A 141,524-nucleotide genomic window follows, 5' to 3' on the forward strand; every position below is an offset into this window, starting at 1 on the left:
CGTTCAAAACCGGAAAGAAGCTTTCAGAGAAACTGCTCTGTGTTCTGTTAATTCATCTCACAGAGTTACAACTTTCCCTTCAAGAAGCCTTTCGCTAAGGCTGTTCTTGTGGAATTGGCAAAGGGATATTTGGAAGCCCATAGAGGGCTACGGTGAAAAAGGAAATATCTTCCGTTCAAAACTGGAAAAAATCTTTCTGAGAAACTGCTCTGTCTTCTGTTAATTCATCTCACAGTGTTACATCTTTCCCTTCAAGAAGCCTTTCGCTAAGGCTGTTCTTGTGGAATTGGCAAAGGGATATTTGAAGCCCATAGAGGGCTACGGTGAAAAAGGAAATATCTTCCGTTCTAAACTGGAAAGAAGCTTTCTGAGAAACTGCTCTGTGTTCTGTTAATTCATCTCACAGAGTTACATCTTTCCCTTAAAGAAACCTTTTGCTAAGGCTGTTCTTGTGGAATTGGCAAAGGGATATTTGGAAGCCCATAGAGGGCTATGGTGAAAAAGGAAATATCTTCCTTTCAAAACTGGAAAGAAGCTATCTGTGAAACTGTTCTGTGTTCTCTTAATTCATCTCACAGAGTTACATCTTTCCCTTCAAGAAGACTTTCGCTAAGGCTGTTCTTGTGGAATTGGCAAAGGGATATTTGGAAGGCCATAGAGGGCTATGTTGAGAAAGGAAATATCGTCCGTTCAAAACTGGAAAGAAGCTTTCTGAGAAACTGCTCTGTGTTCTGTTAATTCATCTCACAGAGTTACATCTTTCCCTTCAAGAAGGCTTTCGCTAAGGCTGTTCTTGTGGAATTGGCAAAGGGATATTTGTAAACCCATAGAGGGCTATGGTGAAAAAGGAAATATCTTCCGTTCAAAACTGGAAAGAAGCTTTCTGAGAAACTGCTCTGTGTTCTGCTAATTCATCTCACAGAGTTACATCTTTCCCTTAAAGAATCCTTTCACTAAGGCTGTTCTTGTGGAATTGGCAAAGGGATATTTGGAAGCACATAGAGGGCTATGTGAAAAAGGAAATATCTTCCGTTCAAACCTGGAAAGAAGCTTTCTGAGAAACTGCTCTGTGTTCTGTTAATTCATCTCACAGAGTTACATCTTTCCCTTCAAGAAGCGTTTCGCTAAGGCTGTTCTTGTGAAATTGGCAAAGGGATATTTGAAGCCCATAGAGGGCTAGGGTGAAACAGGAAGTATCTTCCGTTCAAAACTGGAAAGAAGCTTTCTGAGAAACTGCTCTGTGTTCTGTTAATTCATCTCACAGAGTTACATCTTTCCCTTCAAGAAGCCTTTCGCTAAGGCTGTTCTTGTGGAATTGGCAAAGGGATATTTGGAAGCCCATAGAGGGCTATGGTGAGAAAGGAAATATCTTCCGTTCAAAACTGGAAAGAAGCTTTCTGAGAAACTGCTCTGTGTTCTGTTAATTCATCGCACAGAGTTACATCTTTCCCTTCAAGAAGACTTTCGCTAAGGCTGTTCTTGTGGAATTGGCAAAGGTATATTTGGAGGCCCATAGAGGGCTACGGTGAAAAAGGAAATATCTTCCGTTCAAAACTGGAAAGAAGCTTTCTGAGAAACTGCTCTGTGTTCTGTTAATTCATCTCACAGAGTTACATCTTTCCCTTCAAGAAGCCTTTCGCTAAGGCTGTTCTTGTGGATTTGGCAAAGGAATATTTGGAAGCCCATAGAGGGCTATGGTGAAAAAGGAAATATCTTCCGTTCAAAACTGGAAAGAAGCTTTCTGAGAAACTGCTCTGTGTTCTGTTAATTCATCTCACAGAGTTACATCATTCCCTTCAAGAAGCCTTTCGCTAAGGCTGTTCTTGTGGAATTGGCAAAGGGATATTTGGAAGCCCATAGAGGGCTATGGTGAAAAAGGAAATATCTTCCGTTCAAAACTGGAAAGAAGCTTTCTGAGAAACTGCTCTGTGTTCTGTTAATTCATCTCACAGAGTTACATCTTTCCCTTCAAGGAGCCTTTCGCTAAGGCTGTTCTTGTGGAATTGGCAAAGGGATATTTGGAAGCCCATAGAGGGCTATGGTGAGAAAGGAAATATCTTCCGTTCAAAACCGGAAAGAAGCTATCTGAGAAACTGCTCTGTGTTCTGTTAATTCATCTCACAGAGTTACATCTTTCCCTTCAAGAAGCTTTTCGCTAAGGCTGTTCTTGTGGAATTGGCAAAGGGATATTTGGAAGCCCATAGAGGGCTATGGTGAAAAAGGAAATATCTTCCGTTCAAAACTGGAAAGAAGCTTTCTGAGAAACTGCTCTGTGTTCTGTTAGTTCGTCTCACAGAGTTACATCTTTCCCTTCAAGAAGCCTTTCGCTAAGGCTGTTCTTGTGGAATTGGCAAAGGGATATTTGGAAGCCCATAGAGGGCTATGGTGAAAAAGGAAATATCTTCCGTTCAAAACTGGAAAAAAGCTTTCTGAGAAACTGCTCTGTGTTCTGTTATTTCATCTCACAGAGTTATATCTTTACCTTCAAGAAGACTTTCGCTAAGGCTGTTCTTGTGGAATTGGCAATGGGATATTTGGAAGCCCATAGACGGCTATGGTGAAAAAGGAAATATCTTCCGTTCAAAACTGGAAAGAAGCTTTCTGAGAAACTGCTCTGTGTTCTGTTAATTCATCTCACAGAGTTACATCTTTCCCTTCAAGAAGACTTTCGCTAAGTCTGTTCTTGTGGAATTGGCAAAGGGATATTTGGAAGCGCATAGAGGGCTATGGTGAAAAAGGAAATATCTTCCGTTCAAAACTGGAAAGAAACTTTCTGAGAAACTGTTGTGTGTTCTGTTAATTCATCTCACAGACTTACATCTTTCCCTTTAAGAAGCCTTTCGCTAAGGCTGTTCTTGTGGAATTGGCAAAGGGATATTCGGAAGCCCATAGAGGGCTTTGTTGAAAAAGGAAATATCTTCCGTTCCAAACTGGAAAGAAGCTTTCTGAGAAACTGCTCTGTGTTCTGTTATTTTATCTCACAGAGTTACATCTTTCCCTTCAAGTAGCCTTTCACTACAGCTGTTCTTGTGGAATTGGCAAAGGGATATTTGGAAGCCCATAGAGGGCTATGGTGAAAAAGGAAATATCTTCCGTTCAAAACTGAAAAGAAGCTTTCTGAGAAACTGCTCTGTGTTCTGTTAATTCATCTCACAGAGTTACATCTTTCCCTTCAAGAAGCTTTTCGCTAAGGCTGTTCTTGTGGAATTGGCAAAGGGATATTTGGAAGCCCTTAGAGGGCTATGGTGAAAAAGGAAATATCTTCCGTTCAAAACCGTAAAGATGCTGTCTGAGAAACTGCTCTGTGTTCTGTTAATTCCTCTCACGTAGTTACATCGTTCCCTTGAAGAAGCTTTTCGCTAAGGCTGTTCTTGTGGAATTAGCAAAGGGATATTTGGAAGCCCATAGAGGGCTATGGTGAAAAAGGAAATATCTTCCGTTCAAAACTGGAAAGAAGCTTTCTGAGAAACTGCTCTGTGTTCTGTTAATTCATCTCACAGAGTTACATCTTTCCCTTCAAGAAGCCTTTCGCTAAGGCTGTTCTTGTGGAATTGGCAAAGGGATATTTGGAAGCCCATAGAGGGCTTTGTTGAAAAAGGAAATATCTTCCGTTCAAAACTGGAAAGAAGCTTTCTGAGAAACTGCTCTGTGTTCTGTTAATTCATCTCACAGTGTTACATCTTTCCCTTCAAGAAGCCTTTCGCCAAGGCTGTTCTTGTGGAATTGGCAAAGGGATATTTGAATCCCATAGAGGGCTACGGTGAAAAAGGAAATATCTTCCGTTCTAAACTGGAAAGAAGCTTTCTGAGAAACTGCTCTGTGTTCTGTTAATTCATCTCACAGAGTTACATCTTTCCCTTAAAGAAACCTTTTGCTAAGGCTGTTCTTGTGGAATTGGCAAAGGGATATTTGGAAGCCCATAGAGGGCTATGGTGAGAAAGGAAATATCTTCCGTTCAAAACTGGAAAGAAGCTTTCTGAGAAACTGCTCTGTGTTCTGTTAATTCATCTCACAGAGTTACATCTTTCCCTTCAAGAAGCCTTTCGCTAAGGCTGTTCTTGTGGAATTGGCAAAGGGATATTTGGAAGGCCATAGAGGGCTATGGTGAGAAAGGAAATATCGTCCGTTCAAAACTGGAAAGAAGCTTTCTGAGAAACTGCTCTGTGTTCTGTTAATTCATCTCACAGAGTTACACCTTTCCCTTCAAGAAGCCTTTCTCTAAGGCTGTTCTTGTGGAATTGGCAAAGGGATATTTGGAAGCACATAGAGGGCTATGTGAAAAAGGAAATATCTTCCGTTCAAACCTGGAAAGAAAATTTGTGAGAATCTGCTCTGTGTTCTGTTAATTCATCTCACAGAGTTACATCTTTCCCTTCAAGAAGCGTTACGCTAAGGCTGTTCTTGTGGAATTGGCAAAGGGATATTTGAAGCCCATAGCGGGCTAGGGTGAAACAGGAAGTATCTTCCGTTCAAAACTGGAAAGAAGCTTTCTGAGAAACTGCTCTGTGTTCTGTTAGTTCATCTCACAGAGTTACATCTTTCCCTTCAAGAAGCCTTTCGCTAAGGCTGTTCTTGTGGAATTGGCATGGGATATTTGGAAGCCCATAGAGGGCTATGGTGAAAAAGGAAATATCTTCCGTTCAAAACTGGAAAGAAGCTTTCTGAGAAACTGCTCTGTGTTCTGTTAATTCATCTCACAGAGTACATCTTTCCCTTCAAGTAGCCTTTCACTAGGGCTGTTCTTGAGGAATTGGCAAGGAGATATTTGGAAGCCCATAGAGGGCTATGGTGAAAAAGGTAATATCTTCCGTTCAAAACTGGAAAGAAGCTTTCTGAGAAACTGCTCTGTGTTCTGTTAATTCATCTCACAGAGTTACATCTTTCCCTTCAAGAAGCCTTTCGCTAAGGCTGTTCTTGTGGAAGTGGCAAAGGGATATTTGGAAGCCCATAGAGGGCTATGGTGAGAAAGGAAATATCTTCCGTTCAAAACTGGAAAGAAGCTTTCTGAGAAACTGCTCTGTGTTCTGTTAATTCATCGCACAGAGTTACATCTTTCCCTTCAAGAAGACTTTCTCTAAGGCTGTTCTTGTGGAATTGGCAAAGGTATATTTGGAAGCCCATAGAGGGCTACGGTGAAAAAGGAAATATCTTCCGTTCAAAACTGGAAAGAAGCTTTCTGAGAAACTGCTCTGTGTTCTGTTAATTCATCTCACAGAGTTACATCTTTCCCTTCAAGAAGCCTTTCGCTAAGGCTGTTCTTGTGGAATTGGCAAAGGAATATTTGGAAGCCCATAGAGGGCTATGGTGAGAAAGGAAATATCTTCCGTTCAAAACCGGAAAGAAGCTATCTGAGAAACTGCTCTGTGTTCTGTTAATTCGTCTCACAGAGTTACATGTTTCCCTTCAGGAAGTTTTTCGCTAAGGCTGTTCTTGTGGAATTGGCAAAGGGATATTTGGAAGCCCATAGAGGGCTATGGTGAGAAAGGAAATATCTTCCGTTCAAAACTGGAAAGAAGCTTTCTGAGAAACTGCTCTGTGTTCTGTTAATTCATCTCACAGAGTTACATCTTTCCCTTCAAGAAGCCTTTCGCTAAGGCTGTTCTTGTGGAATTGGCAAAGGGATATTTGGAAGCCCATAGAGGGCTATGGTGAAAAAGGAAATATCTTCCGTTCAAAACTGGAAAGAAGCTTTCTGAGAAACTGCTCTGTGTTCTGTTAATTCATCTCACAGAGTTACATCTTTCCCTTCAAGAAGCCTTTCGCTAAGGCTGTTCTTGTGGAATTGGCAAAGGGATATTTGGAACCCCTAGAGGGCTATGGTGAAAAAGGAAATATCTTCCGTTCAAAAACGGAAAGAAGCTTTCAGAGAAACTGCTCTGTGTTCTGTTAATTCATCTCACAGAGTTACAACTTTCCCTTCAAGAAGCCTTTCGCTAAGGCTGTTCTTGTGGAATTGGCAAAGGGATATTTGGAAGCCCATAGAGGGCTACGGTGAAAAAGGAAATATCTTCCATTCAAAACTGGAAAGAAGCTTTCTGAGAAACTGCTCTGTGTTCTGTTAATTCATCTCACAGTGTTACATCTTTCCCTTCAAGAAGCCTTTCGCTAATTCTGTTCTTGTGGAATTGGCAAAGGGATATTTGAAGCCCATAGAGGGCTACGGTGAAAAAGGAAATATCTTCCGTTCTAAACTGGAAAGAAGCTTTCTGAGAAACTGCTCTGTGTTCCGTTAATTCATCTCACAGAGCTACATCTTTCCCTTAAAGAAACCTTTTGCTAAGGCTGTTCTTGTGGAATTGGCAAAGGGATATTTGGAAGCCCATAGAGGGCTATGGTGAAAAAGGAAATATCTTCCTTTCAAAACTGGAAAGAAGCTTTCTGTGAAACTGTTCTGTGTTCTGTTAATTCATCTCACAGAGTTACATCTTTCCCTTCAAGAAGCCTTTCGCTAAGGCTGTTCTTGTGGAATTGGCAAAGGGATATTTGGAAGCCCATAGAGGGCTATGGTGAAAAAGGAAATATCTTCCGTTCAAAACTGGAAAAAAGCTTTCTGAGAAACTGCTCTGTGTTCTGTTATTTCATCTCACAGAGTTACATCTTTACCTTCAAGAAGACTTTCGCTAAGGCTGTTCTTGTGGAATTGGCAAAGGGATATTTGGAAGCCCATAGACGGCTATGGTGAAAAAGGAAATATCTTCCGTTCAAAACTGGAAAGAAGCTTTCTGAGAAACTGCTCTGTGTTCTGTTAATTCATCTCACAGAGTTACATCTTTCCCTTCAAGAAGCCTTTCGCTAAGTCTGTTCTTGTGGAATTGGCAAAGGGATATTTGGAAGCCCATAGAGGGCTATGGTGAAAAAGGAAATATCTTCCGTTCAAAACTGGAAAGAAGCTTTCTGAGAAACTGCTCTGTGTTCTGTTAATTCATCTCACAGTGTTACATCTTTCCCTTCAAGAAGCCTTTCGCTAAGGCTGTTCCTGTGGAATTGGCAAAGGGATATTTGGAACCCCTAGAATGCTATGGTGAAAAAGGAAATATCTTCCGTTCAAAACCGGAAAGAAGCTTTCAGAGAAACTGCTCTGTGTTCTGTTAATTCATCTCACAGAGTTACAACTTTCCCTTCAAGAAGCCTTTCGCTAAGGCTGTTCTTGTGGAATTGGCAAAGGGATATTTGGAAGCCCATAGAGGGCTACGGTGAAAAAGGAAATATCTTCCGTTCAAAACTGGAAAAAATCTTTCTGAGAAACTGCTCTGTCTTCTGTTAATTCATCTCACAGTGTTACATCTTTCCCTTCAAGAAGCCTTTCGCTAAGGCTGTTCTTGTGGAATTGGCAAAGGGATATTTGAAGCCCATAGAGGGCTACGGTGAAAAAGGAAATATCTTCCGTTCTAAACTGGAAAGAAGCTTTCTGAGAAACTGCTCTGTGTTCTGTTAATTCATCTCACAGAGTTACATCTTTCCCTTAAAGAAACCTTTTGCTAAGGCTGTTCTTGTGGAATTGGCAAAGGGATATTTGGAAGCCCATAGAGGGCTATGGTGAAAAAGGAAATATCTTCCTTTCAAAACTGGAAAGAAGCTATCTGTGAAACTGTTCTGTGTTCTCTTAATTCATCTCACAGAGTTACATCTTTCCCTTCAAGAAGACTTTCGCTAAGGCTGTTCTTGTGGAATTGGCAAAGGGATATTTGGAAGGCCATAGAGGGCTATGGTGAGAAAGGAAATATCGTCCGTTCAAAACTGGAAAGAAGCTTTCTGAGAAACTGCTCTGTGTTCTGTTAATTCATCTCACAGAGTTACATCTTTCCCTTCAAGAAGGCTTTCGCTAAGGCTGTTCTTGTGGAATTGGCAAAGGGATATTTGTAAACCCATAGAGGGCTATGGTGAAAAAGGAAATATCTTCCGTTCAAAACTGGAAAGAAGCTTTCTGAGAAACTGCTCTGTGTTCTGCTAATTCATCTCACAGAGTTACATCTTTCCCTTAAAGAATCCTTTCACTAAGGCTGTTCTTGTGGAATTGGCAAAGGGATATTTGGAAGCACATAGAGGGCTATGTGAAAAAGGAAATATCTTCCGTTCAAACCTGGAAAGAAGCTTTCTGAGAAACTGCTCTGTGTTCTGTTAATTCATCTCACAGAGTTACATCTTTCCCTTCAAGAAGCGTTTCGCTAAGGCTGTTCTTGTGAAATTGGCAAAGGGATATTTGAAGCCCATAGAGGGCTAGGGTGAAACAGGAAGTATCTTCCGTTCAAAACTGGAAAGAAGCTTTCTGAGAAACTGCTCTGTGTTCTGTTAATTCATCTCACAGAGTTACATCTTTCCCTTCAAGAAGCCTTTCGCTAAGGCTGTTCTTGTGGAATTGGCAAAGGGATATTTGGAAGCCCATAGAGGGCTATGGTGAGAAAGGAAATATCTTCCGTTCAAAACTGGAAAGAAGCTTTCTGAGAAACTGCTCTGTGTTCTGTTAATTCATCGCACAGAGTTACATCTTTCCCTTCAAGAAGACTTTCGCTAAGGCTGTTCTTGTGGAATTGGCAAAGGTATATTTGGAGGCCCATAGAGGGCTACGGTGAAAAAGGAAATATCTTCCGTTCAAAACTGGAAAGAAGCTTTCTGAGAAACTGCTCTGTGTTCTGTTAATTCATCTCACAGAGTTACATCTTTCCCTTCAAGAAGCCCTTCGCTAAGGCTGTTCTTGTGGATTTGGCAAAGGAATATTTGGAAGCCCATAGAGGGCTATGGTGAAAAAGGAAATATCTTCCGTTCAAAACTGGAAAGAAGCTTTCTGAGAAACTGCTCTGTGTTCTGTTAATTCATCTCACAGAGTTACATCATTCCCTTCAAGAAGCCTTTCGCTAAGGCTGTTCTTGTGGAATTGGCAAAGGGATATTTGGAAGCCCATAGAGGGCTATGGTGAAAAAGGAAATATCTTCCGTTCAAAACTGGAAAGAAGCTTTCTGAGAAACTGCTCTGTGTTCTGTTAATTCATCTCACAGAGTTACATCTTTCCCTTCAAGGAGCCTTTCGCTAAGGCTGTTCTTGTGGAATTGGCAAAGGGATATTTGGAAGCCCATAGAGGGCTATGGTGAGAAAGGAAATATCTTCCGTTCAAAACCGGAAAGAAGCTATCTGAGAAACTGCTCTGTGTTCTGTTAATTCATCTCACAGAGTTACATCTTTCCCTTCAAGAAGCTTTTCGCTAAGGCTGTTCTTGTGGAATTGGCAAAGGGATATTTGGAAGCCCATAGAGGGCTATGGTGAAAAAGGAAATATCTTCCGTTCAAAACTGGAAAGAAGCTTTCTGAGAAACTGCTCTGTGTTCTGTTAGTTCGTCTCACAGAGTTACATCTTTCCCTTCAAGAAGCCTTTCGCTAAGGCTGTTCTTGTGGAATTGGCAAAGGGATATTTGGAAGCCCATAGAGGGCTATGGTGAAAAAGGAAATATCTTCCGTTCAAAACTGGAAAAAAGCTTTCTGAGAAACTGCTCTGTGTTCTGTTATTTCATCTCACAGAGTTATATCTTTACCTTCAAGAAGACTTTCGCTAAGGCTGTTCTTGTGGAATTGGCAATGGGATATTTGGAAGCCCATAGACGGCTATGGTGAAAAAGGAAATATCTTCCGTTCAAAACTGGAAAGAAGCTTTCTGAGAAACTGCTCTGTGTTCTGTTAATTCATCTCACAGAGTTACATCTTTCCCTTCAAGAAGACTTTCGCTAAGTCTGTTCTTGTGGAATTGGCAAAGGGATATTTGGAAGCGCATAGAGGGCTATGGTGAAAAAGGAAATATCTTCCGTTCAAAACTGGAAAGAAACTTTCTGAGAAACTGTTGTGTGTTCTGTTAATTCATCTCACAGACTTACATCTTTCCCTTTAAGAAGCCTTTCGCTAAGGCTGTTCTTGTGGAATTGGCAAAGGGATATTCGGAAGCCCATAGAGGGCTTTGTTGAAAAAGGAAATATCTTCCGTTCCAAACTGGAAAGAAGCTTTCTGAGAAACTGCTCTGTGTTCTGTTATTTTATCTCACAGAGTTACATCTTTCCCTTCAAGTAGCCTTTCACTACAGCTGTTCTTGTGGAATTGGCAAAGGGATATTTGGAAGCCCATAGAGGGCTATGGTGAAAAAGGAAATATCTTCCGTTCAAAACTGAAAAGAAGCTTTCTGAGAAACTGCTCTGTGTTCTGTTAATTCATCTCACAGAGTTACATCTTTCCCTTCAAGAAGCTTTTCGCTAAGGCTGTTCTTGTGGAATTGGCAAAGGGATATTTGGAAGCCCTTAGAGGGCTATGGTGAAAAAGGAAATATCTTCCGTTCAAAACCGTAAAGATGCTGTCTGAGAAACTGCTCTGTGTTCTGTTAATTCATCTCACGTAGTTACATCGTTCCCTTGAAGAAGCTTTTCGCTAAGGCTGTTCTTGTGGAATTAGCAAAGGGATATTTGGAAGCCCATAGAGGGCTATGGTGAAAAAGGAAATATCTTCCGTTCAAAACTGGAAAGAAGCTTTCTGAGAAACTGCTCTGTGTTCTGTTAATTCATCTCACAGAGTTACATCTTTCCCTTCAAGAAGCCTTTCGCTAAGGCTGTTCTTGTGGAATTGGCAAAGGGATATTTGGAAGCCCATAGAGGGCTTTGTTGAAAAAGGAAATATCTTCCGTTCAAAACTGGAAAGAAGCTTTCTGAGAAACTGCTCTGTGTTCTGTTAATTCATCTCACAGTGTTACATCTTTCCCTTCAAGAAGCCTTTCGCCAAGGCTGTTCTTGTGGAATTGGCAAAGGGATATTTGAATCCCATAGAGGGCTACGGTGAAAAAGGAAATATCTTCCGTTCTAAACTGGAAAGAAGCTTTCTGAGAAACTGCTCTGTGTTCTGTTAATTCATCTCACAGAGTTACATCTTTCCCTTAAAGAAACCTTTTGCTAAGGCTGTTCTTGTGGAATTGGCAAAGGGATATTTGGAAGCCCATAGAGGGCTATGGTGAGAAAGGAAATATCTTCCGTTCAAAACTGGAAAGAAGCTTTCTGAGAAACTGCTCTGTGTTCTGTTAATTCATCTCACAGAGTTACATCTTTCCCTTCAAGAAGCCTTTCGCTAAGGCTGTTCTTGTGGAATTGGCAAAGGGATATTTGGAAGGCCATAGAGGGCTATGGTGAGAAAGGAAATATCGTCCGTTCAAAACTGGAAAGAAGCTTTCTGAGAAACTGCTCTGTGTTCTGTTAATTCATCTCACAGAGTTACACCTTTCCCTTCAAGAAGCCTTTCTCTAAGGCTGTTCTTGTGGAATTGGCAAAGGGATATTTGGAAGCACATAGAGGGCTATGTGAAAAAGGAAATATCTTCCGTTCAAACCTGGAAAGAAAATTTGTGAGAATCTGCTCTGTGTTCTGTTAATTCATCTCACAGAGTTACATCTTTCCCTTCAAGAAGCGTTACGCTAAGGCTGTTCTTGTGGAATTGGCAAAGGGATATTTGAAGCCCATAGCGGGCTAGGGTGAAACAGGAAGTATCTTCCGTTCAAAACTGGAAAGAAGCTTTCTGAGAAACTGCTCTGTGTTCTGTTAGTTCATCTCACAGAGTTACATCTTTCCCTTCAAGAAGCCTTTCGCTAAGGCTGTTCTTGTGGAATTGGCATGGGATATTTGGAAGCCCATAGAGGGCTATGGTGAAAAAGGAAATATCTTCCGTTCAAAACTGGAAAGAAGCTTTCTGAGAAACTGCTCTGTGTTCTGTTAATTCATCTCACAGAGTACATCTTTCCCTTCAAGTAGCCTTTCACTAGGGCTGTTCTTGAGGAATTGGCAAGGAGATATTTGGAAGCCCATAGAGGGCTATGGTGAAAAAGGTAATATCTTCCGTTCAAAACTGGAAAGAAGCTTTCTGAGAAACTGCTCTGTGTTCTGTTAATTCATCTCACAGAGTTACATCATTCCCTTCAAGAAGCCTTTCGCTAAGGCTGTTCTTGTGGAATTGGCAAAGGGATATTTGGAAGCCCATAGAGGGCTATGGTGAAAAAGGAAATATCTTCCGTTCAAAACTGGAAAGAAGCTTTCTGAGAAACTGCTCTGTGTTCTGTTAATTCATCTCACAGAGTTACATCTTTCCCTTCAAGGAGCCTTTCGCTAAGGCTGTTCTTGTGGAATTGGCAAAGGGATATTTGGAAGCCCATAGAGGGCTATGGTGAGAAAGGAAATATCTTCCGTTCAAAACCGGAAAGAAGCTATCTGAGAAACTGCTCTGTGTTCTGTTAATTCATCTCACAGAGTTACATCTTTCCCTTCAAGAAGCTTTTCGCTAAGGCTGTTCTTGTGGAATTGGCAAAGGGATATTTGGAAGCCCATAGAGGGCTATGGTGAAAAAGGAAATATCTTCCGTTCAAAACTGGAAAGAAGCTTTCTGAGAAACTGCTCTGTGTTCTGTTAGTTCGTCTCACAGAGTTACATCTTTCCCTTCAAGAAGCCTTTCGCTAAGGCTGTTCTTGTGGAATTGGCAAAGGGATATTTGGAAGCCCATAGAGGGCTATGGTGAAAAAGGAAATATCTTCCGTTCAAAACTGGAAAAAAGCTTTCTGAGAAACTGCTCTGTGTTCTGTTATTTCATCTCACAGAGTTATATCTTTACCTTCAAGAAGACTTTCGCTAAGGCTGTTCTTGTGGAATTGGCAATGGGATATTTGGAAGCCCATAGACGGCTATGGTGAAAAAGGAAATATCTTCCGTTCAAAACTGGAAAGAAGCTTTCTGAGAAACTGCTCTGTGTTCTGTTAATTCATCTCACAGAGTTACATCTTTCCCTTCAAGAAGACTTTCGCTAAGTCTGTTCTTGTGGAATTGGCAAAGGGATATTTGGAAGCGCATAGAGGGCTATGGTGAAAAAGGAAATATCTTCCGTTCAAAACTGGAAAGAAACTTTCTGAGAAACTGTTGTGTGTTCTGTTAATTCATCTCACAGACTTACATCTTTCCCTTTAAGAAGCCTTTCGCTAAGGCTGTTCTTGTGGAATTGGCAAAGGGATATTCGGAAGCCCATAGAGGGCTTTGTTGAAAAAGGAAATATCTTCCGTTCCAAACTGGAAAGAAGCTTTCTGAGAAACTGCTCTGTGTTCTGTTATTTTATCTCACAGAGTTACATCTTTCCCTTCAAGTAGCCTTTCACTACAGCTGTTCTTGTGGAATTGGCAAAGGGATATTTGGAAGCCCATAGAGGGCTATGGTGAAAAAGGAAATATCTTCCGTTCAAAACTGAAAAGAAGCTTTCTGAGAAACTGCTCTGTGTTCTGTTAATTCATCTCACAGAGTTACATCTTTCCCTTCAAGAAGCTTTTCGCTAAGGCTGTTCTTGTGGAATTGGCAAAGGGATATTTGGAAGCCCTTAGAGGGCTATGGTGAAAAAGGAAATATCTTCCGTTCAAAACCGTAAAGATGCTGTCTGAGAAACTGCTCTGTGTTCTGTTAATTCATCTCACGTAGTTACATCGTTCCCTTGAAGAAGCTTTTCGCTAAGGCTGTTCTTGTGGAATTAGCAAAGGGATATTTGGAAGCCCATAGAGGGCTATGGTGAAAAAGGAAATATCTTCCGTTCAAAACTGGAAAGAAGCTTTCTGAGAAACTGCTCTGTGTTCTGTTAATTCATCTCACAGAGTTACATCTTTCCCTTCAAGAAGCCTTTCGCTAAGGCTGTTCTTGTGGAATTGGCAAAGGGATATTTGGAAGCCCATAGAGGGCTTTGTTGAAAAAGGAAATATCTTCCGTTCAAAACTGGAAAGAAGCTTTCTGAGAAACTGCTCTGTGTTCTGTTAATTCATCTCACAGTGTTACATCTTTCCCTTCAAGAAGCCTTTCGCCAAGGCTGTTCTTGTGGAATTGGCAAAGGGATATTTGAATCCCATAGAGGGCTACGGTGAAAAAGGAAATATCTTCCGTTCTAAACTGGAAAGAAGCTTTCTGAGAAACTGCTCTGTGTTCTGTTAATTCATCTCACAGAGTTACATCTTTCCCTTAAAGAAACCTTTTGCTAAGGCTGTTCTTGTGGAATTGGCAAAGGGATATTTGGAAGCCCATAGAGGGCTATGGTGAGAAAGGAAATATCTTCCGTTCAAAACTGGAAAGAAGCTTTCTGAGAAACTGCTCTGTGTTCTGTTAATTCATCTCACAGAGTTACATCTTTCCCTTCAAGAAGCCTTTCGCTAAGGCTGTTCTTGTGGAATTGGCAAAGGGATATTTGGAAGGCCATAGAGGGCTATGGTGAGAAAGGAAATATCGTCCGTTCAAAACTGGAAAGAAGCTTTCTGAGAAACTGCTCTGTGTTCTGTTAATTCATCTCACAGAGTTACACCTTTCCCTTCAAGAAGCCTTTCTCTAAGGCTGTTCTTGTGGAATTGGCAAAGGGATATTTGGAAGCACATAGAGGGCTATGTGAAAAAGGAAATATCTTCCGTTCAAACCTGGAAAGAAAATTTGTGAGAATCTGCTCTGTGTTCTGTTAATTCATCTCACAGAGTTACATCTTTCCCTTCAAGAAGCGTTACGCTAAGGCTGTTCTTGTGGAATTGGCAAAGGGATATTTGAAGCCCATAGCGGGCTAGGGTGAAACAGGAAGTATCTTCCGTTCAAAACTGGAAAGAAGCTTTCTGAGAAACTGCTCTGTGTTCTGTTAGTTCATCTCACAGAGTTACATCTTTCCCTTCAAGAAGCCTTTCGCTAAGGCTGTTCTTGTGGAATTGGCATGGGATATTTGGAAGCCCATAGAGGGCTATGGTGAAAAAGGAAATATCTTCCGTTCAAAACTGGAAAGAAGCTTTCTGAGAAACTGCTCTGTGTTCTGTTAATTCATCTCACAGAGTACATCTTTCCCTTCAAGTAGCCTTTCACTAGGGCTGTTCTTGAGGAATTGGCAAGGAGATATTTGGAAGCCCATAGAGGGCTATGGTGAAAAAGGTAATATCTTCCGTTCAAAACTGGAAAGAAGCTTTCTGAGAAACTGCTCTGTGTTCTGTTAATTCATCTCACAGAGTTACATCTTTCCCTTCAAGAAGCCTTTCGCTAAGGCTGTTCTTGTGGAAGTGGCAAAGGGATATTTGGAAGCCCATAGAGGGCTATGGTGAGAAAGGAAATATCTTCCGTTCAAAACTGGAAAGAAGCTTTCTGAGAAACTGCTCTGTGTTCTGTTAATTCATCGCACAGAGTTACATCTTTCCCTTCAAGAAGACTTTCTCTAAGGCTGTTCTTGTGGAATTGGCAAAGGTATATTTGGAAGCCCATAGAGGGCTACGGTGAAAAAGGAAATATCTTCCGTTCAAAACTGGAAAGAAGCTTTCTGAGAAACTGCTCTGTGTTCTGTTAATTCATCTCACAGAGTTACATCTTTCCCTTCAAGAAGCCTTTCGCTAAGGCTGTTCTTGTGGAATTGGCAAAGGAATATTTGGAAGCCCATAGAGGGCTATGGTGAGAAAGGAAATATCTTCCGTTCAAAACCGGAAAGAAGCTATCTGAGAAACTGCTCTGTGTTCTGTTAATTCGTCTCACAGAGTTACATGTTTCCCTTCAGGAAGTTTTTCGCTAAGGCTGTTCTTGTGGAATTGGCAAAGGGATATTTGGAAGCCCATAGAGGGCTATGGTGAAAAAGGAAATATCTTCCTTTCAAAACTGGAAAGAAGCTTTCTGTGAAACTGTTCTGTGTTCTGTTAATTCATCTCACAGAGTTACATCTTTCCCTTCAAGAAGCCTTTCGCTAAGGCTGTTCTTGTGGAATTGCAAAGGGATATTTGGAAGCCCATAGAGGGGTATGGTGAAAAAGGAAATATCTTCCGTTCAAAACTGGAAAGAAGCTTTCTGAGAAACTGCTCTGTGTTCTGTTAATTCATCTCACAGACTTACATCTTTCCCTTCAAGTAGCCTTTCGCTAAGGCTGTTCTTGTGGAATTGGCAAAGGGATATTTGGAAGCCCATAGAGGGCTACGGTGAAAAAGGAAATATCATCCGTTCAAAACTGGAAAGAAGCTTTCTGAGAAACTGCTCTGTGTTCTGTTAATTCATCTCACAGAGTTACATCTTTCCCTTCAAGTAGCCTTTCACTAAGGCTGTTCTTGTAGAATTGGCAAAGGGATGTTTGGAAGCCCATAGAGGGCTATGGTGAAAAAGGAAATATCTTTCGTTCAAAACTGGAAAGAAGCTTTCTGAGAAACTACTCTGTGTTCTGTTATTTCATCTCACAGAGTTACATCTTTCCCTTCAAGAAGCCTTTCGCTAAGGCTGTTCTTGTGGAATTGGCAAAGGGATATTTGAAGCCCATAGAGGGCTACGGTGAAAAAGGAAATATCTTCCGTTCTAAACTGGAAAGAAGCTTTCTGAGAAACTGCTCTGTGTTCTGTTAATTCATCTCACAGAGTTACATCTTTCCCTTCAAGAAGCCTTTCGCTAAGGCTGTTCTTGTGGAATTGGCAAAGGGATATTTGGAAGCCCATAGAGGGCTATGGTGAAAAAGGAAATATCTTCCGTTCAAAACTGGAAAAAAGCTTTCTGAGAAACTGCTCTGTGTTCTGTTATTTCATCTCACAGAGTTACATCTTTACCTTCAAGAAGACTTTCGCTAAGGCTGTTCTTGTGGAATTGGCAAAGGGATATTTGGAAGCCCATAGACGGCTATGGTGAAAAAGGAAATATCTTCCGTTCAAAACTGGAAAGAAGCTTTCTGAGAAACTGCTCTGTGTTCTGTTAATTCATCTCACAGAGTTACATCTTTCCCTTCAAGAAGCCTTTTGCTAAGGCTGTTCTTGTGGAATTGGCAAAGGGATATTTGGAAGCCCATAGAGGGCTATGGTGAGAAAGGAAATATCTTCCGTTCAAAACTGGAAAGAAGCTTTCTGAGAAACTGCTCAGTGTTCTGTTAATTCATCGCACAGAGTTACATCTTTCCCTTCAAGAAGACTTTCGCTAAGGCTGTTCTGGTGGAATTGGCAAAGGTATATTTGGAGGCCCATAGAGGGCTACGGTGAAAAAGGAAATATCTTCCGTTCAAAACTGGAAAGAAGCTTTCTGAGAAACTGCTCTGTGTTCTGTTAATTCATCTCACAGAGTTACATCTTTCCCTTCAAGAAGCCTTTCGCTAAGGCTGTTCTTGTGGATTTGGCAAAGGGATATTCGGAAGCCCATAGAGGGCTTTGTTGAAAAAGGAAATATCTTCCGTTCAAAACTGGAAAGAAGCTTTCTGAGAAACTGCTCTGTGTTCTGTTATTTTATCTCACAGAGTTACATCTTTCCCTTCAAGTAGCCTTTCACTACAGCTGTTCTTGTGGAATTGGCAAAGGGATATTTGGAAGCCCATAGAGGGCTATGGTGAAAAAGGAAATATCTTCCGTTCAAAACTGAAAAGAAGCTTTCTGAGAAACTGCTCTGTGTTCTGTTAATTCATCTCACAGAGTGACATCTTTCCCTTCAAGAAGCTTTTCGCTAAGGCTGTTCTTGTGGAATTGGCAAAGGGATATTTGGAAGCCCTTAGAGGGCTATGGTGAAAAAGGAAATATCTTCCGTTCAAAACCGTAAAGATGCTGTCTGAGAAACTGCTCTGTGTTCTGTTAATTCATCTCACATAGTTACATCGTTCCCTTGAAGAAGCTTTTCGCTAAGGCTGTTCTTGTGGAATTAGCAAAGGGATATTTGGAAGCCCATAGAGGGCTATGGTGAAAAAGGAAATATCTTCCGTTCAAAACTGGAAAGAAGCTTTCTGAGAAACTGCTCTGTGTTCTGTTAATTCATCTCACAGAGTTACATCTTTCCCTTCAAGAAGCCTTTCGCTAAGGCTGTTCTTGTGGAATTGGCAAAGGGATATTTGGAAGCCCATAGAGGGCTATGGTGAAAAAGGAAATATCTTCCGTTCAAAACTGGAAAGAAGCTTTCTGAGAAACTGCTCTGTGTTCTGTTAGTTCGTTTCACAGAGTTACATCTTTCCCTTCAAGAAGCCTTTCGCTAAGGCTGTTCTTGTGGAATTGGCAAAGGGATATTTGGAAGCCCATAGAAGGCTATGGTGAAAAAGGAAATATCTTCCGTTCAAAACTGGAAAAAAGCTTTCTGAGAAACTGCTCTGTGTTCTGTTATTTCATCTCACAGAGTTACATCTTTACCTTAAAGAAGACTTTCGCTAAGGCTGTTCTTGTGCAATTGGCAAAGGGATATTTGGAAGCCCATAGACGGCTATGGTGAAAAACGAAATATCTTCCGTTCAAAACTGGAAAGAAGCTTTCTGAGAAACTGCTCTGTGTTCTGTTAATTCATCTCACAGAGTTACATCTTTCCCTTCAAGAAGACTTTCGCTAAGGCTGTTCTTGTGGAATTGGCAAAGGGATATTTGGAAGCGCATAGAGGGCTATGGTGAAAAAGGAAATATCTTCCGTTCAAAACTGGAAAGAAACTTTCTGAGAAACTGTTGTGTGTTCTGTTAATTCATCTCACAGACTTACATCTTTCCCTTTAAGAAGCCTTTCGCTAAGGCTGTTCTTGTGGAATTGGCAAAGGGATATTCGGAAGCCCATAGAGGGCTTTGTTGAAAAAGGAAACATTTTCCGTTCAAAACTGGAAAGAAGCTTTCTGAGAAACTGCTCTGTGTTCTGTTATTTTATCTCACAGAGTTACATCTTTCCCTTCAAGTAGCCTTTCACTACAGCTGTTCTTGTGGAATTGGCAAAGGGATATTTGGAAGCCCATAGAGGGCTATGGTGAAAAAGGAAATATCTTCCGTTCAAAACTGAAAAGAAGCTTTCTGAGAAACTGCTCTGTGTTCTGTTAATTCATCTCACAGAGTTACATCTTTCCCTTCAAGAAGCTTTTCGTTAAGGCTGTTCTTGTGGAATTGGCAAAGGGATATTTGGAAGCCCTTAGAGGGCTATGGTGAAAAAGGAAATATCTTCCGTTCAAAACCGTAAAGATGCTGTCTGAGAAACTGCTCTGTGTTCTGTTAATTCATCTCACATAGTTACATCGTTCCCTTGAAGAAGCTTTTCGCTAATGCTGTCCTTGTGGAATTGGCAAAGGGATATTTGGAAGCCCACAGAAGGCAATGGTGAGAAAGGAAATATCTTTCGTTCAAAACTGGAAAGAAGCTTTCTGAGAAAATGCTCTGTGTTCTGTTAATTCATCTCACAGAGTTACATCTTTCCCTTCAAGAAGCCTTTCGCTAAGGCTGTTCTTGTGGAATTGGCAAAGGGATATTTGGAAGCCCATAGAGGGCTAGGGTGAAAAAGGTAATATCTTCCGTTCAAAACTGGAAAGAAGCTTTCTGAGAAACTGCTCTGTGTTCTGTTAATTCATCTCACAGAGTTACATCTTTCCCTTCAAGAAGCCTTTCGCTACGTCTGTTCTTGTGGAATTGGCAAAGGGATATTTGGAAGCCCATAGAGGGCTATGGTGAGAAAGGAAATATCTTCCGTTCAAAACTGGAAAGAAGCTTTCTGAGAAACTGCTCTGTGTTCTGTTAATTCATCGCACAGAGTTACATCTTTCCCTTCAAGAAGACTTTCGTTAAGGCTGTTCTTGTGGAATTGGCAAAGGTATATTTGGAAGCCCATAGAGGGCTACGGTGAAAAAGGAAATATCTTCCGTTCAAAACTGGAAAGAAGCTTTCTGAGAAACTGCTCTGTGTTCTGTTAATTCATCTCACAGAGTTACATCTTTCCCTTCAAGAAGCCTTTCGCTAAGGCTGTTCTTGTGGAATTGGCAAAGCAATATTTGGAAGCCCATAGAGGGCTATGGTGAAAAAGGAAATATCTTCCGTTCAAAACTGGAAAGAAGCTTTCTGAGAAACTTCTCTGTGTTCTGTTAATTCATCTCACAGAGTTACATCTTTGCCTTCAAGGAGCCATTCGCTAAGGCTGTTCTTGTGGAATTGGCAAAGGGATATTTGGAAGCCCATAGAGGGCTATGGTGAGAAAGGAAATATCTTCCGTTCAAAACCGGAAAGAAGCTATCTGAGAAACTGCTCTGTGTTCTGTTAATTCATCTCACAGAGTTACATCTTTCCCTTCAAGAAGCTTTTCGCTAAGTCTGTTCTTGTGGAATTGGCAAATGGATATTTGGAAGCCCATAGAGGGCTATGGTGAGAAAGGAAATATCTTCCGTTCAAAACTGGAAAGAAGCTTTCTGAGAAACTGCTCTGTGTTCTGTTAATTCATCTCACAGAGTTACATCTTTCCCTTCAAGAAGACTTTCGCTAAGGCTGTTCTTGTGGAATTGGCAAAGGGATATTTGGAAGCCCATAGAGGGCTATGGTGAAAAAGGAAATATCTTCCGTTCAAAACTGGAAAGAAACTTTCTGAGAAACTGTTGTGTGTTCTGTTAATTCATCTCACAGACTTACATCTTTCCCTTTAAGAAGCCTTTCGCTAAGGCTGTTCTTGTGGAATTGGCAAAGGGATATTTGGAAGCCCATAGAGGGCTTTGGTGAAAAAGGAAATATCTTCCGTTCAAAACTGGAAAGAAGCTTTCTGAGAAACTGCTCTGTGTTCTGTTATTTTATCTCACAGAGTTACATCTTTCCCTTCAAGTAGCCTTTCACTACAGCTGTTCTTGTGGAATTGGCAAAGGGATATTTGGAAGCCCATAGAGGGCTATGGTGAAAAAGGAAATATCTTCCGTTCAAAACTGGAAAGAAGCTTTCTGAGAAACTGCTCTGTGTTCTGTTAGTTCATCTCAGACCGTTACATCTTTAACTTCAAGAAGCCTTTCTCTAAGGCTGTTCTTGTGGAATTGGCGAAGTAATATTTGGAAGCCCATAGAGGGCTATGGTGAAAAAGGAAATATCTTCCGTTCAAAACTGGGAAGAAACTTTCTGAGAAACTGCTCTTTGTTCTGTTAATTCATCTCACAGAGTTACATGTTTCCCATCAAGAAGCCTTTCGCTAAGGCTGTTCTTGTGGAATTGTCAAAGGGATATTTGGAAGCCCATAAGGCTATGGTGAAAAAGGAAATATCTTCCGTTCAAAACTGGAAAGAAGCTTTGTGAGAAACTGCTCTGTGTTCTGTTATTTTATCTCACGGAGTTACATCTTTCCCTTCAAGTAGCCTTACACTACAGCTGTTCTTGTGGAATTGGCAAAGGGATATTTGGAAGCCCATAGAGGGCTATGGTGAAAAAGGAAATATCTTCCGTTCAAAACTGAAAAGAAGCTTTCTGAGAAACTGCTCTGTGTTCTGTTAATTCATCTCACAGAGTTACATCTTTCCCTTCAAGAAGCTTTTCGCTAAGGCTGTTCTTGTGGAATTGGCAAAGGGATATTTGGAAGCCCTTAGAGGGCTATGGTGAAAAAGGAAATATCTTCCGTTCAAAACCGTAAAGATGCTGTCTGAGAAACTGCTCTGTGTTCTGTTAATTCATCTCACATAGTTACATCGTTCCCTTGAAGAAGCTTTTCGCTAAGGCTGTTCTTGTGGAATCAGCAAAGGGATATTTCGAAGCCCATAGAGGTCTATGGTGAAAAAGGAAATATCTTCCGTTCAAAACTGGAAAGAAGCTTTCTGAGAAACTGCTCTGTGTTCTGTTAATTCATCTCACAGAGTTACATCTTTCCCTTCAAGAAGCCTTTCGCTAAGGCTGTTCTTGTGGAATTGGCAAAGGGATATTTGGAAACCCATAGAGGGATATGGTGAAAAAGGAAATATCTTCCGTTCAAAACTGGAAAGAAACTTTCTGAGAAACTGTTGTGTGTTCTGTTAATTCATCTCACAGACTTACATCTTTCCCTTTAAGAAGCCTTTCGCTAAGGCTGTTCTTGTGGAATTGGCAAAGGGATATTTGGAAGCCTATAGAGGGCTTTGGTGAAAAAGGAAATATCTTCCGTTCAAAACTGGAAAGAAGCTTTCTGAGAAACTGCTCTGTGTTCTGTTATTTTATCTCACAGAGTTACATCTTTCCCTTCAAGTAGCCTTTCACTACAGCTGTTCTTGTGTAATTGGCAGAGGGATATTTGGAAGCCCATAGAGGGCTATGGTGAAAAAGGAAATATCTTCCGTTCAAAACTGAAAAGAAGCTTTCTGAGAAACTGCTCTGTGTTCTGTTAATTCATCTCACAGAGTTACATCTTTCCCTTCAAGAAGCTTTTCGCTAAGGCTGTTCTTGCGGAATTGGCAAAAGGATATTTGGAAGCCCTTAGAGGGCTATGGTGAAAAAGGAAATATCTTCCGTTCAAAACCGTAAAGATGCTGTCTGAGAAACTGCTCTGTGTTCTGTTAATTCATCTCACATAGTTACATCGTTCCCTTGAAGAAGCTTTTCGCTAAGGCTGTTCTTGTGGAATCAGCAAAGGGATATTTGGAAGCCCATAGAGGGCTATGGTGAAAAAGGAAATATTTTCCGTTCAAAACTGGAAAGAAGCTTTCTGAGAAACTGCTCTGTGTTCTGTTAATTCATCTCACAGAGTTACATCTTTCCCTTCAAGAAGCCTTTCCCTAAGGCTGTTCTTGTGGAATTGGCAAAGGGATATTTGGAAGCCCATAGAGGGCTATGGTGAAAAAGGAAATATCTTCCGTTCAAAACTGGAAAGAAGCTTTCTGAGAAACTGCTCTGTGTTCTGTTAATTCATCTCACAGAGTTACATCTTTCCCTTCAAGAAGCCTTTCGCTAAGGCTGTTCTTGTGGAATTGGCAAAGGGATATTTGGAACCCCTAGAGGGCTATGGTGAAAAAGGAAATATCTTCGGTTCAAAACCGGAAAGAGGCTTTCAGAGAAACTACTCTGTGTTCTGTTAATTCATCTCACAGAGTTACAACTTTCCCTTCAAGAAGCCTTTCGCTAAGGCTGTTCTTGTGGAATTGGCAAAGGGATATTTGTAAGCCCATAGAGGGCTACGGTGAAAAAGGAAATATCTTCCGTTCTAAACTGGAAAGAAGCTTTCTGAGAAACTGCTCTGTGTTCTGTTAATTCATCTCACAGAGTTACATCTTTCCCTTAAAGAAACCTTTTGCTAAGGCTGATCTTGTGGAATTGGCAAAGGGATATTTGGAAGCCCATAGAGGGCTATGGTGAAAAAGGAAATATCTTCCTTTCAAAACTGGAAAGCAGCTTTCTGTGAAACTGTTCTGTGTTCTGTTAATTCATCTCACAGAGTTACATCTTTCCCTTCAAGAAGACTTTCGCTAAGGCTGTTCTTGTGGAATTGGCAAAGGGATATTTGGAAGGCCATAGAGGGCTATGGTGAGAAAGGAAATATCGTCCGTTCAAAACTGGAAAGAAGCTTTCTGAGAAACTGCTCTGTGTTCTGTTAATGCAACTCACAGAGTTACATCTTTCCCTTCAAGAAGGCTTTCGCTAAGGCTGTTCTTGTGGAATTGGCAAAGGGATATTTGGAAACCCATAGAGGGCTATGGTGAAAAACGAAATATCTTCCGTTCAAAACTGGAAATAAGCTTTCTGAGAAACTGCTCTGTGTTCTGTTAATTCATCTCACAGAGTTACATCTTTCCCTTCAAGAATCCTTTCACTAAGGCTGTTCTTGTGGAATTGGCAAAGGGATATTTGGAAGCCCATAGAGGGCTATGGTGAAAAAGGAAATATCTTCCGTTCAAAACTGGAAAGAACCTTTCTGAGAAACTGCTCTGTGTTCTGTTAATTCATCTCACAGAGTTACATCTTTCCCTTCAAGTAGCCTTTCTCTAGGGCTGTTCTTGAGGAATTGGCAAGGAGATATTTGGAAGTCCATAGAGGTTAATGGTGAAAAAGGTAATATCTTCCGTTCAAAACTGGAAAGAAGCTTTCTGAGAAACTGCTCTGTGTTCTGTTAATTCATCTCACAGAGTTACATCTTTCCCGTCAAGAAGCCTTTCGTTAAGGCTGTTCTTGTGGAATTGGCAAAGAGATATTTGGAAGCCCATAGAGGACTATGGTGAAAAAGGAAATATCTTCCGTTCAAAACCGGAAAGAAGCTTTCAGAGAAACTGCTCTGTGTTCTGTTAATTCATCTCACAGAGTTACATCTTTCCCTTCAAGAAGCCTTTGGCTAAGGCTGTTCTTGTGGAATTGGCAAAGGGATATTTGGAAGCCCATAGAGGGCTATGGTGAAAAAGGAAATATCTTCCGTTCAAAACTGGAAAGAAGCTTTCTGAGAACCTGCTCTGTGTTCTGTTAATTCATCTCACAGAGTTACATCTTTCCCTTCAAGAAGTCTTTCGCTAAGGCTGTTCTTGTGGAATTGGCAAAGGGATAATTGAAGCCCATAGAGGCCTACGGTGAAAAAGGAAATATCTTCCGTTCTAAACTGGAAAGAAGCTTTCTGAGAAACTGCTCTGTGTTCTGTTAATTCATCTCACAGAGTTACATCTTTCCCTTCAAGAAGCCTTTCGCTAAGGCTGTTCTTGTGGAATTGGCAAAGGGATATTTGGGAGCCCATAGAGGGCTATGGTGAGAAAGGAAATATCTTGTGTTCAAAACTGGAAAGAAGCTTTCTGAGAAACTGCTCTGTGTTCTGTTAATTCATCGCACAGATTTACATCTTTCCCTTCAAGAAGACTTTCGCTAAGGCTGTTCTTGTGGAATTGGCAAAGGTATATTTGGAAGCCCATAGAGGGCTACGGTGAAAAAGGAAATATCTTCCGTTCAAAACTGGAAAGAAGCTTTCTGAGAAACTGCTCTGTGTTCTGTTAATTCATCTCACAGAGTTACATCTTTCCCTTCAAGAAGCCTTTCGCTAAGGCTGTTCTTGTGGAATTGGCAAAGGAATATTTGGAAGCCCATAGAGGGCTATGGTGAAAAAGGAAATATCTTCCGTTCAAAACTGGAAAGAAGCTTTCTGAGAAACTGCTCTGTGTTCTGTTAATTCATCTCACAGAGTTACATCTTTCCCTTCAAGAAGCCTTTCGCTAAGGCTGTTCTTGTGGTATTGGCAAAGGGATATTTGGAAGCCCATAGAGGGCTATGGTGAAAAAGGAAATATCTTCCGTTCAAAACTGGAAAGAAGCTTTCTGAGAAACTGCTCTGTGTTCTGTTAATTCATCTCACAGAGTTACATCTTTGCCTTCAAGAAGCCTTTCGCTAAGGCTGTTCTTGTGGAATTGGCAAAGGGATATTTGGAAGCCCATAGAGGGCTATGGTGAGAAAGGAAATATCTTCCGTTCAAAACCGGAAAGAAGCTATCTGAGAAACTGCTCTGTGTTCTGTTAATTCATCTCACAGAGTTACATCTTTCTCTTTAAGAAGCTTTTCGCTAAGGTTGTTCTTGAGGAATTGGCAAATGGATATTTGGAAGCCCGTAGAGGGCTATGGTGAGAAAGGAAATATCTTCCGTTCAAAACTGGAAAGAAGCTTTCTGAGAAACTGCTCTGTGTTCTGTTAATTCATCTCACAGAGTTACATCTTTCCCTTCAAGAAGACTTTCGCTAAGGCTGTTCTTGTGGAATTGGCAAAGGGATATTTGGAAGCCCATAGAGGGCTATGGTGAAAAAGGAAGTATCTTCCTTTCAAAACTGGAAAGAAACTTTCTGAGAAACTGCTGTGTGTTCTGTTAATTCATCTCACAGACTTACATCTTTCCCTTCAAGAAGCCTTTCGCTAAGGCTGTTCTTGTGGAATTGGCAAAGGGATATTTGGAAGCCCATAGAGGGCTTTGGTGAAAAAGGAAATATCTTCCGTTCAAAACTGAAAAGAAGCTTTCTGAGAAACTGCTCTGTGTTCTGTTATTTTATCTCACAGAGTTACATCTTTCCCTTCAAGTAGCCTTTCACTACAGCTGTTCTTGTGGAATTGGCAAAGGGATATTTGGAAGCCCATAGAGGGCTATGGTGAAAAAGGAAATATCTTCCGTTCAAAACTGAAAAGAAGCATTCTGAGAAACTGCTCTGTGTTCTGTTAATTCATCTCACATAGTTACATCGTTCCCTTGAAGAAGCTTTTCACTAAGGCTGTTCTTGTGGAATTAGCAAAGGGATATTTGGAAGCCCATAGAGGGCTATGGTGAAAAAGGAAATATCTTCCGTTCGAAACTGGAAAGAAGCTTTCTGAGAAACTGCTCTGTGTTCTGTTAATTCATCTCACAGAGTTACATCTTGCCCTTCAAGAAGCCTTTCGCTAAGGCTGTTCTTGTGGAATTGGCAAAGGGATATTTGGAAGCCCTTAGAGGGCTATGGTGAAAAAGGAAATATCTTCCGTTCAAAACTGGAAAGAAGCTTTCTGAGAAACTCCTCTGTGTTCTGTTAATTCATCTCACAGAGTTACATCTTTCCCTTCAAGAAGCCTTTCGCTAAGGCTGTTCTTGGGGAATTGGCAAAGGGATATTTGGAACCCCTAGAGGGCTATGGTGAAAAAGGAAATATCGTCGGTTCAAAACTGGAAAGAAGCTTTCTGAGAAACTGCTCTGTGTTCTGTTAATTCATCTCACAGAGTTACATCTTTCCCTTCAGGACGGCTTTCGCTAAGGCTGTTCTTGTGGAATTGGCAAAGGGATATTTGTAAACCCATAGAGGGCTATGGTGAAAAACGAAATATCTTCCGTTCAAAACTGGAAAGAAGCTTTCTGAGAAACTGCTCTGTGTTCTGTTAATTCATCTCACAGAGTTACATCTTTCGCTTCAAGAATCCTTTCACTAAGGCTGTTCTTGTGGAATTGGCAAAGGGATATTTGGAAGCACATAGAGGGCTATGTGAAAAAGGAAATATCTTCCGTTCAAACCTGGAAAGAAGCTTTCTGAGAAACTGCTCTGTGTTCTGTTAATTCATCTCACAGAGTTACATCTTTCCCTTCAAGAAGCGTTTCGCTAAGGCTGTTCTTGTGGAATTTGCAAAGGGATATTTGAAGCCCACAGAGGGCTAGGGTGAAACAGGAAGTATCTTCCGTTCAAAACTGGAAAGAAGGTTTCTGAGAAACTGCTCTGTGTTCTGTTAATTCATCTCACAGAGTTACATGTTTCCCTTCAAGAAGCCTTTCGCTAAGGCTGTTTTTGTGGAATTGGCAAAGGGATATTTGGAAGCCCATAGAGGGCTATGGTGAAAAAGGAAATATCTTCCGTTCAAAACTGGAAAGAAGCTTTCTGAGAAACTGCTCTGTGTTCTGATAATTCATCTCACAGAGTTACATCTTTCCCTTCAAGTAGCCTTTCACTAGGGCTGTTCTTGAGGAATTGGCAAGGAGATATTTGGAAGCCCATAGAGGGCTATGGTGAAAAAGGTAATATCTTCCGTTCAAAACTGGAAAGAAACTTTCTGAGAAACTGCTCTGTGTTCTGTTAATTCATCTCACAGAGTTACATCTTTCCCTTCAAGAAGCCTTTCGCTAAGGCTGTTCTTGTGGAATTGGCAAAGGGATATTTGGAAGCCCATAGAGGGCTATGGTGAGAAAGGAAATATCTTCCGTTCAAAACTGGAAAGAAGCTTTCTGAGAAACTGCTCTGTGTTCTGTTAATTCATCGCACAGAGTTACATCTTTCCCTTCTAGAAGACTTTCGCTAAGGCTGTTCTTGTGGAATTGGCAAAGGTATATTTGGAAGCCCATAGAGGGCTACGGTGAAAAAGGAAATATCTTCCGTTCAAAACTGGAAAGAAGCTTTCTGAGAAACTGCTCTGTGTTCTGTTAATTCATCTCACAGAGTTACATCTTTCCCTTCAAGAAGCCTTTCGCTAAGGCTGTTCTTGTGGAATTGGCAAAGGAATATTTGGAAGCCCATAGAGGGCTATGGTGAAAAAGGAAATATCTTCCGTTCAAAACTGGAAAGAAGCTTTCTGAGAAACTGCTCTGTGTTCTGTTAATTCATCTCACAGAGTTACATCATTCCCTTCAAGAAGCCTTTCGCTAAGGCTGTTCTTGTGGAATTGGCAAAGGGATATTTGGAAGCCCTTAGAGCCTACGGTGAAAAAGGAAATATCTTCCGTTCAAAACTGGAAAGAAGCTTTCTGAGAAACTGCTCTGTGTTCTGTTAATTCATCTCACAGAGTTACATCTTTGCCTTCAAGGAGCCTTTCGCTAAGTCTGTTCTTGTGGAATTGGCAAAGGGATATTTGGAAGTCCATAGAGGGCTATGGTGAGAAAGGAAATATCTTCCGTTCAAAACCGGAAAGAAGCTATCTGAGAAACTGCTCTGTGTTCTGTTAATTCATCTCACAGAGTTACATCTTTCCCTTCAAGAAGCTTTTCGCTAAGGCTGTTCTTGTAGAATTGGCAAATGGATATTTGGAAGCCCATAGAGGGCTATGGTGAGAAAGGAAATATCTTCCGTTCAAAACTGGAAAGAAGCTTTCTGAGAAACTGCTCTGTGTTCTGCTAATTCATCTCACAGAGTTACATGTTTCCCTTCAAGAAGCCTTTCGCTAAGTCTGTTCTTGTGGAATTGGCAAAGGGATATTTGGAAGCCCATAGAGGGCTAGGGTGAAAAAGGAAATATCTTCCGTTCAAAACTGGAAAGAAACTTTCTGAGAAACTGTTGTGTGTTCTGTTAATTCATCTCACACACTTACATCTTTCCCTTTAAGAAGCCTTTCGCTAAGGCTGTTCTTGTGGAATTGGCAAAGGGATATTTGGAAGCCCATAGAGGGCTTTGGTGAAAAAGGAAATATCTTCCGTTCAAAACTGGAAAGAATCTTTCTGAGAAACTGCTCTGTGTTCTGTTATTTTATCTCACAGAGTTACATCTTTCCCTTCAAGTAGCCTCTCACTACAGCTGTTCTTGTGGAATTGGCAAAGGGATATATGGAAGCCCTTAGAGGGCTATGGTGAAAAAACAAATATCTTCCGTTCAAAACTGAAAAGAAGCTTTCTGAGAAACTGCTCTGTGTTCTGTTAATTCATCTCACAGAGTTACATCTTTCCCTTCAAGAAGCTTTTCGCTAAGGCTGTTCTTCTGGAATTGGCAAAGGGATATTTGGAAGCCCTTAGAGGGCTATGGTGAAAAAGGAAATATCTTCCGTTCAAAACCGTAAAGATGCTGTCTGAGAAACTGCTCTGTGTTCTGTTAATTCATCTCACATAGTTACATCGTTCCCTTGAAGAAGCTTTTCGCTAAGGCTGTTCTTGTGGAATCAGCAAAGGGATATTTGGAAGCACATAGAGGGCTATGTGAAAAAGGAAATATCTTCCGTTCAAACCTGGAAAGAAGCTTTCTGAGAAACTGCTCTGTGTTCTGTTAATTCATCTCACAGAGTTACATCTTTCCCTTCAAGAAGCGTTTCGCTAAGGCTGTTCTTGTGGAATTGGCAAAGGGATATTTGAAGCCCATAGAGGGCCAGGGTGAAACAGGAAGTATCTTCCGTTCAAAACTGGAAAGAAGCTTTCTGAGAAACTGCTCTGTGTTCTGTTAATTCATCTCACAGAGTTACATCTTTCCCTTCAAGAAGCCTTTCGCTAAGGCTGTTCTTGTGGAATTGGCAAAGGGATATTTGGAAGCCCATAGAGGGCTATGGTGAAAAAGGAAATATCTTCCGTTCAAAACTGGAAAGAAGCTTTCTGAGAAACTGCTCTGTGTTCTGTTGATTCATCTCACAGAGTTACATCTTTCCCTTCAAGTAGCCTTTCACTAGGGCTGTTCTTGAGGAATTGGCAAGGAGATATTTGGAAGCCCATAGAGGGCTATGGTGAAAAAGGTAATATCTTCCGTTCAAAACTGGAAAGAAGCTTTCTGAGAAACTGCTCTGTGTTCTGTTAATTCATCTCACAGAGTTACATCTTTCCCTTCAAGAAGCCTTTCGCTAAGTCTGTTCTTGTGGAATTGGCAAAGGGATATTTGGAAGCCCATAGAGGGCTATGGTGAGAAAGGAAATATCTTCCGTTCAAAACTGGAAAGAAGCTTTCTGAGAAACTGCTCTGTGTTCTGTTAATTCATCGCACAGAGTTACATCTTTCCCTTCAAGAAGACTTTCGTTAAGGCTGTTCTTGTGGAATTGGCAAAGGTATATTTGGAAGCCCATAGAGGGCTACGGTGAAAAAGGAAATATCTTCCGTTCAAAACTGGAAAGAAGCTTTCTGAGAAACTGCTCTGTGTTCTGTTAATTCATCTCACAGAGTTACATCTTTCCCTTCAAGAAGCCTTTCGCTAAGGCTGTTCTTGTGGAATTGGCAAAGCAATATTTGGAAGCCCATAGAGGGCTATGGTGAAAAAGGAAATATCTTCCGTTCAAAACTGGAAAGAAGCTTTCTGAGAAACTGCTCTGTGTTCTGTTAATTCATCTCACAGAGTTACATCATTCCCTTCAAGAAGCCTTTCGCTAAGGCTGTTCTTGTGGAATTGGCAAAGGGATATTTGGAAGCCCATAGAATGCTATGGTGAAAAAGGAAATATCTTCCGTTCAAAACTGGAAAGAAGCTTTCTGAGAAACTTCTCTGTGTTCTGTTAATTCATCTCACAGAGTTACATCTTTGCCTTCAAGGAGCCATTCGCTAAGGCTGTTCTTGTGGAATTGGCAAAGGGATATTTGGAAGCCCATAGAGGGCTATGGTGAGAAAGGAAATATCTTCCGTTCAAAACCGGAAAGAAGCTATCTGAGAAACTGCTCTGTGTTCTGTTAATTCATCTCACAGAGTTACATCTTTCCCTTCAAGAAGCTTTTCGCTAAGGCTGTTCTTGTGGAATTGGCAAATGGATATTTGGAAGCCCATAGAGGGCTATGGTGAGAAAGGAAATATCTTCCGTTCAAAACTGGAAAGAAGCTTTCTGAGAAACTGCTCTGTGTTCTGTTAATTCATCTCACAGAGTTACATCTTTCCCTTCAAGAAGACTTTCGCTAAGGCTGTTCTTGTGGAATTGGCAAAGGGATATTTGGAAGCCCATAGAGGGCTATGGTGAAAAAGGAAATATCTTCCGTTCAAAACTGGAAAGAAACTTTCTGAGAAACTGTTGTGTGTTCTGTTAATTCATCTCACAGACTTACATCTTTCCCTTTAAGAAGCCTTTCACTAAGGCTGTTCTTGTGGAATTGGCAAAGGGATATTTGGAAGCCCATAGAGGGCTTTGGTGAAAAAGGAAATATCTTCCGTTCAAAACTGGAAAGAAGCTTTCTGAGAAACTGCTCTGTGTTCTGTTATTTTATCTCACAGAGTTACATCTTTCCCTTCAAGTAGCCTTTCACTACAGCTGTTCTTGTGGAATTGGCAAAGGGATATTTGGAAGCCCATAGAGGGCTATGGTGAAAAAGGAAATATCTTCCGTTCAAAACTGGAAAGAAGCTTTCTGAGAAACTGCTCTGTGTTCTGTTAGTTCATCTCAGATCGTTACATCTTTAACTTCAAGAAGCCTTTCTCTACGGCTGTTCTTGTGGAATTGGCGAAGTAATATTTGGAAGCCCATAGAGGGCTATGGTGAAAAAGGAAATATCTTCCGTTCAAAACTGGGAAGAAACTTTCTGAGAAACTGCTCTTTGTTCTGTTAATTCATCTCACAGAGTTACATGTTTCCCATCAAGAAGCCTTTCGCTAAGGCTGTTCTTGTGGAATTGTCAAAGGGATATTTGGAAGCCCATAAGGCTATGGTGAAAAAGGAAATATCTTCCGTTCAAAACTGGAAAGAAGCTTTCTGAGAAACTGCTCTGTGTTCTGTTATTTTATCTCACAGAGTTACATCTTTCCCTTCAAGTAGCCTTTCACTACAGCTGTTCTTGTGGAATTGGCAAAGGGATATTTGGAAGCCCATAGAGGGCTATGGTGAAAAAGGAAATATCTTCCGTTCAAAACTGAAAAGAAGCTTTCTGAGAAACTGCTCTGTGTTCTGTTAATTCATCTCACAGAGTTACATCTTTCCCTTCAAGAAGCTTTTCGCTAAGGCTGTTCTTGTGGAATTGGCAAAGGGATATTTGGAAGCCCTTAGAGGGCTATGGTGAAAAAGGAAATATCTTCCGTTCAAAACCGTAAAGATGCTGTCTGAGAAACTGCTCTGTGTTCTGTTAATTCATCACACATAGTTACATCGTTCCCTTGAAGAAGCTTTTCGCTAAGGCTGTTCTTGTGGAATCAGCAAAGGGATATTTCGAAGCCCATAGAGGGCTAAGGTGAAAAAGGAAATATCTTCCGTTCAAAACTGGAAAGAAGCTTTCTGAGAAACTGCTCTGTGTTCTGTTAATTCATCTCACAGAGTTACATCTTTCCCTTCAAGAAGCGTTTCGCTAAGGCTGTTCTTGTGGAATTGGCAAAGGGATATTTGGAAACCCATAGAGGGATATGGTGAAAAAGGAAATATCTTCCGTTCAAAACTGGAAAGAAACTTTCTGAGAAACTGTTGTGTGTTCTGTTAATTCATCTCACAGACTTACATCTTTCCCTTTAAGAAGCCTTTCGCTAAGGCTGTTCTTGTGGAATTGGCAAAGGGATATTTGGAAGCCTATAGAGGGCTTTGGTGAAAAAGGAAATATCTTCCGTTCAAAACTGGAAAGAAGCTTTCTGAGAAACTGCTCTGTGTTCTGTTATTTTATCTCACAGAGTTACATCTTTCCCTTCAAGTAGCCTTTCACTACAGCTGTTCTTGTTTAATTGGCAAAGGGATATTTGGAAGCCCATAGAGGGCTATGGTGAAAAAGGAAATATCTTCCGTTCAAAACTGAAAAGAAGCTTTCTGAGAAACTGCTCTGTGTTCTGTTAATTCATCTCACAGAGTTACATCTTTCCCTTCAAGAAGCTTTTCGCTAAGGCTGTTCTTGCGGAATTGGCAAAAGGATATTTGGAAGCCCTTAGAGGGCTATGGTGAAAAAGGAAATATCTTCCGTTCAAAACCGTAAGGATGCTGTCTGAGAAACTGCTCTGTGTTCTGTTAATTCATCTCACATAGTTACATCGTTCCCTTGAAGAAGCTTTTCGCTAAGGCTGTTCTTGTGGAATCAGCAAAGGGATATTTGGAATCCCATAGAGGGCTATGGTGAAAAAGGAAATATCTTCCGTTCAAAACTGGAAAGAAGCTTTCTGAGAAACTGCTCTGTGTTCTGTTAATTCATCTCACAGAGTTACATCTTTCCCTTCAAGAAGCCTTTCCCTAAGGCTGTTCTTGTGGAATTGGCAAAGGGATATTTGGAAGCCCATAGAGGGCTATGGTGAAAAAGGAAATATCTTCCGTTCAAAACTGGAAAGAAGCTTTCTGAGAAACTGCTCTGTGTTCTGTTAATTCATCTCACAGAGTTACATCTTTCCCTTCAAGAAGCCTTTCGCTAAGGCTGTTCTTGTGGAATTGGCAAAGGGATATTTGGAACCCCTAGAGGGCTATGGTGAAAAAGGAAATATCTTCGGTTCAAAACCGGAAAGAGGCTTTCAGAGAAACTACTCTGTGTTCTGTTAATTCATCTCACAGAGTTACAACTTTCCCTTCAAGAAGCCTTTCGCTAAGGCTGTTCTTGTGGAATTGGCAAAGGGATATTTGTAAGCCCATAGAGGGCTACGGTGAAAAAGGAAATATCTTCCGTTCTAAACTGGAAAGAAGCTTTCTGAGAAACTGCTCTGTGTTCTGTTAATTCATCTCACAGAGTTACATCTTTCCCTTAAAGAAACCTTTTGCTAAGGCTGATCTTGTGGAATTGGCAAAGGGATATTTGGAAGCCCATAGAGGGCTATGGTGAAAAAGGAAATATCTTCCTTTCAAAACTGGAAAGCAGCTTTCTGTGAAACTGTTCTGTGTTCTGTTAATTCATCTCACAGAGTTACATCTTTCCCTTCAAGAAGACTTTCGCTAAGGCTGTTCTTGTGGAATTGGCAAAGGGATATTTGGAAGGCCATAGAGGGCTATGGTGAGAAAGGAAATATCGTCCGTTCAAAACTGGAAAGAAGCTTTCTGAGAAACTGCTCTGTGTTCTGTTAATGCATCTCACAGAGTTACATCTTTCCCTTCAAGAAGGCTTTCGCTAAGGCTGTTCTTGTGGAATTGGCAAAGGGATATTTGGAAACCCATAGAGGGCTATGGTGAAAAACGAAATATCTTCCGTTCAAAACTGGAAATAAGCTTTCTGAGAAACTGCTCTGTGTTCTGTTAATTCATCTCACAGAGTTACATCTTTCCCTTCAAGAATCCTTTCACTAAGGCTGTTCTTGTGGAATTGGCAAAGGGATATTTGGAAGCCCATAGAGGGCTATGGTGAAAAAGGAAATATCTTCCGTTCAAAACTGGAAAGAACCTTTCTGAGAAACTGCTCTGTGTTCTGTTAATTCATCTCACAGAGTTACATCTTTCCCTTCAAGTAGCCTTTCTCTAGGGCTGTTCTTGAGGAATTGGCAAGGAGATATTTGGAAGTCCATAGAGGTTAATGGTGAAAAAGGTAATATCTTCCGTTCAAAACTGGAAAGAAACTTTCTGAGAAACTGCTCTGTGTTCTGTTAATTCATCTCACAGAGTTACATCTTTCCCGTCAAGAAGCCTTTCGTTAAGGCTGTTCTTGTGGAATTGGCAAAGAGATATTTGGAAGCCCATAGAGGACTATGGTGAAAAAGGAAATATCTTCCGTTCAAAACCGGAAAGAAGCTTTCAGAGAAACTGCTCTGTGTTCTGTTAATTCATCTCACAGAGTTACATCTTTCCCTTCAAGAAGCCTTTGGCTAAGGCTGTTCTTGTGGAATTGGCAAAGGGATATTTGGAAGCCCATAGAGGGCTATGGTGAAAAAGGAAATATCTTCCGTTCAAAACTGGAAAGAAGCTTTCTGAGAACCTGCTCTGTGTTCTGTTAATTCATCGCACAGACTTACATCTTTCCCTTCAAGAAGACTTTCGCTAAGGCTGTTCTTGTGGAATTGGCAAAGGTATATTTGGAAGCCCATAGAGGGCTACGGTGAAAAAGGAAATATCTTCCGTTCAAAACTGGAAAGAAGCTTTCTGAGAAACTGCTCTGTGTTCTGTTAATTCATCTCACAGAGTTACATCTTTCCCTTCAAGAAGCCTTTCGCTAAGGCTGTTCTTGTGGAATTGGCAAAGGAATATTTGGAAGCCCATAGAGGGCTATGGTGAAAAAGGAAATATCTTCCGTTCAAAACTGGAAAGAAGCTTTCTGAGAAACTGCTCTGTGTTCTGTTAATTCATCTCACAGAGTTACATCTTTCCCTTTAAGAAGCCTTTCGCTAAGGCTGTTCTTGTGGAATTGGCAAAGGGATATTTGGAAGCCTATAGAGGGCTTTGGTGAAAAAGGAAATATCTTCCGTTCAAAACTGGAAAGAATCTTTCTGAGAAACTGCTCTGTGTTCTGTTATTTTATCTCTCAGAGTTACATCTTTCCCTTCAAGTAGCCTTTCACTACAGCTGTTATTGTGGAATTGGCAAAGGGATATTTGGAAGCCCATAGAGGGCTATGGTGAAAAAGGAAATATCTTCCGTTCAAAACTGAAAAGAAGCTTTCTGAGAAACTGCTCTGTGTTCTGTTAATTCATCTCACAGAGTTACATCTTTCCCTTCAAGAAGCTTTTCGCTAAGGCTGTTCTTGCGGAATTGGCAAAAGGATATTTGGAAGCCCTTAGAGGGCTATGGTGAAAAAGGAAATATCTTCCGTTCAAAACCGTAAAGATGCTGTCTGAGAAACTGCTCTGTGTTCTGTTAATTCATCTCACATAGTTACATCGTTCCCTTGAAGAAGCTTTTCGCTAAGGCTGTTCTTGTGGAATCAGCAAAGGGATATTTGGAATCCCATAGAGGGCTATGGTGAAAAAGGAAATATCTTCCGTTCAAAACTGGAAAGAAGCTTTCTGAGAAACTGCTCTGTGTTCTGTTAATTCATCTCACAGAGTTACATCTTTCCCTTCAAGAAGGCTTTCCCTAAGGCTGTTCTTGTGGAATTGGCAAAGGGATATTTGGAAGCCCATAGACGGCTATGGTGAAAAAGGAAATATCTTCCGTTCAAAACTGGAAAGAAGCTTTCTGAGAAACTGCTCTGTGTTCTGTTAATTCATCTCACAGAGTTACATCTTTCCCTTCAAGAAGCCTTTCGCTAAGGCTGTTCTTGTGGAATTGGCAAAGGGATATTTGGAACCCCTAGAGGGCTATGGTGAAAAAGGAAATATCTTCGGTTCAAAACCGGAAAGAGGCTTTCAGAGAAACTACTCTGTGTTCTGTTAATTCATCTCACAGAGTTACAACTTTCCCTTCAAGAAGCCTTTCGCTAAGGCTGTTCTTGTGGAATTGGCAAAGGGATATTTGTAAGCCCATAGAGGGCTACGGTGAAAAAGGAAATATCTTCCGTTCTAAACTGGAAAGAAGCTTTCTGAGAAACTGCTCTGTGTTCTGTTAATTCATCTCACAGAGTTACATCTTTCCCTTAAAGAAACCTTTTGCTAAGGCTGATCATGTGGAATTGGCAAAGGGATATTTGGAAGCCCATAGAGGGCTATGGTGAAAAAGGAAATATCTTCCTTTCAAAACTGGAAAGCAGCTTTCTGTGAAACTGTTCTGTGTTCTGTTAATGCATCTCACAGAGTTACATCTTTCCCTTCAAGAAGGCTTTCGCTAAGGCTGTTCTTGTGGAATTGGCAAAGGGATATTTGGAAACCCATAGAGGGCTATGGTGAAAAAAGAAATATCTTCCGTTCAAAACTGGAAATAAGCTTTCTGAGAAACTGCTCTGTGTTCTGTTAATTCATCTCACAGAGTTACATCTTTCCCTTCAAGAATCCTTTCACTAAGGCTGTTCTTGTGGAATTGGCAAAGGGATATTTGGAAGCCCATAGAGGGCTATGGTGAAAAAGGAAATATCTTCCGTTCAAAACTGGAAAGAACCTTTCTGAGAAACTGCTCTGTGTTCTGTTAATTCATCTCACAGAGTTACATCTTTCCCTTCAAGTAGCCTTTCTCTAGGGCTGTTCTTGAGGAATTGGCAAGGAGATATTTGGAAGTCCATAGAGGTTAATTGTGAAAAAGGTAATATCTTCCGTTCAAAACTGGAAAGAAGCTTTCTGAGAAACTGCTCTGTGTTCTGTTAATTCATCTCACAGAGTTACATCTTTCCCGTCAAGAAGCCTTTCGTTAAGGCTGTTCTTGTGGAATTGGCAAAGAGATATTTGGAAGCCCATAGAGGACTATGGTGAAAAAGGAAATATCTTCCGTTCAAAACCGGAAAGAAGCTTTCAGAGAAACTGCTCTGTGTTCTGTTAATTCATCTCACAGAGTTACATCTTTCCCTTCAAGAAGCCTTTGGCTAAGGCTGTTCTTGTGGAATTGGCAAAGGGATATTTGGAAGCCCATAGAGGGCAATGGTGAAAAAGGAAATATCTTCCGTTCAAAACTGGAAAGAAGCTTTCTGAGAACCTGCTCTGTGTTCTGTTAATTCATCTCACAGAGTTACATCTTTCCCTTCAAGAAGTCTTTCGCTAAGGCTGTTCTTGTGGAATTGGCAAACGGATAATTGAAGCCCATAGAGGCCTACGGTGAAAAAGGAAATATCTTCCGTTCTAAACTGGAAAGAAGCTTTCTGAGAAACTGCTCTGTGTTCTGTTAATTCATCTCACAGAGTTACATCTTTCCCTTCAAGAAGCCTTTCGCTAAGGCTGTTCTTGTGGAATTGGCAAAGGGATATTTGGAAGCCCATAGAGGGCTATGGTGAGAAAGGAAATATCTTGTGTTCAAAACTGGAAAGAAGCTTTCTGAGAAACTGCTCTGTGTTCTGTTAATTCATCGCACAGATTTACATCTTTCCCTTCAAGAAGACTTTCGCTAAGGCTGTTCTTGTGGAATTGGCAAAGGTATATTTGGAAGCCCATAGAGGGCTACGGTGAAAAAGGAAATATCTTCCGTTCAAAACTGGAAAGAAGCTTTCTGAGAAACTGCTCTGTGTTCTGTTAATTCATCTCACAGAGTTACATCTTTCCCTTCAAGAAGCCTTTCGCTAAGGCTGTTCTTGTGGAATTGGCAAAGGAATATTTGGAAGCCCATAGAGGGCTATGGTGAAAAAGGAAATATCTTCCGTTCAAAACTGGAAAGAAGCTTTCTGAGAAACTGCTCTGTGTTCTGTTAATTCATCTCACAGAGTTACATCTTTCCCTTCAAGAAGCCTTTCGCTAAGGCTGTTCTTGTGGAATTGGCAAAGGGATATTTGGAAGCCCATAGAGGGCTATGGTGAAAAAGGAAATATCTTCCGTTCAAAACTGGAAAGAAGCTTTCTGAGAAACTGCTCTGTGTTCTGTTAATTCATCTCACAGAGTTACATCTTTGCCTTCAAGAAGCCTTTCGCTAAGGCTGTTCTTGTGGAATTGGCAAAGGGATATTTGGAAGCCCATAGAGGGCTATGGTGAGAAAGGAAATATCTTCCGTTCAAAACCGGAAAGAAGCTATCTGAGAAACTGCTCTGTGTTCTGTTAATTCATCTCACAGAGTTACATCTTTCTCTTTAAGAAGCTTTTCGCTAAGGTTGTTCTTGTGGAATTGGCAAATGGATATTTGAAAGCCCGTAGAGGGCTATGGTGAGAAAGGAAATATCTTCCGTTCAAAACTGGAAAGAAGCTTTCTGAGAAACTGCTCTGTGTTCTGTTAATTCATCTCACAGAGTTACATCTTTCCCTTCAAGAAGACTTTCGCTAAGGCTGTTCTTGTGGAATTGGCAAAGGGATATTTGGAAGCCCATAGAGGGCTATGGTGAAAAAGGAAATATCTTCCTTTCAAAACTGGAAAGAAACTTTCTGAGAAACTGCTGTGTGTTCTGTTAATTCATCTCACAGACTTACATCTTTCCCTTCAAGAAGCCTTTCGCTAAGGCTGTTCTTGTGGAATTGACAAAGGGATATTTGGAAGCCCATAGAGGGCTTTGGTGAAAAAGGAAATATCTTCCGTTCAAAACTGAAAAGAAGCTTTCTGAGAAACTGCTCTGTGTTCTGTTAATTCATCTCACAGAGTTACATCTTTCCCTTCAAGAAGCTTTTCGCTAAGGCTGTTCTTGTGGAATTGGCAAATGGATATTTGGAAGCCCATAGAGGGCTATGGTGAGAAAGGAAATATCTTCCGTTCAAAACTGGAAAGAAGCTTTCTGAGAAACTGCTCTGTGTTCTGTTAATTCATCTCACAGAGTTACATCTTTCCCTTCAAGAAGACTTTCGCTAAGGCTGTTCTTGTGGAATTGGCAAAGGGATATTTGGAAGCCCATAGAGGGCTATGGTGAAAAAGGAAATATCTTCCGTTCAAAACTGGAAAGAAGCTTTCTGAGAAACTGCTCTGTGTTCTGTTATTTTATCTCACAGAGTTACATCTTTCCCTTCAAGTAGCCTTTCACTACAGCTGTTCTTGTGGAATTGGCAAAGGGATATTTGGAAGCCCATAGAGGGCTATGGTGAAAAAGGAAATATCTTCCGTTCAAAACTGAAAAGAAGCTTTCTGAGAAACTGCTCTGTGTTCTGTTAATTCATCTCACAGAGTTACATCTTTCCCTTCAAGAAGCTTTTCGCTAAGGCTGTTCTTGTGGAATTGGCAAAGGGATATTTGGAAGCCCTTAGAGGGCTATGGTGAAAAAGGAAATATCTTCCGTTCAAAACCGTAAAGATGATGTCTGAGAAACTGCTCTGTGTTCTGTTAATTCATCTCACATAGTTACATCGTTCCCTTGAAGAAGCTTTTCACTAAGGCTGTTCTTGTGGAATTAGCAAAGGGATATTAGGAAGCCAATAGAGGGCTATGGTGAAAAAGGAAATATCTTCCGTTCGAAACTGGAAAGAAGCTTTCTGAGAAACTGCTCTGTGTTCTGTTAATTCATCTCACAGAGTTACATCTTTCCCGTCCAGAAGCCTTTCGTTAAGGCTGTTCTTGTGGAATTGGCAAAGAGATATTTGGAAGCCCATAGAGGGCTATGGTGAAAAAGGAAATATCTTCCGTTCAAAACCGGAAAGAAGCTTTCAGAGAAACTGCTCTGTGTTCTGTTAATTCATCTCACAGAGGTACATCTTTCCCTTCAAGAAGCCTTTGTCTAAGGCTGTTCTTGTGGAATTGGTAAAGGGATATTTGGAAGCCCATAGAGGCCTACGGTGAAAAAGGAAATATCTTCCGTTCTAAACTGGAAAGAAGCTTTCTGAGAAACTGCTCTGTGTTCTGTTAATTCATCTCACAGAGTTACATCTTTCCCTTCAAGAAGCCTTTCGCTAAGGCTGTTCTTGTGGAATTGGCAAAGGGATATTTGGAAGCCCATGGAGGGCTATGGTGAGAAAGGAAATATCTTCCGTTCAAAACTGGAAAGAAGCTTTCTGAGAAACTGCTCTGTGTTCTGTTAATTCATCGCACAGAGTTACATCTTTCCCTTCAAGAAGACTTTCGCTAAGGCTGTTCTTGTGGATTTGGCAAAGGTATATTTGGAAGCCCATAGAGGGCCACGGTGAAAAAGGAAATATCTTCCGTTCAAAACTGGAAAGAAGCTTTCTGAGAAACTGCTCTGTGTTCTGTTAATTCATGTCACAGAGTTACATCTTTCCCTTCAAGAAGCCTTTCTCTAAAGCTGTTCTTGTGGAATTGGCAAAGGAATATTTGGAAGCCCATAGAGGGCTATGGTGAAAAAGGAAATATCTTCCGTTCAAAACTGGAAAGAAGCTTTCTGAGAAACTGCTCTGTGTTCTGTTAATTCATCTCACAGAGTTACATCTTTCCCGTCAAGAAGACTTTCGCTAAGGCTGTTCCTGTGGAATTGGCAAAGGGATATTTGGAAGCCCATAGAGGGCTATGGTGAAAAAGGAAATATCTTCGGTTCAAAACTGGAAAGAAGCTTTCTGAGAAACTGCTCTGTGTTCTGTTAATTCATCTCACAGAGTTACATCTTTGCCTTCAAGAAGCCTTTCGCTAAGGCTGTTCTTGTGGAATTGGCAAAGGGATATTTGGAAGCCCATAGAGGGCTATGGTGAGAAAGGAAATGTCTTCCGTTCAAAACCGGAAATAAGCTATCTGGAAACTGCTCTGTGTTCTGTTAATTCATCTCACAGAGTTACATCTTTCCCTTCAAGAAGCTTTTCGCTAAGTCTGTTCTTGTGGAATTGGCAAATGGATATTTGGAAGCCCATAGAGGGCTATGGTGAGAAAGGAAATATCTTCCGTTCAAAACTGGAAAGAAGCTTTCTGAGAAACTGCTCTGTGTTCTGTTAATTCATCTCACAGAGTTACATCTTTCCCTTCAAGAAGACTTTCGCTAAGGCTGTTCTTGTGGAATTGGCAAAGGGATATTTGGAAGCCCATAGAGGGCTATGGTGAAAAAGGAAATATCTTCCTTTCAAAACTGGAAAGAAACTTTCTGAGAAACTGCTGTGTGTTCTGTTAATTCATCTCACAGACTTACATCTTTCCCTTCAAGAAGCCTTTCGCTAAGGCTGTTCTTGTGGAATTGGCAAAGGGATATTTGGAAGCCCATAGAGGGCTTTGGTGAAAAAGGAAATATCTTCCGTTCAAAACTGAAAAGAAGCTTTCTGAGAAACTGCTCTGTGTTCTGTTAATTCATCTCACAGAGTTACATCTTTCACTTCAAGAAGCTTTTCGCTAAGGCTGTTCTTGTGGAATTGGCAAAGGGATATTTGGAAGGCCTTAGAGGGCTATGGTGAAAAAGGAAATATCTTCCGTTCAAAACCGTAAAGATGCTGTCTGAGAAACTGCTCTGTGTTCTGTTAATTCATCTCACAGAGTTACATCATTCCCTTCAAGAAGCCTTTCGCTAAGGCTGTTCTTGTGGAATTGGCAAAGGGATATTTGGAAGCCCTTAGAGGGCTATGGTGAAAAAGGAAATATCTTCCGTTCAAAACTGGAAAGAAGCTTTCTGAGAAACAGCTCTGTGTTCTGTTAATTCATCTCACAGAGTTACATCTTTGCCTTCAAGGAGCCTTTCGCTAAGGCTGTTCTTGTGGAATTGGCAAAGGGATATTTGGAAGCCCATAGAGGGCTATGGTGAGAAAGGAAATATCTTCCGTTCAAAACCGGAAAGAAGCTATCTGAGAAACTGCTCTGTGTTCTGTTAATTCATCTCACAGAGTTACATCTTTCCCTTCAAGAAGCTTTTCGCTAAGGCTGTTCTTGTGAAATTGGCAAATGGATATTTGGAAGCCCATAGAGGGCTATTGTGAGAAAGGAAATATCTTCCGTTCAAAACTGGAAAGAAGCTTTCTGAGAAACTGCTCTGTGTTCTGTTAATTCATCTCACAGAGTTACATCTTTCCCTTCAAGAAGACTTTCGCTAAGGCTGTTCTTGTGGAATTGGCAAAGGGATATTTGGAAGCCCATAGAGGGCTATGGTGAAAAAGGAAATATCTTCCGTTCAAAACTGGAAAGAAACTTTCTGAGAAACTGTTGTGTGTTCTGTTAATTCATCTCTCAGACTTACATCTTTCCCTTTAAGAAGCCTTTCGCTAAGGCTGTTCTTGTGGAATTGGCAAAGGGATATTTGGAAGCCCATAGAGGGCTTTGGTGAAAAAGGAAATATCTTCCGTTCAAAACTGGAAAGAAGCTTTCTGAGAAACTGCTCTGTGTTCTGTTATTTTATCTCACAGAGTTACATCTTTCCCTTCAAGTAGCCTTTCACTACAGCTGTTCTTGTGGAATTGGCAAAGGGATATTTGGAAGCCCATAGAGGGCTATGGTGAAAAAGGAAATATCTTCCGTTCAAAACTGAAAAGAAGCTTTCTGAGAAACTGCTCTGTGTTCTGTTAATTCATCTCACAGAGTTACATCGTTCCCTTCAAGAAGCTTTTCGCTAAGGCTGTTCTTGTGGAATTGGCAAAGGGATATTTGGAAGCCCTTAGAGGGCTATGGTGAAAAAGGAAATATCTTCCGTTCAAAACCGTAAAGATGCTGTCTGAGAAACTGCTCTGTGTTCTGTTAATTCATCTCACATAGTTACATCGTTCCCTTGAAGAAGCTTTTCGCTAAGGCTGTTCTTGTGGAATCAGCAAAGGGATATTTGGAAGCCCATAGAGGGCTATGGTGAAAAAGGAAGTATCTTCCGTTCAAAACTGGAAAGAAGCTTTCTGAGAAACTGCTCTGTGTTCTGTTAATTCATCTCACAGAGTTACATCTTTCCCTTCAAGAAGCCTTTCGCTAAGGCTGTTCTTGTGGAATTGGCAAAGGGATATTTGGAAACCCATAGAGGGCTATGGTGAAAAAGGAAATATCTTCCGTTCAAAACTGGAAAGAAACTTTCTGAGAAACTGTTTTGTGTTCTGTTAATTCATCTCACAGACTTACATCTTTCCCTTTAAGAAGCCTTTCGCTAAGGCTGTTCTTGTGGAATTGGCAAAGGGATATTTGGAAGCCTATAGAGGGCTTTGGTGAAAAAGGAAATATCTTCCGTTCAAAACTGGAAAGAAGCTTTCTGAGAAACTGCTCTGTGTTCTGTTATTTTATCTCACAGAGTTACATCTTTCCCTTCAAGTAGCCTTTCACTACAGCTGTTCCTGTGGAATTGGCAAAGGGATATTTGGAAGCCCATAGAGGGCTATGGTGAAAAAGGAAATATCTTCCGTTCAAAACTGAAAAGAAGCTTTCTGAGAAACTGCTCTGTGTTCTGTTAATTCATCTCACAGAGTTACATCTTTCCCTTCAAGAAGCTTTTCGCTAAGGCTGTTCTTGTGGAATTGGCAAAAGGATATTTGGAAGCCCTTAGAGGGCTATGGTGAAAAAGGAAATATCTTCCGTTCAAAACCGTAAAGATGCTGTCTGAGAAACTGCTCTGTGTTCTGTTAATTCATCTCACATAGTTACATCGTTCCCTTGAAGAAGCTTTTCGCTAAGGCTGTTCTTGTGGAATCAGCAAAGGGATATTTGGAAGCCCATAGAGGGCTATGGTGAAAAAGGAAATATCTTCCGTTCAAAACTGGAAAGAAGCTTTCTGAGAAACTGCTCTGTGTTCTGTTAATTCATCTCACAGAGTTACATCTTTCCCTTCAAGAAGCCTTTCGCTAAGGCTGTTCTTGTGGAATTGGCAAAGGGATATTTGGAAGCCCATAGAGGGCTATGGTGAAAAAGGAAATATCTTCCGTTCAAAACTGGAAAGAAGCTTTCTGAGAAACTGCTCTGTGTTCTGTTAATTCATCTCACAGAGTTACATCTTTCCCTTCAAGAAGCCTTTCGCTAAGGCTGTTCTTGTGGAATTGGCAAAGGGATATTTGGAACCCCTAGAGGGCTATGGTGAAAAAGGAAATATCTTCCGTTCAAAACCGGAAAGAGGCTTTCAGAGAAACTGCTCTGTGTTCTGTTAATTCATCTCACAGAGTTACAACTTTCCCTTCAAGAAGCCTTTCGCTAAGGCTGTTCTTGTGGAATTGGCAAAGGGATATTTGGAAGCCCTTAGAGGGCTACGGTGAAAAAGGAAATATCTCCATTCAAAACTGGAAAGAAGCTTTCTGAGAAACTGCTGTGTGTTCTGTTAATTCATCTCACAGTGTTACATCTTTCCCTTCAAGAAGCCTTTCGCTAATTCTGTTCTTGTGGAATTGGCAAAGGGATATTTGAAGCCCATAGAGGGCTACGGTGAAAAAGGAAATATCTTCCATTCTAAACTGGAAAGAAGCTTTTGAGAAACTGCTCTGTGTTCTGTTAATTCATCTCACAGAGTTACATCTTTCCCTTAAAGAAACCTTTTGCTAAGGCTGATCTTGTGGAATTGGCAAAGGGATATTTGGAAGCCCATAGAGGGCTATGGTGAAAAAGGAAATATCTTCCTTTCAAAACTGGAAAGAAGCTTTCTGTGAAACTGTTCTGTGTTCTGTTAATTCATCTCACAGAGTTACATCTTTCCCTTCAAGAAGACTTTCGCTAAGGCTGTTCTTGTTGAATTGGCAAAGGGATATTTGGAAGGCCATAGAGGGCTATGGTGAGAAAGGAAATATCGTCCGTTCAAAACTGGAAAGAAGCTTTCTGAGAAACTGCTCTGTGTTCTGTTAATTCATCTCACAGAGTTACATCTTTCCCTTCAAGAAGGCTTTCACTAAGGCTGTTCTTGTGGAATTGGCAAAGGGATATTTGGAAACCCATAGAGGGCTATGGTGAAAAACGAAATATCTTCCGTTCAAAACTGGAAATAAGCTTTCTGAGAAACTGCTCTGTGTTCTGTTAATTCATCTCACAGAGTTACATCTTTCCCTTCAAGAATCCTTTCACTAAGGCTGTTCTTGTGGAATTGGCAAAAGGATATTTGGAAGCACATAGAGGGCTATGTGAAAAAGGAAATATCTTCCGTTCAAACCTGGAAAGAAGCTTTCTGAGAAACTGCTCTGTGTTCTGTTAATTCATCTCACAGAGTTACATCTTTCCCTTCAAGAAGCGTTTCGCTAAGGCTGTTCTTGTGGAATTGGCAAAGGGATATTTGAAGCCCATAGAGGGCTACGGTGAAACAGGAAGTATCTTCCGTTCAAAACTGGAAAGAAGCTTTCTGAGAAACTGCTCTGTGTTCTGTTAATTCATCTCACAGAGTTACATCTTTCCCTTCAAGAAGCCTTTCGCTAAGGCTGTTCTTGTGGAATTGGCAAAGGGATATTTGGAAGCCCATAGAGGGCTATGGTGAAAAAGGAAATATCTTCCGTTCAAAACTGGAAAGAACCTTTCTGAGAAACTGCTCTGTGTTCTGTTAATTCATCTCACAGAGTTACATCTTTCCCTTCAAGTAGCCTTTCACTAGGGCTGTTCTTGAGGAATTGGCAAGGAGATATTTGGAAGCCCATAGAGGGCTATGGTGAAAAAGGTAATATCCTCCGTTCAAAACCGGAAAGAAGCTTTCTGAGAAACTGCTCTGTGTTCTGTTAATTCATTTCACAGAGTTACATCTTTCCCGTCAAGAAGCCTTTCGTTAAGGCTGTTCTTGTGGAATTGGCAAAGAGATATTTGGAAACCCATAGAGGGCTATGGTGAAAAAGGAAATATCTTCCGTTCAAAACCGGAAACAAGCTTTCAGAGAAACTGCTCTGTGTTCTGTTAATTCATCTCACAGAGTTACATCTTTCCCTTCAAGAAGCCTTTGGCTAAGGCTGTTCTTGTGGAATTGGCAAAGGGATATTTGGAAGCCCATAGAGGGCTATGGTGAAAAAGGAATTATCTTCCGTTCAAAACTGGAAAGAAGCTTTCTGAGAACCTGCTCTGTGTTCTGTTAATTCATCTCACAGAGTTACATCTTTCCCTTCAAGAAGTCTTTCGCTAAGGCTGTTCTTGTGGAATTGGCAAAGGGATAATTGAAGCCCATAGAGGCCTACGGTGAAAAAGGAAATATCTTCCGTTCTAAACTGGAAAGAAGCTTTCTGAGAAACTGCTCTGTGTTCTCTTAATTCATCTCACAGAGTTACATCTTTCCCTTCAAGAAGCCTTTCGCTAAGGCTGTTCTTGTGGAATTGGCAAAGGGATATTTGGAAGCCCATATAGGGCTATGGTGAGAAAGGAAATATCTTCCGTTCAAAACTGGAAAGAAGCTTTCTGAGAAACTGCTCTGTGTTCTGTTAATTCATCGCACAGAGTTACATCTTTCCCTTCAAGAAGACTTTCGCTAAGGCTGTTCTTGTGGAATTGGCAAAGGGATATTTGGAAGCCCATAGAGGGCTATGGTGAAAAAGGAAATATCTTCCGTTCAAAACTGGAAAGAAGCTTTCTGAGAAACTGCTCTGTGTTCTGTTAGTTCATCTCACAGAGTTACATCTTTGCCTTCAAGAAGCCTTTCGCTAAGGCTGTTCTTGTGGAATTGGCAAAGGGATATTTGGAAGCCCATAGAGGGCTATGGTGAGAAAGGAAATATCTTCCGTTCAAAACCGGAAAGAAGCTATCTGAGAAACTGCTCTGTGTTCTGTTAATTCATCTCACAGAGTTACATCTTTCCCTTCAAGAAGCTTTTCGCTAAGGCTGTTCTTGAGGAATTGGCAAATGGATATTTGGAAGCCCATAGAGGGCTATGGTGAGAAAGGAAATATCTTCCGTTCAAAACTGGAAAGAAGCTTTCTGAGAAACTGCTCTGTGTTCTGTTAATTCATCTCACAGAATTACATCTTTCCCTTCAAGAAGACTTTCGCTAAGGCTGTTCTTGTGGAATTGGCAAAGGGATATTTGGAAGCCCATAGAGGGCTATGGTGAAAAAGGAAATATCTTCCCTTCAAAACTGGAAAGAAGCTTTCTGAGAAACTGCTCTGTGTTCTGTTAATTCATCTCACAGAATTACATCTTTCCCTTCAAGAAGACTTTCGCTAAGGCTGTTCTTGTGGAATTGGCAAAGGGATATTTGGAAGCCCATAGAGGGCTATGGTGAAAAAGGAAATATCTTCCGTTCAAAACTGGAAAGAAGCTTTCTGAGAAACTGCTCTGTGTTCTGTTAATTCATCTCACAGAGTTACATCTTTCCCTTCAAGAAGCCTTTCGCTAAGGCTGTTCTTGTGGAATTGGCAAAGGGATATTTGGAAGCCCATAGAGGGCTATGGTGAAAAAGGAAATATCTTCCGTTCAAAACTGGAAAGAAGCTTTCTGAGAAACTGCTCTGTGTTCTGTTAATACATCTCACAGAGTTACATCTTTCCCTTCAAGAATCCTTTCGCTAAGGCTGTTCTTGTGGAATTGGCAAAGGGATATTTGGAAGCCCATAGAGGTCTATGGTGAAAAAAGGAAATATCTTCCGTTCAAAACTGGAAAGAAGATTTCTGAGAAACTGCTCTGTGTTCTGTTGATTCATCTCACAGAGTTACATCTTTCCCTTCAAGAAGCCTTTCGCTAAGGCTGTTCTTGTGGAATTGGCAAAGGGATATTTGAAAGCCCATAGAGGGCTATGGTGAAAAAGGAAATATCTTCCGTTCAAAACCGGAAAGAAGCTGTCTGAGAAACTTGTTTGTGTTCTCTTAATTCATCCCACAGATTTACATCGTTCCCTTGAAGAAGCTTTTCGCTAAGGCTGTTCTTGTGGAATTAGCAAAGGGATATTTGGAAGGCCATAGAGGGCTATGGTGAAAAAGGAAATATCTTCCGTTCAAAACTGGAAAGAAGCTTTCTGAGAAACTGCTCTGTGTTCTGTTTATTCATCGCACAGAGTTACATCTTTCCCTTCAAGAAGCCTTTCGTTAAGTCTGTTCTTGTTTAATTGGCAAAGGGATATTTGGAAGCCCATAGAGGGCTATGGTGAAAAAGGAAATATCTTCCGTTCAAAACTGGAAAGAAAATTTCTGAGAAACTGCTCTGTGTTCGGTTAATTCATCTCACAGAGTTATATCTTTCCCTTCAAGAAGCCTTTCGCTAAGGCTGTTCTTGTGGAATTGGCAAAGGGATATTTGGAAGCCCATAGAGGGCTATGGTGAAAAAGGAAATATCTTCCGTTCAAAACTGGAAAGAAGCTTTCTGAGAAACTGCTCTGTGTTCTGTTAATTCATCTCACAGAGTTACATCTTTCCCTTCAAGAATCCTTTCGCTAAGGCTCTTCTTGTGGAATTGGCAAAGGGATATTTGGAAGCCCATAGAGGTCTATGGTGAAAAAGGAAATATCTTCCGTTCAAAACTGGAAAGAAGATTTCTGAGAAACTGCTCTCTGTTCTGTTGATTCATCTCACAGAGTTACATCTTTCCCTTCAAGAAGCCTTTCGCTAAGGCTGTTGTTGTGGAATTGGCAAAGGGATATTTGGAAGCCCATAGAGGGCTATGGTGAAAAAGGAAATATCTTCCGTTCAAAACTGGAAAGAAGCTTTCTGAGAAACTGCTCTGTGTTCTGTTAATTCATCTCACAGAGTTACATCTTTCCCTTCAAGAAGCTTTTCGCTAAGGCTGTTCTTGTGGAATTGGCAAAGGGATATTTGGAAGCACTTAGAGGGCTATGGTGAAAAAGGAAATATCTTCCGTTCAAAACCGTAAAGATGCTGTATGAGAAACTGCTCTGTGTTCTGTTAATTCATCTCACATAGTTACATAGTTCCCTTGAAGAAGCTTTTCGCTAAGGCTGTTCTTGTGGAATCAGCAAAGGGATATTTGGAAGCCCATAGAGGGCTATGGTGAAAAAGGAAATATCTTTCGTTCAAAACTGGAAAGAAGCTTTCTGAGAAACTGCTCTGTGTTCTGTTAATTCATCTCACAGAGTTACATGTTTCCCTTCAAGAAGCCTTTCGCTAAGGCTGTTCTTGTGGAATTGGCAAAGGGATATTTGGAAGCCCATAGAGGGCTATGGTGAAAAAGGAAATATCTTCCGTTCAAAACCGGAAAGAAGCTTTCAGAGAAACTGCTCTGTGTTCTGTTAATTCATCTCACAGAGTTACAACTTTCCCTTCAAGAAGCCTTTCGCTAAGGCTGTTCTTGTGGAATTGGCAAAGGGATATTTGGAAGCCCATAGAGGGCTACGGTGAAAAAGGAAATATCTTCCATTCAAAACTGGAAAGAAGCTTTCTGAGAAAATGCTCTGTGTTCTGTTAATTCATCTCACAGTGTTACATCTTTCCCTTCAAGAATCTTTCGCTAATTCTGTTCTTGTGGAATTGGCAAAGGGATATTTGAAGCCCATAGAGGGCTTTGGTGAAAAAGGAAATATCTTCCGTTCAAAACTGGAAAAAAGCTTTCTGAGAAACTGCTCTGTGTTCTGTTATTTTATCTCACAGAGTTACATCTTTCCCTTAAGGAAACCTTTTGCTAAGGCTGTTCTTGTGGAATTGGCAAAGGGATATTTGGAAGCCCATAGAGGGCTATGGTGAAAAAGGAAATATCTTCCGTTCAAAACTGAAAAGAAGCTTTCTGAGAAACTGCTCTGTGTTCTGTTAATTCATATCACAGAGTTACATCTTTCCCTTCATGAAGCTTTTAGCTAAGGCTGTTCTTGTGGAATTGGCAAAGGGATATTTGGAAGGCCATAGAGGGCTATGGTGAAAAAGGAAATATCTTCCGTTCAAAACCGTAAAGATGCTTTCTGAGAAACTGCTCTGTGTTCTGTTAATTCATCTCACATAGTTACATCGTTCCCTTGAAGAAGCTTTTCGCTAAGGCTGTTCTTGTGGAATCAGCAAAGGGATATTTGGAAGCCCATAGAGGGCTATGGTGAAAAAGGAAATATCTTCCGTTCAAAACTGGAAAGAAGCTTTCTGAGAAACTGCTCTGTGTTCTGTTAATTCATCTCACAGAGTTACATCTTTCCCTTCAAGAAGCCTTTCACTAAGGCTGTTCTTGTGGAATTGGCAAAGGGATATTTGGAAGCACATAGAGGGCTATGTGAAAAAGGAAATATCTTCCGTTCAAACCTGGAAAGAAGCTTTCAGAGAAACTGCTCTGTGTTCTGTTAATTCATCTCACAGAGTTACAACTTTCCCTTCAAGAAGCCTTTCGCTAAGGCTGTTCTTGTGGAATTGACAAAGGGATATTTGAAGCCCATAGAGGGCTACGGTGAAAAAGGAAATATCTTCCATTCAAAACTGGAAAGAAGCTTTCTGAGAAACTGCTCTGTGTTCTGTTAATTCATCTCACAGTGTTACATCTTTCCCTTCAAGAAGCCTTTCGCTAAGGCTGTTCTTGTGGAATTGGCAAAGGGATATTTGGAAGCCCATAGAGGGCTACGGTGAAAAAGGAAATATCTTCCGTTCTAAACTGGAAAGAAGCTTTCTGAGAAACTGCTCTGTGTTCTGTTAATTCATCTCACAGAGTTACATCTTTCCCTTCAAGAAGACTTTCGCTAAGGCTGTTCTTGTGGAATTGGCAAAGGGATATTTGGAAGCCCATAGAGGGCTATGGTGAAAAAGGAAATATATTCCGTTCAAAACTGGAAAGAAACTTTCTGAGAAACTGTTGTGTGTTCTGTTAATTCATCTCACAGACTTACATCTTTCCCTTTAAGAAGCCTTTCGCTAAGGCTGTTCTTGTGGAATTGGCAAAGGGATATTTGGAAGCCCATAGAGGGCTTTGGTGAAAAAGGAAATATCTTCCGTTCAAAACTGGAAAGAAGCTTTCTGAGAAACTGCTCTGTGTTCTGTTATTTTATCTCACAGAGTTACATCTTTCCCTTCAAGTAGCCTTTCACTACAGCTGTTCTTGTGGAATTGGCAAAGGGATGTTTGGAAGCCCATAGAGGGCTATGGTGAAAAAGGAAATATCTTCCGTTCAAAACTGAAAAGAAGCTTTCTGAGAAACTGCTCTGTGTTCTGTTAATTCATCTCACCGAGTTACATCATTCCCTTCAAGAAGCTTTTCGCTAAGGCTGTTCTTGTGGAATTGGCAAAGGGATATTTGGAAGCCCTTAGAGGGCTATGGTGAAAAAGGAAATATCTTCCGTTCAAAACCCTAAAGATGCTGTCTGAGAAACTGCTCTGTGTTCTGTTAATTCATCTCACATAGTTACATCGTTCCCTTGAAGAAGCTTTTCGCTAAGGCTGTTCTTGTGGAATTAGCAAAGGGATATTTGGAAGCCCATAGAGGGCTATGGTGAAAAAGGAATTATCTTCCGTTCAAAACTGGAAAGAAGCTTTCTAAGAAACTGCTCTGTGTTCTGTTAATTCATCTCACAGAGTTACATCTTTCCCTTCAAGAAGCCTTTCGCTAAGGCTGTTCTTGTGGAATTGGCAAAGGGATATTTGGAAGCCCATAGAGGGCTATGGTGAAAAAGGAAATATCTTCCGTTCAAAACTGGAAAGAAGCTTTCTGAGAAATTCCTCTGTGTTCTGTTAATTCATCTCACAGAGTTACATCTTTCCCTTCAAGAAGCCTTTCGCTAAGGCTGTTCTTGTGGAATTGGCAAAGGGATATTTGGAACCCCTAGAGGGCTATGGTGAAAAAGGAAATATCTTCCGTTCAAAACCGGAAAGAAGCTTTCAGAGAAACTGCTCTGTGTTCTGTTAATTCATCTCACAGAGTTACAACTTTCCCTTCAAGAAGCCTTTCGCTAAGGCTGTTCTTTTGGAATTGGCAAAGCGATATTTGGAAGCCCATAGAGGGCTACGGTGAAAAAGGAAATATCTTCCGTTCAAAACTGGAAAGAAGCTTTCTGAGAAACTGCTCTGTGTTCTGTTAATTCATCTCACAGTGTTACATCTTTCCCTTCAAGAAGCCTTTCGCTAAGGCTGTTCTTGTGGAATTGGCAAAGGGATATTTGAAGCCCATAGAGGGCTACGGTGAAAAAGGAAATATCTTCCGTTCAAAACTGGAAAGAAGCTTTCTGAGAAACTGCTCTGTGTTCTGTTAATTCATCTCACAGTGTTACATCTTTCCCTTCAAGAAGCCTTTCGCTAAGGCTGTTCTTGTGGAATTGGCAAAGGGATATTTGAAGCCCATAGAGGGCTACGGTGAAAAAGGAAATATCTTCCGTTCTAAACTGGAAAGAAGCTTTCTGAGAAACTGCTCTGTGTTCTGTTAATTCATCTCACAAAGTTACATCTTTCCCTTAAAGAAACCTTTTGCTAAGGCTGTTCTTGTGGAATTGGCAAAGGGATATTTGGAAACCCAGAGAGGGCTATGGTGAAAAAGGAAATATCTTCCTTTCAAAACTGGAAAGAAGCTTTCTGTGAAACTGTTCTGTGTTCTGTTAATTCATCTCACAGAGTTACATCTTTCCCTTCAAGAAGACTTTCGCTAAGGCTGTTCTTGTGGAATTGGCAAAGGGATATTTGGAAGGCCGTAGAGGGCTATGGTGAGAAAGGAAATATCGTCCGTTCAAAACTGGAAAGAAGCTTTCTGAGAAACTCCTCTGTGTTCTGTTAATTCATCTCACAGAGTTACATCTTTCCCTTCAAGAAGCCTTTCGCTAAGGCTGTTCTTGTGGAATTGGCAAAGGAATATTTGGAAGCCCATAGAGGGCTATGGTGAAAAAGGAAATATCTTCCGTTCAAAACTGGAAAGAAGCTTTCTGAGAAACTGCTCTGTGTTCTGTTAATTCATCTCACAGAGTTACATCTTTCCCTTCAAGAAGCCTTTCGCTAAGGCTGTTCTTGTGGAATTGGCAAAGGGATATTTGGAAGCCCATAGAGGGCTATGGTGAAAAAGGAAATATCTTCCGTTCAAAACTGGAAAGAAGCTTTCTGAGAAACTGCTCTGTGTTCTGTTAATTCATCTCACAGAGTTACATCTTTGCCTTCAAGAAGCCTTTCGCTAAGGCTGTTCTTGTGGCATTGGCAAAGGGATATTTGGAAGCCCTTAGAGGGCTATGGTGAGAAAGGAAATATCTTCCGTTCAAAACCGGAAAGAAGCTATCTGAGAAACTGCTCTGTGTTCTGTTAATTCATCTCACAGAGTTACATCTTTCCCTTCAAGAAGCTTTTCACTAAGGCTGTTCTTGTGCAATTGGCAAATGGATATTTGGAAGCCCATAGAGGGCTATGGTGAGAAAGGAAATATCTTCCGTTCAAAACTGGAAAGAAGCTTTCTGAGAAACTGCTCTGTGTTCTGTTAATTCATCTCACAGAGTTACATCTTTCCCTTCAAGAAGACTTTCGCTAAGGCTGTTCTCGTGGAATTGGCAAAGGGATATTTGGAAGCCCATAGAGGGCTATGGTGAAAAAGGAAATATATTCCGTTCAAAACTGGAAAGAAACTTTCTGAGAAACTGTTGTGTGTTCTGTTAATTCATCTCACAGACTTACATCTTTCCCTTTAAGAAGCCTTTCGCTAAGGCTGTTCTTGTGGAATTGGCAAAGGGATATTTGGAAGCCCATAGAGGGCTTTGGTGAAAAAGGAAATATCCTCCGTTCAAAACTGGAAAGAAGCTTTCTGAGAAACTGCTCTGTGTTCTGTTATTTTATCTCACAGAGTTACATCTTTCCCTTCAAGTAGCCTTTCACTACAGCTGTTCTTGTGGAATTGGCAAAGGGATATTTGGAAGCCCATAGAGGGCTATGGTGAAAAAGGAAATATCTTCCGTTCAAAACTGAAAAGAAGCTTTCTGAGAAACTGCTCTGTGTTCTGTTAATTCATCTCACAGAGTTACATCTTTCCCTTCAAGAAGCTTTTCGCTAAGGCTGTTCTTGTGGAATTGGCAAAGGGATATTTGGAAGCCCTTAGAGGGCTATGGTGAAAAAGGAAATATCTTCCGTTCAAAACCCTAAAGATGCTGTCTGAGAAACTGCTCTGTGTTCTGTTAATTCATCTCACATAGTTACATCGTTCCCTTGAAGAAGCTTTTCGCTAAGGCTGTTCTTGTGGAATTAGCAAAGGGATATTTGGAAGCCCATAGAGGGCTATGGTGAAAAAGGAAATATCTTCCGTTCAAAACTGGAAAGAAGCTTTCTAAGAAACTGCTCTGTGTTCTGTTAATTCATCTCACAGAGTTACATCTTTCCCTTCAAGAAGCCTTTCGCTAAGGCTGTTCTTGTGGAATTGGCAAAGGGATATTTGGAAGCCCATAGAGGGCTATGGTGAAAAAGGAAATATCTTCCGTTCAAAACTGGAAAGAAGCTTTCTGAGAAATTCCTCTGTGTTCTGTTAATTCATCTCACAGAGTTACATCTTTCCCTTCAAGAAGCCTTTCGCTAAGGCTGTTCTTGTGGAATTGGCAAAGGGATATTTGGAACCCCTAGAGGGCTATGGTGAAAAAGGAAATATCTTCCGTTCAAAACCGGAAAGAAGCTTTCAGAGAAACTGCTCTGTGTTCTGTTAATTCATCTCACAGAGTTACAACTTTCCCTTCAAGAAGCCTTTCGCTAAGGCTTTTCTTTTGGAATTGGCAAAGCGATATTTGGAAGCCCATAGAGGGCTACGGTGAAAAAGGAAATATCTTCCGTTCAAAACTGGAAAGAAGCTTTCTGAGAAACTGCTCTGTGTTCTGTTAATTCATCTCACAGTGTTACATCTTTCCCTTCAAGAAGCCTTTCGCTAAGGCTGTTCTTGTGGAATTGGCAAAGGGATATTTGAAGCCCATAGAGGGCTTCGGTGAAAAAGGAAATATCTTCCGTTCAAAACTGGAAAGAAGCTTTCTGAGAAACTGCTCTGTGTTCTGTTAATTCATCTCACAGTGTTACATCTTTCCCTTCAAGAAGCCTTTCGCTAAGGCTGTTCTTGTGGAATTGGCAAAGGGATATTTGAAGCCCATAGAGGGCTACGGTGAAAAAGGAAATATCTTCCGTTCTAAACTGGAAAGAAGCTTTCTGAGAAACTGCTCTGTGTTCTGTTAATTCATCTCACAAAGTTACATCTTTCCCTTAAAGAAACCTTTTGCTAAGGCTGTTCTTGTGGAATTGGCAAAGGGATATTTGGAAACCCAGAGGGGGCTATGGTGAAAAAGGAAATATCTTCCTTTCAAAACTGGAAAGAAGCTTTCTGTGAAACTGTTCTGTGTTCTGTTAATTCATCTCACAGAGTTACATCTTTCCCTTCAAGAAGACTTTCGCTAAGGCTGTTCTTGTGGAATTGGCAAAGGGATATTTGGAAGGCCGTAGAGGGCTATGGTGAGAAAGGAAATATCGTCCGTTCAAAACTGGAAAGAAACTTTCTGAGAAACTCCTCTGTGTTCTGTTAATTCATCTCACAGAGTTACATCTTTCCCTTCAAGAAGCCTTTCGCTAAGGCTGTTCTTGTGCAATTGGCAAAGGAATATTTGGAAGCCCATAGAGGGCTATGGTGAAAAAGGAAATATCTTCCGTTCAAAACTGGAAAGAAGCTTTCTGAGAAACTGCTCTGTGTTCTGTTAATTCATCTCACAGAGTTACATCTTTCCCTTCAAGAAGCCTTTCGCTAAGGCTGTTCTTGTGGAATTGGCAAAGGGATATTTGGAAGCCCATAGAGGGCTATGGTGAAAAAGGAAATATCTTCCGTTCAAAACTGGAAAGAAGCTTTCTGAGAAACTGCTCTGTGTTCTGTTAATTCATCTCACAGAGTTACATCTTTGCCTTCAAGTAGCCTTTCGCTAAGGCTGTTCTTGTGGCATTGGCAAAGGGATATTTGGAAGCCCATAGAGGGCTATGGTGAGAAAGGAAATATCTTCCGTTCAAAACCGGAAAGAAGCTATCTGAGAAACTACTCTGTGTTCTGTTAATTCATCTCACAGAGTTACATCTTTCCCTTCAAGAAGCTTTTCACTAAGGCTATTCTTGTGCAATTGGCAAATGGATATTTGGAAGCCCATAGAGGGCTATGGTGAGAAAGGAAATATCTTCCGTTCAAAACTGGAAAGAAGCTTTCTGAGAAACTGCTCTGTGTTCTGTTAATTCATCTCACAGAGTTACATCTTTCCCTTCAAGAAGACTTTCGCTAAGGCTGTTCTTGTGGAATTGGCAAAGGGATATTTGGAAGCCCATAGAGGGCTATGGTGAAAAAGGAAATATATTCCGTTCAAAACTGGAAAGAAACTTTCTGAGAAACTGTTGTGTGTTCTGTTAATTCATCTCACAGACTTACATCTTTCCCTTTAAGAAGCCTTCGCTAAGGCTGTTCTTGTGGAATTGGCAAAGGGATATTTGGAAGCCCATAGAGGGCTTTGGTGAAAAAGGAAATATCCTCCGTTCAAAACTGGAAAGAAGCTTTCTGAGAAACTGCTCTGTGTTCTGTTATTTTATCTCACCGAGTTACATCTTTCCCTTCAAGTAGCCTTTCACTACAGCTGTTCTTGTGGAATTGGCAAAGGGATATTTGGAAGCCCATAGAGGGCTATGGTGAAAAAGGAAATATCTTCCGTTCAAAACTGAAAAGAAGCTTTCTGAGAAACTGCTCTGTGTTCTGTTAATTCATCTCACAGAGTTACATCTTTCCCTTCAAGAAGCTTTTCGCTAAGGCTGTTCTTGTGGAATTGGCAAAGGGATATTTGGAAGGCCATAGAGGGCTATGGTGAAAAAGGAAATATCTTCCGTTCAAAACCGTAAAGATGCTTTCTGAGAAACTGCTCTGTGTTCTGTTAATTCATCTCACATAGTTACATCGTTCCCTTGAAGAAGCTTTTCGCTAAGGCTGTTCTTGTGGAATCAGCAAAGGGATATTTGGAAGCCCATAGAGGGCTATGGTGAAAAAGGAAATATCTTCCGTTCAAAACTGGAAAGAAGCTTTCTGAGAAACTGCTCTGTGTTCTGTTAATTCATCTCACAGAGTTACATCTTTCCCTTCAAGAAGCCTTTCACTAAGGCTGTTCTTGTGGAATTGGCAAAGGGATATTTGGAAGCCCATAGAGGGCTATGGTGAAAAAGGAAATATATTCCATTCAAAACTGGAAAGAAACTTTCTGAGAAACTGTTGTGTGTTCTGTTAATTCATCTCACAGACTTACATCTTTCCCTTTAAGAAGCCTTTCGCTAAGGCTGTTCTTGTGGAATTGGCAAAGGGATATTTGGAAGCCCATAGAGTGCTTTGGTGAAAAAGGAAATATCCTCCGTTCAAAACTGGAAAGAAGCTTTCTGAGAAACTGCTCTGTGTTCTGTTATTTTATCTCACAGAGTTACATCTTTCCCTTCCAGTAGCCTTTCACTACAGCTGTTCTTGTGGAATTGGCAAAGGGATATTTGGAAACCCTTAGAGGGCTTTGGTGAAAAACGAAATATCTTCCGTTCAAAACTGGAAAGAAGCTTTCTGAGAAACTGCTCTGTGTTCTGTTAATTCATCTCACAGCGTTATATCTTTCCCTTCAAGAATCCTTTCACTAAGGCTGTTCTTGTGGAATTGGCAAAGGGATATTTGAAAGCACATAGAGGGCTATGTGAAAAAGGAAATATCTTCCGTTCAAACCTGGAAAGAAGCTTTCTGAGAAACTGCTCTGTGTTCTGTTAATTCATCTCACAGAGTTACATCTTTCCCTTCAAGAAGCGTTTCGCTAAGCCTGTTCTTGTGGAATTGGCAAAGGGATATTTGAAGCCCATAGAGGGCTACGGTGAAACAGGAAGTATCTTCCGTTCAAAACTGGAAAGAAGCTTTCTGAGAAACTGCTCTGTGTTCTGTTAATTCATCTCACAGAGTTACATCTTTCCCTTCAAGAAGCCTTTCGCTAAGGCTGTTCTTGTGGAATTGGCAAAGGGATATTTGGAAGCCCATAGAGGGCTATGGTGAAAAAGGAAATATCTTCCGTTCAAAACTGGAAAGAAGCTTTCTGAGAAACTGCTCTGTGTTCTGTTAATTCATCTCACAGAGTTACATCTTTCCCTTCAAGTAGCCTTTCACTAGGGGTATTCTTGAGGAATTGGCAAGGAGATATTTGGAAGCCCATAGAGGGCTATGGTGAAAAAGGTAATATCTTCCGTTCAAAACTGGAAAGAAGCTTTCTGAGAAACTGCTCTGTGTTCTGTTAATTCATCTCACAGAGTTACATCTTTCCCTTCAAGAAGCCTTTCGTTAAGGCTGTTCTTGTGGAATTGGCAAAGAGATATTTGGAAGCCCATAGAGGGCTATGGTGAAAAAGGAAATATCTTCCGTTCAAAACTGGAAAGAAGCTTTCAGAGAAACTACTCTGTGTTCTGTTAATTCATCTCACAGAGTTACATCTTTCCCTTCAAGAAGCCTTTCGCTAAGGCTGTTCTTGTGGAATTGGCAAAGGGATATTTGGAAGCCCATAGAGGGCTATGGTGAAAATGGAAATATCTTCCGTTGAAAACTGGAAAGAAGCTTTCTGAGAAACTGCTCTGTGTTCTGTTAATTCATCTCACAGAGTTACATCTTTCCCTTCAAGAAGTCTTTCGCTAAGGCTGTTCTTGTGGAATTGATAAATTGATATTTGAAGCCCATAGAGGCCTACGGTGAAAAAGGAAATATCTTCCGTTCAAAACTGGAAAGAAGCTTTCTGAGAAACTGCTCTGTGTTCTGTTAATTCATCTCACAGAGTTACATCTTTCCCTTCAAGAAGCCTTTCGCTAAGGCTGTTCTTGTGGAATTGGCAAAGGGATATTTGGAAGCCCATAGAGGGCTATGGTGAGAAAGGAAATATCTTCCGTTCAAAACTGGAAAGAAGCTTTCTGAGAAACTGCTCTGTGTTCTGTTAATTCATCGCACAGAGTTACATCTTTCCCTTCAAGAAGCCTTTCGCTAAGTCTGTTCTTGTTTAATTGGCAAAGGGATATTTGGAAGCCCATAGAGGGCTATGGTGAAAAAGGAAATATCTTCCGTTCAAAACTGGAAAGAAAATTTCTCAGAAACTGCTCTGTGTTCGGTTAATTCATCTCACAGAGTTACATCTTTCCCTTCAAGAAGCCTTTCGCTAAGGCTGTTCTTGTGGAATTGGCAAAGGGATATTTGGAAGCCCATAGAGGGCTATGGTGAAAAAGGAAATATCTTCCGTTCAAAACTGGAAAGAAGCTTTCTGAGAAACTGCTCTGTGTTCTGTTAATTCATCTCACAGAGTTACATCTTTCCCTTCAAGAATCCTTTCGCTAAGGCTGTTCTTGTGGAATTGGCAAAGGGATATTTGGAAGCCCATAGAGGTCTATGGTGAAAAAGGAAATATCTTCCGTTCAAAACTGGAAAGAAGATTTCTGAGAAACTGCTCTGTGTTCTGTTGATTCATCTCACAGACTTACATCTTTCCCTTCAAGAAGCCTTTCGCTAAGGCTGTTGTTGTGGAATTGGCAAAGGGATATTTGGAAGCCCATAGAGGGCTATGGTGAAAAAGGAAATATCTTCCGTTCAAAACCGGAAAGAAGCTATCTGAGAAACTGCTCTGTGTTCTGTTAATTCATCTCACAGAGTTACATCTTTCCCTTCAAGAAGCCTTTCGCTAAGGCTGTTCTTGTGGAATTGGCAAAGGGATATTTGAAAGCCCATAGAGGGCTATGGTGAAAAAGGAAATATCTTCCGTTCAAACCCGGGAAGAAGCTGTCTGAGAAACTTGTTTGTGTTCTCTTAATTCATCTCACAGATTTACATCGTTCCCTTGAAGAAGCTTTTCGCTAAGGCTGTTCTTGTGGAATTAGCAAAGGGATATTTGGAAGCCCATAGAGGGCTATGGTGAAAAAGGAAATATCTTCCGTTCAAAACTGGAAAGAAGCTTTCTGAGAAACTGCTCTGTGTTCTGTTTATTCATCTCACAGAGTTACATCTTTCCCTTCAAGTAGCCTTTCGCTAAGGCTGTTCTTGTGGAATTGGCAAAGGGATATTTGGAAGCCCATAGAGGGCTATGGTGAGAAAGGAAATATCTTCCGTTCAAAACCGGAAAGAAGCTATCTGAGAAACTGCTCTGTGTTCTGTAAATTCATCTCACAGAGTTACATCTTTCCCTTCAAGAAGCCTTTCGCTAAGGCTGTTCTTGTGGAATTGGCAAAGGGATATTTGGAAGCCCATAGAGGGCTATGGTGAGAATGGAAATATCTTCCGTTCAAAACTGGAAAGAAGCTTTCTGAGAAACTGCTCTGTGTTCTGTTATTTTATCTCACAGAGTTACATCTTTCCCTTCAAGTAGCCTTTCACTACAGCTGTTCTTGTGGAATTGGCAAAGGGATATTTGGAAGACCATAGAGGGCTATGGTGAAAAAGGAAATATCTTCCGTTCAAAACTGAAAAGAAGCTTTCTGAGAACCTGCTCTGTGTTCTGTTAATTCATCTCACAGAGTTACATCTTTCCCTTCAAGAAGCTTTTCGCTAAGGCTGTTCTTGTGGAATTGGCAAAGGGATATTTGGAAGCCCTTAGAGGGCTATGGTGAAAAAGGAAATATCTTCCGTTCAAAACCGTAAAGATGCTGTCTGAGAAACTGCTCTGTGTTCTGTTAATTCATCGCACAGAGTTACATCTTTCCCTTCAAGAAGACTTTCGCTAAGGCTGTTCTTGTGGAATTGGCAAAGGTATATTTGGAAGCCCATAGAGGGCTACGGTGAAAAAGGAAATATCTTCCGTTCAAAAATGGAAAGAAGCTTTCTGAGAAACTGCTCTGTGTTCTGTTAATTCATCTCACAGAGTTACATCTTTCCCTTCAAGAAGCCTTTCGCTAAGGCTGTTCTTGTGGAATTGGCAAAGGAATATTTGGAAGCCCATAGAGGGCTATGGTGAAAAAGGAAATATCTTCCGTTCAAAACTGGAAAGAAGCTTTCTGAGAAACTGCTCTGTGTTCTGTTAATTCATCTCACAGAGTTACATCTTTCCCTTCAAGAAGCCTTTCGCTAAGGCTGTTCTTGTGGAATTGGCAAAGGGATATTTGGAAGCCCATAGAGGGCTATGGTGAAAAAGGAAATATCTTCCGTTCAAAACTGGAAAGAAGCTTTCTAAGAAACTGCTCTGTGTTCTGTTAATTCATCTCACAGAGTTACATCTTTGCCTTCAAGAAGCCTTTCGCTAAGGCTGTTCTTGTGGAATTGGCAAAGGGATATTTGGAAGCCCATAGAGGGCTATGGTGAGAAAGGAAATATCTTCCGTTCAAAACTGGAAAGAAGCTATCTGAGAAACTGCTCTGTGTTCTGTTAATTCATCTCACAGAGTTACATCTTTCCCTTCAAGAAGCTTTTCGCTAAGGCTGTTCTTGTGCAATTGGCAAATGGATATTTGGAAGCCCATAGAGGGCTATGGTGAGAAAGGAAATATCTTCCGTTCAAAACTGGAAAGAAGCTTTCTGAGAAACTGCTCTGTGTTCTGTTAATTCATCTCACAGAGTTACATCTTTCCCTTCAAGAAGACTTTCGCTAAGGCTGTTCTTGTGGAATTGGCAAAGGGATATTTGGAAGCCCATAGAGGGCTATGGTGAAAAAGGAAATATATTCCGTTCAAAACTGGAAAGAAACTTTCTGAGAAACTGTTGTGTGTTCTGTTAATTCATCTCACAGACTTACATCTTTCCCTTTAAGAAGCCTTTCGCTAAGGCTGTTCTTGTGGAATTGGCAAAGGGATATTTGGAAGCCCATAGTAGGCTTTGGTGAAAAAGGAAATATCTTCCGTTCAAAACTGGAAAGAAGCTTTCTGAGAAACTGCTCTGTGTTCTGTTAATTCATCTCACAGTGTTACATCTTTCCCTTCAAGAAGCCTTTCGCTAAGGCTGTTCTTGTGGAATTGGCAAAGGGATATTTGAAGCCCATAGAGGGCTACGGTGAAAAAGGAAATATCTTCCGTTCTAAACTGGAAAGAAGCTTTCTGAGAAACTGCTCTGTGTTCTGTTAATTCATCTCACAAAGTTACATCTTTCCCTTAAAGAAACCTTTTGCTAAGGCTGTTCTTGTGGAATTGGCAAAGGGATATTTGGAAACCCATAGAGGGCTATCGTGAAAAAGGAAATATCTTCCTTTCAAAACTGGAAAGAAGCTTTCTGTGAAACTGTTCTGTGTTCTGTTAATTCATCTCACAGAGTTACATCTTTCCCTTCAAGAAGACTTTCGCTAAGGCTGTTCTTGTGGAATTGGCAAAGGGATATTTGGAAGGCCGTAGAGGGCTATGGTGAGAAAGGAAATATCGTCCGTTCAAAACTGGAAAGAAGCTTTCTGAGAAACTGCTCTGTGTTCTGTTAATTCATCTCACAGAGTTACATCCTTCCCTTCAAGAAGGCTTTCGCTAAGGCTGTTCTTTTGGAATTGGCAAAGGGATATTTGGAAACCCTTAGAGGGCTTTGGTGAAAAACGAAATATCTTCCGTTCAAAACTGGAAAGAAGCTTTCTGAGAAACTGCTCTGTGTTCTGTTAATTCATCTCACAGCGTTACATCTTTCCCTTCAAGAATCCTTTCACTAAGGCTGTTCTTGTTGAATTGGCAAAGGGATATTTGAAAACACATAGAGGGCTATGTGAAAAAGGAAATATCTTCCGTTCAAACCTGGAAAGAAGCTTTCTGAGAAACTGCTCTGTGTTCTGTTAATTCATCTCACAGAGTTACATCTTTCCCTTCAAGTAGCCTTTCACTAGGGGTGTTCTTGAGGAATTGGCAAAGAGATATTTGGAAGCCCATAGAGGGCTATGGTGAAAAAGGTAATATCTTCCGTTCAAAACTGGAAAGAAGCTTTCTGAGAAACTGCTCTGTGTTCTGTTAATTCATCTCACAGAGTTACATCTTTCCCTTAAAGAAGCCTTTCGTTAAGGCTGTTCTTGTGGAATTGGCAAAGAGATATTTGGAAGCCCATAGAGGGCTATGGTGAAAAAGGAAATATCTTCCGTTCAAAACTGGAAAGAAGCTTTCAGAGAAACTGCTCTGTGTTCTGTTAATTCATCTCACAGAGTTACATCTTTCCCTTCAAGAAGCCTTTCGCTAAGGCTGTTCTTGTGGAATTGGCAAAGGGATATTTGGAAGCCCATAGAGGGCTATGGTGAAAATGGAAATATCTTCCGTTCAAAACTGGAATGAAGCTTTCTGAGAACCTGCTCTGTGTTCTGTTAATTCATCTCACAGAGTTACATCTTTCCCTTCAAGAAGTCTTTCGCTAAGGCTGTTCTTGTGGAATTGATAAATGGATATTTGAAGCCCATAGAGGCCTACGGTGAAAAAGGAAATATCTTCCGTTCTAAACTGGAAAGAAGCTTTCTGAGAAACTGCTCTGTGTTCTGTTAATTCATCTCACAGAGTTACATCTTTCCCTTCAAGAAGCCTTTCGCTAAGGCTGTTCTTGTGGAATTGGCAAAGGGATATTTGGAAGCCCATAGAGGGCTATGGTGAGAAAGGAAATATCTTCCGTTCAAAACTGGAAAGAAGCTTTCTGAGAAACTGCTCTGTGTTCTGTTAATTCATCGCACAGAGTTACATCTTTCCCTTCAAGAATACTTTCGCTAAGTCTGTTCTTGTTTAATTGGCAAAGGGATATTTGGAAGCCCATAGAGGGCTATGGTGAAAAAGGAAATAACTTCCGTTCAAAACTGGAAAGAAAATTTCTGAGAAACTGCTCTGTGTTCGGTTAATTCATCTCACAGAGTTACATCTTTCCCTTCAAGAAGCCTTTCGCTAAGGCTGTTCTTGTGGAATTGGCAAAGGGATATTTGGAAGCCCATAGAGGGCTATGGTGAAAAAGGAAATCTCTTCCGTTCAAAACTCGAAAGAAGCTTTCTGAGAAACTGCTCTGTGTTCTGTTATTTTATCTCACAGAGTTACATCTTTCCCTTCAAGTAGCCTTTCACTACAGCTGTTCTTGTGGAATTGGCAAAGGGATATTTGGAAGACCATAGAGGGCTATGGTGAAAAAGGAAATATCTTCCGTTCAAAACTGAAAAGAAGCTTTCTGAGAACCTGCTCTGTGTTCTGTTAATTCATCTCACAGAGTTACATCTTTCCCTTCAAGAAGCTTTTCGCTAAGGCTGTTCTTGTGGAATTGGCAAAGGGATATTTGGAAGCCCTTAGAGGGCTATGGTGAAAAAGGAAATATCTTCCGTTCAAAACCGTAAAGATGCTGTCTGAGAAACTGCCCTGTGTTCTGTTAATTCATCTCACATAGTTACATCGTTCCCTTGAAGCACCTTTTCGCTAAGGCTGTTCTTGTGGAATTAGCAAAGGGATATTTGGAAGCCCATAGAGGGCTATGGGAAAAGGAAATATCTTCCGTTCAAAACTGGAAAGAAGCTTTCTGAGAAACTGTTCTGTGTTCTGTTAATTCATCTCACAGAGTTACATCTTTCCCTTCAAGAAGCCTTTCGCTAAGGCTGTTCTTGTGGAATTGGCAAAGGGATATTTGGAAGCCCATAGAGGGCTATGGTGAAAAAGGAAATATGTTCCGTTCAAAACTGGAAAGAAGCTTTCTGAGAAACTGCTCTGTGTTCTGTTAATTCATCTCACAGAGTTACATCTTTCCCTTCAAGAAGCCTTTCGCTAAGGCTGTTCTTGTGGAATTGGCAAAGGGATATTTGGAACCCCTAGAGGGCTATGGTTAAAAAGGAAATATCTTCCGTTCAAAACTGGAAAGAAGCTTTCAGAGAAACTGCTCTGTGTTCTGTTAATTCATCTCACAGAGTTACAACTTTCCCTTCAAGAAGCCTTTCGCTAAGGCTGTTCTTGTGGAATTGGCAAAGGGATATTTGGAAGCCCATAGAGGGCTACGGTGAAAAAGGAAATATCTTCCGTTCAAAACTGGAAAGAAGCTTTCTGAGAAACTGCTCTGTGTTCTGTTAACTCATCTCACAGTGTTACATCTTTCCTGCAAGAAGCCTTTCGCTAAGGCTGTTCTTGTGGAATTGTCAAAGGGATATTTGAAGCCCATAGAGGGCTACGGTGAAAAAGGAAATATCTTCCGTTCTAAACTGGAAAGAAGCTTTCTGAGAAACTGCTCTGTGTTCTGTTAATTCATCTCACAGAGTTACATCTTTCCCTTAAAGAAACCTTTTGCTAAGGCTGTTCTTGTGGAATAGGCAAAGGGATATTTGGAAGCCCATAGAGGGCTATGGTGAAAAAGGAAATATCTTCCTTTCAAAACTGGAAAGAAGCTTTCTGTGAAACTGTTCTGTGTTCTGTTAATTCATCTCACAGAGTTACATCTTTCCCTTCAAGAAGACATTCGCTAAGGCTGTTCTTGTGGAATTGGCAAAGGGATATTTGGAAGGCCATAGAGGGCTATGGTGAGAAAGGAAATATCTTCCGTTCAAAACTGGAAAGAAGCTTTCTGAGAAACTGCTCTGTGTTCTGTTTATTCATCTCACAGAGTTACATCTTTCCCTTCAAGTAGCCTTTCACTAAGGCTGTTCTTGTGGAATTGGCAAAGGTTTATTTGGAAGCCCATAGAGGGCTATGGGGAAAAAGGAAATATCTTCCGTTCAAAACTGGAAAGAAGCTTTCTGAGAAACTGCTCTGTGTTCTGTTAATTCATCTCACAGAGTTACATCTTTCCCTTCAAGAAGCCTTTCGCTAAGGCTGTTCTTGTGGAATTGGCAAAGGGATATTTGGAAGCCCATAGAGGGCTATGGTGAGAAAGGAAATATCTTCCGTTCAAAACCGGAAAGAAGCTGTCTGAGAAACTTGTTTGTGTTCTCTTAATTCATCTCACAGATTTACATCGCTCCCTTGAAGAAGCTTTTCGCTAAGGCTGTTCTTGTGGAATTGGCAAAGGGATATTTGGAAGCCCATAGAGGGCTATGGTGAGAAAGGAAATATCTTCCGTTCAAAACTGGAAAGAAGCTTTCTGAGAAACTGCTCTGTGTTCTGTTAATTCATCTCACAGAGTTACATCTTTCCCTTCAAGAAGCCTTTCGCTAAGGCTGTTCTTGTGGAATTGGCAAAGGGATATTTGGAAGCCCATAGAGGGCTAGGGTGAGAATGGAAATATCTTCGGTTCAAAACTGGAAAGAAGCTTTCTGAGAAACTGCTCTGTGTTCTGTTATTTTATCTCACAGAGTTACATCTTTCCCTTCAAGTAGCCTTTCACTACAGCTGTTCTTGTGGAATTGGCAAAGGGATATTTGGAAGACCATACAGGGCTATGGTGAAAAAGGAAATATCTTCCGTTCAAAACTGAAAAGAAGCTTTCTGAGAACCTGCTCTGTGTTCTGTTAATTCATCTCACAGAGTTACATCTTTCCCTTCAAGAAGCTTTTCGCTAAGGCTGTTCTTGTGGAATTGGCAAAGGGATATTTGGAAGCCCTTAGAGGGCTATGGTGAAAAAGGAAATATCTTCCGTTCAAAACCGTAAAGATGCTGTCTGAGAAACTGCCCTGTGTTCTGTTAATTCATCTCACATAGTTACATCGTTCCCTTGAAGAAGCTTTTCGCTAAGGCTGTTCTTGTGGAATTAGCAAAGGGATATTTGGAAGCCCATAGAGGGCTATGGAAAAAGGAAATATCTTCCGTTCAAAACTGGAAAGAAGCTTTTTGAGAAACTGCTCTGTGTTCTGTTAATTCATCTCACAGAGTTACATCTTTCCCTTCAAGGAGCCTTTCGCTAAGGCTGTTCTTGTGGAATTGGCAAAGGGATATTTGGAAACCCATAGAGGGCTATGGTGAAAAACGAAATATCTTCTGTTCAAAACTGGAAAGAAGCTTTCTGAGAAACTGCTCTGTGTTCTGTTTATTCATCTCACAGAGTTACATCTTTCCCTTCAAGTAGCCTTTCACTAAGGCTGTTCTTGTGGAATTGGCAAAGGGATATTTGGAAGCCCATAGAGGGCTATGGGGAAAAAGGAAATATCTTCCGTTCAAAACTGGAAAGAAGCTTTCTGAGAAACTGCTCTGTGTTCTGTTTATTCATCTCACAGAGTTACATCTTTCCATTCAAGTAGCCTTTCACTAAGGCTGTTCTTGTGGAATTGGCAAAGGGATATTTGGAAGCCCATAGAGGGCTATGGGGAAAAAGGAAATCTCTTCCGTTCAAAACTGGAAAGAAGCTTTCTGAGAAACTGCTCTGTGTTCTGTTAATTCATCTCACAGAGTTACATCTTTCCCTTCAAGAAGCCTTTCGCTAAGGCTGTTCTTGTGGAATTGGCAAAGGGATATTTGGAAGCCCATAGAGGGCTATCGTGAGAAAGGAAATATCTTCCGTTCAAAACTGGAAAGAAGCTTTCTGAGAAACTGCTCTGTGTTCTGTTAATTCATATCACAGAGTTACATCTTTCCCTTCAAGTAGCCTTTCACTAGGGCTGTTCTTGAGGAATTGGCAAGGAGATATTTGGAAGCCCATAGAGGGCTATGGGGAAAAAGGTAATATCTTCCGTTCAAAACTGGAAAGAAGCTTTCTGAGAAACTGCTCTGTGTTCTGTTAATTCATCTCACAGAGTTACATCTTTCCCTTCAAGAAGCCTTTCGTTAAGGCTATTCTTGTGGAATTGGCAAAGAGATATTTGGAAGCCCATAGAGGGCTATGGTGAAAAAGGAAATATCTTCTGTTCAAAACCGGAAAGAAGCTTTCAGAGAAACTGCTCTGTGTTCTGTTAATTCATCTCACAGAGTTACATCTTTCCCTTCAAGAAGCCTTTCGCTAAGGCTGTTCTTGTGGAATTGGCAAAGGGATATTTGGAAGCCCATAGAGGGCTATGGTGAAAAAGGAAATATCTTCCGTTCAAAACTGGAAAGAAGCTTTCTGAGAACCTGCTCTGTGTTCTGTTAATTCATCTCACAGAGTTACATCTTTCCCTTCAAGAAGTCTTTCGCTAAGGCTGTTCTTGTGGAATTGGCAAAGGGATATTTGAAGCCCATAGAGGCCTACGGTGAAAAAGGAAATATCTTCCGTTCTAAACTGGAAAGAAGCTTTCTGAGAAACTGCTCTGTGTTCTGTTAATTCATCTCACAGAGTTACATCTTTCCCTTCAAGAAGCCTTTCGCTAAGGCTGTTCTTGTGGAATTGGCAAAGAGATATTTGGAAGCCCATAGAGGGCTATGGTGAAAAAGGAAATATCTTCCGTTCAAAACTGGAAAGAAGCTTTCTGAGAAACTTCTCTGTGTTCTGTTAATTCATCGCACAGATTTACATCTTTCCCTTCAAGAAGCCTTTCGCTAAGGCTGTTCTTGTTTAATTGGCAAAGGGATATTTGGAAGCCCATAGAGGGCTATGGTGAAAAAGGAAATATCTTCCGTTCAAAACTGGAAAGAAAATTTCTGAGAAACTGCTCTGTGTTCGGTTAATTCATCTCACAGAGTTACATCTTTCCCTTCAAGAAGACTTTCGCTAAGGCTGTTCTTGTGGAATTGGCAAAGGGATATTTGGAAGCCCATAGAGGGCTATGGTGAAAAAGGAAATATCTTCCGTTCAAAACTGGAAAGAAGCTTTCTGAGAAACTGCTCTCTGTTCTGTTAATTCATCTCACAGTGTTACATCTTTCCCTTCAAGAAGCTTTTCGGTAAGACTGTTCTTGTGGAATTGGCAAAGGGATGTTTGGAAGCCCATAGAGGGCTATGGTGAAAAAGGAAATATCTTCCTTTCAAAAACTGGAAAGAAGCTGTCAGAGAAACTGCTCTGTGTTCTGTTAATTCATCTCACAGAGTTACATCTTTCCCTTCAAGAATCCTTTCGCTAAGGCTGTTCTTGTGGAATTGGTAAAGGGATATTTGGAAGCCCATAGAGGTCTATGGTGAAAAAGGAAATATCTTCCATTCAAAACTGGAAAGAAGATTTCTGAGAAACTGCTCTGTGTTCTGTTGATTCATCTCACAGAGTTACATCTTTCCCTTCAAGAAGCCTTTCTCTAAGGCTGTTGTTGTGGAATTGGCAAAGGGATATTTGGAAGCCCATAGAGGGCTATGGTGAAAAAGGAAATATCTTCCGTTCAAAACTGGAAAGAAGCTTTCTGAGAAACTGCTCTGTGTTCTGTTAATTCATCTCTCAGAGTTACATCTTTCCCTTCAAGAAGCCTTTCGCTAAGGCTGTTCTTGTGGAATTGGCAAAGGGATATTTGAAAGCCCATAGAGGGCTATGGTGAAAAAGGAAATATCTTCCGTTCAAAACCGGAAAGAAGCTGTCTGAGAAACTTGTTTGTGTTCTCTTAATTCATCTCACAGATTTACATCGTTCCCTTCAAGAAGCTTTTCGCTACGGCTGTTCTTGTGGAACTAGCAAAGGGATATTTGGAAGCCCATAGAGGGCTATGGTGAAAAAGGAAATATCTTCCGTTCAAAACTGGAAAGAAGCATTCTGAGAAACTGCTCTGTGTTCTGTTTATTCATCTCACAGAGTTACATCTTTCCCTTCAAGTAGCCTTTCACTAAGGCTGTTCTTGTGGAATTGGCAATTTGATATTTGGAAGCCCATAGACGGCTATGGGGAAAAAGGAAATATCTTCCGTTCAAAACTGGAAAGAAGCTTTCTGAGAAACTGCTCTGTGTTCTGTTAATTCATCTCACAGAGTTACATCTTTCCCTTCAAGAAGCCTTTCGCTAAGGCTGTTCTTGTGGAATTGGCAAAGGGATATTTGGAAGCCCATAGAGGGCTATGGTGAGAAAGGAAATATCTTCCGTTCAAAACTGGAAAGAAGCTTTCTGAGAAACTGCTCTGTGTTCTGTTAATTCATATCACAAAGTTACATCTTTCCCTTCAAGTAGCCTTTCACTAGGGCTGTTCTTGAGGAATTGGCAAGGAGATATTTGGAAGCCCATAGAGGGCTATGGGGAAAAAGGTAATATCTTCCGTTCAAAACTGGAAAGAAGCTTTCTGAGAAACTGCTCTGTGTTCTGTTAATTCATCTCACAGAGTTACATCTTTCCCTTCAAGAAGCCTTTCGTTAAGGCTATTCTTGTGGAATTGGCAAAGAGATATTTGGAAGCCCATAGAGGGCTATGGTGAAAAAGGAAATATCTTCTGTTCAAAACCGGAAAGAAGCTTTCAGAGAAACTGCTCTGTGTTCTGTTAATTCATCTCACAGAGTTACATCTTTCCCTTCAAGAAGCCTTTCGCTAAGGCTGTTCTTGTTTAATTGGCAAAGGGATATTTGGAAGCCCATGGAGGGCTATGGTGAAAAAGGAAATATCTTCCGTTCAAAACTGGAAAGAAAATTTCTGAGAAACTGCTCTGTGTTCGTTTAATTCATCTCACAGAGTTACATCTTTCCCTTCAAGAAGACTTTCGCTAAGGCTGTTCTTGTGGAATTGGCAAAGGGATATTTGGAAGCCCATAGAGGGCTATGGTGAAAAAGGAAATATCTTCCGTTCAAAACTGGAAAGAAGCTTTCTGAGAAACTGCTCTCTGTTCTGTTAATTCATCTCACAGTGTTACATCTTTCCCTTCAAGAAGCCTTTCGCTAAGGCTGTTCTTGTGGAATTGGCAAAGGGATATTTGAAAGCCCATAGAGGGCTATGGTGAAAAAGGAAATATCTTCCGTTCAAAACCGGAAAGAAGCTGTCTGAGAAACTTGTTTGTGTTCTCTTAATTCATCTCACAGATTTACATCGTTCCCTTCAAGAAGCTTTTCGCTAAGGCTGTTCTTGTGGAATTAGCAAAGGGATATTTGGAAGCCCATAGAGGGCTATGGTGAAAAAGGAAATATCTTCCGTTCAAAACTGGAAAGAAGCTTTCTGAGAAACTGCTCTGTGTTCTGTTTATTCATCTCACAGAGTTACATCTTTCCCTTCAAGGAGCCTTTCACTAAGGCTGTTCTTGTGGAATTGGCAAAGGGATATTTGGAAGCCCATAGAAGGCTATGGGGAAAAAGGAAATATCTTCCGTTCAAAACTGGAAAGAAGCTTTCTGAGAAACTGCTCTGTGTTCTGTTAATCCATCTCACAGAGTTACATCTTTCCCTTCAAGAAGCCTTTCGCTAAGGCTGTTCTTGTGGAATTGGCAAAGGGATATTTGGAAGCCCATAGAGGGCTATCGTGAGAAAGGAAATATCTTCCGTTCAAAACTGGAAAGAAGCTTTCTGAGAAACTGCTCTGTGTTCTGTTAATTCATATCACAGAGTTACATCTTTCCCTTCAAGTAGCCTTTCACTAGGGCTGTTCTTGAGGAATTGGCAAGGAGATATTTGGAAGCCCATAGAGGGCTATGGGGAAAAAGGTAATATCTTCCGTTCAAAACTGGAAAGAAGCTTTCTGAGAAACTGCTCTGTGTTCTGTTAATTCATCTCACAGAGTTACATCTTTCCCTTCAAGAAGCCTTACGTTAAGGCTATTCTTGTGGAATTGGCAAAGAGATATTTGGAAGCCCATAGAGGGCTATGGTGAAAAAGGAAATATCTTCTGTTCAAAACCGGAAAGAAGCTTTCAGAGAAACTGCTCTGTGTTCTCTTAATTCATCTCACAGAGTTACATCTTTCCCTTCAAGAAGCCTTTCGCTAAGGCTGTTCTTGTGGAATTGGCAAAGGGATATTTGGAAGCCCATAGAGGGCTATGGTGAAAAAGGAAATATCTTCCGTTCAAAACTGGAAAGAAGCTTTCTGAGAACCTGCTCTGTGTTCTGTTAATTCATCTCACAGAGTTACATCTTTCCCTTCAAGAAGTCTTTCGCTAAGGCTGTTCTTGTGGAATTGGCAAAGGGATATTTGAAGCCCATAGAGGCCTACGGTGAAAAAGGAAATATCTTCCGTTCTAAACTGGAAAGAAGCTTTCTGAGAAACTGCTCTGTGTTCTGTTAATTCATCTCACAGAGTTACATCTTTCCCTTCAAGAAGCCTTTCGCTAAGGCTGTTCTTGTGGAATTGGCAAAGAGATATTTGGAAGCCCATAGAGGGCTATGGTGAGAAAGGAAATATCTTCCGTTCAAAACTGGAAAGAAGCTTTCTGAGAAACTTCTCTGTGTTCTGTTAATTCATCGCACAGATTTACATCTTTCCCTTCAAGAAGCCTTTCGCTAAGGCTGTTCTTGTTTAATTGGCAAAGGGATATTTGGAAGCCCATAGAGGGCTATGGTGAAAAAGGAAATATCTTCCGTTCAAAACTGGAAAGAAAATTTCTGAGAAACTGCTCTGTGTTCGGTTAATTCATCTCACAGAGTTACATCTTCCCTTCAAGAAGACTTTCGCTAAGGCTGTTCTTGTGGAATTGGCAAAGGGATATTTGGAAGCCCATAGAGGGCTATGGTGAAAAAGGAAATATCTTCCGTTCAAAACTGGAAAGAAGCTTTCGGAGAAACTGCTCTCTGTTCTGTTAATTCATCTCACAGTGTTACATCTTTCCCTTCAAGAAGCTTTTCGGTAAGACTGTTCTTGTGGAATTGGCAAAGGGATGTTTGGAAGCCCATAGAGGGCTATGGTGAAAAAGGAAATATCTTCCGTTCAAAAACTGGAAAGAAGCTGTCAGAGAAACTGCTCTGTGTTCTGTTAATTCATCTCACAGAGTTACATCTTTCCCTTCAAGAATCCTTTCGCTAAGGCTGTTCTTTTGGAATTGGTAAAGGGATATTTGGAAGCCCATAGAGGTCTATGGTGAAAAAGGAAATATCTTCCATTCAAAACTGGAAAGAAGATTTCTGAGAAACTGCTCTGTGTTCTGTTGATTCATCTCACAGAGTTACATCTTTCCCTTCAAGAAGCCTTTCGCTAAGGCTGTTGTTGTGGAATTGGCAAAGGGATATTTGGAAGCCCATAGAGGGCTATGGTGAAAAAGGAAATATCTTCCGTTCAAAACTGGAAAGAAGCTTTCTGAGAAACTGCTCTGTGTTCTGTTAATTCATCTCTCAGAGTTACATCTTTCCCTTCAAGAAGCCTTTCGCTAAGGCTGTTCTTGTGGAATTGGCAAAGGGATATTTGAAAGCCCATAGAGGGCTATGGTGAAAAAGGAAATATCTTCCGTTCAAAACCGGAAAGAAGCTGTCTGAGAAACTTGTTTGTGTTCTCTTAATTCATCTCACAGATTTACATCGTTCCCTTCAAGAAGCTTTTCGCTACGGCTGTTCTTGTGGAACTAGCAAAGGGATATTTGGAAGCCCATAGAGGGCTATGGTGAAAAAGGAAATATCTTCCGTTCAAAACTGGAAAGAAGCTTTCTGAGAAACTGCTCTGTGTTCTGTTTATTCATCTCACAGAGTTACATCTTTCCCTTCAAGTAGCCTTTCACTAAGGCTATTCTTGTGGAATTGGCAATTTGATATTTGGAAGCCCATAGAGGGCTATGGGGAAAAAGGAAATATCTTCCGTTCAAAACTGGAAAGAAGCTTTCTGAGAAACTGCTCTGTGTTCTGTTAATTCATCTCACAGAGTTACATCTTTCCCTTCAAGAAGCCTTTCGTAAGGCTGTTCTTGTGGAATTGGCAAAGGGATATTTGGAAGCCCATAGAGGGCTATGGTGAGAAAGGAAATATCTTCCGTTCAAAACTGGAAAGAAGCTTTCTGAGAAACTGCTCTGTGTTCTGTTAATTCATATCACAAAGTTACATCTTTCCCTTCAAGTAGCCTTTCACTAGGGCTGTTCTTGAGGAATTGGCAAGGAGATATTTGGAAGCCCATAGAGGGCTATGGGGAAAAAGGTAATATCTTCCGTTCAAAACTGGAAAGAAGCTTTCTGAGAAACTGCTCTGTGTTCTGTTAATTCATCTCACAGAGTTACATCTTTCCCTTCAAGAAGCCTTTCGTTAAGGCTATTCTTGTGGAATTGGCAAAGAGATATTTGGAAGCCCATAGAGGGCTATGGTGAAAAAGGAAATATCTTCTGTTCAAAACCGGAAAGAAGCTTTCAGAGAAACTGCTCTGTGTTCTGTTAATTCATCTCACAGAGTTACATCTTTCCCTTCAAGAAGCCTTTCGCTAAGGCTGTTCTTGTGGAATTGGCAAAGGGATATTTGGAAGCCCATAGAGGGCTATGGTGAAAAAGGAAATATCTTCCGTTCAAAACTGGAAAGAAGCTTTCTGAGAACCTGCTCTGTGTTCTGTTAATTCATCTCACAGAGTTACATCTTTCCCTTCAAGAAGTCTTTCGCTAAGGCTGTTCTTGTGGAATTGGCAAAGGGATATTTGAAGCCCATAGAGGCCTACGGTGAAAAAGGAAATATCTTCCGTTCTAAACTGGAAAGAAGCTTTCTGAGAAACTGCTCTGTGTTCTGTTAATTCATCTCACAGAGTTACATCTTTCCCTTCAAGAAGCCTTTCGCTAAGGCTGTTCTTGTGGAATTGGCAAAGAGATATTTGGAAGCCCATAGAGGGCTATGGTGAGAAAGGAAATATCTTCCGTTCAAAACTGGAAAGAAGCTTTCTGAGAAACTTCTCTGTGTTCTGTTAATTCATCGCACAGAGTTACATCTTTCCCTTCAAGAAGCCTTTCGCTAAGGCTGTTCTTGTTTAATTGGCAAAGGGATATTTGGAAGCCCATAGAGGGCTATGGTGAAAAAGGAAATATCTTCCGTTCAAAACTGGAAAGAAAATTTCTGAGAAACTGCTCTGTGTTCGGTTAATTCATCTCACAGAGTTACATCTTTCCCTTCAAGAAGACTTTCGCTAAGGCTGTTCTTGTGGAATTGGCAAAGGGATATTTGGAAGCCCATAGAGGGCTATGGTGAAAAAGGAAATATCTTCCGTTCAAAACTGGAAAGAAGCTTTCAGAGAAACTGCTCTGAGTTCTGTTAATTCATCTCACAGAGTTACATCTTTCCCTTCAAGAATGCTTTCGCTAAGGCTGTTCTTGTGGAATTGGTAAAGGGATATTTGGAAGCCCATAGAGGTCTATGGTGAAAAAGGAAATATCTTCCATTCAAAACTGGAAAGAAGATTTCTGAGAAACTGCTCTGTGTTCTGTTGATTCATCTCACAGAGTTACATCTTTCCCTTCAAGAAGCCTTTCGCTAAGGCTGTTGTTGTGGAATTGGCAAAGGGATATTTGGAAGCCCATACAGGGCTATGGTGAAAAAGGAAATATCTTCCGTTCAAAACTGGAAAGAAGCTTTCTGAGAAACTGCTCTGTGTTCTGTTAATTCATCTCACAGAGTTACATCTTTCCCTTCAAGAAGCCTTTCGCTAAGGCTGTTCTTGTGGAATTGGCAAAGGGATATTTGAAAGCCCATAGAGGGCTATGGTGAAAAAGGAAATATCTTCCGTTCAAAACCGGAAAGAAGCTGTCTGAGAAACTTGTTTGTGTTCTCTTAATTCATCTCACAGATTTACATCGTTCCCTTCAAGAAGCTTTTCGCTAAGGCTGTTCTTGTGGAATTAGCAAAGGGATATTTGGAAGCCCATAGAGGGCTATGGTGAAAAAGGAAATATCTTCCGTTCAAAACTGGAAAGAAGGTTTCTGAGAAACTGCTCTGTTTTCTGTTTATTCATCTCACAGAGTTACATCTTTCCCTTCAAGTAGCCTTTCACTAAGGCTGTTCTTGTGGAATTGGCAAAGGGATATTTGGAAGCCCATAGAGGGCTATGGGGAAAAAGGAAATATCTTCTGTTCAAAACTGGAAAGAAGCTTTCTGAGAAACTACTCTGTGTTCTGTTAATTCATCTCACAGAGTTACATCTTTCCCTTCAAGAAGCCTTTCGCTAAGGCTGTTCTTGTGGAATGGGCAAAGGGATATTTGGAAGCCCATAGAGGGCTATGGTGAAAAAGGAAATATCTTCCGTTCAAAACTGTAAAGAAGCTTTGTGAGAAACTGCTCCGTGTTCTGTTAATTCATCTCACAGAGCTACATCTTTCCCTTCAAGAAGCCTTTCGCTAAGGCTGTTCTTGTGGAATTGGCAAAGGGATATTTGGAAGCCCATAGAGGGCTATGTGAAAAAGGAAATATCATCCGTTCAAACCTGGAAAGAAGCTTTCTGAGAAACTCCTCTGTGTTCTGTTAATTCATCTCACAGAGTTACATCTTTCCCTTCAAGAAGCTTTTCGCTAATGCTGTCCTTGTGGAATTGGCAAAGGGATATTTGGAAGCCCACTGAGGGCAATGGTGAGAAAGGAAATATCTTCCGTTCAAAACTGGAAAGAAGCTTTCTGAGAAACTGCTCTGTGTTCTGTTAATTCATCTCTCAGAGTTACATCTTTCCCTTCAAGAAGCCTTTCGCTAAGGCTGTTCTTGTGGAATTGGCAAAGGGATATTTGGAAGCCCACAAAGGGCTATGGTGAAAAAGGAAATATCTTCCTTTCAAAACTGGAAAGAAGCTTTCTGAGAAACTGTTCTGTGTTCTGTTAATTCATCTCACGGAGTTACCTCTTTCCCTTCAAGTAGCCTTTCACTAAGGCTGTTCTTGTGGAATTGGCAAAGGGATATTTGGAAGCCCTTAGAGGGCTATGGTGAAAAAGGAAATATCTTAAGTTCAAAACTGTAAAGAAGCTTTTTGAGAAACTGCTCCGTGTTCTGTTAATTCATCTCACAGAGCTACATCTTTCCCTTCAAGAAGCCTTTCTCTAAGGCTGTTTCTGGAATTGGCAAAGGGATATTTGGAAGCCCATAGAGGGCTATGTGAAAAAGGAAATATCTTCCGTTCAAACCTGGAAAGAAGCTTTCTGAGAAACTGCTCTGTGTTCTGTTAATTCATCTCACAGAGTTACATCTTTCCCTTCAAGTAGCCTTTCACTAAGGCTGTTCTTGTGGAATTGGCAAAGGGATATTTGGAAGCCCATAGAGGGCTATGGTGAAAAAGGAAATATCTTCCGCTCAAAACTGAAAGGAAGCTTTCTGAGAAACTGCTCTGTGTTCTGTTAATTCATCTCACAGAGTTACATCTTTCCCTTCAAGAAGCTTTTCGCTAAGGCTGTTCTTGTGGAATTGGCAAAGGGATATTTGGAAGCCCATAGAGGGCTATGGTGAAAAAGGAAATATCTTCCGTTCAAACCGGAAAGAAGCATTCATAGAAACTGCTCTGTGTTCTGTTAATTCATCTCACAGAGTTACATCTTTCCATTCAAGAAGCCTTTCGCTAAGGCTGTCTTGTGGAATAGGCAAAGGGATATTTGGAAGCCCATAGAGGGCTATGGTGAAAAAGGAAATATCTTCCGTTCAAAACCGGAAAGAAGCTGTCTGAAAAACTGCTTTGTGTTCTCTTAATTCATCTCACCTAGTTACATCCTTCCCTTGAAGAAGCTTTTCGCTAAGGCTGTTCTTGTGGAATTAGCAAAGCGATATTTGAAAGCCCATAAAGGGCTATGGTGAAAAAGGACATATCTTCCGTTCAAAACTGGAAAGAAGCTTTCTGAGAACCTGCTCTGTGTTCTGTTAATTCATCTCACCGAGTTACATCTTTCCCTTCAAGAAGCCTTTCGCTAAGGCTGTTCTTGTGGAATTGGCAAAGGGATATTTGGAAGCCCATAGAGGGCTATGGTGAGAAAGGAAATATCTTCCGTTCAAACCTGGAAAGAAGCTTTCTGAGAAACTGCTCTGTGTTCTGTTAATTCATCTCACAGAGGTACATCTTTCCCTTCAAGAAGCCTTTCGCTAAGGCTGTTCTTGTGGAATTGGCAAAGGGATATTTGGAAGCCCATAGAGGGCTATGGTGAAAAAGGAAATATCTTCCGTTCAAAACTGGAAAGAAGCTTTCTGAGAAACTGCTCTTTGTTCTGTTAATTCATCTCACAGAGTTACATCTTTCCTTTCAAGAAGCCTTTCGCTAAGGCGGTCTTGTGGAATTGGCAAGGGGATATTTGGAAGCCCATAGAGGGCTATGGTGAAAAAGGAAATATCTTCCGTTCAAAACTGGAAAGAAGCTTTCTGAGAAACTGCTCTGTGTTCTGTTAATTCATCTCACAGAGTTACATCTTTCCCTTCAAGAAGCCTTTCGCTAAGGCTGTTCTTGTGGAATTGGCAAAGGGATATTTGGAAGCCCATAGAGGGCTATGGTGAAAAAGGAAATATCTTCCGTTCAAAACCGGAAAGAAGCTGTCTGGGAAACTGCTTTGTGTTCTCTTAATTCATCTCACAGAGTTACATCGTTCCCTTGAAGAAGCTTTTCGCTAAGGCTGTTCTTGTGGAATTAGCAAAGGGATATTTGGAAGCCCATAGAGGGCTATGGTGAAAAAGGAAATATCTTCCGTTCAAAACTGGAAAGAAGCTTTCTGAGAAACTGCTCTGTGTTCTGTTAATTCATCTCACAGAGTTACATCTTTCCCTTCAAGAAGCCTTTCAGTAAGACTGTTCTTGTGGAATTGGCAAAGGGATATTTGGAAGCCCATAGAGGGCTATGGTGAAAAAGGAAATATCTTCCGTTCTAAACTGGAAAGAAGCTTTCTGAGAAACTGCTCTGTGTTCTGTTAATTCATCTCACAGAGTTACATTTTTCCCATCAAGTAGCCTTTCACTAGGGCTGTTCTTGAGGAATTGGCAAAGGGATATTTTGAAGCCCATAGAGGGCTATGGTGAAAAAGGAAATATCTTCCGTTCAAAACTGGAAAGAAGCTTTCTGAGAAACTGCTTTGTGTTCTGTTAATTCATCTCACAGAGTTACATCTTTCCCTTCAGGTACCTTTTCACTAAGGCTGTTCTTGTGGAATTGGCAAAGGGATATTTGGAAGCCCATAGAGGGCTATCGTGAAGAAGGAAATATCTTCCGTTCAAAATTGTAAAGAAGCTTTCTGAGAAACTGCTCCGTGTTCTGTTAATTCATCTCACAGAGTTACATGTTTCCCTTCAAGAAGCCTTTCGCTAAGGCTGTTCTTGTGTAATTGGCAAAGGGATATTTGAAGCCCATAGAGTTCTACGGTGAAAAAGGAAATATCTTCCGTTCAAAACTGGAAAGAAGCTTTCTGAGAAACTGCTCTGTGTTCTGTTAATTCATCTCACAGAGTTACATCTTTCCCTTCAAGAAGCCTTTCGCTAAGGCTGTGCTTGTGGAATTGGCAAAGGGATATTTGGAAGCCCATAGAGGGCTATGGTGAAAAAGGAAATATCTTCCGTTCAAAACCGGAAAGAAGCTATCTGAGAAACTGCTCTGTGTTCTGTTAATTCATCTCACAGAGTTACATATTTCCCTTCAAGAAGCTTTTCGCTAAGCTGTTCTCTTGGAATTGGGAAAGGGATATTTGGAAGACCATTAGAGGGCTATGGTGAGAAAGGAAATATATTCCGTTCAAAACTGGAAAGAAGCTTTCTGAGAAACTGCTCTGTGTTCTGTTAATTCATCTCACAGAGTTACATCTTTCCCTTCAAGAAGCCTTTCGCTAAGGCTGTTCTTGTGGAATTGGCAAAGGGATATTTGGAAGCCCATAGAGGGCTATGGAGAGAAAGGAAATATCTTCCGTTCAAAACAGGAAAGAAGCTTTCTGAGAAACTGCTCTGTGTTCTGTTAATTCATCTCACAGAGTTACATCTTTCCCTTCAAGAAGCCTTTCGCTAAGGCTGTTCTTTTGGAATTGGCAAAGGGATATTTGGAAGCCCAGAGAGGGCTATGGTGAGAAAGGAAATACCTTCCGTTCAAAACTGGAAAGAAGCTTTCTGAGAAACTGCTCTGTGTTCTGTTAACTCATCTCACAGAGTTACATCTTTCCCTTCAAGAAGCCTTTCGCTAAGGCTGTTCTTGTGGAATTGGCAAAGGGATATTTGGAAGCCCATGGAGGGCTTTGGAGAGAAAGGAAATATCTTCCGTTCAAAACTGGAAAGAAGCTTTCTGAGAAACTGCTCTGTGTTCTGTTAATTCATCTCACAGAGTTACATCTTTCCCTTCAAGAAGCCTTTCGCTAAGGCTGTTCCTGTGGAATTGGCAAAGGGATATTTGGAAGCCCATAGAGGGCTATGGTGAAAAAGGAAATATCTTCCGTTCAAAACCGGAAAGATGCTATCTGAGAAACTGCTCTGTGTTCTGTTAATTCATCTCACAGAGTTACATCTTTCCATTCAAGAAGCTTTTCGCTAAGGCTGTTCTCTTGTAATTGGCAAAGGGATATTTGGAAGCCCATAGAGTTCTACGGTGAGAAAGGAAATATCTTTCGTTCAAAACTGGAAAGAAGCTTTCTGAGAAACTGTTCTGTGTTCTGTTAATTCATCTCACAGAGTTACATCTTTCCATTCAAGAAGCTTTTCGCTAAGGCTGTTCTCTTGTAATTGGCAAAGGGATATTTGGAAGCCCATAGAGGGCTATGGTGAAAAAGGAAATATCTTCCGTTCAAAACCGGAAAGAAGCTATCTGAGAAACTGCTCTGTGTTCTGTTAATTCATCTCACAGAGTTACATCTTTCCATTCAAGAAGCTTTTCGCTAAGGCTGTTCTCTTGTAATTGGCAAAGGGATATTTGGAAGCCCATAGAGTTCTATGGTGAGAAAGGAAATATCTTTCGTTCAAAACTGGAAAGAAGCTTTCTGAGAAACTGTTCTGTGTTCTGTTAATTCATCTCACAGAGTTACATCTTTCCATTCAAGAAGCCTTTCGCTAAGGCTGTTCTTGTGGAACTGGCAAAGGGATATTTGGAAGCCCATAGAGGGCTACGGTGAAAAAGGAAATATCTTCCGTTCAAAACTGGAAAGAAGCTTTCTCAGAAACTGCTCTGTGTTCTGTTAATTCATCTCACAGAGTTACATCTTTCCCTTCAAGAAGCCTTTCGCTAAGGCTATTCTTGTGGATTTGCAAAGGGATATTTGGAAGCCCATAGAGGGCTATGGTGAAAAAGGAAATATCTTCCGTTCAAAACTGGAAAGAAGCTTTCTGAGAAACTGCTCTGTGTTCTGTTAATTCATCTCACAGAGTTACATCTTTCCCTTCAAGAAGCCTTTCGGTAAGACTGTTCTTGTGGAATTGGCAAAGGGATATTTGGAAGCCCATAGAGGGCTATGGTGAAAAAGGAAATATCTTCCGTTCTAAACTGGAAAGAAGCTTTCTGAGAAACTGCTCTGTGTTCTGTTAATTCATCTCACAGAGTTACATTTTTCCCATCAAGTAGCCTTTCACTAGGGCTGTTCTTGAGGAATTGGCAAAGGGATATTTTGAAGCCCATAGAGGGCTATGGTGAAAAAGGAAATATCTTCCGTTCAAAACTGGAAAGAAGCTTTCTGAGAAACTGCTTTGTGTTCTGTTAATTCATCTCACAGAGTTACATCTTTCCCTTCAGGTACCCTTTCACTAAGGCTGTTCTTGTGGAATTGGCAAAGGGATATTTGGAAGCCCATAGAGGGCTATCGTGAAGAAGGAAATATCTTCCGTTCAAAATTGTAAAGAAGCTTTCTGAGAAACTGCTCCGTGTTCTGTTAATTCATCTCACAGAGTTACATGTTTCCCTTCAAGAAGCCTTTCGCTAAGGCTGTTCTTGTGTAATTGGCAAAGGGATATTTGAAGCCCATAGAGTTCTACGGTGAAAAAGGAAATATCTTCCGTTCAAAACTGGAAAGAAGCTTTCTGAGAAACTGCTCTGTGTTCTGTTAATTCATCTCACAGAGTTACATCTTTCCCTTCAAGAAGCCTTTCGCTAAGGCTGTGCTTGTGGAATTGGCAAAGGGATATTTGGAAGCCCATAGAGGGCTATGGTGAAAAAGGAAATATCTTCCGTTCAAAACCGGAAAGAAGCTATCTGAGAAACTGCTCTGTGTTCTGTTAATTCATCTCACAGAGTTACATATTTCCCTTCAAGAAGCTTTTCGCTAAGCTGTTCTCTTGGAATTGGGAAAGGGATATTTGGAAGACCATTAGAGGGCTATGGTGAGAAAGGAAATATATTCCGTTCAAAACTGGAAAGAAGCTTTCTGAGAAACTGCTCTGTGTTCTGTTAATTCATCTCACAGAGTTACATCTTTCCCTTCAAGAAGCCTTTCGCTAAGGCTGTTCTTGTGGAATTGGCAAAGGGATATTTGGAAGCCCATAGAGGGCTATGGAGAGAAAGGAAATATCTTCCGTTCAAAACAGGAAAGAAGCTTTCTGAGAAACTGCTCTGTGTTCTGTTAATTCATCTCACAGAGTTACATCTTTCCCTTCAAGAAGCCTTTCGCTAAGGCTGTTCTTTTGGAATTGGCAAAGGGATATTTGGAAGCCCAGAGAGGGCTATGGTGAGAAAGGAAATACCTTCCGTTCAAAACTGGAAAGAAGCTTTCTGAGAAACTGCTCTGTGTTCTGTTAACTCATCTCACACAGTTACATCTTTCCCTTCAAGAAGCCTTTCGCTAAGGCTGTTCTTGTGGAATTGGCAAAGGGATATTTGAAAGCCCATAGAGGGCTATGGTGAAAAAGGAAATATCTTCCGTTCAAAACCGGAAAGAAGCTGTCTGAGAAACTTGTTTGTGTTCTCTTAATTCATCTCACAGATTTACATCGTTCCCTTCAAGAAGCTTTTCGCTAAGGCTGTTCTTGTGGAATTAGCAAAGGGATATTTGGAAGCCCATAGAGGGCTATGGTGAAAAAGGAAATATCTTCCGTTCAAAACTGGAAAGAAGGTTTCTGAGAAACTGCTCTGTTTTCTGTTTATTCATCTCACAGAGTTACATCTTTCCCTTCAAGTAGCCTTTCACTAAGGCTGTTCTTGTGGAATTGGCAAAGGGATATTTGGAAGCCCATAGAGGGCTATGGGGAAAAAGGAAATATCTTCTGTTCAAAACTGGAAAGAAGCTTTCTGAGAAACTACTCTGTGTTCTGTTAATTCATCTCACAGAGTTACATCTTTCCCTTCAAGAAGCCTTTCGCTAAGGCTGTTCTTGTGGAATGGGCAAAGGGATATTTGGAAGCCCATAGAGGGCTATGGTGAAAAAGGAAATATCTTCCGTTCAAAACTGTAAAGAAGCTTTGTGAGAAACTGCTCCGTGTTCTGTTAATTCATCTCACAGAGCTACATCTTTCCCTTCAAGAAGCCTTTCGCTAAGGCTGTTCTTGTGGAATTGGCAAAGGGATATTTGGAAGCCCATAGAGGGCTATGTGAAAAAGGAAATATCATCCGTTCAAACCTGGAAAGAAGCTTTCTGAGAAACTCCTCTGTGTTCTGTTAATTCATCTCACAGAGTTACATCTTTCCCTTCAAGAAGCTTTTCGCTAATGCTGTCCTTGTGGAATTGGCAAAGGGATATTTGGAAGCCCACTGAGGGCAATGGTGAGAAAGGAAATATCTTCCGTTCAAAACTGGAAAGAAGCTTTCTGAGAAACTGCTCTGTGTTCTGTTAATTCATCTCTCAGAGTTACATCTTTCCCTTCAAGAAGCCTTTCGCTAAGGCTGTTCTTGTGGAATTGGCAAAGGGATATTTGGAAGCCCACAAAGGGCTATGGTGAAAAAGGAAATATCTTCCTTTCAAAACTGGAAAGAAGCTTTCTGAGAAACTGTTCTGTGTTCTGTTAATTCATCTCACGGAGTTACCTCTTTCCCTTCAAGTAGCCTTTCACTAAGGCTGTTCTTGTGGAATTGGCAAAGGGATATTTGGAAGCCCTTAGAGGGCTATGGTGAAAAAGGAAATACCTTCCGTTCAAAACTGGAAAGAAGGTTTCTGAGAAACTGCTCTGTGTTCTGTTAATTCATCTCACAGAGTTACATCTTTCCCTTCAAGAAGCCTTTCGCTAAGGCTGTTCTTGTGGAATTGGCAAAGGGATATTTGTTAACCCATAGAGGGCTATGGTGAAAAATGAAATATCTTCCTTTCAAAACTGGAAAGAAGCTTTCTGAGAAACTGCTCTGTGTTCTGTTAATTCATCTCACAGAGTTACATCTTTCCATTCAAGGAGCCTTTCGCTAAGGCTGTCTTGTGGAATAGGCAAAGGGATATTTGGAAGCCCATAGAGGGCTATGGTGAAAAAGGAAATATCTTCCGTTCAAAACTGGAAAGAAGCTTTCTGAGAAACTGCTCTGTGTTCTGTTAATTCATCTCACAGAGTTACATCTTTCCCTTTCAAGTAGCCTTTCACTAAGGCTGTTCTTGTGGAATTGGCAAAGGGATATTTGGAAGCCCATAGAGGGCTGTGGTGAAAAAGGAAATATCTTCAGTTCAAAACTGGAAAGAAACTTTCTGAGAAACTGCTCTGTGTTCTGTTAATTCATCTCACAGAGTTACATCTTTCCCTTCAAGAATCCTTTCACTAAGGCTGTTCTTGTGGAATTAGCAAAGGGATATTTTGAAGCCCATGGAGAGCTATGGTGAAAAAGGAAATATCTTCCGTTCAAAACTGGAAAGAAGCTTTCTGAGAAACTGCTCTGTGTTCTGTTAATTCATCTAACAGAGTTATATCTTTCCCTTAAAGTAGCCTTTCACTAAGGCTGTTGTTGTGGAATTGGCAAAGGGATATTTGGAAGCCCATAGAGGGCTATGGTGAAAAAGGAAATATCTTCCGTTCAAAACCGGAAAGAAGCTGTCTGAGAAACTGCTTTGTGTTCTGTTAATTCATCTCACAGAGTTACATCGTTCCCTTGAAGAAGCTTTTCGCTAAGGCTGTTCTTGTGGAATTAGCAAAGGGATATTTGGAAGCCCATAGAGGGCTATGGTGAAAAAGGAAATATCTTCCTTTCAAAACTGGAAAGAAGCTTTCTGAGAAACTGCTCTGTGTTTTGTTAATTCATCTCACAGAGTTACATCTTTCCCTTCAAGAATCCTTTCGGTAAGACTGTTCTTGTGGAATTGGCAAAGGGATATTTGGAAGCCCAAAGAGGTCTATGGTGAAAAAGGAAATATCTTCCGTTCAAAACTGGGAAGAAGCTATCTGAGAAACTGCTCTGTGTTCTGTTAATTCATCTCACAGAGTTATATCTTTCCCTTAAAGTAGCCTTTCACTAAGGCTGTTCTTGTGGAATTGGCAAAGGGATATTTGGAAGCCCATAGAGGGCTATGGTGAAAAAGGAAATATCTTAAGTTCAAAACTGTAAAGAAGCTTTTTGAGAAACTGCTCCGTGTTCTGTTAATTCATCTCACAGAGCTACATCTTTCCCTTCAAGAAGCCTTTCTCTAAGGCTGTTTCTGGAATTGGCAAAGGGATATTTGGAAGCCCATAGAGGGCTATGTGAAAAAGGAAATATCTTCCGTTCAAACCTGGAAAGAAGCTTTCTGAGAAACTGCTCTGTGTTCTGTTAATTCATCTCACAGAGTTACATCTTTCCCTTCAAGTAGCCTTTCACTAAGGCTGTTCTTGTGGAATTGGCAAAGGGATATTAGGAAGCCCATAGAGGGCTATGGTGAAAAAGGAAATATCTTCCGCTCAAAACTGAAAGGAAGCTTTCTGAGAAACTGCTCTGTGTTCTGTTAATTCATCTCACAGAGTTACATCTTTCCCTTCAAGAAGCTTTTCGCTAAGGCTGTTCTTGTGGAATTGGCAAAGGGATATTTGGAAGCCCATAGAGGGCTATGGTGAAAAAGGAAATATCTTCCGTTCAAACCGGAAAGAAGCATTCATAGAAACTGCTCTGTGTTCTGTTAATTCATCTCACAGAGTTACATCTTTCCATTCAAGAAGCCTTTCGCTAAGGCTGTCTTGTGGAATAGGCAAAGGGATATTTGGAAGCCCATAGAGGGCTATGGTGAAAAAGGAAATATCTTCCGTTCAAAACCGGAAAGAAGCTGTCTGAAAAACTGCTTTGTGTTCTGTTAATTCATCTCACGTAGTTACATCCTTCCCTTGAAGAAGCTTTTCGCTAAGGCTGTTCTTGTGGAATTAGCAAAGCGATATTTGAAAGCCCATAAAGGGCTATGGTGAAAAAGGACATATCTTCCGTTCAAAACTGGAAAGAAGCTTTCTGAGAACCTGCTCTGTGTTCTGTTAATTCATCTCACCGAGTTACATCTTTCCCTTCAAGAAGCCTTTCGCTAAGGCTGTTCTTGTGGAATTGGCAAAGGGATATTTGGAAGCCCATAGAGGGCTATGGTGAGAAAGGAAATATCTTCCGTTCAAACCTGGAAAGAAGCTTTCTGAGAAACTGCTCTGTGTTCTGTTAATTCATCTCACAGAGGTACATCTTTCCCTTCAAGAAGCCTTTCGCTAAGGCTGTTCTTGTGGAATTGGCAAAGGGATATTTGGAAGCCCATAGAGGGCTATGGTGAAAAAGGAAATATCTTCCGTTCAAAACTGGAAAGAAGCTTTCTGAGAAACTGCTCTGTGTTCTGTTAATTCATCTCACAGAGTTACATCTTTCCTTTCAAGAAGCCTTTCGCTAAGGCGGTCTTGTGGAATTGGCAAGGGGATATTTGGAAGCCCATAGAGGGCTATGGTGAAAAAGGAAATATCTTCCGTTCAAAACTGGAAAGAAGCTTTCTGAGAAACTGCTCTGTGTTCTGTTAATTCATCTCACAGAGTTACATCTTTCCCTTCAAGAAGCCTTTCGCTAAGGCTGTTCTTGTGGAATTGGCAAAGGGATATTTGGAAGCCCATAGAGGGCTATGGTGAAAAAGGAAATATCTTCCGTTCAAAACCGGAAAGAAGCTGTCTGGGAAACTGCTTTGTGTTCTCTTAATTCATCTCACAGAGTTACATCGTTCCCTTGAAGAAGCTTTTCGCTAAGGCTGTTCTTGTGGAATTAGCAAAGGGATATTTGGAAGCCCATAGAGGGCTATGGTGAAAAAGGAAATATCTTCCGTTCAAAACTGGAAAGAAGCTTTCTGAGAAACTGCTCTGTGTTCTGTTAATTCATCTCACAGAGTTACATCTTTCCCTTCAAGAAGCCTTTCAGTAAGACTGTTCTTGTGGAATTGGCAAAGGGATATTTGGAAGCCCATAGAGGGCTATGGTGAAAAAGGAAATATCTTCCGTTCTAAACTGGAAAGAAGCTTTCTGAGAAACTGCTCTGTGTTCTGTTAATTCATCTCACAGAGTTACATTTTTCCCATCAAGTAGCCTTTCACTAGGGCTGTTCTTGAGGAATTGGCAAAGGGATATTTTGAAGCCCATAGAGGGCTATGGTGAAAAAGGAAATATCTTCCGTTCAAAACTGGAAAGAAGCTTTCTGAGAAACTGCTTTGTGTTCTGTTAATTCATCTCACAGAGTTACATCTTTCCCTTCAGGTACCTTTTCACTAAGGCTGTTCTTGTGGAATTGGCAAAGGGATATTTGGAAGCCCATAGAGGGCTATCGTGAAGAAGGAAATATCTTCCGTTCAAAATTGTAAAGAAGCTTTCTGAGAAACTGCTCCGTGTTCTGTTAATTCATCTCACAGAGTTACATGTTTCCCTTCAAGAAGCCTTTCGCTAAGGCTGTTCTTGTGTAATTGGCAAAGGGATATTTGAAGCCCATAGAGTTCTACGGTGAAAAAGGAAATATCTTCCGTTCAAAACTGGAAAGAAGCTTTCTGAGAAACTGCTCTGTGTTCTGTTAATTCATCTCACAGAGTTACATCTTTCCCTTCAAGAAGCCTTTCGCTAAGGCTGTGCTTGTGGAATTGGCAAAGGGATATTTGGAAGCCCATAGAGGGCTATGGTGAAAAAGGAAATATCTTCCGTTCAAAACCGGAAAGAAGCTATCTGAGAAACTGCTCTGTGTTCTGTTAATTCATCTCACAGAGTTACATATTTCCCTTCAAGAAGCTTTTCGCTAAGCTGTTCTCTTGGAATTGGGAAAGGGATATTTGGAAGACCATTAGAGGGCTATGGTGAGAAAGGAAATATATTCCGTTCAAAACTGGAAAGAAGCTTTCTGAGAAACTGCTCTGTGTTCTGTTAATTCATCTCACAGAGTTACATCTTTCCCTTCAAGAAGCCTTTCGCTAAGGCTGTTCTTGTGGAATTGGCAAAGGGATATTTGGAAGCCCATAGAGGGCTATGGAGAGAAAGGAAATATCTTCCGTTCAAAACAGGAAAGAAGCTTTCTGAGAAACTGCTCTGTGTTCTGTTAATTCATCTCACAGAGTTACATCTTTCCCTTCAAGAAGCCTTTCGCTAAGGCTGTTCTTTTGGAATTGGCAAAGGGATATTTGGAAGCCCAGAGAGGGCTATGGTGAGAAAGGAAATACCTTCCGTTCAAAACTGGAAAGAAGCTTTCTGAGAAACTGCTCTGTGTTCTGTTAACTCATCTCACAGAGTTACATCTTTCCCTTCAAGAAGCCTTTCGCTAAGGCTGTTCTTGTGGAATTGGCAAAGGGATATTTGGAAGCCCATGGAGGGCTTTGGAGAGAAAGGAAATATCTTCCGTTCAAAACTGGAAAGAAGCTTTCTGAGAAACTGCTCTGTGTTCTGTTAATTCATCTCACAGAGTTACATCTTTCCCTTCAAGAAGCCTTTCGCTAAGGCTGTTCCTGTGGAATTGGCAAAGGGATATTTGGAAGCCCATAGAGGGCTATGGTGAAAAAGGAAATATCTTCCGTTCAAAACCGGAAAGATGCTATCTGAGAAACTGCTCTGTGTTCTGTTAATTCATCTCACAGAGTTACATCTTTCCATTCAAGAAGCTTTTCGCTAAGGCTGTTCTCTTGTAATTGGCAAAGGGATATTTGGAAGCCCATAGAGTTCTACGGTGAGAAAGGAAATATCTTTCGTTCAAAACTGGAAAGAAGCTTTCTGAGAAACTGTTCTGTGTTCTGTTAATTCATCTCACAGAGTTACATCTTTCCATTCAAGAAGCTTTTCGCTAAGGCTGTTCTCTTGTAATTGGCAAAGGGATATTTGGAAGCCCATAGAGGGCTATGGTGAAAAAGGAAATATCTTCCGTTCAAAACCGGAAAGAAGCTATCTGAGAAACTGCTCTGTGTTCTGTTAATTCATCTCACAGAGTTACATCTTTCCATTCAAGAAGCTTTTCGCTAAGGCTGTTCTCTTGTAATTGGCAAAGGGATATTTGGAAGCCCATAGAGTTCTATGGTGAGAAAGGAAATATCTTTCGTTCAAAACTGGAAAGAAGCTTTCTGAGAAACTGTTCTGTGTTCTGTTAATTCATCTCACAGAGTTACATCTTTCCATTAAAGAAGCCTTTCGCTAAGGCTGTTCTTGTGGAACTGGCAAAGGGATATTTGGAAGCCCATAGAGGGCTACGGTGAAAAAGGAAATATCTTCCGTTCAAAACTGGAAAGAAGCTTTCTCAGAAACTGCTCTGTGTTCTGTTAATTCATCTCACAGAGTTACATCTTTCCCTTCAAGAAGCCTTTCGCTAAGGCTATTCTTGTGGATTTGCAAAGGGATATTTGGAAGCCCATAGAGGGCTATGGTGAAAAAGGAAATATCTTCCGTTCAAAACTGGAAAGAAGCTTTCTGAGAAACTGCTCTGTGTTCTGTTAATTCATCTCACAGAGTTACATCTTTCCCTTCAAGAAGCCTTTCGGTAAGACTGTTCTTGTGGAATTGGCAAAGGGATATTTGGAAGCCCATAGAGGGCTATGGTGAAAAAGGAAATATCTTCCGTTCTAAACTGGAAAGAAGCTTTCTGAGAAACTGCTCTGTGTTCTGTTAATTCATCTCACAGAGTTACATTTTTCCCATCAAGTAGCCTTTCACTAGGGCTGTTCTTGAGGAATTGGCAAAGGGATATTTTGAAGCCCATAGAGGGCTATGGTGAAAAAGGAAATATCTTCCGTTCAAAACTGGAAAGAAGCTTTCTGAGAAACTGCTTTGTGTTCTGTTAATTCATCTCACAGAGTTACATCTTTCCCTTCAGGTACCCTTTCACTAAGGCTGTTCTTGTGGAATTGGCAAAGGGATATTTGGAAGCCCATAGAGGGCTATCGTGAAGAAGGAAATATCTTCCGTTCAAAATTGTAAAGAAGCTTTCTGAGAAACTGCTCCGTGTTCTGTTAATTCATCTCACAGAGTTACATGTTTCCCTTCAAGAAGCCTTTCGCTAAGGCTGTTCTTGTGTAATTGGCAAAGGGATATTTGAAGCCCATAGAGTTCTACGGTGAAAAAGGAAATATCTTCCGTTCAAAACTGGAAAGAAGCTTTCTGAGAAACTGCTCTGTGTTCTGTTAATTCATCTCACAGAGTTACATCTTTCCCTTCAAGAAGCCTTTCGCTAAGGCTGTGCTTGTGGAATTGGCAAAGGGATATTTGGAAGCCCATAGAGGGCTATGGTGAAAAAGGAAATATCTTCCGTTCAAAACCGGAAAGAAGCTATCTGAGAAACTGCTCTGTGTTCTGTTAATTCATCTCACAGAGTTACATATTTCCCTTCAAGAAGCTTTTCGCTAAGCTGTTCTCTTGGAATTGGGAAAGGGATATTTGGAAGACCATTAGAGGGCTATGGTGAGAAAGGAAATATATTCCGTTCAAAACTGGAAAGAAGCTTTCTGAGAAACTGCTCTGTGTTCTGTTAATTCATCTCACAGAGTTACATCTTTCCCTTCAAGAAGCCTTTCGCTAAGGCTGTTCTTGTGGAATTGGCAAAGGGATATTTGGAAGCCCATAGAGGGCTATGGAGAGAAAGGAAATATCTTCCGTTCAAAACAGGAAAGAAGCTTTCTGAGAAACTGCTCTGTGTTCTGTTAATTCATCTCACAGAGTTACATCTTTCCCTTCAAGAAGCCTTTCGCTAAGGCTGTTCTTTTGGAATTGGCAAAGGGATATTTGGAAGCCCAGAGAGGGCTATGGTGAGAAAGGAAATACCTTCCGTTCAAAACTGGAAAGAAGCTTTCTGAGAAACTGCTCTGTGTTCTGTTAACTCATCTCACACAGTTACATCTTTCCCTTCAAGAAGCCTTTCGCTAAGGCTGTTCTTGTGGAATTGGCAAAGGGATATTTGGAAGCCCATGGAGGGCTTTGGAGAGAAAGGAAATATCTTCCGTTCAAAACTGGAAAGAAGCTTTCTGAGAAACTGCTCTGTGTTCTGTTAATTCATCTCACAGAGTTACATCTTTCCCTTCAAGAAGCCTTTCGCTAAGGCTGTTCCTGTGGAATTGGCAAAGGGATATTTGGAAGCCCATAGAGGGCTATGGTGAAAAAGGAAATATCTTCCGTTCAAAACCGGAAAGAAGCTATCTGAGAAACTGCTCTGTGTTCTGTTAATTCATCTCACAGAGTTACATCTTTCCATTCAAGAAGCTTTTCGCTAAGGCTGTTCTCTTGTAATTGGCAAAGGGATATTTGGAAGCCCATAGAGTTCTACGGTGAGAAAGGAAATATCTTTCGTTCAAAACTGGAAAGAAGCTTTCTGAGAAACTGTTCTGTGTTCTGTTAATTCATCTCACAGAGTTACATCTTTCCATTCAAGAAGCTTTTCGCTAAGGCTGTTCTCTTGTAATTGGCAAAGGGATATTTGGAAGCCCATAGAGGGCTATGGTGAAAAAGGAAATATCTTCCGTTCAAAACCGGAAAGAAGCTATCTGAGAAACTGCTCTGTGTTCTGTTAATTCATCTCACAGAGTTACATCTTTCCATTCAAGAAGCTTTTCGCTAAGGCTGTTCTCTTGTAATTGGCAAAGGGATATTTGGAAGCCCATAGAGTTCTATGGTGAGAAAGGAAATATCTTTCGTTCAAAACTGGAAAGAAGCTTTCTGAGAAACTGTTCTGTGTTCTGTTAATTCATCTCACAGAGTTACATCTTTCCATTCAAGAAGCCTTTCGCTAAGGCTGTTCTTGTGGAACTGGCAAAGGGATATTTGGAAGCCCATAGAGGGCTACGGTGAAAAAGGAAATATCTTCCGTTCAAAACTGGAAAGAAGCTTTCTCAGAAACTGCTCTGTGTTCTGTTAATTCATCTCACAGAGTTACATCTTTCCCTTCAAGAAGCCTTTCGCTAAGGCTATTCTTGTGGATTTGCAAAGGGATATTTGGAAGCCCATAGAGGGCTATGGTGAAAAAGGAAATATCTTCCGTTCAAAACTGGAAAGAAGCTTTCTGAGAAACTGCTCTGTGTTCTGTTAATTCATCTCACAGAGTTACATCTTTCCCTTCAAGAAGCCTTTCGGTAAGACTGTTCTTGTGGAATTGGCAAAGGGATATTTGGAAGCCCATAGAGTGCTATGGTGAAAAAGGAAATATCTTCCGTTCTAAACTGGAAAGAAGCTTTCTGAGAAACTGCTCTGTGTTCTGTTAATTCATCTCACAGAGTTACATTTTTCCCATCAAGTAGCCTTTCACTAGGGCTGTTCTTGAGGAATTGGCAAAGGGATATTTTGAAGCCCATAGAGGGCTATGGTGAAAAAGGAAATATCTTCCGTTCAAAACTGGAAAGAAGCTTTCTGAGAAACTGCTTTGTGTTCTGTTAATTCATCTCACAGAGTTACATCTTTCCCTTCAGGTACCCTTTCACTAAGGCTGTTCTTGTGGAATTGGCAAAGGGATATTTGGAAGCCCATAGAGGGCTATCGTGAAGAAGGAAATATCTTCCGTTCAAAATTGTAAAGAAGCTTTCTGAGAAACTGCTCCGTGTTCTGTTAATTCATCTCACAGAGTTACATGTTTCCCTTCAAGAAGCCTTTCGCTAAGGCTGTTCTTGTGTAATTGGCAAAGGGATATTTGAAGCCCATAGAGTTCTACGGTGAAAAAGGAAATATCTTCCGTTCAAAACTGGAAAGAAGCTTTCTGAGAAACTGCTCTGTGTTCTGTTAATTCATCTCACAGAGTTACATCTTTCCCTTCAAGAAGCCTTTCGCTAAGGCTGTGCTTGTGGAATTGGCAAAGGGATATTTGGAAGCCCATAGAGGGCTATGGTGAAAAAGGAAATATCTTCCGTTCAAAACCGGAAAGAAGCTATCTGAGAAACTGCTCTGTGTTCTGTTAATTCATCTCACAGAGTTACATATTTCCCTTCAAGAAGCTTTTCGCTAAGCTGTTCTCTTGGAATTGGGAAAGGGATATTTGGAAGACCATTAGAGGGCTATGGTGAGAAAGGAAATATATTCCGTTCAAAACTGGAAAGAAGCTTTCTGAGAAACTGCTCTGTGTTCTGTTAATTCATCTCACAGAGTTACATCTTTCCCTTCAAGAAGCCTTTCGCTAAGGCTGTTCTTGTGGAATTGGCAAAGGGATATTTGGAAGCCCATAGAGGGCTATGGAGAGAAAGGAAATATCTTCCGTTCAAAACAGGAAAGAAGCTTTCTGAGAAACTGCTCTGTGTTCTGTTAATTCATCTCACAGAGTTACATCTTTCCCTTCAAGAAGCCTTTCGCTAAGGCTGTTCTTTTGGAATTGGCAAAGGGATATTTGGAAGCCCAGAGAGGGCTATGGTGAGAAAGGAAATACCTTCCGTTCAAAACTGGAAAGAAGCTTTCTGAGAAACTGCTCTGTGTTCTGTTAACTCATCTCACAGAGTTACATCTTTCCCTTCAAGAAGCCTTTCGCTAAGGCTGTTCTTGTGGAATTGGCAAAGGGATATTTGGAAGCCCATGGAGGGCTTTGGAGAGAAAGGAAATATCTTCCGTTCAAAACTGGAAAGAAGCTTTCTGAGAAACTGCTCTGTGTTCTGTTAATTCATCTCACAGAGTTACATCTTTCCCTTCAAGAAGCCTTTCGCTAAGGCTGTTCCTGTGGAATTGGCAAAGGGATATTTGGAAGCCCATAGAGGGCTATGGTGAAAAAGGAAATATCTTCCGTTCAAAACCGGAAAGAAGCTATCTGAGAAACTGCTCTGTGTTCTGTTAATTCATCTCACAGAGTTACATCTTTCCATTCAAGAAGCTTTTCGCTAAGGCTGTTCTCTTGTAATTGGCAAAGGGATATTTGGAAGCCCATAGAGTTCTACGGTGAGAAAGGAAATATCTTTCGTTCAAAACTGGAAAGAAGCTTTCTGAGAAACTGTTCTGTGTTCTGTTAATTCATCTCACAGAGTTACATCTTTCCATTCAAGAAGCTTTTCGCTAAGGCTGTTCTCTTGTAATTGGCAAAGGGATATTTGGAAGCCCATAGAGGGCTATGGTGAAAAAGGAAATATCTTCCGTTCAAAACCGGAAAGAAGCTATCTGAGAAACTGCTCTGTGTTCTGTTAATTCATCTCACAGAGTTACATCTTTCCATTCAAGAAGCTTTTCGCTAAGGCTGTTCTCTTGTAATTGGCAAAGGGATATTTGGAAGCCCATAGAGTTCTATGGTGAGAAAGGAAATATCTTTCGTTCAAAACTGGAAAGAAGCTTTCTGAGAAACTGTTCTGTGTTCTGTTAATTCATCTCACAGAGTTACATCTTTCCATTCAAGAAGCCTTTCGCTAAGGCTGTTCTTGTGGAACTGGCAAAGGGATATTTGGAAGCCCATAGAGGGCTACGGTGAAAAAGGAAATATCTTCCGTTCAAAACTGGAAAGAAGCTTTCTCAGAAACTGCTCTGTGTTCTGTTAATTCATCTCACAGAGTTACATCTTTCCCTTCAAGAAGCCTTTCGCTAAGGCTATTCTTGTGGATTTGCAAAGGGATATTTGGAAGCCCATAGAGGGCTATTGTGAAAAAGGAAATATCTTCCGTTCAAAACTGGAAAGAAGCTTTCTGAGAAACTGCTCTGTGTTCTGTTAATTCATCTCACAGAGTTACATCTTTCCCTTAAAGAAGCCTTTCGCTAAGGCTGTTCTTGTGGAATTGGCAAAGGGATATTTGGAAGCCCAAAGAGGGCTATGGTGAAAAAGGAAATATCTTCCGTTCAAAACTGGCAAGAAGCTTTCTGAGAAACTGCTCTGTGTTCTTTTAATTCATCTCACAGAGTTACATCTTTCCCTTCAAGAAGCCTTTCGCTAAGGCTGTTCTTGTGGAATTGGCCAAGGGATATTTGGAAGCCCATAGAGGGCTATGGTGAAAAAGGAAATATCTTCCGCTCAAAACTGGAAAGAAGATTTCGGAGAAACTGCTCTGTGTTCTGTTAATTCATCTCACAGAGTTACATCTTTCCCTTCAAGAAGCCTTTCGCTAAGGCTGTTCTTGTGGAATTGGAAAGGGATATTTGGAAGCCCATAGAGGGCTACGGTGAAAAAGGAAATATCTTCCGTTCAAAACTGGAAAGAAGCTTTCTGAGAAACTGCTCTGTGTTCTGTTAATTCATCTCACAGAGTTACATCTTTCCCTTCAGGTACCCTTTCACTATGGCTGTTCTTGTGGAATTGGCAAAGGGATATTTGGAAGCCCATAGAGGGCTATGGTGAAGAAGGAAATATCTTCCGTTCAAAATTGTAAAGAAGCTTTCTGAGAAACTGCTCCGTGTTCTGTTAATTCATCTCACAGAGTTACATGTTTCCCTTCAAGAAGCCTTTCGCTAAGGCTGTTCTTGTGGAATTGGCAAAGGGATATTTGAAGCCCATAGAGGGCTACGGTGAAAAAGGAAATATCTTCCCTTCAAAACTGGAAAGAAGCTTTCTGAGAAACTGCTCTGTGTTCTGTTAATTCATCTCACTGAGTTACATCTTCCCTTCAAGAAGCCTTTCGCTAAGGCTGTGCTTGTGGAATTGGCAAAGGGATATTTGGAAGCCCATAGAGGGCTATGGTGAGAAAGGAAATATCTTCCGTTCAAAACTGGAAAGAAGCTTTCTGAGAAACTGCTCTGTGTTCTGTTAATTCATCTCACAAAGTTACATCTTTCCCTTCAAGAAGCCTTTCGCTATGGCTGTTCTTGTGGAATTGGCAAAGGGATATTTGGAAGCCCATAGAGGGCTATGGTGAAGAAGGAAATATCTTCCGTTCAAAATTGTAAAGAAGCTTTCTGAGAAACTGTTCCGTGTTCTGTTAATTCATCTCACAGAGCTACATCTTTCCCTTCAAGAAGCCTTTCGCTAAGGCTGTCCTTGTGGAATTGGCAAAGGGATATTTGGAAGCCCATAGAGGGCTACGGAGAGAAAGGAAATATCTTCCGTTCAAAACTGGAAAGAAGCTTTCTGAGAAACTGCTCTGTGTTCTGTTAATTCATCTCACAGAGTTACATCTTATCCTTCAAGAAGCCTTTCGCTAAGGCTGTTGTTGTGGAATTGGCAAAGGGATATTTGGAAGCCCATAGAGGGCTATGGTGAAAAAGGAAATATCTTCCGTTCAAAACCGGAAAGAAGCTATCTGAGAAACTGCTCTGTGTTCTGTTAATTCATCTCACAGAGTTACATCTTTCCCTTCAAGAAGCTTTTCGCTAAGCTGTTCTCTTGGAATTGGGAAAGGGATATTTGGAAGACCATTAGAGGGCTATGGTGAGAAAGGAAATATCTTCCGTTCAAAACTGGAAAGAAGCTTTCTGAGAAACTGCTCTGTGTTCTGTTAATTCATCTCACAGAGTTACATCTTTCCCTTCAAGAAGCCTTTCGCTAAGGCTGTTCTTGTGGAATTGGCAAAGGGATATTTGGAAGCCCATAGAGGGCTATGGAGAGAAAGGAAATATCTTCCGTTGAAAACAGGAAAGAAGCTTTCTGAGAAACTGCTCTGTGTTCTGTTAATTCATCTCACAGAGTTACATCTTTCCCTTCAAGAAGCCTTTCGCTAAGGCTGTTCTTGTGGAATTGGCAAAGGGATATTTGGAAGCCCAGAGAGGGCTATGGTGAGAAAGGAAATACCTTCCGTTCAAAACTGGAAAGAAGCTTTCTCAGAAACTGCTCTGTGTTCTGTTAATTCATCTCACAGAGTTACATCTTTCCCTTCAGGAAGCCTTTCGCTAAGGCTCTTCTTGTGGAATTGCAAAGGGATATTTGGAAGCCCATAGAGGGCTATGGTGAGAAAGGAAATATCTTCCGTTCAAAACTGGAAGGAAGCTTTCTGAGAAACTGCTCTGTGTTCTGTTAATTCATCTCACAGAGTTACATCTTTCCCTTCAAGAAGCCTTTCGCTAAGGCTGTTCTTGTGGAATTGGCAAAGGGATATTTGGAAGCCCATAGAGGGCTATGGTGAAAAAGGAAATATCTTCCGTTCAAAACTGGAAAGAAGCTTTCTGAGAAACTGCTCTGTGTTCTGTTAATTCATCTCACATAGTTACATCTTTCCCTTCAAGAAGCCTTTCGCTAAGGCTGTTCTTGTGGAATTGGCAAAGTGATATTTGGAAGCCCATAGAGGGCTACGGTGAAAAAGGAAATATCTTCCGTTCAAAACTGGAAAGAAGATTTCGGAGAAACTGCTCTGTGTTCTGTTAATGCATCTCACAGAGTTACATCTTTCCCTTCAAGAACCCTGTCGCTAAAGTTGTTCTTGTGGAATTGGCAAAGGGATATTTGGAAGCCCATAGAGGGCTATGGTGAAAAAGGAAATATTTTCCCTTCAAAACTGGAAAGAAGCTTTCTGAGAAACTGCTCTGTGTTCTGTTATTTTACCACACAGAGTTACATCTTTCCCTTCAAGAAGACTTTCGCTAAGGCTTTTCTTGTGGAACTGGCAAAGGGATATTTGGAAGCCCATAGAGTGCTACGGTGAAAAAGGAAATATCTTCCGTTCCAAACTGGAAAGAAGCTTTCTGAGAAACTGCTCTGTGTTCTGTTAATTCATCTCACAGAGTTACATCTTTCCCTTCAGGAAGCCTTTCGGTAAGACTGTTCTTGTGGAATTGGCAAAGGGATATTTGGAAGCTCGTAGAGGGCTATGGTGAAAAAGGAAATATCTTCCGTTCAAACTGGAAAGAAGCTTTCTGAGAAACTGCTCTGTGTTCTGTTAATTCATCTCACAGAGTTACATCTTTCCCTTCAAGAAGCCTTTCGCTAAGGCTGTTCTTGTGGAATTGGCAAAGGGATATTTGGAAGCCCATAGAGGGCTATGGTGAAAAGGGAAATATCTTCCGATTAAAACCGGAAAGAAGCTGTCTGGGAAACTGCTTTGTGTTCTGTTAATTCATCTCACAGATTTACATCGTTCCCTTGAAGAAGCTTTTCCCTAAGGCTGTTCTTTTGGAATTAGCAAAGGGATATTTGGAAGCCCATAGAGGGCTATGGTGAAAAAGGGAATATCTTCCGTTCAAAACTGGAAAGAAGCTTTCTGACAACCTGCTCTGTGTTCCGTTAATTCATCTCACAGAGTTACAACTTTCCCTTCAAGAAGCCTTTCGCTAAGGCTGTTCTTGTGGAATTGGCAAAGGGATATTTGGAAGCCCATAGAGGGCTACGGTGAAAAATGAAATATCGACCGTTCAAAACTGGAAAGAAGCTTTCTGAGAAACTGCTCTGTGTTCTGTTAATTCATCTCACAGAGTTACATCTTTCCCTTCAAGAAGCCATTCGCTATGGTTGTTCTTGTGGAATTGGCAAAGGGATATTTGGAAGCCCATAGAGAGCTATTGTGAGAAAGGAAATATCTTCCGTTCAAAACTGGAAAGAAGCTTTCTGAGAAACTGCTCTGTGTTCCGTTAATTCATCTCACAGAGTTACAACTTTCCCTTCAAGAAGCCTTTCGCTAAGGCTGTTCTTGTGGAATTTGCAAAGGGATATTTGGAAGCCCATAGAGGGCTACGGTGAAAAAGGAAGTATCTACCGTTCAAAACTGGAAAGAAGCTTTCTGAGAAACTGCTCTGTGTTCTGTTAATTCATCTCACAGAGTTACATCTTTCCCTTCAAGAAGCCTTTCGCTAAGGCTGTTCTTGTGGAATTGGCCAAGGGATATTTGGAAGCCCAAGGAGGGCTATGGTGAAAAAGGAAATATCTTCCGCTCAAAACTGGAAAGAAGATTTCGGAGAAACTGCTCTGTGTTCTGTTAATTCATCTCACAGAGTTACATCTTTCCCTTCAAGAAGCCTTTCGCTAAGGCTGTTCTTGTGGAATTGGAAAGGGATATTTGGAACCACATAGAGGGCTACGGTGAAAAAGGAAATATCTTCCGTTCAAAACTGGAAAGAAGCTTTCTCAGAAACTGCTCTGTGTTCTGTTAATTCATCTCACAGAGTTACATCTTTCCCTTCAGGAAGCCTTTCGCTAAGGCTCTTCTTGTGGAAGTGCAAAGGGATATTTGGAAGCCCATAGAGGGCTATGGTGATAAAGGAAATATCTTCCGTTCAAAACTGGAAGGAAGCTTTCTGAGAAACTGCTCTGTGTTCTGTTAATTCATCTCACAGAGTTACATCTTTCCCTTCAAGAAGCCTTTCGCTAAGGCTGTTCTTGTGGAATTGGCAAAGGGATATTTGGAAGCCCATAGAGGGCTATGGTGAAAAAGGAAATTTCTTCCGTTCAAAACTGGAAAGAAGCTTTCAGAGAAACTGCTCTGTGTTCTGTTAATTCATCTCACAGAGTTACATCTTTCCCTTCAAGAAGCCTTTCGCTAAGGCTGTTCTTGTGGAATTGGCAAAGGGATATTTGGAAGCCCATAGAGGGCTATGGTGAAAAAGGAAATATCTTCCGTTCAAAACTGGCAAGAAGCTTTCTGAGAAACTGCTCTGTGTTCTTTTAATTCATCTCACAGAGTTACATCTTTCCCTTCAAGAAGCCTTTCGCTAAGGCTGTTCTTGTGGAATTGGCCAAGGGATATTTGGAAGCCCATAGAGGGCTATGGTGAAAAAGGAAATATCTTCCGCTCAAAACTGGAAAGAAGATTTCGGAGAAACTGCTCTGTGTTCTGTTAATTCATCTCACAGAGTTACATCTTTCCCTTCAAGAAGCCTTTCGCTAAGGCTGTTCTTGTGGAATTGGAAAAGGATATTTGGAAGCCCATAGAGGGCTACGGTGAAAAAGGAAATATCTTCCGTTCAAAACTGGAAAGAAGCTTTCTGAGAAACTGCTCTGTGTTCTGTTAATTCATCTCACAGAGTTACATCTTTCCCTTCAAGAAGCCTTTCGCTAAGGCTGTTCTTGTGGAATTGGCAAAGGGATATTTGGAAGCCCATAGAGGGCTATGGTGAAAAAGGAAATATCTTCCGTTCAAAACTGGAAAGAAGCTTTCTGAGAAACTGCTCTGTGTTCTGTTAATTCATCTCACAGAGTTACATCTTTCCCTTCAAGAAGCCTTTCGCTAAGGCTGTTCTTGTGGAATTGGCAAAGGGATATTTGGAAGCCTATAGAGGGCTATGGTGAAAAAGGAAATATCTTCCGTTCAAAACTGGAAAGAAGCTTTCTGAGAAACTGTCTGTGTTCTGTTAATTCATCTCACAGAGTTACATCTTTCCCTTTCATGTAGCCTTTAACTAAGGCTGTTCTTGTGGAATTGGCAAAGGGATATTTGGAAGCCCATAGAAGGCTATGGTGAAAAAGGAAATATCTTCCGTTCAAAACTGGAAAGAAGCTTTCTCAGAAACTGCTCTGTGTTCTGTTAATTCATCTCACAGAGTTACATCTTTCCCTTCAAGAAGCCTTTCGCTAAGGCTCTTCTTGTGGAATTGGCAAAGGGATATTTGGAAGCCCATAGAGGGCTATGGTGAAAAAGGAAATATCTTCCGTTCAAAACTGGAAAGAAGCTTTCTGAGAAACTGCTCTCTGTTCTGTTAATTCATCTCACAGAGTTACATCTTTCCCTTCAAGAAGCCTTTCGCTAAGGCTGTTCTTGTGGAATTTGCAAAGGGATATTTGGAAGCCCATAGAGGGCTATGGTGAAAAGGGAAATATCTTCCGATCAAAACCGGAAAGAAGCTGTCTGGGAAACTGCTTTGTGTTCTGTTAATTCATCTCACAGATTTACATCGTTCCCTTGAAGAAGCTTTTCCCTAAGGCTGTTCTTTTGGAATTAGCAAAGGGATATTTGGAAGCCCCTAGAGGGCTATGGTGAAAAAGGAAATAACTTCCGTTCAAAACTGGAAAGAAGCTTTCTGAGAAACTGCTCTGTGTTCCGTTAATTCATCTCACAGAGTTACAACTTTCCCTTCAAGAAGCCTTTCGCTAAGGCTGTTCTTGTGGAATTGGCAAAGGGATATTTGGAAGCCCATAGAGGGCTACGTTGAAAAATGAAATATCGACCGTTCAAAACTGGAAAGAAGCTTTCTGAGAAACTGCTCTGTGTTCTGTTAATTCATCTCACAGAGTTACATCTTTCCCTTCAAGAAGCCATTCGCTAAGGCTGTTCTTGTGGAATTGGCAAAGGGATATTTGGAAGCCCATAGAGAGCTATTGTGAGAAAGGAAATATCTTCCGTTCAAAACTGGAAAGAAGCTTTCTGAGAAACTGCTCTGTGTTCTGTTAATTCATCTCACAGAGCTACATCTTTCCCTTCAAGAAGCCTTTCGCTAAGGCTGTTCTTGTGGAATTGGCAAAGGGATATTTGGAAGCCCATAGAGGGCTATGGTGAAAAAGGAAATATCTTCCGTTCAAAACTGGAAAGAAGCTTTCTGAGAAACTGCTCTGTGTTCTGTTAATTCAACTCACAGAGTTACATCTTTCCCTTCAAGAAGCCTTTCGCTAAGGCTGTTCTTGTGGAATTGGCAAAGGGATATTTGGATGCCTATAGAGGGCTATGGTGAAAAAGGAAATATCTTCCGTTCAAAACTGGAAAGAAGCTTTCTGAGAAACTGCTCTGTGTTCTGTTAATTCATCTCACAGAGTTACATCTTTCCCTTTCATGTAGCCTTTCACTAAGGCTGTTCTTGTGGAATTGGCAAAGGGATATTTGGAAGCCCATAGAAGGCTATGGAGAAAAAGGAAATATCTTCCGTTCAAAACTGGAAAGAAGCTTTCTGAGAAACTGCTCTGTGTTCTGTTAATTCATCTCACAGAGTTACATCTTTCCCTTCAAGAAGTCTTTCGCTAAGGCTGTTCTTGTGGAACTGGCAAAGGGATATTTGGATGCCCATAGAGGGCTAGGTGTAAAAGGAAATATCTTCCGTTCAAAACTGGAAAGAAGCTTTCTCCGAAACTGCTCTGTGTTCTGTTAATTCATCTCACAGAGTTACATCTTTCCCTTCAAGAAGCCTTTCGCTAAGGCTATTATTGTGGATTTGCAAAGGGATATTTGGAAGCCCATAGAGGGCTATTGTGAAAAAGGAAATACCTTCCGTTCAAAACTGGAAAGAAGCTTTCTGAGAAACTGCTCTGTGTTCTGTTAATTCATCTCACAGTGTTACATCTTTCCCATCAAGAAGCCTTTCGCTGAGGCTGTTCTTGTGGAATTGGCAAAGGGATATTTGGAAGCCCATAGAGCGCTACGGTGAAAAAGGAAGTATCTACCGTTCAAAACTGGCAAGAAGCTTTCTGAGAAACTGCTCTGTGTTCTGTTAATTCATCTCACAGAGTTACATGTTTCCCTTCAAGAAGCCTTTCGCTAAGGCTGTTCTTGTGAAATTGGCAAAGGGATATTTGAAGCCCTTAGAGGGCTACGGTGAAAAAGGAAATATCTTCCGTTCAAAACTGGAAAGAAGCTTTCTGAGAAACTGCTCTGTGTTCTGTTAATTCATCTCACAGAGTTACATCTTTCCCTTCAAGAAGCCTTTCGCTAAGGCTGTTCTTGTGGAATTGGCAAAGGGATATTTGGAAGCCCATAGAGGTCTATGGTGAGAAAGGAAATATCTTCCGTTCAAAACTGGAAAGAAGCTTTCTGAGAAACTGCTCTGTGTTCTGTTAATTCATCTCACAGAGTTACATCTTTCCCTTCAAGAAGCCTTTCGCTAAGGCTGTTCTTGTGGAATTGGCAAAGGGATATTTGGAAGCCCATAGAGGGCTATGGTGAGAAAGGAAATATCTTCCGTTCAAAACTGGAAAGAAGCTTTCTGAGAAACTGCTCTGTGTTCTGTTAATTCATCTCACAGAGTTACATGTTTCCCTTCAAGAAGCCCTTCGCTAAGACTGTTCTTGTGGAATTGGCAAAGGGATATTTGGAAGCCCATAGAGGGCTACGGGGAGAAAGGAAATATCTTCCGTTCAAAACCGGAAAGAAGCTTTCTGAGAAACTGCTCTGTGTTCTGTTAATTCATCTCACAGAGTTACATCTTTCCCTTCAAGAAGCCTTTCGCTAAGGCTGTTCTTGTGGAATTGGCAAAGGGATATTTGGAAGCCCATAGAGGTCTATGGTGAAGAAGAAATATCTTCCGTTCAAAACTGGAAAGAAGCTTTCTGAGAAACTGCTCTGTGTTCTGTTAATTCATCTCACAGAGTTACATCTTTCCCTTCAAGTAGCCTTTCACTAAGGCTCTTCTTGTGGAATTGGCAAAGGGATATTTGGAAGCCCATAGAGGGCTATGGTGAAAAAGGAAATATCTTCCGTTCAAAATTGTAAACAAGCTTTCTGAGAAACTGCTCTGTGTTCTGTTAATTCATCTGACAGAGTTACGTCTTTCCCTTCAAGAAGGCTTTCGGTAACACTGTTCTTGTGGAATTGGCAAAGGGATATTTGGAAGCCCATAGAGGGCTATGATGAAAAAGGAAATATCTACCGTTCAAAATTGGAAAGAAGCTTTCTGAGAAACTGCTCTGTGTCCTGTTAATTCATCTCACAGAGTTACATCTTTCCATTCAAGTAGCCTTTCACTAAGGCTGTTCTTGTGGAATTGGCAAAGGGATATTTGGAAGCCCATAGGGCTATGGTGAAAAAGGAAATATCTTCCGTTCAAAACTGTAAAGAAGCTTTCTGAGAAACTGCTCTGTGTTCTGTTAATTCATCTCACAGAGTTACATCTTTCCCTTCAAGAAGCCTTTCGCTAAGGCTGTTCTTGTGGAATTGGCAAAGGGATATTTGGAAGCCCATAGAGGGCTGTGATGAAAAAGGAAATATCTTACGTTCAAAACCGGAAAGAAGCCATCTGAGAAACTGCTCTGTGTTCTGTTAATTCATCTCACAGAGTTACATCTTTCCATTCAAGAAGCTTTTCGCTAAGGCTGTTCTTGTGGAATTGGCAAAGGGATATTTGGAAGCCCATAGAGGGCTATGGGGAGAAAGGAAATATCTTCCGTTCAAAACTGGAAAGAAGCTTTCTGAGAAACTGCTCTGTGTTCTGTTAATTCATCTCACAGAGTTACATCTTTCCCTTCAAGAAGCCTTTCGCTAAGGCTGTTCTTGTGCAATTCGCAAAGGTATATTTGGAAGCCCATAGAGGGCTATGGTGAAAAAGGAAATATCTTCTGTTCAAAACCGGAAAGAAGCTTTCTGAGAAACTGCTCTGTGTTCTGTTAATTCATCTCACAGAGTTACGTCTTTCCCTTTCAAGTAGCCTTTCACTAAGGCTGTTCTTGTGAAATTGGCAAAGGGATATTTGGAAACCCATAGAGTTCTATGGTGAAGTAGAAATATCTTCCGTTCAAAACTGGAAAGAAGCTTTCTGAGAAGCTGCTCTGTGTTCTGTTAATTCATCTCACAGAGTTACATCTTTCCCTTCAAGTAGCCTTTCACTAAGGCTCTTCTTGTGGAATTGGCAAAGGGATATTTGGAAGCCCATAGAAGGCTATGGTGAAGAAGGAAATATCTTCCGTTCAAAATTGTAAAGAAGCTTTCTGAGAAACTGCTCCGTGTTCTGTTAATTCATCTCACAGAGCTACATCTTTCCCTTCAAGAAACCTTTCGCTAAGGCTGTTCTTGTGGAATTGGCAAAGGGATATTTGGAAGCCCATAGAGGGCTATGGTGAAAAAGGAAATATCTTCCGTTCAAAACTGGAAAGAAGCTTTCTGAGAAACTGCTCTGTGTTCTGTTAATTCATCTCACAGAGTTACATCTTTCCCTTCAAGAAGCCTTTCGCTAAGGCTGTTCTTGTGGAATTGGCAAAGGGATATTTGAAGCCCATAGAGGGCTATGGTGAAAAAGGAAATATCTTCCGTTCAAAACTGGAAAGAAGCTTTCTGAGAAACTGCTCTGTATTCTCTTAATTCATCTCACAGAGTTACATGTTTCCCTTCAAGAAGCCTTTCGCTAAGGCTGTTCTTGTGGAATTGGCACAGGAATATTTGGAAGTCCATAGAGGGCTATGGTGAAAAAGGAAATATCTTCCGTTCAAAACTGGAAAGAAGATTTCGGAGAAACTTCTCTGTGTTCTGTTAATTCATCTCACAGAGTTACATCTTTCCCTTCAAGAAGCCTGTCGCTAAGGTTGTTCTTGTGGAATTGGCAAAGGGATATTTGGAAGCCCATAGAGGGCTATGGTGAGAAAGGAAATATTTTTCCTTCAAAATTGGAAAGAAGCTTTCTGAGAAACTACTCTGTGTTCTGTTATTTTACCTCACAGAGTTACATCTTTCCCTTCAAGAAGCCTTTCGCTAAGGCTTTTCTTGTGGAAATGTCACAGGGATATTTGGAAGGCCATAGAGTGCTACGGTGAAAAAGGAAATATCTTCCGTTCTAAACTGGAAATTAGCTTTCTGAGAAACTGCTCTGTGTTCTGTTAATTCATCTCACAGACTTACATCTTTCCCTTCAAGAAGCCTTTCGCTAAGGCTTTTCTTGTGGAATTGGCAAAGGAATATTTGGAAGCCCATAGAGGGCTATGGTGAAAAAGGAAATATCTTCCGTTCAAAACAGTAAAGAAGTTTTCTGAGAAACTGCTCTGTGTTCTGTTAATTCATCTCACAGAGTTACATCTTATCCTTCAAGAAGCCTTTCGTTAAGGCTGTTCTTGTGGAATTGGCAAAGGGATATTTGGAAGCCCATAGTGGGCTATGGTGAAGAAGGAAATATCTTCCGTTCAAAATTGTAAAGAAGCTTTCTGAGAAACTGCTCCGTGTTCTGTTAATTCATCTCACATAGTTACATCTTTCCCTTCAAGAAGCCTTTCGCTAAGGCTGTTCTTGTGGAATTGGCAAAGGGATATTTGGAAGCCCATAGAGGGCTATGTTGAAGAAGGAAATATCTTCCGGTCAAAATTGTAAACAAGCTTTCTGAGAAACTGCTCTGTGTTCTGTTAATTCATCTCACAGAGTTACATCTTTCCCTTCAAGAAGACTTTCGCTAAGGCTGTTCTTGTGAAATTGGCAAAGGGATATTTGGAAGCCCATAGAGGGCTATGGTGTGAAAGGAAATATCTTCCGTTCAAAACTGGAAAGAAGCTTTCTGAGAAACTGCTCTGTGTTCTGTTAATTCATCTCAGAGAGTTACATCTTTCCCTTCAAGAAGCCTTTCGCTAAGGCTGTTCTTGTGGAATTGGCAAAGGGATATTTGGAAGCCCATAGAGGGCTATGGAGAAAAAGAAAATATCTTCCGTTCAAAACTGGAAAGAAGCTTTCTGAGAAACTGCTCTGTGTTCTGTTAATTCATCTCACAGAGTTACATCTTTCCCTTCAAGAAGCCTTTCGATAAGGCTGTTCTTGTGGAATTGGCAAAGGGATATTTGAAGCCCATAGAGGGCTACGGTGAAAAAGGAAATATCTTCCGTTCAAAACTGGAAAGAAGCTTTCTGAGAAACTGCTCTTTGTTCTGTTAATTCATCTCACAGAGTTACACGTTTCCCTTCAAGAAGCCTTTCGCTAAGGCTGTTCTTGTGGAATTGGCAAAGGGATATTTGAAGCCCATAGAGGGCTACGGTGAAAAAGGAAATATCTTCCGTTCAAAACTGGAAAGAAGCTTTCTGAGAAACTGCTCTGTGTTCTGTTAATTCATCTCACAGAGTTACATCTTTCTCTTCAAGAAGCCTTTCGCTAAGGCTGTTCTTGTGGAATTGGCAAAGGGATATTTGGAAGCCCATAGAGGACTATGGTGAAAAAGGAAATATCTTCCGTTCAAAACTGGAAAGAAGCTTTCTGAGAAACTGCTCTGTGTTCTGTTAATTCATCTCACAGAGTTACATCTTTCCATTCAATAAGCTTTTCGCTAAGGCTGTTCTTGTGGAATTGGCAAAGGGATATTTGGAAGCCCATAGAGGGCTATGGGGAGAAAGGAAATATCTTCTGTTCAAAACTGGAAAGAAGCTTTCTGAGAAACTGCTCTGTGTTCTGTTAATTCATCTCACAGAGTTACATCTTTCCCTTCAAGAAGCCTTTCGCTAAGGCTGTTCTTGTGGAATTCGCAAAGGGATATTTGGAAGCCCATAGAGGGCTATGGTGAAAAAGGAAATATCTTCCGTTCAAAACCGGAAAGAAGCTTTCTGAGAAACTGCTCTGTGTTCTGTTAATTCATCTCACAGAGTTACATCTTTCCCTTTCAAGTAGCCTTTCACTAAGGCTGTTCTTGTGAAATTGGCAAAGGGATATTTGGAAGCCCATAGAGGTCTATGGTGAAGAAGAAATATCTTCCGTTCAAAACTGGAAAGAAGCTTTCTGAGAAACTGCTCTGTGTTCTGTTAATTCATCTCACAGAGTTACATCTTTCCCTTCAAGTAGCCTTTCACTAAGGCTCTTCTTGTGGAATTGGCAAAGGGATATTTGGAAGCCCATAGAGGGCTATGGTGAAGAAGGAAATATCTTCCGTTCAAAATTGTAAAGAAGCTTTCTGAGAAACTGCTCCGTGTTCTGTTAATTCATCTCACAGAGCTACATCTTTCCCTTCAAGAAGCCTTTCGCTAAGGCTGTTCTTGTGGAATTGGCAAAGGGATATTTGGAAGCCCATAGAAGGCTATGGTGAAAAAGGAAATATCTTCCGTTCAAAACTGGAAAGAAGCTTTCTGAGAAACTGCTCTGTGTTCTGTTAATTCATCTCACAGAGTTACATCTTTCCCTTCAGGAAGCCTTTCGCTAAGGCTGTTCTTGTGGAATTGGCAAAGGGATATTTGAAGCCCATAGAGGGCTATGGTGAAAAAGGAAATATCTTCCGTTCAAAACTGGAAAGAAGCTTTCTGAGAAACTGCTCTGTATTCTCTTAATTCATCTCACAGAGTTACATCTTTCCCTTCAAGAAGCCTTTCGTTAAGGCTGTTCTTGTGGAATTGGCAAAGGGATATTTGGAAGCCCATAGAGGGCTATGGAGAAAAAGGAAATATCTTACGTTCAAAACTGGAAAGAAGCTTTCTGAGAAACTGCTCTGTGTTCTGTTATTTTACCTCACAGAGTTACATCTTTCCCTTCAAGAAGCCTTTCGCTAAGGCTTTTCTTGTGGAACTGTCACAGGGATATTTGGAAGGCCATAGAGTACTACGGTGAAAAAGGAAATATCTTCCGTTCAAAACTGGAAATTAGCTTTCTGAGAAACTGCTCTGTGTTCTGTTAATTCCTCTCACAGACTTACATCTTTCCCTTCAAGAAGCCTTTCGCTAAGGCTTTTCTTGTGGAATTGGCAAAGGAATATTTGGAAGCCCATAGAAGGCTATGGTGAAAAAGGAAATATCTTCTGTTCAAAACAGTAAAGAAGTTTTCTGAGAAACTGCTCTGTGTTCTGTTAATTCATCTCACAGAGTTACATCTTATCCTTCAAGAAGCCTTTCGCTAAGGCTGTTCTTGTGGAATTGGCAAAGGGATATTTGGAAGCCCATAGAGGGCTATGGTGAAGAAGGAAATATCTTCCGTTCAAAATTGTAAAGAAGCTTTCTGAGAAACTGCTCCGTGTTCTGTTAATTCATCTCACATAGTTACATCTTTCCCTTCAAGAAGCCTTTCGCTAAGGCTGTTCTTGTGGAATTGGCAAAGGGATATTTGGAAGCCCATAGAGGGCTATGGTGAAGAAGGAAATATCTTCCGGTCAAAATTGTAAACAAGCTTTCGGAGAAACTGCTCTGTGTTCTGTTAATTCATCTCACAGAGTTACATCTTTCCCTTCAAGAAGACTTTCGCTAAGGCTGTTCTTGTGGAATTGGCAAAGGGATATTTGGAAGCCCATAGAGGGCTATGGTGTGAAAGGAAATATCTTCCGTTCAAAACTGGAAAGAAGCTTTCTGAGAAACTGCTCTGTGTTCTGTTAATTCATCTCAGAGAGTTACATCTTTCCCTTCAAGAAGCCTTTCGCTAAGGCTGTTCTTGTGGAATTGGCAAAGGAATATTTGGAAGCCCATAGAGGGCTATGGTGAAAAAGGAAATATCTTCCGTTCAAAACAGGAAAGAAGCTTTCTGAGAAACTGCTCTGTGTTCTGTTAATTCATCTCACAGAGTTACATCTTATCCTTCAAGAAGCCTTTCGCTAAGGCTGTTCTTGTGGAATTGGCAAAGGGATATTTGGAAGCCCATAGAGGGCTATGGTGAAGAAGGAAATATCTTCCGTTCAAAATTTTAAAGAAGCTTTCTGAGAAACTGCTCCGTGTTCTGTTAATTCATCTCAGAGAGTTACATCTTTCCCTTCAAGAAGCCTTTCGATAAGGCTGTTCTTGTGGAATTGGCAAAGGGATATTTGAAGCCCATAGAGGGCTACGGTGATAAAGGAAATATCTTCCGTTCAAAACTGGAAAGAAGCTTTCTGAGAAACTGCTCTTTGTTCTGTTAATTCATCTCACAGAGTTACATGTTTCCCTTCAAGAAGCCTTTCGCTAAGGCTGTTCTTGTGGAATTTGCAAAGGGATATTTGAAGCCCATAGAGGGCTACGGTGAAAAAGGAAATATCTTCCGTTCAAAACTGGAAAGAAGCTTTCTGAGAAACTGCTCTGTGTTCTGTTAATTCATCTCACAGAGTTACATCTTTCTCTTCAAGAAGCCTTTCGCTAAGGCTGTTCTTGTGGAATTGGCAAAGGGATATTTGGAAGCCCATAGAGGACTATGGTGAAAAAGGAAATATCTTCCGTTCAAAACTGGAAAGAAGCTTTCTGAGAAACTGCTCTGTGTTCTGTTAATTCATCTCACAGAGTTACATCTTTCCCTTCAAGAAGCCTTTCGCTAAGGCTGTTCTTGTGGAATTCGCAAAGGGATATTTGGAAGCCCATAGAGGGCTATGGTGAAAAAGGAAATATCTTCCGTTCAAAACCGGAAAGAAGCTTTCTGAGAAACTGCTCTGTGTTCTGTTAATTCATCTCACAGAGTTACATCTTTCCCTTTCAAGTAGCCTTTCACTAAGGCTGTTCTTGTGAAATTGGCAAAGGGATATTTGGAAGCCCATAGAGGTATATGGTGAAGAAGAAATATCTTCCGTTCAAAACTGGAAAGAAGCTTTCTGAGAAACTGCTCTGTGTTCTGTTAATTCATCTCACAGAGTTACATCTTTCCCTTCAAGTAGCCTTTCACTAAGGCTCTTCTTGTGGAATTGGCAAAGGGATATTTGGAAGCCCATAGAGGGCTATGGTGAAGAAGGAAATATCTTCCGTTCAAAATTGTAAAGAAGCTTTCTGAGAAACTGCTCCGTGTTCTGTTAATTCATCTCACAGAGCTACATCTTTCCCTTCAAGAAGCCTTTCGCTAAGGCTGTTCTTGTGGAATTGGCAAAGGGATATTTGGAAGCCCATAGAGGGCTATGGTGAAAAAGGAAATATCTTCCGTTCAAAACTGGAAAGAAGCTTTCTGAGAAACTGCTCTGTGTTCTGTTAATTCATCTCACAGAGTTACATCTTTCCCTTCAAGAAGCCTTTCGCTAAGGCTGTTCTTGTGGAATTGGCAAAGGGATATTTGAAGCCCATAGAGGGCTATGGTGAAAAAGGAAATATCTTCCGTTCAAAACTGGAAAGAAGCTTTCTGAGAAACTGCTCTGTGGTCTGTTAATTCATCTCACAGAGTTACATCTTTCCCTTCAAGAAGATTTTCGCTAAGGCTGTTCTTGTGGAATTGGCAAAGGGATATTTGGAAGCCCATAGAGGGCTACGGTGAAAAAGGAAATATCTTCCGTTCTAAACTGGAAAGAAACTTTCTGAGAAACTGCTCTGTGTTATGTTAATTCATCTAACAGAGTTACATCTTACCCTTCAAGAAGACTTTCTTTAAGGGTGTTCTTGTGGAATTGGCAAAGGGATATTTGGAAGCCCATAGAGGGCTATGGTGAGAAAGGAAATATCTTCCGTTCAAAACTGGAAAGAAGCTTTCTGAGAAACTGCTCTGTGTTCTGTTAATTCATCTCACAGAGTTACATCTTTCCCTTCAAGAAGCCTTTCGCTAAGGCTGTTCTTTTGGAATTGGCAAAGGGATATTTGGAAGCCCATAGAGGGCTATGGAGAAAAAGGAAATATCTTCCGTTCAAAACTGGAAAGAAGCTTTCTGAGAAACTGCTCTGTGATCTGTTAATTCATCTCACAGAGTTACATCTTTCCCTTCAAGAAGCCTTTCGCTAAGGCTGTTCTTGTGGAATTGGCAAAGGGATATTTGGAAGCCCATAGAGGGCTATGGTGAAGAAGGAAATATCTTCCGTTCAAAATTGTAAAGAAGCTTTCTGAGAAACTGCTCCGTGTTCTGTTAATTCATCTCACAGAGTTACATCTTTCCCTTCAACAAGCGTTTCGCTAAGGCTGTTCTTGTGGAATTGGCAGAGGGATATTTGAAGCCCATAGAGGGCTACGGTGAAAAAGGAAATATCTTCCGTTCAAAACTGGAAAGAAGCTTTCTGAGAAACTGCTCTGTGTTCTGTTAATTCATCTCACAGAGTTACATCTTTCCCTTCAAGAAGCCTTTCGCTAAGGCTGTTCTTGTGGAATTTGCAAAGGGATATTTGGAAGCCCATAGAGGGCTATGGTGAAGAAGGAAATATCTTCCGTTCAAAATTGCAAAGAAACTTTCTGAGAAACTGCTCCGTGTTCTGTTAATTCATCTCACAGTGCTACATCTTTCCCTTCAAGAAGCCTTTCGCTAAGGCTGTTCTTGTGGAATTGGCAAAGGGATATTTGGAAGCCCATAGAGGGCTATGGTGAAAAAGGAAATACCTTCCGTTCAAAACTGGAAAGAAGCTTTCTGAGAAACTGCTCTTTGTTCTGTTAATTCATCTCACAGAGTTACATGTTTCCCTTCAAGAAGACTTTCGCTAAGGCTGTTCTTGTGGAATTGGCAAAGGGATATTTGAAGCCCATAGAGGGCTACGGTGAAAAAGGAAATATCTTCCGTTCAAAACTGGAAAGAAGCTTTCTGAGAAACTGCTCTGTGTTCTGTTAATTCATCTGACAGAGTTACATCTTTCCCTTCAAGAAGCCTTTCGCTAAGGCTGTTCTTGTGGAATTGGCAAAGGGATATTTGGAAGCCCATAGAGGACTATGGTGAAAAAGGAAATATCTTCCGTTCAAAACTGGAAAGAAGCTTTCTGAGAAACTGCTCTGTGTTCTGTTAATTCATCTCACAGAGTTACATCTTTCCATTCAAGAAGCTTTTCGCTAAGGCTGTTCTTGTGGAATTGGCAAAGGGATATTTGGAAGCCCATAGAGGGCTATGGGGAGAAAGGAAATATCTTCCGTTCAAAACTGGAAAGAAGCTTTCTGAGAAACTGCTCTGTGTTCTGTTAATTCATCTCACAGAGTTACATCTTTCCCTTCAAGAAGTCTTTCGCTGAGGTAGTTCTTGTGGAATTGGCAAAGGGATATTTGGAAGCCCATAGAGGGCTATGGTGAAAAAGGAAATATCTTCCGTTCAAAACTGGAAAGAAGCTTTCTGAGAAACTGCTCTGTGTTCTGTTAATTCATCTCACAGTGTTACATCTTTCCCTTCAAGAAGGCTTTCGGTAACACTGTTCTTGTGGAATTGGCAAAGGGATATTTGGAAGCCCATAGAGGGCTATGATGAAAAAGGAAATATCTTCCGTTCAAAATTGGAAAGAAGCTTTCTGAGAAACTGCTCTGTGTTCTGTTAATTCATCTCACAGAGTTACATCTTTCCATTCAAGTAGCCTTTCACTAAGGCTGTTCTTGTGGAATTGGCAAAGGGATATTTGGAAGCCCATAGGGCTATGGTGAAAAAGGAAATATCTTCCGTTCAAAACTGTAAAGAAGCTTTCTGAGAAACTGCTCTGTGTTCTGTTAATTCATCTCACAGAGTTACATCTTTCCCTTCAAGAAGACTTTCGCTAAGGCTGTTCTTGTGGAATTGGCAAAGGGATATTTGGAAGCCCATAGAGGGCTGTGATGAAAAAGGAAATATCTTACGTTCAAAACCGGAAAGAAGCTATCTGAGAAACTGCTCTGTGTTCTGTTAATTCATCTCACAGAGTTACATCTTTCCATTAAAGAAGCTTTCCGCTAAGGCTGTTCTTGTGGGATTGGCAAAGTGATATTTGGAAGCCCATAGATGGCTATGGTGAGAAAGGAAATATCTTCCGTTCAAAACCGGAAAGAAGCTTTCTGAGAAACTGCTCTGTGTTCTGTTAATTCATCTCACAGAGTTACATCTTATCCTTCAAGAAGCCTTTCGCTAAGGCTGTTCTTGTGGAATTGGCAAAGGGATATTTGGAAGCCCATAGAGGGCTATGGTGAAGAAGGAGATATCTTCCGTTCAAAATTGTAAAGAAGCTTTCTGAGAAACTGCTCTGTGTTCTGTTAATTCATCTCACAGAGCTACATCTTTCCCTTCAGGAAGCCTTTCGCTAAGGCTGTTCTTGTGGAATTGGCAAAGGGATATTTGGAAGCCCATAGAGGGCTATGGTGAAAAAGGAAATATCTTCCGTTCAAAACTGGAAAGAAGCTTTCTGAGAAACTGCTCTGTGTTCTCTTAATTCATCTCACAGACTTACATGTTTCCCTTCAAGAAGCCTTTCGCTAAGGCTGTTCTTGTGGGATTGGCAAAGTGATATTTGGAAGCCCATAGATGGCTATGGTGAGAAAGGAAATATCTTCCGTTCAAAACCGGAAAGAAGCTTTCTGAGAAACTGCTCTGTGTTCTGTTAATTCATCTCACAGTGTTACATCTTATCCTTCAAGAAGCCGTTCGCTAAGGCTGTTCTTGTGGAATTGGCAAAGGGATATTTGGAAGCCCATAGAGGGCTATGGTGAAGAAGGAGATATCTTCCGTTCAAAATTGTAAAGAAGCTTTCTGAGAAACTGCTCTGTGTTCTGTTAATTCATCTCACAGAGCTACATCTTTCCCTTCAGGAAGCCTTTCGCTAAGGCTGTTCTTGTGGAATTGGCAAAGGGATATTTGGAAGCCCATAGAGGGCTATGGTGAAAAAGGAAATATCTTCCGTTCAAAACTGGAAAGAAGCTTTCTGAGAAACTGCTCTGTGTTCTCTTAATTCATCTCACAGAGTTACATGTTTCCCTTCAAGAAGCCTTTCGCTAAGGCTGTTCTTGTGGAATTGGCAAAGGGATATTTGGAAGCCCATAGAGGGCTATGGTGAAAAAGGAAATATCTTCCGTTCAAAACTGGAAAGAAGATTTCGGAAAAACTGCTCTGTGTTCTGTTAATTCATCTCACAGAGTTACATCTTTCCCTTCAAGAAGCCTGTCGCTAAGGTTGTTCTTGTGGAATTGGCAAAGGGATATTTGGAAGCCCATAGAGGGCTATGGTGAAAAAGGAAATATTTTCCCTTCAAAACTGGAAAGATGCTTTCTGAGAAACTGCTCTGTGTTCTGTTATTTTACCTCACAGAGTTACATCTTTCCCTTCAAGAAGCCTTTCGCTAAGGCTGTTCTTGTGGAATTGGCAAAGGAATATTTGGAAGCCCATAGAGGGCTATGGTGAAAAAGGAAATATCTTCCGTTCAAAACAGTAAAGAAGTTTTCTGAGAAACTGCTCTGTGTTCTGTTAATTCATCTCACAGAGTTACATCTTATCCTTCAAGAAGCCTTTCGCTAAGGCTCTTCTTGTGGAATTGGCAAAGGGATATTTGGAAGCCCATAGAGGGCTATGGTGAAGAAGGAAGTATCTTCCGTTCAAAATTGTAAAGAAGCTTTCTGAGAAACTGCTCCGTGTTCTGTTAATTCATCTCACAGAGCTACATCTTTCCCTTCAAGAAGCCTTTCGCTAAGGCTGTTCTTGTGGAATTGGCAAAGGGATATTTGGAAGCCCATAGAGGGCTATGGTGAAAAAGGAAATATCTTTCGGTCAAAATTGTAAACAAGCTTTCTGAGAAACTGCCCTGTGTTCTGTTAATTCATCTCACAGAGTTACATCTTTCCCTTCAAGAAGCCTTTCGCTAAGGCTGTTCTTGTGGAATTGGCAAAGGGATATTTGGAAGCCCATACAGGGCTATGGTGAAAAAGGAAATATCTTCCGTTCAAAACCGGAAAGAATCTGTCTGTGAAACTGCTTTGTGTTCTGTTAATTCATCTCACAGAGTTACATCGTTCCCTTGAAGAAACTTTTCGCTAAGGGTGTTCTTGTGGAATTAGCAAAGGGATATTTGGAAGCCCATAGAGGGCTATGTTGAAAAAGGAAATATCTTCCGTTCAAAACTGGAAAGAAGCTTTCTGAGAAACTGCTCTGTGTTCTGTTAATTCATCTCACAGAGTTACATCTTATCCTTCAAGACGCCTTTCGCTAAGGCTGTTCTTGTGGAATTGGCAAAGGGATATTTGGAAGCCCATAGAGGGCTATGGTGAAGAAGGAGATATCTTCCGTTCAAAATTGTAAAGAAGCTTTCTGAGAAACTGCTCTGTGTTCTGTTAATTCATCTCACAGAGCTACATCTTTCCCTTCAGGAAGCCTTTCGCTAAGGCTGTTCTTGTGGAATTGGCAAAGGGATATTTGGAAGCCCATAGAGGGCTATGGTGAAAAAGGAAATATCTTCCGTTCAAAACTGGAAAGAAGCTTTCTGAGAAACTGCTCTGTGTTCTCTTAATTCATCTCACAGAGTTACATGTTTCCCTTCAAGAAGCCTTTCGCTAAGGCTGTTCTTGTGGGATTGGCAAAGTGATATTTGGAAGCCCATAGATGGCTATGGTGAGAAAGGAAATATCTTCCGTTCAAAACCGGAAAGAAGCTTTCTGAGAAACTGCTCTGTGTTCTGTTAATTCATCTCACAGAGTTACATCTTATCCTTCAAGAAGCCTTTCGCTAAGGCTGTTCTTGTGGAATTGGCAAAGGGATATTTGGAAGCCCATAGAGGGCTATGGTGAAGAAGGAGATATCTTCCGTTCAAAATTGTAAAGAAGCTTTCTGAGAAACTGCTCTGTGTTCTGTTAATTCATCTCACAGAGCTACATCTTTCCCTTCAGGAAGCCTTTCGCTAAGGCTGTTCTTGTGGAATTGGCAAAGGGATACTTGGAAGCCCATAGAGGGCTATGGTGAAAAAGGAAATATCTTCCGTTCAAAACTGGAAAGAGCTTTCTGAGAAACTGCTCTGTGTTCTCTTAATTCATCTCACAGAGTTACATGTTTTCCTTCAAGAAGCCTTTCGCTAAGGCTGTTCTTGTGGAATTGGCAAAGGGATATTTGGAAGCCCATAGAGGGCTATGGTGAAAAAGGAAATATCTTCCGTTCAAAACTGGAAAGAAGATTTCGGAGAAACTGCTCTGTGTTCTGTTAATTCATCTCACAGAGTTACATCTTTCCCTTCAAGAAGCCTGTCGCTAAGGTTGTTCTTGTGGAATTGGCAAAGGGATATTTGGAAGCCCATAGAGGGCTATGGTGAAAAAGGAAATATTTTCCCTTCAAAACTGGAAAGATGCTTTCTGAGAAACTGCTCTGTGTTCTGTTATTTTACCTCACAGAGTTACATCTTTCCCTTCAAGAAGCCTTTCGCTAAGGCTTTTCTTGTGGAACTGTCACAGGGATATTTGGAAGCCCATAGAGTGCTACGGTGAAAAAGGAAATATCTTCCGTTCAAAACTGGAAAGAAGCTTTCTGAGAAACTGCTCTGTGTTCTGTTAATTCATCTCACAGAGTTACATCTTTCCCTTCAAGAAGCCTTTCGCTAAGGCTGTTCTTGTGGAATTGGCAAAGGAATATTTGGAAGCCCATAGAGGGCTATGGTGAAAAAGGAAATATCTTCCGTTCAAAACAGTAAAGAAGTTTTCTGAGAAACTGCTCTGTGTTCTGTTAATTCATCTCACAGAGTTACATCTTATCCTTCAAGAAGCCTTTCGCTAAGGCTCTTCTTGTGGAATTGGCAAAGGGATATTTGGAAGCCCATAGAGGGCTATGGTGAAGAAGGAGGTATCTTCCGTTCAAAATTGTAAAGAAGCTTTCTGAGAAACTGCTCCGTGTTCTGTTAATTCATCTCACAGAGCTACATCTTTCCCTTCAAGAAGCCTTTCGCTAAGGCTGTTCTTGTGGAATTGGCAAAGGGATATTTGGAAGCCCATAGAGGGCTATGGGGAGAAAGGAAATATCTTCCGTTCAAAACTGGAAAGAAGCTTTCTGAGAAACTGCTCTGTGTTCTGTTAATTCATCTCACAGAGTTACATCTTTCCCTTCAAGAAGGCTTTCGGTAACACTGTTCTTGTGGAATTGGCAAAGGGATATTTGGAAGCCCATAGAGGGCTATGATGAAAAAGGAAATATCTTACGTTCAAAACCGGAAAGAAGCTATCTGAGAAACTGCTCTGTGTTCTGTTAATTCATCTCACAGAGTTACATCTTTCCATTCAAGAAGCTTTTCGCTAAGGCTGTTCTTGTGGAATTGGCAAAGGGATATTTGGAAGCCCATAGAGGGCTATGGGGAGAAAGGAAATATCTTCCGTTCAAAACTGGAAAGAAGCTTTCTGAGAAACTGCTCTGTGTTCTGTTAATTCAACTCACAGTGTTACATCTTTCCCTTCAAGAAGCCTTTCGTTAAGTCTGTTCTTGTGGAATTCGCAAAGGGATATTTGGAAGCCCATAGAGGGCTATGGTGAAAAAGGAAATATCTTCCGTTGAAAACCGGAAAGAAGCTTTCTGAGAAACTGCTCTGTGTTCTGTTAATTCATCTCACAGAGTTACATCTTTCCCTTTCAAGTAGCCTTTCACTAAGGCTGTTCTTGTGAAATTCGCAAAGGGATATTTGGAAGCCCATAGAGGTCTATGGTGAAGAAGAAATATCTTCCGTTCAAAACTGGAAACAAGCTTTCTGAGAAACTGCTCTGTGTTCTGTTAATTCATCTCACAGAGTTACATCTTTCCCTTCAAGTAGCCTTTCACTAAGGCTCTTCTTGTGGAATTGGCAAGGGGATATTTGGAAGACCATAGAGGGCTATGGTGAAGAAGGAAATATCTTCCGTTCAATATTGTAAAGAAGCTTTCTGAGAAACTGCTCCGTGTTCTGTTAATTCATCTCACAGAGCTACATCTTTCCCTTCAAGAAGCCTTTCGCTAAGGCTGTACTTGTGGAATTGGCAAAGGGATATTTGGAAGCCCATAGAGGGCTATGGTGAAAAAGGAAATATCTTCCGTTCAAAACTGGAAAGAAGCTTTCTGAGAAACTGCTCTGTGTTCTGTTAATTCATCTCACAGAGTTACATCTTTCCCTTCAAGAAGCCTTTCGCTAAGGCTGTTCTTGTGGAATTGGCAAAGGGATATTTGAAGCCCATAGAGGGCTACGGTGAAAAAGGAAATATCTTCCGTTCTAAAGTGGAAAGAAACTTTCTGAGAAACTGTCCTGTGTTATGTTAATTCATCTAACAGAGTTATATCTTTCCCTTCAAGAAGACTTTCGCTAAGGCTGTTCTTGTGGAATTGGCAAAGGGATATTTGGAAGCCCATAGAGGGCTATGGTGAGAAAGGAAATATCTTCCGTTCAAAACTGGAAAGAAGCTTTCTGAGAAACTGCTCTGTGTTCTGTTAATTCATCTCACAGAGTTACATCTTTCCCTTCAAGAAGCCTTTCGCTAAGGCTGTTCTTGTGGAATTGGCAAAATGATATTTGGAAGCCCATAGAGGGCTATGGAGAAAAAGGAAATATCTTCCGTTCAAAACTGGAAAGAAGCTTTCTGAGAAACTGCTCTGTGTTCTGTTAATTCATCTCACAGAGTTACATCTTTCCCTTCAAGAAGCCTTTCGCTAAGGCTGTTCTTGTGGAATTGGCAAAGGGATATTTGGAAGCCCATAGAGGGCTATGGTGAAAAAGGAAATACCTTCCGTTCAAAACAGGAAAGAATCTTTCTGAGAAACTGCTCTGTGTTCTGTTAATTCATCTCACAGAGTTACATCTTATCCTTCAAGAAGCCTTTCGCTAAGGCTGTTCTTGTGGAATTGGCAAAGGGATATTTGGAAGCCCATAGTGGGCTATGGTGAAGAAGGAAATATCTTCCGTTCAAAATTTTAAAGAAGCTTTCTGAGAAACTGCTTCGTGTTCTGTTAATTCATCTCACAGAGTTACATCTTTCCCTTCAACAAGCGTTTCGCTAAGGTTGTTCTTGTGGAATTGGCAAAGGTATATTTGAAGCCCATAGAGGGCTACAGTGAAAAAGGAAATATCTTCCGTTCAAAACTGGAAAGAAGCTTTCTGAGAAACTGCTCTGTGTTCTGTTATTTCATCTCACAGAGTTACATCTTTCCCTTCAAGAAGCCTTTCGCTAAGGCTGTTCTTGTGGAATTGGCAAAGGGATATTTGGAAGCCCATATAGGGCTATGGAGAAAAAGGAAATATCTTCCGTTGAAAACTGGAAAGAAGCTTTCTGAGAAACTGCTCTGTGTTCTGTTAATTCTTCTCACAGAGATACATCTTTCCCTTCAAGAAGCCTTTCGCTAAGGCTGTTCTTGTGGAATTGGCAGGGGAATATTTTGAAGCCCATAGAGGGCTATGGTGAAAAAGGAAATATCTTCCGTTCAAAACAGGAAAGAAGCTTTCTGAGAAACTGCTCTGTGTTCTGTTAATTCATCTCACAGAGTTACATCTTATCCTTCAAGAAGCCTTTCGCTAAGGCTGTTCTTGTGGAATTGGCAAAGGGATATTTGGAAGCCCATAGAGGGCTATGGTGAAGAAGGAAATATCTTCCGTTCAAAATTTTAAAGAAACTTTCTGAGAAACTGCTCCGTGTTCTGTTAATTCATCTCACAGTGCTACATCTTTCCCTTCAAGAAGCCTTTCGATAAGGCTGTTCTTGTGGAATTGGCAAAGGGATATTTGGAAGCCCATAGAGGGCTATGGTGAAAAAGGAAATATCTTCCGTTCAAAACTGGAAAGAAGCTTTCTGAGAAACTGCTCTTTGTTCTGTTAATTCATCTCACAGAGTTACATGTCTCCCTTCAAGAAGCCTTTCGCTAAGGCTGTTCTTGTGGAATTGGCAAAGGGATATTTGAAGCCCATAGAGGGCTACGGTAAAAAAGGAAATATCTTCCGTTCAAAACTGGAATGAAGCTTTCTGAGAAACTGCTCTGTGTTCTGTTAATTCATCTGACAGAGTTACATCTTTCCCTTCAAGAAGCCTTTCGCTAAGGCTGTTCTTGTGGAATTGGCAAAGGGATATTTGGAAGCCCATAGAGGACTATGGTGAAAAAGGAAATATCTTCCGTTCAAAACTGGAAAGAAGCTTTCTGAGAAACTGCTCTGTGTTCTGTTAATTCATCTCACAGAGTTACATCTTTCCATTCAGGAAGCTTTTCGCTAAGGCTGTTCTTGTGGAATTGGCAAAGGGATATTTGGAATCCCATAGAGGGCTATGGGGAGAAAGGAAATATCTTCCGTTCAAAACTGGAAAGAAGCTTTCTGAGAAACTGCTCTGTGTTCTGTTAATTCATCTCACAGAGTTACATCTTTCCCTTCAAGAAGTCTTTCGCTGAGGCTGTTCTTGTGGAATTGGCAAAGGGATATTTGGAAGCCCATAGAGGGCTATGGTGAAAAAGGAAATATCTTCCGTTCAAAACTGGAAAGAAGCTTTCTGAGAAACTGCTCTGTGTTCTGTTAATTCATCTCACAGAGTTACATCTTTCCCTTCAAGAAGCCTTTCGCTAAGGCTGTTCTTGTGGAATTCGCAAAGGGATATTTGGAAGCCCATAGAGGTCTATGGTGAAGAAGAAATATCTTCCGTTCAAAGCCTGAAAGAAGCTTTCTGAGAAACTGCTCTGTGTTCTGTTAATTCATCTCACAGAGTTACATCTTTCTCTTCAAGTAGCCTTTCACTAAGGCTCTTCTTGTGGAATTGGCAAAGGGATATTTGGAAGCCCATAGAGGACTATGGTGAAGAAGGAAATATCTTCCGTTCAAAATTGTAAAGAAGCTTTCTGAGAAACTGCTCCGTGTTCTGTTAATTCATCTCACAGAGCTACATCTTTCCCTTCAAGAAGCCTTTCGCTAAGGCTGTTCTTGTGGAATTGGCAAAGGGATATTTGGAAGCCCATAGTGGGCTATGGTGAAAAAGGAAATATCTTCCGTTCAAAACTGGAAAGAAGCTTTCTGAGACACTGCTCTGTGTTCTGTTAATTCATCTAACAGAGTTACATCTTTCCCTTCAAGAAGACTTTCGCTAAGGCTGTTCTTGTGGAATTGTCAAAGGGATATTTGGAAGCCCATAGAGGGCTATGGTGAGAAAGGAAATATCTTCCGTTCAAAACTGGAAAGAAGCTTTCTGAGAAACTGCTCTGTGTTCTGTTAATTCATCTCACAGAGTTACATCTTTCCCTTCAAAAAGCCTTTCGCTAAGGCTGTTCTTGTGGAATTGGCAAAGGGATATTTGGAAGCCCATAGAGGGCTATGGAGAAAAAGGAAATATCTTCCGTTCAAAACTGGAAAGAAGCTTTCTGAGAAACTGCTCTGTGTTCTGTTAATTCATCTCACAGAGTTACATCTTTCCCTTCAAGAAGCCTTTCGCTAAGGCTGTTCTTGTGGAATTGGCAAAGGAATATTTGTAAGCCCATAGAGGGCTATGGAGAAAAAGGAAATATCTTCCGTTCAAAACAGTAAAGAAGTTTTCTGAGAAACTGCTGTGTGTTCTGTTAAATCATCTCACAGAGTTACATCTTATCCTTCAAGAAGCCTTTCGCTAAGGCTGTTCTTGTGGAATTGGCAAAGGGATATTTGGAAGCCCATAGAGGGCTATGGTGAAAAAGGAAATATCTTCCGTTCAAAACTGGAAAGAAGCTTTCTGAGAAACTGCTCTGTGTTCTGTTAATTCATCTCACAGAGTTACATCTTTCCCTTCAAGAAGCCTTTCGCTAAGGCTGTTCTTGTGGAATTCGCAAAGGGATATTTGGAAGCCCATAGAGGTCTATGGTGAAGAAGAAATATCTTCCGTTCAAAGCTGGAAAGAAGCTTTCTGAGAAACTGCTCTGTGTTCTGTTAATTCATCTCACAGAGTTACATCTTTCTCTTCAAGTAGCCTTTCACTAAGGCTCTTCTTGTGGAATTGGCAAAGGGATATTTGGAAGCCCATAGAGGGCTATGGTGAAGAAGGAAATATCTTCCGTTCAAAATTGTAAAGAAGCTTTCTGAGAAACTGCTCCGTGTTCTGTTAATTCATCTCACAGAGCTACATCTATCCCTTCAAGAAGCCTTTCGCTAAGGCTGTTCTTGTGGAATTGGCAAAGGGATATTTGGAAGCCCATAGAGGGCTATGGTGAAAAAGGAAATATCTTCCGTTCAAAACTGGAAAGAAGCTTTCTGAGAAACTGCTCTGTGTTCTATTAATTCATCTCACAGAGTTACATCTTTCCCTTCAAGAAACCTTTCGCTAAGGCTGTTCTTGTGGAATTGGCAAAGGGATATTTGAAGCCCATAGAGGGCTACGGTGAAAAAGGAAATATCTTCCGTTCAAAACTGGAAAGAAGCTTTCTGAGAAACTGCTCTGTGTTCTGTTAATTCATCTAACAGAGTTACATCTTTCCCTTCAAGAAGACTTTCGCTAAGGCTGTTCTTGTGGAATTGTCAAAGGGATATTTGGAAGCCCATAGAGGGCTATGGTGAGAAAGGAAATATCTTCCGTTCAAAACTGGAAAGAAGCTTTCTGAGAAACTGCTCTGTGTTTTGTTAATTCATCTCACAGACTTACATCTTTCCCTTCAAGAAGCCTTTCGCTAAGGCTGTTCTTGTGGAATTGGCAAAGGGATATTTGGAAGCCCATAGAGTTCTATGGAGAAAAAGGAAATATCTTCCGTTCAAAACTGGAAAGAAGCTTTCTGAGAAACTGCTCTGTGTTCTGTTAATTCATCTCCCAGAGTTACATCTTTCCCTTCAAGAAGCCTTTCGCTAAGGCTGTTCTTGTGGAATTCGCAAAGATATATTTGAAAGTCCATAGAGGTCTATGGTGAAGAAGAAATATCTTCCGTTCAAAGCTGGAAAGAAGCTTTCTGAGAAACTGCTCTGTGTTCTGTTAATTCATCTCACAGAGTTACATCTTTCTCTTCAAGTAGCCTTTCACTAAGGCTCTTCTTGTGGAATTGGCAAAGGGATATTTGGAAGCCCATAGAGGACTATGGTGAAGAAGGAAATATCTTCCGTTCAAAATTGTAAAGAAGCTTTCTGAGAAACTGCTCCGTGTTCTGTTAATTCATCTCACAGAGCTACATCTTTCCCTTCAAGAAGCCTTTCGCTAAGGCTGTTCTTGTGGAATTGGCAAAGGGATATTTGGAAGCCCATAGAGGGCTATGGTGAAAAAGGAAATATCTTCCGTTCAAAACTGGAAAGAAGCTTTCTGAGAAACTGCTCTGTGTTCTGTTAATTCATCTCACAGAGTTACATCTTTCCCTTCAAGAAGCCTTTCGCTAAGGCTGTTCTTGTGGAATTGGCAAAGGGATATTTGAAGCCCATAGAGGGTTACGGTGAAAAAGGAAATATCTTCCGTTCAAAACTGGAAAGAAGCATTCTGAGAAACTGCTCTGTGTTCTGTTAATTCATCTCACAGAGTTACATCTTTCCCTTCAAGAAGACTTTCGCTAAGGCTGTTCTTGTGGAATTGTCAAAGGGATATTTGGAAGCCCATAGAGGGCTATGGTGAGAAAGGAAATATCTTCCGTTCAAAACTGGAAAGAAGCTTTCTGAGAAACTGCTCTGTGTTCTGTTAATTCATCTCACAGAGTTACATCTTTCCCTTCAAGAAGCGTTTCGCTAAGGCTGTTCTTGTGGAATTGGCAAAGGGATATTTGGAAGCCCATACAGGGCTATGGTGAAAAAGGAAATATCTTCCGTTCAAAACCGGAAAGAAGCTGTCTGAGAAACTGCTTTGTGTTCTGTTAATTCATCTCACAGAGTTACATCGTTCCCTTGAAGAAACTTTTCGCTAAGGGTGTTCTTGTGGAATTAGCAAAGGGATATTTGGAAGCCCATAGAGGGCTATGGTGAAAAAGGAAATATCTTCCGTTCAAAACTGGAAAGAAGCTTTCTGAGAAACTGCTCTGTGTTCTGTTAATTCATCTCACAGAGTTACATCTTTCCCTTCAAGAAGCCTTTCGCTAAGGCTGTTCTTGTGGAATTAGCAAAGGGATATTTGGAAGCCCATAGTGGGCTATGGTGAAAAAGGAAATATCTTCCGTTCAAAACTGGAAAGAAGCTTTCTGAGAAACTGCTTTGTGTTCTCTTAATTTTTCTCACAGAGTTACATCGTTCCCTTGAAGAAACTTTTCGCTAAGGGTGTTCTTGTGGAATTAGCAAAGGGATATTTGGAAGCCCATAGTGGGCTATGGTGAAAAAGGAAATATCTTCCGTTCAAAACCGGAAAGAAGCTTTCTGAGAAACTGCTCTGTGTTCTGTTAATTCATCTCACAGAGTTACATCTTTCCTTTCAAGTAGCCTTTCACTAAGGCTGTTCTTGTGAAATTGGCAAAGGGATATTTGGAAGCCCATAGAGGTCTATGGTGAAGAAGAAATATCTTCCGTTCAAAACTGGAAAGAAGCTTTCTGAGAAACTGCTCTGTGTTCTGTTAATTCATCTCACAGAGTTACATCTTTCCCTTCAAGTAGCCTTTCACTAAGGCTCTTCTTGTGGAATTGGCAAAGGGATATTTGGAAGCCCATAGAGGGCTATGGTGAAGAAGGAAATATCTTCCGTTCAAAATTGTAAAGAAGCTTTCTGAGAAACTGCTCCGTGTTCTGTTAATTCATCTCACAGAGCTACATCTTTCCCTTCAAGAAGCCTTTTGCTAAGGCTGTTCTTGTGGAATTGGCAAAGGGATATTTTGAAGCCCATAGAGGGCTATGGTGAAAAAGGAAATATCTGCCGTTCAAAACTGGAAAGAAGCTTTCTGAGAAACTGCTCTGTGTTCTGTTAATTCATCTCACAGAGTTACATCTTTCCCTTCAAGAAGCCTTTCGCTAAGGCTGTTCTTGTGGAATTGGCAAAGGGATATTTGAAGCCCATAGAGGGCTATGGTGAAAAAATAAATATCTTCCGTTCAAAACTGGAAAGAAGCTTTCTGAGAAACTGCTCTGTGTTCTGTTAATTCATCTAACAGAGTTACAACCTCCCCTTCAAGAAGCCTTTCGCTAAGGCTGTTCTTGTGGAATTGGCAAAGGGATATTTGGAAGCCCATAGAGGGCTATGGTGAGAAAGGAAATATCTTCCGTTCAAAACTGGAAAGAAGCTTTCTGAGAAACTGCTCTGTGTTCTGTTAATTCATCTCTCAGAGTTACATCTTTCCCTTCAAGAAGCCTTTCGCTAAGGCTGTTCTTGTGGAATTGGCAAAGGAATATTTGGAAGCAAATAGAGGGCTATGGTGAAAAAGGAAATATCTTCCGTTTAAAACTGGAAAGAAGCTTTCTGAGAAACTGCTCTGTGTTCTGTTAATTCATCTCACAGAGTTACATCTTATCCTTCAAGAAGCCTTTCGCTAAGGCTGTTCTTGTGGAATTGGCAAAGGGATATTTGGAAGCCCATAGAGGGCTATGGTGAAGAAGGAAATATCTTCCGTTCAAAATTGTAAAGAAGCTTTCTGAGAAACTGCTCCGTGTTCTGTTAATTCATCTCACAGAGCTACATCTTTCCCTTCAAGAAGCCTTTCGCTAAGGCTGTTCTTGTGGAATTGGCAAAGGGATATTTGGAAGCCCATAGAGGGCTATGGTGAAAAAGGAAATATCTTCCGTTCAAAACTGGAAAGAAGCTTTCTGAGAAACTGCTCTGTGTTCTCTTAATTCATCTCACAGAGTTACATGTTTCCCTTCAAGAAGCCTTTCGCTAAGGCTGTTCTTGTGGAATTGGCAAAGGGATATTTGGAAGTCCATAGAGGGCTATAGTGAAAAAGGAAATATCTTCCGTTCAAAACTGGAGAGAAGATTTCGGAGAAACTGCTCTGTGTTCTGTTAATTCATCTCACAGAGTTACATCTTTCCCTTCAAGAAGCCTGTCGCTAAGCTTGTTCTTGTGGAATTGGCAAAGGGATATTTGGAAGCCCTTAGAGGGCTATGGTGAAAAAGGAAATATTTTTCCTTCAAAACTGGAAAGAAGCTTTCTGAGAAACTGCTCTGTGTTCTGTTATTTTACCTCACAGAGTTACATCTTTCCCTTCAAGAAGCCTTTCGCTAAGGCTTTTCTTGTGGAACTGTCACAGGGATATTTGGAAGGCCATAGAGTGCTACGGTGAAAAAGGAAATACCTTCCGTTCAAAACTGGAAAGAAGCTTTCTGAGAAACTGCTCTGTGTTCTGTTAATTCATCTCACAGACTTACATCTTTCCCTTCAAGAAGCCTTTCGCTAAGGCTTTTCTTTTGGAATTGGCAAAGGAATATTTGGAAGCCCATAGAGGGCTATGGTGAAAAAGGAAATATCTTCCGTTCAAAACAGTAAAGAAGTTTTCTGAGAAACTGCTCTGTGTTCTGTTAATTCATCTCACAGAGTTACATCTTCTCCTTCAAGAAGCCTTTCGCTAAGGCTGTTCTTGTGGAATTGGCAAAGGGATATTTGGAAGCCCATAGAGGGCTATGGTGAAGAAGGAAATATCTTCCGTTCAAAATTTTAAAGAAGCTTTCTGAGAAACTGCTCTGTGTTCTGTTAATTCATCTCACAGAGTTACATCTTTCCCTTCAAGAAGCCTTTCGCTAAGGCTGTTCTTGTGGAATTGGCAAAGGGATATTTGGAAGCCCATAGAGGGCTATGGTGAAGAAGGAAATATCTTCCGGTCAAAATTGTAAACAAGCTTTCGGAGAAACTGCTCTGTGTTCTGTTAATTCATCTCAGAGAGTTACATCGTTCCCTTGAAGAAACTTTTCGCTAAGGGTGTTCTTGTGGAATTAGCAAAGGGATATTTGGAAGCCCATAGAGGGCTATGGTGAAAAAGGGAATACCTTCCGTTCAAAACTGGAAAGAAGCTTTCTGAGAAACTGCTCTGTGTTCTGTTAATTCATCTCACAGTGTTACATCTTTCCCTTCAAGAAGGCTTTCGGTAACACTGTTCTTGTGGAATTGGCAAAGGGATATTTGGAAGCCCATAGAGGGCTATGATGAAAAAGGAAATATCTTCCGTTCAAAATTGGAAAGAAGCTTTCTGAGAAACTGCTCTGTGTTCTGTTAATTCATCTCACAGAGTTACATCTTTCCATTCAAGTAGCCTTTCACTAAGGCTGTTCTTGTGGAATTGGCAAAGGGATATTTGGAAGCCCATAGGGCTATGGTGAAAAAGGAAATATCTTCCGTTCAAAACTGTAAAGAAGCTTTCTGAGAAACTGCTCTGTGTTCTGTTAATTCATCTCACAGAGTTACATCTTTCCCTTCAAGAAGCCTTTCGCTAAGCCTGTTCTTGTGGAATTGGCAAAGGAATATTTGGAAGCCCATAGAGGGCTGTGATGAAAAAGGAAATATCTTACGTTCAAAACCGGAAAGAAGCTATCTGAGAAACTGCTCTGTGTTCTGTTAATTCATCTCACAGAGTTACATCTTTCCATTCAAGAAGCTTTCCGCTAAGGCTGTTCTTGTGGAATTGGCAAAGTGATATTTGGAAGCCCATAGAGGGCTATGGGGAGAAAGGAAATATCTTCCGTTCAAAACTGGAAAGAAACTTTCTGAGGAACTGCTCTGTGTTCTGTTAATTCATCTCACAGGGTTACATCTTTCCCTTCAAGAAGCCTTTCGCTAAGGCTGTTCTTGTGGAATTCGCAAAGGGATATTTGGAAGCCCATAGAGGGCTATGTTGAAAAAGGAAATATCTTCCGTTCAAAACCGGAAAGAAGCTTTTTGAGAAACTGCTCTGTGTTCTGTTAATTCATCTCACAGAGTTACATCTTTCCCTTTCAAGTAGCCTTTCACTAAGGCTGTTCTTGTGGAATTGGCAAAGGGATATTTGGAAGCCCATAGAGGGCTATGGTGAAAAAGGAAATATCTTCCGTTCAAAACCGGAAAGAAGCTTTCTGAGAAACTGCTCTGTGTTCTGTTAATTCATCTCACAGAGTTATATCTTTCCCTTCAAGAAGCGTTTCGCTAAGGCTGTACTTGTGGAATTGGCAAAGGGATATTTGGAAGCCCATACAGGGCTATGGTGAAAAAGGAAATATCTTCCGTTCAAAACCGGAAAGAAGCTGTCTGAGAAACTGCTTTGTGTTCTGTTAATTCATCTCACAGAGTTACATCGTTCCCTTGAAGAAACTTTTCGCTAAGGGTGTTCTTGTGGAATTAGCAAAGGGATATTTGGAAGCCCTTAGAGGGCTATGGTGAAAAAGGAAATATCTTCCGTTCAAAACTGGAAAGAAGCTTTCTGAGAAACTGCTCTGTGTTCTGTTAATTCATCTCACAGAGTTACATCTTTCCCTTCAAGAAGCCTTTCGCTAAGGCTGTTCTTGTGGAATTAGCAAAGGGATATTTGGAAGCCCATAGTGGGCTATGGTGAAAAAGGAAATATCTTCCGTTCAAAACTGGAAAGAAGCTTTCTGAGAAACTGCTTTGTGTTCTCTTAATTTTTCTCACAGAGTTACATCGTTCCCTTGAAGAAACTTTTCGCTAAGGGTGTTCTTGTGGAATTAGCAAAGGGATATTTGGAAGCCCATAGTGGGCTATGGTGAACAAGGAAATATCTTCCGTTCAAAACCGGAAAGAAGCTTTCTGAGAAACTGCTCTGTGTTCTGTTAATTCATCTCACAGAGTTACATCTTTCCCTTTCAAGTAGCCTTTCACTAAGGCTGTTCTTGTGAAATTGGCAAAGGGATATTTGGAAGCCCATAGAGGTCTATGGTGAAGAAGAAATATCTTCCGTTCAAAACTGGAAAGAAGCTTTCTGAGAAACTGCTCTGTGTTCTGTTAATTCATCTCACAGAGTTACATCTTTCCCTTCAAGTAGCCTTTCACTAAGGCTCTTCTTGTGGAATTGGCAAAGGGATATTTGGAAGCCCATAGAGGGCTATGGTGAAGAAGGAAATATCTTCCGTTCAAAATTGTAAAGAAGCTTTCTGAGAAACTGCTCCGTGTTCTGTTAATTCATCTCACAGAGCTACATCTTTCCCTTCAAGAAGCCTTTTACTAAGGCTGTTCTTGTGGAATTGGCAAAGGGATATTTTGAAGCCCATAGAGGGCTATGGTAAAAAAGGAAATATCTGCCGTTCAAAACTGGAAAGAAGCTTTCTGAGAAACTGCTCTGTGTTCTGTTAATTCATCTCACAGAGTTACATCTTTCCCTTCAAGAAGCCTTTCGCTAAGGCTGTTCTTGTGGAATTGGCAAAGGGATATTTGAAGCCCATAGAGGGCTATGGTGAAAAAATAAATATCTTCCGTTCAAAACTGGAAAGAAGCTTTCTGAGAAACTGCTCTGTGTTCTGTTAATTCATCTAACAGAGTTACAACCTCCCCTTCAAGAAGCCTTTCGCTAAGGCTATTCTTGTGGAATTGGCAAAGGGATATTTGGAAGCCCATAGAGGGCTATGGTGAGAAAGGAAATATCTTCCGTTCAAAACTGGAAAGAAGCTTTCTGAGAAACTGCTCTGTGTTCTGTTAATTCATCTCTCAGAGTTACATCTTTCCCTTCAAGAAGCCTTTCGCTAAGGCTGTTCTTGTGGAATTGGCAAAGGAATATTTGGAAGCAAATAGAGGGCTATGGTGAAAAATGAAATATCTTCCGTTTAAAACTGGAAAGAAGCTTTCTGAGAAACTGCTCTGTGTTCTGTTAATTCATCTCACAGAGTTACATCTTATCCTTCAAGAAGCCTTTCGCTAAGGCTGTTCTTGTGGAATTGGCAAAGGGATATTTGGAAGCCCATAGAGGGCTATGGTGAAGAAGGAAATATCTTCCGTTCAAAATTGTAAAGAAGCTTTCTGAGAAACTGCTCCGTGTTCTGTTAATTCATCTCACAGAGCTACATCTTTCCCTTCAAGAAGCCTTTCGCTAAGGCTGTTCTTGTGGAATTGGCAAAGGGATATTTGGAAGCCCATAGAGGGCTATGGTGAAAAAGGAAATATCTTCCGTTCAAAACTGGAAAGAAGCTTTCTGAGAAACTGCTCTGTGTTCTCTTAATTCATCTCACAGAGTTACATGTTTCCCTTCAAGAAGCCTTTCGCTAAGGCTGTTCTTGTGGAATTGGCAAAGGGATATTTGGAAGTCCATAGAGGGCTATGGTGAAAAAGGAAATATCTTCCGTTCAAAACTGGAGAGAAGATTTCGGAGAAACTGCTCTGTGTTCTGTTAATTCATCTCACAGAGTTACATCTTTCCCTTCAAGAAGCCTGTCGCTAAGCTTGTTCTTGTGGAATTGGCAAAGGGATATTTGGAAGCCCTTAGAGGGCTATGGTGAAAAAGGAAATATTTTTCCTTCAAAACTGGAAAGAAGCTTTCTGAGAAACTGCTCTGTGTTCTGTTATTTTACCTCACAGAGTTACATCTTTCCCTTCAAGAAGCCTTTCGCTAAGGCTTTTCTTGTGGAACTGTCACAGGGATATTTGGAAGGCCATAGAGTGCTACGGTGAAAAAGGAAATACCTTCCGTTCAAAACTGGAAAGAAGCTTTCTGAGAAACTGCTCTGTGTTCTGTTAATTCATCTCACAGACTTACATCTTTCCCTTCAAGAAGCCTTTCGCTAAGGCTTTTCTTTTGGAATTGGCAAAGGAATATTTGGAAGCCCATAGAGGGCTATGGTGAAAAAGGAAATATCTTCCGTTCAAAACAGTAAAGAAGTTTTCTGAGAAACTGCTCTGTGTTCTGTTAATTCATCTCACAGAGTTACATCTTCTCCTTCAAGAAGCCTTTCGCTAAGGCTGTTCTTGTGGAATTGGCAAAGGGATATTTGGAAGCCCATAGAGGGCTATGGTGAAGAAGGAAATATCTTCCGTTCAAAATTTTAAAGAAGCTTTCTGAGAAACTGCTCTGTGTTCTGTTAATTCATCTCACAGAGTTACATCTTTCCCTTCAAGAAGCCTTTCGCTAAGGCTGTTCTTGTGGAATTGGCAAAGGGATATTTGGAAGCCCATAGAGGGCTATGGTGAAGAAGGAAATATCTTCCGGTCAAAATTGTAAACAAGCTTTCGGAGAAACTGCTCTGTGTTCTGTTAATTCATCTCAGAGAGTTACATCGTTCCCTTGAAGAAACTTTTCGCTAAGGGTGTTCTTGTGGAATTAGCAAAGGGATATTTGGAAGCCCATAGAGGGCTATGGTGAAAAAGGGAATACCTTCCGTTCAAAACTGGAAAGAAGCTTTCTGAGAAACTGCTCTGTGTTCTGTTAATTCATCTCACAGTGTTACATCTTTCCCTTCAAGAAGGCTTTCGGTAACACTGTTCTTGTGGAATTGGCAAAGGGATATTTGGAAGCCCATAGAGGGCTATGATGAAAAAGGAAATATCTTCCGTTCAAAATTGGAAAGAAGCTTTCTGAGAAACTGCTCTGTGTTCTGTTAATTCATCTCACAGAGTTACATCTTTCCATTCAAGTAGCCTTTCACTAAGGCTGTTCTTGTGGAATTGGCAAAGGGATATTTGGAAGCCCATAGGGCTATGGTGAAAAAGGAAATATCTTCCGTTCAAAACTGTAAAGAAGCTTTCTGAGAAACTGCTCTGTGTTCTGTTAATTCATCTCACAGAGTTACATCTTTCCCTTCAAGAAGCCTTTCGCTAAGCCTGTTCTTGTGGAATTGGCAAAGGAATATTTGGAAGCCCATAGAGGGCTGTGATGAAAAAGGAAATATCTAACGTTCAAAACCGGAAAGAAGCTATCTGAGAAACTGCTCTGTGTTCTGTTAATTCATCTCACAGAGTTACATCTTTCCATTCAAGAAGCTTTCCGCTAAGGCTGTTCTTGTGGAATTGGAAAAGTGATATTTGGAAGCCCATAGAGGGCTATGGGGAGAAAGGAAATATCTTCCGTTCAAAACTGGAAAGAAACTTTCTGAGGAACTGCTCTGTGTTCTGTTAATTCATCTCACAGGGTTACATCTTTCCCTTCAAGAAGCCTTTCGCTAAGGCTGTTCTTGTGGAATTCGCAAAGGGATATTTGGAAGCCCATAGAGGGCTATGGTGAAAAAGGAAATATCTTCCGTTCAAAACCGGAAAGAAGCTTTTTGAGAAACTGCTCTGTGTTCTGTTAATTCATCTCACAGAGTTACATCTTTCCCTTTCAAGTAGCCTTTCACTAAGGCTGTTCTTGTGGAATTGGCAAAGGGATATTTGGAAGCCCATAGAGGGCTATGGTGAAAAAGGAAATATCTTCCGTTCAAAACCGGAAAGAAGCTTTCTGAGAAACTGCTCTGTGTTCTGTTAATTCATCTCACAGAGTTACATCTTTCCCTTCAAGAAGTCTTTCGCTGAGGTAGTTCTTGTGGAATTGGCAAAGGGATATTTGGAAGCCCATAGAGGGCTATGGTGAAAAAGGAAATATCTTCCGTTCAAAACTGGAAAGAAGCTTTTTGAGAAACTGCTCTGTGTTCTGTTAATTCATCTCACAGTGTTACATCTTTCCCTTCAAGAAGGCTTTCGGTAACACTGTTCTTGTGGAATTGGCAAAGGGATATTTGGAAGCCCATAGAGGGCTATGATGAAAAAGGAAATATCTTCCGTTCAAAATTGGAAAGAAGCTTTCTGAGAAACTGCTCTGTGTTCTGTTAATTCATCTCACAGAGTTACATCTTTCCATTCAAGTAGCCTTTCACTAAGGCTGTTCTTGTGGAATTGGCAAAGGGATATTTGGAAGCCCATAGGGCTATGGTGAAAAAGGAAATATCTTCCGTTCAAAACTGTAAAGAAGCTTTCTGAGAAACTGCTCTGTGTTCTGTTAATTCATCTCACAGAGTTACATCTTTAACTTCAAGAATACTTTCGCTAAGGCTGTTCTTGTGGAATTGGCAAAGGGATATTTGGAAGCCCATAGAGGGCTGTGATGAAAAAGGAAATATCTTACGTTCAAAACCGGAAAGAAGCTATCTGAGAAACTGCTCTGTGTTCTGTTAATTCATCTCACAGAGTTACATCTTTCCATTAAAGAAGCTTTCCGCTAAGGCTGTTCTTGTGGGATTGGCAAAGTGATATTTGGAAGCCCATAGATGGCTATGGTGAGAAAGGAAATATCTTCCGTTCAAAACCGGAAAGAAGCTTTCTGAGAAACTGCTCTGTGTTCTGTTAATTCATCTCACAGAGTTACATCTTATCCTTCAAGAAGCCTTTCGCTAAGGCTGTTCTTGTGGAATTGGCAAAGGGATATTTGGAAGCCCATAGAGGGCTATGGTGAAGAAGGAGATATCTTCCGTTCAAAATTGTAAAGAAGCTTTCTGAGAAACTGCTCTGTGTTCTGTTAGTTCATCTCACAGAGCTACATCTTTTCCTTCAAGAAGCCTTTCGCTAAGGCTGTTCTTGTGGAATTGGCAAAGGGATATTTGGAAGCCCATAGAGGGCTATGGTGAAAAAGGAAATATCTTCCGTTCAAAACTGGAAAGAAGCTTTCTGAGAAACTGCTCTGTGTTCTCTTAATTCATCTCACAGAATTACATGTTTCCCTTCAAGAAGCCTTTCGCTAAGGCTGTTCTTGTGGGATTGGCAAAGTGATATTTGGAAGCCCATAGATGGCTATGGTGAGAAAGGAAATAACTTCCGTTCAAAACCGGAAAGAAGCTTTCTGAGAAACTGCTCTGTGTTCTGTTAATTCATCTCACAGAGTTACATCCTATCCTTCAAGAAGCCTTTCGCTAAGGCTGTTCTTGTGGAATTGGCAAAGGGATATTTGGAAGCCCATAGAGGGCTATGGTGAAGAAGGAGATATCTTCCGTTCAAAATTGTAAAGAAGCTTTCTGAGAAACTGCTCTGTGTTCTGTTAATTCATCTCACAGAGCTACATCTTTCCCTTCAGGAAGCCTTTCGCTAAGGCTGTTCTTGTGGAATTGGCAAAGGGATATTTGGAAGCCCATAGAGGGCTATGGTGAAAAAGGAAATATCTTCCGTTCAAAACTGGAAAGAAGCTTTCTGAGAAACTGCTCTGTGTTCTCTTAATTCATCTCAAAGAGTTACATGTTTCCCTTCAAGAAGCATTTCGCTAAGGCTGTTCTTGTGGAATTGGCAAAGGGATATTTGGAAGCCCATAGAGGGCTATGGTGAAAAAAGAAATATCTACCGTTCAAAACTGGAAAGAAGATTTCGGAGAAACTGCTCTGTGTTCTGTTAATTCATCTCACAGAGTTACATCTTTCCCTTCAAGAAGCCTGTCGCTAAGGTTGTTCTTGTGGAATTGGCAAAGGGATATTTGGAAGCCCATAGAGGGCTATGGTGAAAAAGGAAATATTTTCCCTTCAAAACTGGAAAGATGCTTTCTGAGAAACTGCTCTGTGTTCTGTTATTTTACCTCACAGAGTTACATCTTTCCCTTCAAGAAGCCTTTCGCTAAGGCTTTTCTTGTGGAACTGTCACAGGGATATTTGGAAGCCCATAGAGTGCTAAGGTGAAAAAGGAAATATCTTCCGTTCAAAACTGGAAAGAAGCTTTCTGAGAAACTGCTCTGTGTTCTGTTAATTCATCTCACAGAGTTACATCTTTCCCTTCAAGAAGCCTTTCGCTAAGGCTGTTCTTGTGGAATTGGCAAATGAATATTTGGAAGCCCATAGAGGGCTATGGTGAAAAAGGAAATATCTTCCGTTCAAAACAGTAAAGAAGTTTTCTGAGAAACTGCTCTGTGTTCTGTTAATTCATCTCACAGAGTTACATCTTATCCTTCAAGAAGCCTTTCGCTAAGGCTCTTCTTGTGGAATTGGCAAAGGGATATTTGCAAGCCCATAGAGGGCTATGGTGAAGAAGGAAGTATCTTCCGTTCAAAATTGTAAAGAAGCTTTCTGAGAAACTGCTCCGTGTTCTGTTAATTCATCTCACAGAGCTACATCTTTCCCTTCAAGAAGCCTTTCGCTAAGGCTGTTCTTGTGGAATTGGCAAAGGGATATTTGGAAGCCCATAGAGGGCTATGGTGAAAAAGGAAATATCTTTCGGTCAAAATTGTAAACAAGCTTTCTGAGAAACTGCCCTGTGTTCTGTTAATTCATCTCACAGAGTTACATCTTTCCCTTCAAGAAGCCTTTCGCTAAGGCTGTTCTTGTGGAATTGGCAAAGGGATATTTGGAAGCCCATAGAGGGCTATGGGGAGAAAGGAAATATCTTCCGTTCAAAACTGGAAAGAAGCTTTCTGAGAAACTGCTCTGTGTTCTGTTAATTCAACTCACAGTGTTACATCTTTCCCTTCAAGAAGCCTTTCGTTAAGTCTGTTCTTGTGGAATTCGCAAAGGGATATTTGGAAGCCCATAGAGGGCTATGGTGAAAAAGGAAATATCTTCAGTTCAAAACCGGAAAGAAGCTTTCTGAGAAACTGCTCTGTGTTCTGTTAATTCATCTCACAGAGTTACATCTTTCCCTTTCAAGTAGCCTTTCACTAAGGCTGTTCTTGTGAAATTGGCAAAGGGATATTTGGAAGCCCATAGAGGTCTATGGTGAAGAAGAAATATCTTCCGTTCAAAACTGGAAACAAGCTTTCTGAGAAACTGCTCTGTGTTCTGTTAATTCATCTCACAGAGTTACATCTTTCCCTTCAAGTAGCCTTTCACTAAGGCTCTTCTTGTGGAATTGGCAAGGGGATATTTGGAAGACCATAGAGGGCTATGGTGAAGAAGGAAATATCTTCCGTTCAATATTGTAAAGAAGCTTTCTGAGAAACTGCTCCGTGTTCTGTTAATTCATCTCACAGAGCTACATCTTTCCCTTCAAGAAGCCTTTCGCTAAGGCTGTACTTGTGGAATTGGCAAAGGGATATTTGGAAGCCCATAGAGGGCTATGGTGAAAAAGGAAATATCTTCCGTTCAAAACTGGAAAGAAGCTTTCTGAGAAACTGCTCTGTGTTCTGTTAATTCATCTCACAGAGTTACATCTTTCCCTTCAAGAAGCCTTTCGCTAAGGCTGTTCTTGTGGAATTGGCAAAGGGATATTTGGAAGCCCATAGAGGGCTATGGTGAAAAAGGAAATACCTTCCGTTCAAAACAGGAAAGAAGCTTTCTGAGAAACTGCTCTGTGTTCTATTAATTCATCTCACAGAGTTACATCTTATCCTTCAAGAAGCCTTTCGCTAAGGCTGTTCTTGTGGAATTGGCAAAGGGATATTTGGAAGCCCATAGAGGGCTATGGTGAAGAAGGAAATATCTTCCGTTCAAAATTTTAAAGAAGCTTTCTGAGAAACTGCTCCGTGTTCTGTTAATTCATCTCACAGAGTTACATCTTTCCCTTTAACAAGCGTTTCGCTAAGGTTGTTCTTGTGGAATTGGCAAAGGGATATTTGAAGCCCATAGAGGGCTACAGTGAAAAAGGAAATATCTTCCGTTCAAAACTGGAAAGAAGCTTTCTGAGAAACTGCTCTGTGTTCTGTTAATTCATCTCACAGAGTTACATCTTTCCCTTCAAGAAGCCTTTCGCTAAGGCTGTTCTTGTGGAATTGGCAAAGGGATATTTGGAAGCCCATAGAGGGCTATGGAGAAAAAGGAAATATCTTCCGTTGAAAACTGGAAAGAAGCTTTCTGAGAAACTGCTCTGTGTTCTGTTAATTCATCTCACAGAGTTACATCTTTCCCTTCAAGAAGCCTTTCGCTAAGGCTGTTCTTGTGGAATTGGCAAAGGAATATTTGGAAGCCCATAGAGGGCTATGGTGAAAAAGGAAATATCTTCCGTTCAAAACAGGAAAGAAGCTTTCTGAGAAACTGCTCTGTGTTCTGTTAATTCATCTCACAGAGTTACATCTTATCCTTCAAGAAGCCTTTCGCTAAGGCTGTTCTTGTGGAATTGGCAAAGGGATATTTGGAAGCCCATAGAGGGCTATGGTGAAGAAGGAAATATCTTCCGTTCAAAATTTTAAAGAAACTTTCTGAGAAACTGCTCCGTGTTCTGTTAATTCATCTCACAGTGCTACATCTTTCCCTTCAAGAAGCCTTTCGATAAGGCTGTTCTTGTGGAATTGGCAAAGGGATATTTGGAAGCCCATAGAGGGCTATGGTGAAAAAGGAAATATCTTCCGTTCAAAACTGGAAAGAAGCTTTCTGAGAAACTGCTCTTTGTTCTGTTAATTCATCTCACAGAGTTACATGTCTCCCTTCAAGAAGCCTTTCGCTAAGGCTGTTCTTGTGGAATTGGCAAAGGGATATTTGAAGCCCATAGAGGGCTACGGTAAAAAAGGAAATATCTTCCGTTCAAAACTGGAATGAAGCTTTCTGAGAAACTGCTCTGTGTTCTGTTAATTCATCTGACAGAGTTACATCTTTCCCTTCAAGAAGCCTTTCGCTAAGGCTGTTCTTGTGGAATTGGCAAAGGGATATTTGGAAGCCCATAGAGGACTATGGTGAAAAAGGAAATATCTTCCGTTCAAAACTGGAAAGAAGCTTTCTGAGAAACTGCTCTGTGTTCTGTTAATTCATCTCACTGAGTTACATCTTTCCATTCAAGAAGCTTTTCGCTAAGGCTGTTCTTGTGGAATTGGCAAAGGGATATTTGGAATCCCATAGAGGGCTATGGGGAGAAAGGAAATATCTTCCGTTCAAAACTGGAAAGAAGCTTTCTGAGAAACTGCTCTGTGTTCTGTTAATTCATCTCACAGAGTTACATCTTTCCCTTCAAGAAGCCTTTCGCTAAGGCTGTTCTTGTGGAATTCGCAAAGGGATATTTGGAAGCCCATAGAGGTCTATGGTGAAGAAGAAATATCTTCCGTTCAAAGCCTGAAAGAAGCTTTCTGAGAAACTGCTCTGTGTTCTGTTAATTCATCTCACAGAGTTACATCTTTCTCTTCAAGTAGCCTTTCACTAAGGCTCTTCTTGTGGAATTGGCAAAGGGATATTTGGAAGCCCATAGAGGACTATGGTGAAGAAGGAAATATCTTCCGTTCAAAATTGTAAAGAAGCTTTCTGAGAAACTGCTCCGTGTTCTGTTAATTCATCTCACAGAGCTACATCTTTCCCTTCAAGAAGCCTTTCGCTAAGGCTGTTCTTGTGGAATTGGCAAAGGGATATTTGGAAGCCCATAGAGGGCTATGGTGAAAAAGGAAATATCTTCCGTTCAAAACTGGAAAGAAGCTTTCTGAGAAACTGCTCTGTGTTCTGTTAATTCATCTCACAGAGTTACATCTTTCCCTTCAAGAAGCCTTTCGCTAAGGCTGTTCTTGTGGAATTGGCAAAGGGATATTTGAAGCCCATAGAGGGCTACGGTGAAAAAGGAAATATCTTCCGTTCAAAACTGGAAAGAAGCTTTCTGAGAAACTGCTCTGTGTTCTGTTAATTCATCTAACAGAGTTACATCTTTCCCTTCAAGAAGACTTTCGCTAAGGCTGTTCTTGTGCAATTGTCAAAGGGATATTTGGAAGCCCATAGAGGGCTATGGTGAGAAAGGAAATATCTTCCGTTCAAAACTGGAAAGAAGCTTTCTGAGAAACTGCTCTGTGTTCTGTTAATTCATCTCACAGAGTTACATCTTTCCCTTCAAAAAGCCTTTCGCTAAGGCTGTTCTTGTGGAATTGGCAAAGGGATATTTGGAAGCCCATAGAGGGCTATGGAGAAAAAGGAAATATCTTCCGTTCAAAACTGGAAAGAAGCTATCTGAGAAACTGCTCTGTGTTCTGTTAATTCATCTCACAGAGTTACATCTTTCCCTTCAAGAAGCCTTTCGCTGAGGCTGTTCTTGTGGAATTGGCAAAGGAATATTTGTAAGCCCATAGAGGGCTATGGAGAAAAAGGAAATATCTTCCGTTCAAAACAGTAAAGAAATTTTCTGAGAAACTGCTGTGTGTTCTGTTAAATCATCTCACAGAGTTACATCTTATCCTTCAAGAAGCCTTTCGCTAAGGCTGTTCTTGTGGAATTGGTAAAGGGATATTTGGAAGCCCATAGAGGGCTATGGTGAAAAAGGAAATATCTTCCGTTCAAAACTGGAAAGAAGCTTTCTGAGAAACTGCTCTGTGTTCTGTTAATTCATCTCACAGAGTTACATCTTTCCCTTCAAGAAGCCTTTCGCTAAGGCTGTTCTTGTGGAATTCGCAAAGGGATATTTGGAAGCCCATAGAGGTCTATGGTGAAGAAGAAATATCTTCCGTTCAAAGCTGGAAAGAAGCTTTCTGAGAAACTGCTCTGTGTTCTGTTAATTCATCTCACAGAGTTACATCTTTCTCTTCAAGTAGCCTTTCACTAAGGCTCTTCTTGTGGAATTGGCAAAGGGATATTTGGAAGCCCATAGAGGGCTATGGTGAAGAAGGAAATATCTTCCGTTCAAAAGTGTAAAGAAGCTTTCTGAGAAACTGCTCCGTGTTCTGTTAATTCATCTCACAGAGCTACATCCATCCCTTCAAGAAGCCTTTCGCTAAGGCTGTTCTTGTGGAATTGGCAAAGGGATATTTGGAAGCCCATAGAGGGCTATGGTGAAAAAGGAAATATCTTCCGTTCAAAACTGGAAAGAAGCTTTCTGAGAAACTGCTCCGTGTTCTATTAATTCATCTCACAGAGTTACATCTTTCCCTTCAAGAAACCTTTCGCTAAGGCTGTTCTTGTGGAATTGGCAAAGGGATATTTGAAGCCCATAGAGGGCTACGGTGAAAAAGGAAATATCTTCCGTTCAAAACTGGAAAGAAGCTTTCTGAGAAACTGCTCTGTGTTCTGTTAATTCATCTAACAGAGTTACATCTTTCCCTTCAAGAAGACTTTCGCTAAGGCTGTTCTTGTGGAATTGTCAAAGGGATATTTGGAAGCCCATAGAGGGCTATGGTGAGAAAGGAAATATCTTCCGTTCAAAACTGGAAAGAAGCTTTCTGAGAAACTGCTCTGTGTTCTGTTAATTCATCTCACAGAGTTACATCTTTCCCTTCAAGAAGCCTTTCGCTAAGGCTGTTCTTGTGGAATTGGCAAAGGGATATTTGGAAGCCCATAGAGTTCTATGGAGAAAAAGGAAATATCTTCCGTTCAAAACTGGAAAGAAGCTTTCTGAGAAACTGCTCTGTGTTCTGTTAATTCATCTCCCAGAGTTACATCTTTCCCTTCAAGAAGCCTTTCGCTAAGGCTGTTCTTGTGGAATTCGCAAAGATATATTTGAAAGCACATAGAGGTCTATGGTGAAGAAGAAATATCTTCCGTTCAAAGCTGGAAAGAAGCTTTCTGAGAAAATGCTCTGTGTTCTGTTAATTCATCTCACAGAGTTACATCTTTCTCTTCAAGTAGCCTTTCACTAAGGCTCTTCTTGTGGAATTGGCAAAGGGATATTTGGAAGCCCATAGAGGACTATGGTGAAGAAGGAAATATCTTCCGTTCAAAATTGTAAAGAAGCTTTCTGAGAAACTGCTCCGTGTTCTGTTAATTCATCTCACAGAGCTACATCTTTCCCTTCAAGAAGCCTTTCGCTAAGGCTGTTCTTGTGGAATTGGCAAAGGGATATTTGGAAGCCCATAGAGGGCTATGGTGAAAAAGGAAATATCTTCCGTTCAAAACTGGAAAGAAGCTTTCTGAGAAACTGCTCTGTGTTCTGTTAATTCATCTCACAGAGTTACATCTTTCCCTTCAAGAAGCCTTTCGCTAAGGCTGTTCTTGTGGAATTGGCAAAGGGATATTTGAAGCCCATAGAGGGCTACGGTGAAAAAGGAAATATCTTCCGTTCAAAACTGGAAAGAAGCTTTCTGAGAAACTGCTCTGTGTTCTGTTAATTCATCTAACAGAGTTACATCTTTCCCTTCAAGAAGACTTTCGCTAAGGCTGTTCTTGTGGAATTGTCAAAGGGATATTTGGAAGCCCATAGAGGGCTATGGTGAGAAAGGAAATATCTTCCGTTCAAAACTGGAAAGAAGCTTTCTGAGAAACTGCTCTGTGTTCTGTTAATTCATCTCACAGAGTTACATCTTTCCCTTCAAGAAGCCTTTCGCTAAGGCTGTTCTTGTGGAATTGGCAAAGGGATATTTGGAAGCCCATAGAGTTCTATGGAGAAAAAGGAAATATCTTCCGTTCAAAACTGGAAAGAAGCTTTCTGAGAAACTGCTCTGTGTTCTGTTAATTCATCTCCCAGAGTTACATCTTTCCCTTCAAGAAGCCTTTCGCTAAGGCTGTTCTTGTGGAATTCGCAAAGATATATTTGAAAGCCCATAGAGGTCTATGGTGAAGAAGAAATATCTTCCGTTCAAAGCTGGAAAGAAGCTTTCCGAGAAACTGCTCTGTGTTCTGTTAATTCATCTCACAGAGTTACATCTTTCTCTTCAAGTAGCCTTTCACTAAGGCTCTTCTTGTGGAATTGGCAAAGGGATATTTGGAAGCCCATAGAGGACTATGGTGAAGAAGGAAATATCTTCCGTTCAAAATTGTAAAGAAGCTTTCTGAGAAACTGCTCCGTGTTCTGTTAATTCATCTCACAGAGCTACATCTTTCCCTTCAAGAAGCCTTTCGCTAAGGCTGTTCTTGTGGAATTGGCAAAGGGATATTTGGAAGCCCATAGAGGGCTATGGTGAAAAAGGAAATATCTTCCGTTCAAAACTGGAAAGAAGCTTTCTGAGAAACTGCTCTGTGTTCTGTTAATTCATCTCACAGAGTTACATCTTTCCCTTCAAGAAGCCTTTCGCTAAGGCTGTTCTTGTGGAATTGGCAAAGGGATATTTGAAGCCCATAGAGGGCTACGGTGAAAAAGGAAATATCTTCCGTTTAAAACTGGAAAGAAGCATTCTGAGAAACTGCTCTGTGTTCTGTTAATTCATCTCACAGAGTTACATCTTTCCCTTCAAGAAGACTTTCGCTAAGGATGTTCTTGTGGAATTGTCAAAGGGATATTTGGAAGCCCATAGAGGGCTATGGTGAGAAAGGAAATATCTTCCGTTCAAAACTGGAAAGAAGCTTTCTGAGAAACTGCTCTGTGTTCTGTTAATTCATCTCACAGAGTTACATCTTTCCCTTCAAGAAGCGTTTCGCTAAGGCTGTTCTTGTGGAATTGGCAAAGGGATATTTGGAAGCCCATACAGGGCTATGGTGAAAAAGGAAATATCTTCCGTTCAAAACCGGAAAGAAGCTGTCTGAGAAACTGCTTTGTGTTCTGTTAATTCATCTCACAGAGTTACATCGTTCCCTTGAAGAAACTTTTCGCTAAGGGTGTTCTTGTGGAATTAGCAAAGGGATATTTGGAAGCCCATAGAGGGCTAAGGTGAAAAAGGAAATATCTTCCGTTCAAAACTGGAAAGAAGCTTTCTGAGAAACTGCTCTGTGTTCTGTTAATTCATCTCACAGAGTTACATCTTTCCCTTCAAGAAGCCTTTCGCTAAGGCTGTTCTTGTGGAATT

This window comes from Chlorocebus sabaeus, chromosome 4 (genome assembly GCF_047675955.1).
Source record: "Chlorocebus sabaeus isolate Y175 chromosome 4, mChlSab1.0.hap1, whole genome shotgun sequence".
Lineage (NCBI taxonomy): Eukaryota > Metazoa > Chordata > Mammalia > Primates > Cercopithecidae > Chlorocebus > Chlorocebus sabaeus.